General features: G+C 36.3%; 13 protein-coding genes across 39 annotated transcripts in view; 7 read left to right on the plus strand and 6 right to left on the minus strand.

The window, feature by feature from the left end:
• Msi (RNA-binding protein musashi) overlaps positions 1-20,655 on the plus strand; it is a 107,536-nt gene extending 86,881 nt beyond the window's left edge. For all 4 annotated transcript variants that reach the window (XM_070299311.1, XM_070299307.1, XM_070299309.1 and 1 more), the window contains one exon: positions 20,405-20,655. In XM_070299311.1, coding sequence (XP_070155412.1) covers positions 20,405-20,551 — 147 coding nt within the window. In that variant the 3' untranslated portion in view covers positions 20,552-20,655. The remainder of the gene's footprint in view (positions 1-20,404) is intronic.
• A 6,115-nt stretch (positions 20,656-26,770) lies between these two features.
• Positions 26,771-32,140, plus strand: LOC138934776 (dipeptidyl peptidase 9). The gene is made up of 10 exons (XM_070298856.1): positions 26,771-27,562; positions 27,650-27,784; positions 27,874-28,036; positions 28,113-28,354; positions 28,428-28,739; positions 28,817-29,103; positions 29,182-29,510; positions 29,601-29,852; positions 29,936-30,208; positions 30,279-32,140. Exons 1-10 carry the CDS (start codon positions 27,339-27,341, stop codon positions 30,624-30,626), a joined length of 2,565 nt encoding a protein of 854 aa, XP_070154957.1. The 5' UTR covers positions 26,771-27,338; the 3' UTR covers positions 30,627-32,140.
• Positions 31,385-32,412, minus strand: Mrpl51 (mitochondrial ribosomal protein L51). Its single transcript, XM_070298857.1, has 2 exons — positions 32,232-32,412; positions 31,385-32,020 (listed from the first exon to the last, which is right to left on the minus strand). The coding sequence occupies exon 2, from the start codon at positions 32,017-32,019 to the stop codon at positions 31,549-31,551; it is 471 nt and encodes a 156-aa protein (XP_070154958.1). The 5' UTR covers position 32,020; positions 32,232-32,412; the 3' UTR covers positions 31,385-31,548.
• Positions 32,413-32,659: 247 nt separating this feature from the next.
• On the minus strand, positions 32,660-34,941 carry LOC138934800 (prion-like-(Q/N-rich) domain-bearing protein 25). Its single transcript, XM_070298888.1, has 6 exons — positions 34,772-34,941; positions 34,129-34,272; positions 33,686-33,814; positions 33,428-33,571; positions 33,195-33,314; positions 32,660-33,099 (listed from the first exon to the last, which is right to left on the minus strand). Exons 1-6 carry the CDS (start codon positions 34,914-34,916, stop codon positions 33,032-33,034), a joined length of 750 nt encoding a protein of 249 aa, XP_070154989.1. The 5' UTR covers positions 34,917-34,941; the 3' UTR covers positions 32,660-33,031.
• A 2,491-nt stretch (positions 34,942-37,432) lies between these two features.
• On the plus strand, positions 37,433-41,840 carry LOC138934612 (prion-like-(Q/N-rich) domain-bearing protein 25). 2 transcript variants are annotated; one of them, XM_070298559.1, is made up of 7 exons: positions 37,433-37,721; positions 38,990-39,151; positions 39,275-39,409; positions 39,643-39,780; positions 40,005-40,277; positions 40,409-40,561; positions 40,692-41,839. In XM_070298559.1, exons 1-7 carry the CDS (start codon positions 37,607-37,609, stop codon positions 40,760-40,762), a joined length of 1,047 nt encoding a protein of 348 aa, XP_070154660.1. In that variant the 5' UTR covers positions 37,433-37,606; the 3' UTR covers positions 40,763-41,839. The 2 variants fall into 2 exon arrangements, with proteins under 2 accessions (XP_070154660.1, XP_070154661.1); XM_070298560.1 differs by lacking the exon at positions 38,990-39,151 and having other exon boundaries at positions 40,692-41,840.
• Positions 41,841-42,883: 1,043 nt separating this feature from the next.
• On the plus strand, positions 42,884-49,535 carry LOC138934864 (prion-like-(Q/N-rich) domain-bearing protein 25). 10 transcript variants are annotated; one of them, XM_070299003.1, is made up of 10 exons: positions 42,906-42,938; positions 43,884-43,946; positions 45,556-45,979; positions 46,317-46,445; positions 47,098-47,238; positions 47,549-47,677; positions 48,128-48,391; positions 48,606-48,701; positions 48,825-48,896; positions 48,983-49,535. In XM_070299003.1, exons 3-10 carry the CDS (start codon positions 45,835-45,837, stop codon positions 49,048-49,050), a joined length of 1,044 nt encoding a protein of 347 aa, XP_070155104.1. In that variant the 5' UTR covers positions 42,906-42,938; positions 43,884-43,946; positions 45,556-45,834; the 3' UTR covers positions 49,051-49,535. The 10 variants fall into 10 exon arrangements, with proteins under 10 accessions (XP_070155105.1, XP_070155104.1, XP_070155099.1 ...); XM_070298998.1 differs by having other exon boundaries at positions 42,908-43,330; positions 43,884-43,951; XM_070298999.1 differs by having other exon boundaries at positions 42,908-43,330.
• Positions 49,536-49,553: 18 nt separating this feature from the next.
• Positions 49,554-52,424, minus strand: LOC138934863 (glucose dehydrogenase [FAD, quinone]). The gene is made up of 5 exons (XM_070298997.1): positions 51,828-52,424; positions 51,328-51,683; positions 50,692-51,063; positions 50,277-50,590; positions 49,554-50,140 (listed from the first exon to the last, which is right to left on the minus strand). The coding sequence occupies exons 1-5, from the start codon at positions 52,406-52,408 to the stop codon at positions 49,787-49,789; spliced, it is 1,977 nt and encodes a 658-aa protein (XP_070155098.1). The 5' UTR covers positions 52,409-52,424; the 3' UTR covers positions 49,554-49,786.
• A 2,342-nt stretch (positions 52,425-54,766) lies between these two features.
• Positions 54,767-58,281, plus strand: Rlip (Ral interacting protein). Its single transcript, XM_070298924.1, has 9 exons — positions 54,767-54,917; positions 55,111-55,249; positions 55,731-55,981; positions 56,062-56,323; positions 56,410-56,590; positions 56,746-57,060; positions 57,141-57,513; positions 57,583-57,824; positions 57,915-58,281. Exons 1-9 carry the CDS (start codon positions 54,833-54,835, stop codon positions 58,014-58,016), a joined length of 1,950 nt encoding a protein of 649 aa, XP_070155025.1. The 5' UTR covers positions 54,767-54,832; the 3' UTR covers positions 58,017-58,281.
• Positions 58,282-58,694: 413 nt separating this feature from the next.
• Positions 58,695-70,615, minus strand: Ranbp16 (Ran-binding protein 16). 10 transcript variants are annotated; one of them, XM_070298319.1, is made up of 16 exons: positions 70,487-70,615; positions 68,394-68,717; positions 68,123-68,289; positions 67,792-68,016; positions 66,829-67,699; positions 66,452-66,737; positions 66,232-66,376; positions 65,998-66,145; positions 65,740-65,899; positions 65,241-65,646; positions 64,766-64,904; positions 63,398-63,475; positions 63,081-63,268; positions 62,813-62,940; positions 62,649-62,721; positions 58,699-60,754 (listed from the first exon to the last, which is right to left on the minus strand). In XM_070298319.1, exons 2-16 carry the CDS (start codon positions 68,662-68,664, stop codon positions 60,737-60,739), a joined length of 3,303 nt encoding a protein of 1,100 aa, XP_070154420.1. In that variant the 5' UTR covers positions 68,665-68,717; positions 70,487-70,615; the 3' UTR covers positions 58,699-60,736. The 10 variants fall into 10 exon arrangements, with proteins under 10 accessions (XP_070154417.1, XP_070154415.1, XP_070154416.1 ...); XM_070298316.1 differs by having other exon boundaries at positions 58,695-62,721; positions 65,241-65,643; positions 68,394-68,649; XM_070298314.1 differs by having other exon boundaries at positions 58,695-62,721; positions 68,394-68,649.
• Positions 70,616-70,961: 346 nt separating this feature from the next.
• LOC138934972 (nucleolar protein 16) lies at positions 70,962-73,380 on the plus strand. The gene is made up of 4 exons (XM_070299162.1): positions 70,962-71,129; positions 71,210-71,528; positions 71,603-71,744; positions 72,609-73,380. Exons 1-3 carry the CDS (start codon positions 71,026-71,028, stop codon positions 71,735-71,737), a joined length of 558 nt encoding a protein of 185 aa, XP_070155263.1. The 5' UTR covers positions 70,962-71,025; the 3' UTR covers positions 71,738-71,744; positions 72,609-73,380.
• Positions 72,419-77,941, minus strand: LOC138934970 (oxaloacetate tautomerase FAHD2A, mitochondrial). Of its 2 annotated transcripts, XM_070299158.1 has the most exons (7): positions 77,656-77,941; positions 76,512-76,673; positions 76,003-76,038; positions 73,691-73,907; positions 73,032-73,366; positions 72,866-72,953; positions 72,419-72,791 (listed from the first exon to the last, which is right to left on the minus strand). In XM_070299158.1, the coding sequence occupies exons 1-7, from the start codon at positions 77,784-77,786 to the stop codon at positions 72,729-72,731; spliced, it is 1,032 nt and encodes a 343-aa protein (XP_070155259.1). In that variant the 5' UTR covers positions 77,787-77,941; the 3' UTR covers positions 72,419-72,728. The 2 variants fall into 2 exon arrangements, with proteins under 2 accessions (XP_070155259.1, XP_070155261.1); XM_070299160.1 differs by lacking the exon at positions 76,003-76,038 and having other exon boundaries at positions 77,656-77,940.
• Positions 77,942-78,160: 219 nt separating this feature from the next.
• Positions 78,161-80,569, minus strand: Mrpl35 (mitochondrial ribosomal protein L35). The gene is made up of 4 exons (XM_070299161.1): positions 80,077-80,569; positions 79,245-79,404; positions 78,966-79,100; positions 78,161-78,836 (listed from the first exon to the last, which is right to left on the minus strand). Exons 1-4 carry the CDS (start codon positions 80,339-80,341, stop codon positions 78,605-78,607), a joined length of 792 nt encoding a protein of 263 aa, XP_070155262.1. The 5' UTR covers positions 80,342-80,569; the 3' UTR covers positions 78,161-78,604.
• Positions 80,077-117,341, plus strand: Mitofilin (inner membrane mitochondrial protein mitofilin). Of its 4 annotated transcripts, none has more exons than XM_070299154.1 (16): positions 80,077-80,262; positions 80,612-80,697; positions 81,096-81,164; positions 81,386-81,598; positions 81,681-81,724; positions 82,142-82,249; positions 82,343-82,550; positions 82,635-83,046; positions 83,191-83,325; positions 89,915-90,143; positions 104,336-104,482; positions 106,722-106,825; positions 107,481-107,668; positions 112,832-113,027; positions 115,665-115,709; positions 115,933-117,341. In XM_070299154.1, exons 1-15 carry the CDS (start codon positions 80,218-80,220, stop codon positions 115,692-115,694), a joined length of 2,214 nt encoding a protein of 737 aa, XP_070155255.1. In that variant the 5' UTR covers positions 80,077-80,217; the 3' UTR covers positions 115,695-115,709; positions 115,933-117,341. The 4 variants fall into 4 exon arrangements, with proteins under 4 accessions (XP_070155255.1, XP_070155256.1, XP_070155257.1 ...); XM_070299155.1 differs by having other exon boundaries at positions 115,950-117,340; XM_070299156.1 differs by lacking the exons at positions 115,665-115,709; positions 115,933-117,341 and adding an exon at positions 113,537-114,664.
• The last annotated feature ends 3,802 nt before the right edge of the window (positions 117,342-121,143 follow it).

Here is a 121,143-nt window from a genome sequence, read left to right on the forward strand (position 1 = left end):
AAGCAGTGGTATCAACGCAGAGTACTTCACATATAGATTTTCTCACGTCTTAATGATGATGATGTATCTATTATACGTATTCCGCCAAAATACATTATCGGGTTGCCTTTGCCAGAAACCAGCGGAAGCACGAATGCGGAAGCATGGATAAGATATTAATCGAATCGGAATATAAACAGATCGATTTTTCGAATATCGAATATATTTCGCTCCTGTATCGGAATCTTCAAAGTAAAATACACAATCGCGCTCGGACTCTCTTTTCTCGAATCGATAGCGAAAGACTAATGTTAGAAAGACTAGATTCGCGTCAAGTGCCAAACGAACGTACGGAGGGGAGGCATTTAACTTTCTCGCGTCTTTTTTCCGAGATCCGAGCGACGATGACAACGACAACGACTCGACGACGGACTCCTTCACCATCCTCTTGGTCGCATCGTGCTTCTCGTGGTTTTCTCGGCGGTCTCTCGCTTTCCCAGAGGCAACAGGTCACAACACATACAATCCATTTTGCGCGAGCGAGCGGACTCTCTCGAGAATACATATGCATGAGCAACAACACGAGAGGGACACGTATATAACTATGTATAATGTATAGATACATATACACACGTATATATATATATATATACATATATATATATATATATATATTTTTCTTCAAATAATGGAAGACAATATTTCTCCGCTTTCCATCGCGTTAAATAAGACTAGCGACACACACACACACACACACACACACATATACATGCGAACGTAATTTGATTATAAATACAAATCGCGTTAAACAAATAAGACTTTTAGCGACATACAAGTGTAACGCGATTGTAACCCGCGCAAAAACAAGTTGCGCTGTATAGTTGTTAAGAAATTGATTGAACGGCGTCGGCGTTATTTAATGAGCCCTTAAGAGAGGGCGAGTCGGCAGTTTTATTTAAGTTAATCTTAAGCACACATACACACACACATACATACATACGCAGATAGCATTATCGATGATAGCGGACATAGATACTTAAGCGAATAACTTGTAACAATAAGGAATACAAGGGGAGTGGGGTGGGGAGGGAGGGGGGCTCCCTCTGGACGTGCGCGCGCGAGAGAGAGAGAGACAGATACTTAAAAGATACATTACGCATCTTTATAAATACATTTAAGAGAATTTGTGCGACTGTGCGTTTAATTAAACTGCGAGAAACGGGAACCCTAGATTGAGATTAGCTCACGTATAACTCAAGCGATAAATTAGGAATTAAGTCTTAAGTGGAGTAAAGTTAAAGCGTTCATGAAAAAGGTATTATAAAGATATTCGTTAAGGAATTTATGAAAGAGAGAGAGAGAGAGAGAGAGAGAGAGGGATATTTAATTTATACGCCCCGAGATCGACTCGCCGCGACAAGTACGTTTAAATATTTTCGCGACGATTCGCCTTGATGTTCGTCATCTTATCAGGCTCTCGTGTAAATACGCGAAGTATCCTTCAACCGATATCCATCCCGTCCCTTTTACGATCTTTTTCTTTGCTTTTATTATTTAAATTGTTTGTTAAAGCGCTTGAAATTGTCGATTCGTGTCCTAGTCTGTAAGAAGCTTTCCAAGTGTTGTTTCACGCGACCGTAGATTATCACCGCGCGGTATATTCGCTTAATTTATTTTCTTTACTTTTTATCGCGCGTCTCTCTTTTTATTTCGTACATTATCGATAGTTTGTAAGAGCGTCAAGTGCGATGCACTCGGGCAGACGAGGAGGGGCATTTATTGCCAAAATGATCTCATTTCGTCGATCGGTATCGACGAGTCCCCCGAATATACGCGCGAATATTTTCAATAGTTTCCCTTTCCGGCTGGAATTCGGAGCGAATTTAGATGAGAAAGGGTAATTGTCGGCGGGACGAACACGGGGCGTCTTCGACGAGGAGTCATATAAAGGATGTGAGAAATTTCCAGCAATAAGCGATTGACTCAAACTTTAAGCTACACTATTATTACGAGTATTATTAATGAAAATACAAAATGCGTCGGCGCTTATTTGCGCGCGTAATCGATAGAGAGATAATCTCCTAGATATATATATATATATACATATGCAAACGAATACTCTCGAGATGCGAAAGGATTTGGATAATAATAAACGAGCCGCCGAGAGAAAGGAAGGATCCGAGAGCGTTGAGGATTGGAAGGATCCGATCCTTCCGAAACAAGTAATATTCTCTAGTGATACTACATATATATATATATATACTTTAATATACATATATATATATATGAACAAAAAATATAATTATATACATACACCGTAATCCTAAGGACAACAAAACTCGCGAGTGATATTTATGACGTATTAAGGGGATATTATACAAAAGTAAGAACGAAAATCGTAGAGAACGAGTAACGTTAAGTGCACACGTAGAGAGAAACGGACGAAACGAACAATGACGAGGAGACAGTAACGCGAGCGCGAGCCACGAGATCGGCTTGACAAGTCGCACGTCTCGTCGCAGTTTACATTCTCGGTAACTCTCTGTGTATATCAATAACGTGCGTATTTAACGAACCTCCCCCACATGGATAGATACCTCCGCGCGGATCCCGCTTTCCTTCTCCGTCTTCGGTCCATCATACCTCTCCCCCCATTATTCTCTCTCTCTCTCTCTCTCTCTCTCTCTCTCTTGCTCGCGGGTATCTGGCACAAAAATGGAAAATTTCGAGCTACATATGTTCGAGTATTACAGTATTTCTTTGACAACACGAGCGGGAGAAGGATAGGGGGAGAGGGAGAGAGAGAGAGAGAGAGAGAGAGAGAGAGACGCTCTATTCGGGGATATTTCCCGGAGGAAGTCTTTCGGGTCGGTATCATCGAACACGTCGAACGCGTCCTCTCGACGTATTTATTTTCAAAGTTGCCTTCTGGAAGCGAAGAAATTGCGAGACGGACGCTGACGAATGTTGGACGACATCGCGAAACTTTTATGGTGGTCTCAATCTTTTTCGACACCGGGTAAAGACCTACCTGCGGATCCGCGGTTCGAAGAGAATTATTTTTTGTTGACCTCGTGCCGAAATCTTTGCCCCGTTTTCTCTCCGGTTGCAAGAATAGAGTATTCCTCGCCTAGTTTCTATATATACGGGTCCATTACGGGTCAAAACAAAGCCTCAATCCCGTCTCGGGGAAGCAAGATTCTCCGGACGAATCGTCATCGAGACTGCAAATCGAGGACTGTCCCTCGCGTATTTCGGAAACTCGGCGATGCATTGTTCCGGTATTGTTATAATAACGGCGCGATTTACTCTATTTCTCTCGGCTCGACGAAAGGAAGGTTACTCGTAAAATTTCTCAGCAATAAATTTAGCCATACGAGTTGTTAAGCGTCAAAAAATTCGACGTTTCCCTGATCTGTTCATTTCGGAAATGTCTCATCGCCGGTGTCCCGACGAGAGAGAGAGAGAAAGAAACGTGATAATTTTATCAAATGCTCTCTGTAACGGTTTTGCAATCTTATCAGCGAACCGTTATGAGCTGTAATAGGGAATTTTCAATCCGATATTGCTTTCGCATAAACTCGCGACAAGCTAATATCGCACACATGTCAATTCGTTTCGCGAATTATTCCATGCATTTTAAATATGCAATTATAATTATAAATCATAAGTATATAAAGTCATAATCGTACGATCGACATATAATCGAAATGTAGTCTAATCCATTATAGCCCATAACGTACGGACGTATCGTAATGTCGTTGAGATACGTTGCAAACAAGTCTGGGACGTCAAGCACTAGATACGAGATGGATCGTAGCTTCATTAATGTAACCCTTTACAGGGCAGGAATAATTTTTTTCTTAGAGAAACTAATTAATATCAACGCAAAATGCTATTTTATTTGGAGAATGTAAAATGCTTATTTCTTTAAATACACCTTTTTCGTCCTTTTTTTTTTTGTCTCCTTTTCGCAATTGTCAGACAGATTATACTTGCAATTAAATACGATTATATATCGATGCTCTATAAAGGGTTGGGGAGTCGTGTCTGCTAATAATCTCGTCTCGCGTGAATCGCGCGATTGTGTCGCGTATTTTCCTTTTCCGGCAATTGTTGCAATTATCATCGTCGCGTAATATCGTCATCGTCGACGGTGACAAATAAAAGTTCCACGATTTTCGCGGAGCGAAATCAATATCAATATCGGGTTGTGATCGAGTCTCTCTCGCCTTGTCTGGCGTTTTTATACGTCTCATATCTGCTCAGTAGCAAAGATAATATCGTCATTGTCGAGGAAAAAAAATTTCACCATGGCGAAAGCCACCCCTCTCTTCCTATTAGCACAGGGCCTCCTTCCCTTTCGATCTCTCCCACAATTTGTACCAATTCCATATAATATCTCTTAGTATATACACATACATATATTATATATATATATATATTATATGTATATATATATGTGTATATATTTTGTATCTCAGTCTGACAATTGTGTATCTCATATACATATATATATATATTGCGAATGTTGTTAGTAATTATTAGCGTAGCTGGTATTTTTTGATGAGCGCTCTAACCATCACTAGTTTTGTATGAAACGTAGGTGAAGCATGCTGGTTGAAATATCTTTCCTCCTAATCGTCTCATTCACCTTTTTAGCTCTCCTCCGAAATCTCTTTCTCCCCGTCTTCCGTTTTTCTTATCACGATTCGTTTGTAATTCCGCTTTGCCGCCGATACGAACGTCATTGCGCGAATATATTCAAGAGAGAAAAGAATAAAATGGCGAAATGTAAAAAAGAAAAGAAGATAACGGATCGTCGAATGATCGCTGGATGTATTTTCTGAATACTTAAGCCTCGTAATTCTTTATCGATAAATCGCTTTCTTCTCGTTGGCTCAAATCTTTTTCGTTTAATCGCGCCGGTAATTACGGTATCCCGGATATTACGAGCATGTACTTAAATCTTTTTTGTCTCTCGTATAAAGTTTTCTCCTGCAAGATTTAATCGATCGACATTCGTTGACGAGATATTTTCGGTAAACGACTTTCGAAGAAAGATCCGATATTTCAGCGCCGAGTAGCTTTTACAATCTTTTCACTTCCGGTCCCCTGGTCCGTCTGGTCACTTAATTTTCCTCTCCCTGTCGATCCGTGCAAACTTTCAAGCAACTTCCGCCCGACTGTGAAACATTACGGACAAAAAACCGAGAAATTGTCTTACGAAAGATCGATATGCATATATGCGGGAAAGAATTTAAGGGAGAAGAGAGAGAGAGAGGGAGAGAGGAAGACGGAGAACGAAACCGAACTGTGTAATGTATGTACATACAATACATACGCACGTCCCCTTAAATTTCCCAACGTCTTAATTGTGTAAGCGCTGATACTCGATACTCGAATCGCATTACTATTATTACTATACTACTCATTATCATTACCGCCATTATCTCATAATTATTATTATTATTACTATTATTATCATTGATTACTATTATTATTATTATTATTACGCATCAGCATCATTATTGTGCTTGTCATTATTATTACGATTATAATTATTATCATTATTATTAACGACACTTATATAAATACACAACACACACACACATACACACAGAGTTTTTCATATTCATATTCGACACGTGACGCATCACGTGCGTGCTCGCGAATTTCAGATTTCTTAAATGTTCTCTTATTTATCGTTTTACTTTGCGTTATCGTTATTAGATTCTTAGTGCCAGTCACTCACATGCGTGCCATAAAGGAGATAATTATTGGGCTGCTATTGATAAAAACGTATTGCAACGGGCGTAAAACCGATTCGGTCGCCAATCGTTTCTCGAGAGAGAAGAGAAATGTGGGAGGGGGAGGGTGTGCGAGGGAGTGACTCGCCATGTAAAGTTACCCAGGGATAGAGACAACGATCGATGATGGGAGCTCGTGTCTCGATTCTCGCACCCTCTCTTCCCACCCCTCGGTTTATTTAAACCATCGCTAATTTTCGTTTTCTTTTCTCTTTTCTTTCCTCCTCCCTCTCTACCCAGATCAATTGTAATCGCGTTGCCAATGTAAACGCAACGCGTTCGAGCTCTTTCATTTTATATTCGCGTTTTCGTTTTATTTACTCTTAGTTTAATTCCTCCTTTTGCTCCGCTTGATTTGCTTACTTTCAGCTATCTCGATCGGACAAAAGAAAAAAAAAAGAAAGAAAAAAAAGAATCAATTATCCGGCGATGATTTTTATTACGTTGGCGTCAGAGCACGCGCGCGATGTATACGCGTGTATCGACACATACATACACACACACACACACACACACAGGTACACCTACATACACGTGGACAGGTAAATATACGACGTTAACGCAAGAGTACGCTCGATGGCGCACGCCAAGAACGACAGCAACACAAACGTAACGTAAAATTAGTATAGGTTGATGCCTAGAAAAATTGCCAATAAAGTAGTCGTTTAAAACTTGTAGCTAACCTCTATTTGTGTATCTCTCCTTTGTATTTTCTCACTTGATCCTCTTTCACCCTTTACCCTCTCCCCCAATCACATTCATAGCTATAGATCTCTCCAGAAATTCCCGGTTCATATTTGTAATCCACCCTTTGTAATTTATTATTGATAAACCTCTCTTGCCTAACTTGTTGGCAAAAAGTAATTACGTTGGTGCTGTATATATATATATATATATATATATATATGGTGTATATATATAAGATAGAATAATCAAATGTATATATATATATATACATATTTGATTATTCTATCTTATATATATTTATTATGTACACATTTGTTTGTTCCTTCCTACTGTTTACTTAGTCTAATATCATATACATATAGCTACATCATACATAGATGGATATATATATATATGTATGTATGTATGTATGTATGTATGTATGTATGTATGTATGTATATATGTATATATATATACTTATTATTAGTATATACACATTGTACAATATCGGCCTTCTTATTACTATTCCTTGTAATAATCATTGTTTTGAATTCTTATCACTAACGCTCAATCAAAACCTGTGTTTTACGCCCCAGTAGAACATGCGCGTCCCGCGGGGGTGGCAATCCATCCTAATTGGTTAATTAATATTAAATCGTAATTATGGTCTCGTTAACCCCGCTGGGCGCTCGTTTCGAGCCGCTCTCTGGTTGGTCCAAACTCTCGTGGCAAACATTCCGCATCGCGTTCTCGTCAAGAGGTTCAAGGACCACGAGGGATAAAAATCGAATTTGTAGAAAAACAGCTATAAAATTGAGATAATTTCTATATTAAAATTTGAATTTTATAACTCTTGTATATATCGTAAACAGAAACTATATTTTGTACTTTGATTATCTGGTTAAGCGATCGGTATTCTTTACTTTATCGAAATACATGGTAATGTAAATTTAAACGATCCCTGATGTATGATGGTGTGATTATGTAAAATTCTTTCAATAGCTGAATTTATTATCTCGCGGCATTGTATCTCTAAAATATTAAACTGCTTCATCCAAGATATATCCTCTTGGATTTTCGATCGTCACTTTTCTCTCTGAAGTTAGTATCTCTCAAAAGTATGAGAAATATCACAAAAATCCTCGCGGATCTCGTAAAGAAGAATATTACATTTACTTCGGTAACGCCGGCCGACTTTCAACTTTGGTATCACTTGTTGCTCTATTTGCTGTGTGTAAAGAGGATTTACTGACATGCATGCTCTACAGAGTGTTCTGGAAACGTCGGATGTCTTTCACTCATAGCTTCATTTTTAAGACTTTTCTCTTGGCGACAACGACAACGAGAAGAATTATTTTTCCTCGCGTATAATATTAGTTTTTTTTTTTTTTTTATATATATATATTACATATCTTCGTAATTAAATTTTTAAGCTTGAAATTCTATCAGGGACTGTATTCGCTGAATAACTGAATATATGATTCCGTTGTTGAAATTTATTTTGCCAAAAGCATATTTTATTCCTTAATTATGGGAAAATTATAATAAGGTGAAAATGTCAGACGATGATTTGGAAACATTTTGCTCGAGCGAAGAGAAAATTGCTTCGAAAAGCTTTCATGTCTATTTTGACCAACCAGAGAATACCGCCAATTTTTTTCTCTAGATAGCCATCTTGATGATTATGTCTCCCGTTTCCCTGTCACCCCTTACGCTTCTTAAGTGGTTTAAAACAGTCGGCGAATTTGTTGTAGCGCATGCAATTTTAGCTAGACCACCTTTGGCGCATTCTAAGCGACAAGTAAGGATATATCTTTCGACGTATTTTTATTGACATCCCTTCTTCATTTCCCATTAACTCCTGCGTGAAAATAACGCAGTTAACTAGTTTTCATCTCGCTCTTTTGTAACATTAATATCGATTGCGAGCAAAGAATCATCCTTCTTTTCTGAAAAACGATATAGCTGCAACGAGGTTATTATCAACTGTTCACATATTCATTTCAAAAGTTTATAAAATTTTAATAGTAGAGAAAAACCATCATATATATATATATATATATATGAAATTATCTTTATCGCGTAAAAACGATTCAATTAAATTTTACGAATTTAATTAAATTTTGTGTAAAAAAAGAATTGCCCCAAACAAAGTATTAATTAAACTTTGATATAAAAATTAAGTCACAGTGGAACAAATGGATACAATAAATGTAGAATTAAAATCTGAAAAGAAAAAAGGGTGAATATTAACGCCCGAAATATTGCAACTATATATAACAAATCTTCTTTGTGTTTTATAAAAATATGCGTAGAATTCTGTATAGAGAATACAGAAGTAATCGATTTACGCTATACGCAGCTATACGCGTTCCTCACATTGTCATTCTCTGTCCTGGTTTTTTTTTTCCTTATTTTTCCTCTTCCCTATTTTCTCCCCTAACGGGTATAAATAATACGTATCCAATTCCTTTCCCCTTAATGTGTATAAATAATACGTGTCCATATAGTCGGACGACACGTACAGTTTTGCTACATTATATCAAAGTAGATGTGTGTTCTACTAGCTTTTGGAGGCGCGTAGGCGTATTTTCGTTGTATGAAAAAGCCAAAGATTATCCCTGATATTCCATCCCTCGAATCACTGATTCTCACTTACGCTCTATCAAAAAAGCGTCTCCATCGATGGAGCGGCCTTTTCTTCCTCGCGGCGCAAAAACATTCAATTATGTTTCGATATAAAAGTTATTTGCCAATCGATATTTATATATTTCGTATAGATAGAATTTTTTGTTTTTTTTTTGGATTCGTATATATTAAATTTTTTTATATTTCGTTGGAAATAAAATACTTATTGCATCTATGAAGAAAATACGATAAAAAAAAAACACGATAAAACTTCTTGATCTTTTTTTTCTTTTTTACGCGGCAGAAGGTAATCGATTAACTGTCTAAGGTGAGAACCGCAATTGCGATCCTTAGAATCGAGAAGACCAGCGGATATAAATGATTCATTGTTCAATGTTAGCGGTGCGCGAGAGGATGATGAATCCGCCCATCGGTAGATACGGTTTGCCGATACGAAGCGTGTCGGCTCCATTACACAGCACGGAGAAAGAATTCCTCCAAGTCCCGAGTATCACTTTAAAGAGAAGGCAGAATGAGAGAGTCGAAGCTGTTTTTCGAACACAAAAGGAAACAATCTACTCGCAAAGCGCTTTTCCTTTCGTGGTACTTAACGCGAATGCTTCGTGTCTTTCTTGGCGATCAAGAGACGCGATATATCAGAGAGATCGTATAACATATACATATATCGGTCTTGCCTTTAAAGAAAAAGTGATCTCACGCGTACATCGCGATCAATCTTGTTAATCGTAAGTAGAACAATTAGCGAAAAAAGAGAGAGAGAGAGAGAGAAAATAATTAGTCGAACTGAGGATACTCGAAATAGATTGTAGTGAATTTTTTACACACGCGTGTGTGTCGGCAACACGATGATATACTCTGTATCACTTCTCTTCCCCCTTTCTTCCCCCGCTTAAAAGGGGGTACGGGCACGCGAGAGCCAAGAATATTCTCGTTAAATGTGATAGTAGAGTGAGTCTATCCTCTTCGACGGACGTTGTAGAAGCAATAAAAAGCGAGCCGGAGGCAGCGAGCCGTGGATTAAAGCGACTGTTTTATCCGTACTGCTTATCGACCCCGATTCGCTTCTTCATCCGAAGAAGAAAAAAAAGAAAAAAAAAAGGAAAATGTATTATTCGCCGAAAAGGTACGTTTGAAGAATCGAGGAAGCGGCTATACTCTTCCACGATCATTCTTTCCTACTCCCATCCCATCCATCCCCTGTCTATATGATTTTTTTGGGGGGAAGCGTACCCGGAGAAAGAAATAAACGAAAGTATATAACATCTTTCCCTTCATCATCTCTCCCATCGTGCTCGTTTCACTTTGACCACTTTCTCCGTGCAAATCACCCTCACTATTAACCCTCTTCTCTCCTCTTTCCTACTCTCCCCGATTGTAATAATCGATTCGATATAACCCGAGTGCCTTAATCCGATCTCTATTGCCCATCTTGCTCTCTACACACACACTTACAAACACATACGTACGACTAAGGAGAGAAAAGAAATGGAAGGGAAAGCTTCGGAACGCCCGCGATTTAGACGCATATTAATTTCTATAGGCAGTAGAATTGAGTGTCGATTGCTAGAGAGAACGCGCGAGAACACACAAGGCTGGCGAACCGAGGATTGTCCGAAAGGAGAGGACCCAAGGGTATGCAGAGACGGCGGAATCCAGGTAAGATTACTTTCGATTTTTTTTTTTTATTCTCTTTCTTCCTCTTTCGCGTTTCTTTGTTTTGTGTTTCACATCTTAGACTTCGATATTGCCCTCGTAGATCTTATCTAGACACGTCGAGCTGGTGTTTTTCAATCGGAACGCTTTTCCCATAATCTACCACGTGCTAAATGTTCTCGATCAAGTCGAGGAAGCTTACTTTTAAACGGTCTTGAATCCACGTTTTCCATTGGAGAGAGAAAAAAAAAATGATCTTAACGATAGAATTTAATACACTTGTTTGTGTAACGAACGGTATAAATAACGCGGGTTCAGTTTAACATTACGTATCTTGTTTGAATGTAAAGCGGTACGAACGAGCGGCGGAATTGTTATCTACTTAGACTACTCGAACGAAGAGTTCCGGAGCGGGGGAATAGTGTTTGAAAAACACTGCGTTCGGACATTCTGGAACTAATGTGTTTGGAGTTCTGAAGAAACGTCGTATCCGTCAGTGCGGCACTTTGTCGCCAGAGGCGGTCCCGCATATGCATTTTATCTGGTTTTTAAAATTTTTCACGTAATGACAAAAAGAACTCTCCTCTGACTAATGCAATTTTCGAGTAACATTTTTAATCGTGTAATTTAATTCCCTATTAGAGAATCGTACACGAATATGACGCGTATCGAATATTTTTTCATAAAAATAGAAATTTCCAATATTTCATCTCTCTGTCAACGGGTGTCTAATATACTCGATACTTAAATAAGCACGGATAAAATGGCGTACATATTCCGTAAGGGCGGATGCGATGCACGCGGGCCTCTCTATAACGAGCATTGGTGTTATCGAATAACAATATCGTTTCCAGTGTACCTTACTCCTCGCTGTTAACATGAAGAGAAGATGTATCACGTATTGTATAGTATATAAATGTCGTTTGTAGTACTAGCGATAGAGAATCGAGTCGATGGTGTAGGCGTAGTTATGTGCATAATTATGTGCGACTTTTGAAGTAATCCGGCAGGATCGGATTCGAAAGTCGTCGGGGAAAAAGTTTCGGCAGCGAGAGTGATTCGGAAATTTTCATCTAGAAACTCTTACCAAAGAATATCTATTGTACGAAAGCGGAGATCTCTCAATCGGGGAAAAAGTTTCGGCAGCGAGAGTGATTCGGAAATTTTCATCTAGAAACTTACCAAAGAATATCTATTGTACGAAGGCGGAGATCTCTCAATCGAGAGATTGAAAAAGGCGTAGAAGCGTGTCAACGTTTGAAAAATATCTGGCTTTTTTCGAATCCGATTCTGGGCATTACATTATTGACTGATAAAACGTGGAGACGACTGCGTTTCAATCCGGACTTCGTATAAGTGAAACGTATAATAACGTATACATTTTTAAAATTTCGCACCGCGATATTCTCTGTTTCATGCGGCTCAAATTAATGCAGGGCATTAGATTTCAATCGGAATGAGATATGTATTTACATTAATATTTTTTTTCACCCTATTTATCAATAGTATGATTCGATCGGGGAACGTTCGACAGTTATCGTACGATAGTCGATGGAGACGTATCGTTCCTACGCCGATAGTCTATTATAAAATACCAGTGTCGGGAAAGTTATTCTTGTTGACGGGAACCGTTTATATCGAGGCTACAAGAATGCACCGTGCATGCGTAACAATTTGTATATATTAACATATTTCTGAGCGGCTGTCTCGCGTTTGCGATTAATCTGTCAATGTTTCATACTGTTGTTCGTCGCGATATATTGTCTCGAAAGTTTGATTGAGAAAAATATATGATTGTTGTTTGCATATTTCCGAAATAATTTTCGAAGCGAATTTAGAGAATTATTATTATTATTTAGAATTATTTATATTTATATTTATTATTTTTTTATCTTCTATCACTCTATTTATTATATACGCATTATAAAGTGCGATTGTCAAATTATCACGAATAGTTTCTCGCGTCAATTATTGTGAATTTTTTTAATTCATTTTTTAAAAAATCCATTAATATATATATATATATATATGTATGTATGTATGTATGTATGTATATGCCATAGTGATTGTAATGCACGATGCGAGACAGTCGCGTCGTAAGAGGCAATGAGGCCTTATATAATCGCATGTGTGATTTAAACAAAAATATATATATCATTGAATATCTGTAATGGTACATTGTTATCCAACACTCTCACCATCGTCATCATCACCATCACCATCGTCAATCTCATCATCTTTGTTACATTTATCAGCAAAAGAGATTGTTGAGGAAATCGATTTTAAAGTCTCGCGTGAATGACTCACGTGGTGCACTCACACATCGATTTTTACACGGGTGATCGGACGTGATTTAGTTTTTTTTTTTTTCAATTTTCTTCATTTTGAGGTACTTTCATTATATATATAGTTACACTTGATAGCATATAATTCGTGCGATATTCGTGCCTCATCCCGCATTTAAGATGATGGACTTCCACAGTGGAGCCCATGAGTTTGATAGATCGGCGAATTGACTTTAGGAATAAAGGATGGCTCAATAGAGTGACGAAAATTCTTTTGACGAATCACCCTGTAAGTAGACGATGCGCGAATCAAGAGTGTTTTTTTCTTTCTTTCTTTTTCTTTTTTTTTTTTTTTTAGCATTTTACGCTTCGGCGAGACCGAAGACGAAGACGTATTGTCGCGACACGACAATAAAGCGCGAGAAAGAGCATCGAAACAATCATGTATCGTGCAACACGGGAGCGTGCAACATGACTGCTCTTTTACTTTTCGAGTGACTTTTTCGAAAAAGGGACCCACGCGTTTTTCATAGCGCTTTTTTAAGGCCGGACACGCGCGTCGTGACGGTGTCTTGTTCTTCCAATACGTGTATATTATATATATATACACATATATATACATACACATACATACACATCTACATAGGCATGCATACACGAATATTAAAAGATATACGTTACTTACACGTAATTATATTTATAAAAACAAAATATATAAAGTATATAGATATATTATAAAAATCAATCTATATATATATACATACATATACTTTTATGCATATATAATAATTCTACGATTAATAAAGGCAAAGAAGCCGAGCGTGCGTTAGAGCATAAATATAGATTTCACGAAAGAGCGTTTGATTCTTCGATTCTTCATCCAAGGATAAAGTATCATCGCCTTGTTACGCGACGCTTCGCCAACGAATCGACATTGTGTCTCTTCGTTCGTCTGATAAAACTAGTTCGGTGATACGAAGCATTCTATGCATTACTCGAAGGATATTTCAAAAGGGTACAATATTTTATGACGTTGTTCGAAACATATTGAATATTTTTCACGCGAGTATTTATTGGAAGATGATGACGTATTTTGAAAATGTACGTTCCCTGAAAAATTTGGAGCATTTTTTCGTACGAATCACCGATTGACATATTCAGCGATTTATATGCTGTTCTGTTATACCTGCAGATATGTGTCTTAATAACATAAATCAAGATCATTATAAGGTAGTAAATTATTAATGATATATAATATTATAATAATATATTCTGACCCAGTTACGCGAATATCAATAACATCGTGATATTGAAAACATTTACCATTTAATATTTCATATAATGGTAAATATCGATAGATCACAGACACATCGTAGATTTTGAAGCGAGATCAATTTTAATAAACGAGATAAAGGTATAGGTAGGCGTGTCGTAATTTAATTGACGAAGCGTCGCGCGCAATTTTAATGATGCTCGCGATACGATATTTTAAAAATTACAAATTTATATGATTTTCGGATTTCCCGATACTCTACGTTAGCTAAACAATTCCGGTTAGTTTCCTTGAACGCGAAAAATAATTCGCTCCGAATCTTTAACTTTGTAACTAATTTCCTCGTGCATGAAAATTCGTGAGTAATTATTTATTTATCTCGTCTCATTACCCGCTTGCGAAAACTTTCATAAAATCGACAGAGATAAACGAAAGTTTCTCGCAATTATATTACATACAATATAATACATATCTTCTTTTATAATCTTACTGATAAATTTTTTCACACATACTCTTTTCACTAAAGAAGGCGATACATATATTGATACGATATGACGACGCGCATACGTAATTGCAAATTTAAGAAATATTTATTGATACTTTTACGCTCATATATCACGAGATTGCTGTGTAATTTATATAATTATTTAATTGTAATTATATAGTTAAATTACTACAACAATCTAACCAACTTTGATCTTAACGCGACAATCCATCGGGTCACTTTGACAATTTCGTTTCCGTAAGATAGATTTTTTTACAGTGATTTCTCTATGTAACTTTACCTCGTGAATCGTATATCCCATGTCATATGAATATTGCGCATAAAACATTTTACTATAAAATGTCAAATTATACTTTCATCGAACGACGAGCCGGCATCATCATTCGTCGCGCAATATTCGGAAATCAATCAAAAAACGCGGTCTTCCAAAAAAAAATAAAAAAAATATTCGTGCATCTTTCGCACGACAAATGCGGCTTTACGTTGATCCTATCGCACCGCCTTAACTTTCACACGTTGAATTTTTCGTACGTAATTATAGGGAGTATTATAGAGAGAAAGAGAGAAGTATTATTCTTTTATATGATTCACACTTGTAAATACTTTTCTTCTCTTCGAATATTATACAAGATGTAAATATTTTTCTCTCGAGATATTGAATGATATTTAATTAGAGATGAGTGAGAAAATGAGATGAGAGAGAGAGAGAGAGAGGGGGGGGAGGGAAGCATTAGTAGGTTCGTTAATTTCGTAAGGCGTTGTAAAAGGCGTGATATGTAGCAGACTGCGCCGAATCTCGCGATCGGCTTTCGAGCCGCTGCTTGCTACATCAATTTTCTTCCCTTTTATTTAATTCGTCAGGATATCGAACGATTTTGCGAGACACGCTTCGGAAAAAGTCTTCTTAAGGGACGGCACGGTATAGTGTCGGTAATATCAGCAATATACACGCATATTAGGAAACTGGGACGCAAATATTGTGTCGGATCGATCGACTTTCACATACATGTCGTTGTCGTGACAGCGTGATGACAGGTGATGAAATGACCGGGGGGAAGAGGGGGGGGGGGAGGAGGAGGAGGAGGAGGAGGAGCCATTTCGAGAAAGACATTTCGAAGTCCGAATTCGCTTCGGTATTTTTTGCAACGCGTACGTATAGCTCAGTAGCAATATATTATTACATGATATAATTGAAAAGATCTACTTCATCATTATATTATTAGCTCTCTATACGAGACATGTACTCTGTTATCGAGCAAACAGCCTCCAGCATATATTCTCTTCCATCAGATATATCCGTTGATTATAATTATTATTATTATTAGTATTTTTCAACGATCGTTGTTGTACGTTCGATATCGTTTCGATATCGATTCGAGAAGTTCGTTTCGTCGAAATGAAGAGGCCACAGGATGTGTACGGAGAGCGCGGTATCGCACGTTCGCGATGATCATCATTTCATAATCATTTATTTAAATTGAAATAGAGAGAAATCGTAGTAAATCAATTAATTGTGCAGAGAGAAACAAAATTCTGTGTCTCCCGATTTCCCCCCCCCCCCCTCCCCCGGAAAGCTTTGATGTAGCGCATTCTCTTTCGCCCGGTCTACTGACAATGATTTCATTATTTTCTTTCTTAGAAACGCGAGACTCTAATGCAAAAACACAGTATTGATCCGCATGGTACTAACTACATTCATTTTATTTCGAACTTGATTACTTTAATCGTTGGAGATACTTTCTTGCATCTATCGAAAAGTACACCTTCACCTTCACCTTCCGAGTTGGTCATAAAACGACAAAAGGGCTAAGAAAAATGATAAGATCATTGTCAGTAGGAAAGACCGAACTATGCAACACACATACGTACATACAACTAGAATAGTTAGCTAGCTAGACAGCCGACTAGTAAAAATACGTAGTTAATCACGTAAATAATTTGGTTATCCGTATATATAGATGGGTAAGCGCAAAAGACGGTAATAAAGATTAGATTTAAGCGACAGTAGGAATAATTGCGAGACGAACACCGTGCAAGAGAGAAAGAGAAATGGGAGAGAAAATTGTGAGAGAGAAAATAATTACCAACGTATTTACTGCAGGTAAACACTGGTTACTGTACCTGTTGTTGTTGAAATCATTAAAAATACTCTTATTCCACGCTAATCGCTTTACTAAAACTTTATATCTCCCCTTCCTTGTTTCCACCCCCCCCCCCCTCCTCTTCACGACATCTATATATTGTACAAGTGATTGTCCTATAATTGAAATCAGACTTAAACAATCGAAACCGGGTCACGAAATAAATGCGAGCACAGTTCAACTGGAATAGTTCTTAACAAAAATAATAATCTTTTGGGAAAAAACATTTTTCGATATAATTTTTATATACGTTACGATATTATACCTAGATTTAACCTAGATTTGCTAGCAACTTATTAAAACAAGATTTTACTGGTAAAGAATACTAATGGAAAAAAAAAAAAAAAAAAAAAAAAATTGTTATGTTAAATATAGTAAATACTTGAGCCTTTTCTTTTAACGTATAAATAAAATTATCTTTAATAAATAAAAATAAAAATTTTTATAACTTTCTCGAATCTCACCTGCATTATATGAACAATATAACAAATATATATATTATCTCTTTGGAACAATCGACGCGTTTGTTTCGTAAATCCCGAGTATTGTAGAGAGTATTCTTCGTAGATATGTAGACACAGTGATCATATATATATATAAATCCTACAATTTTATACCATAGCGCCTGGAGTAAGATATACTCGTACTAATATATGGTATTTTTACAGTGTCCCATTTTATCTTTGAAATCGTGCCTATTAAACTCCAGTAGATATCGTCTTGTAACATAAGGGACGCGTTTCTATTCTCAGTAAAGTCCTCTGGGAGAAAAAGTCTTTCACACAAGATTGTTCGACTTTATCCCGGAAAAATGCGTTGAAGGGGGGAAAAAAAAAAGGTTAAAATCTCGTCACGAATTCGCATATAGCAACACGTATGGATGGATCGATTTGCAATCACGTTGCGCGCGTATATGTACATATATAAATATCAGTATTTCTTGCTGTAGTAGCTAATTGATATCCCGTATATCGTATTATTATTCCCTCTCCTTCTCGTTCTCCCTTTCCGCCTTATAGATCTTCTTCGTTCTGCGGAATTCGAATAAATCGCAGTAATCATTCGAGGAGCATGTCTCTCTTGACGTAATTTTTTGACAAGTATATATATATATATATATATAAGTAGATTTATGATAGTAGAGATATGGTTTACTATAATTCATATATACGAGAGTATATATATATATATATAGAAAAGAGTACACGTATATACTGTGTCGCGGGTGCTTCGAAGCAGCGAGGAACGTCAGAGGTGAGTGCCGACGTCAGAGGGGTTGAAGGGGATAGATCGTAATTTATTTTCTTTTTGGAATAAATTTTTTTTTTTTTTTCTTATCGCTACGAGACGGTCTTATACGCTCTTTTGCGCCCATTGTTAAAATCGATCGAACACAATGCAAATTGAAACTCGCGCAAATTATTCGCGGCATTATCGTGCTCGTCGCATTATCGATTATTATTACACGGCTTTTTCGAGAAGTCACGGAAATTTATTCGCGTCGCGAGATTCATTCGTCACGGTTCTGCGGATGGATTATTCATGACGCGAATTTCGAGAGCCTTTGACACACGCAATTTCCATTAACGGCTAATCCCTATAATCTCTGGGAATTATTCTCCCGCGACGCGGTATACTTTACCGCGTGTGTAATTTTCACTTTCCCGCTTATACTGATATAATATAACGCTAATAATGTTGACATTCCAACGATCACGTGAACGTGTCAGAAACTTGACAGTATCGCGATTCGATGCGGCACGATGTTTAATTAATGTTGAAATAATCCCTTTTACGCTACGTATCGATTTTCGTGTATCAGCGTTTGCGCGTTGTAAGATGACAAATCTCGGACGAGATTATCGATCGAAAATTACGATAATACGTAGATATTGAAAGATATTTATATTGCGATAAAGTAGAATGTGAGAATCGTATAATGTTGAGGAGAATCGGTCGAGATTTAATATCGCCGATATCATCATTCGTGATTGTGGGCAATGCAAAGCAAGAACTCACATTAGGACGAATCGGTAGAGTTTTTCTGTGTTAACAGTAAAAGTTTGATAAGATTTTTCAATATAGTAGATTAGTAATTAATTAATAGACAATATTAGAAATATCATAAATTGAGCGAAAATATCGCATGTTTGAGAAATTCTTATTGTGGGAAATCAGACAAAAAACCATGTGATATATATAAATATATACATACATATACATATATAAAGAATCTATACGAATAGAGAAACACACACAAGACGCAAAAATTTTTTCGCTGGATATCTATTGTATAATAATCGCCCTTAACTGTGGCTATAAATTTCATCGGCGCTTAATTTTCGATATCGAAAGCTGCATGAATTGTGTCTCTGGTTACCTGAAAATTATACAACGAGATTTAAGATTCTTATCCGCGGCATTCATATCTCTAGTCAAGAGTCGTCTTCGATGTCGAAAAAAAATCGTAGACGCGTCTCGGTGTCGTTGCCTGTGATAGAATCAGCGAGATATCAAATGAATACTCGTAGTTGGATACTTTATACTCTAATAATCCTATTCTTTTACTAATCACCCCACGATGTCTATCACAGGAATTGCGTTACATTTTCTATCGTATCACGCTTAGGAGCGCATTGGGGAACAAGCAAAGCGAACCGACAGATAGAAAAAAAAAAAAAAAAAAAAAACTTGATGTATCACTCGATTATATCGTCTATCCACGGATAAGGACAGCGCTAGCAGAGACTTGAGACACGTGGAAAAAAAATGATCTCCGAGGATCCTAAATATTATTCATTTCTTGTGCCCGTCGCGTGCATTATGTTCACCAGCACTAGAGGGGAGCTAGTGATAGATGAACGCTTTGATATATTATACTCCAAGTACAAATTGTGCATATAGTATACACACTGTGTACTCGTAAGTGATTCTCACACATAAGAACGGGATGATTTTAGATTAGAATTATACTAATCGTAAGCTGAACTAAACTGAAACCTCGTAGAAGGACGCCGGTAATATTACCGTACCCGATACGAAAAAGAGATTCCGAGCTCGTTAACTCTAAAACGGCGGAAAGTAATTGTAATGATAGACTGTAATATGTAATAGTAGTCTTTGCTTGTGCGCGCGTGGTTGTCTCCATTAACACGTCAACTATCTCATCGACGCGCATCGTTTGACAGAACGAATTCCAACGTCAAAACCAATTATAAGAAGGGAAAATTACGATCCTCCTGCAAATTACGATTCGCGGATAGTCGACGTGTTAACTGTACAGATCACGGCATATCGAACCCTGCGAGGTCTTGGGCTCTATAATAGTGATATTTAATTCTCTAACAAGTGATATATCGCCGGCGAGATCGATACCATTTGCAAGTTTAATCCAAGTTTTAGCTGACTGGATGATCAAGGGCTTTTTTCAAAATCGTAACAGCACGTACGTCGCAGAGAGGCTGTAAGTGTCGCGAAAAAAGACATCCGCCTATCTACCCTTCCCAAGGATTCTACAACGCGACAGAAGAGGAGAGAACAACGAGAAGAGCAAGAGTATCTAAAGCATCTTCTGGAGGTATCACGGTAGCAACGAATTGTCAGCTGTTCCCTTCTCGTGAGGGAATCACTTGACATCTCATATTATATCATAGTATTAATTTTATTACTAATAATACTATTATTACCGCTATATAATATGTACATATATACATATACATATATTTTAATCAACATATATCGTGTATATGAACCTCTTTATATACTTCCATCCTTTTAATTGTTGAATGAAATTGTATCATTTTACGAATCATTTTTGAAAATACGCTTAATTTTTTCAGTTTGAAACATTCAACAAACTTTATAATCGAGAACAGTTTTGCGAATTTATGTATTAAAAATTTGGAGATCCATCCAGCTTAAAATATCCCGATCAATAATTTCCCTCTAATTGTTGTTATCTCAGTATCGGAAATGAGAATGAAGATTTATATCTGTGAAATCAACACTCCTTCAAAAATGTTTTCCTTTTGATTTTGACATTCAGACTTGAATATTCTATCATAGATGCGCGGATTCAGCACAAACTCTCACCGGAAGGACGACAGACTTCTCGGAAGGCATATATTCCATTAGGTTTGTACAATTCGAGCTGTCCGCTGTTGATATGTCGCGGAACGAACGGACAGAAGAGGAGGAAGATACGAGGGATAGAGGGGAGATCGATATTGCGACCCCCTAGGGGCACGCGTTACGTACGCCCGTGTCAACTAAAGTGCAGCCCCTACCCTATTTCGTGCTCAAAAGCCGTTCCGGAAATTCCGTAGCCTTTTCGTTTTCTCCCTCGTGTCCCTTCCCTTAAAACAGAAAATCGACACGAATCCCATATCCAATTGTTCGCGCGTTACTTGAAATCTTTTTTTCCGAGTTTTTTTTCTTTTCGACAGAAAAAAATTACAGATTGAGGGACAATGGTGGTGTATCGTAAGAGAGACAGATGGAACAAATTTATAATTTTTTGCACGTGTTTTTTATTCTTCTAATGTCATTGGGTTCTTCAATATTGAAATGGCTCTATACTATGAGACTATACGTGCTATACTTGAAGGGGATACCATTAGAGAGGAGTGAGGACGCTTTAAATGTCTCGTAGAAAATGTCGTCTTGTCTCTAGCATCGTCCAGATCCTTGAAATTTTCACGTAATATATTCTCTTTGGACATATACTGGCATTGCTACGCACCAAGTAGCTAACTCATTAGAATAATGAGACGTATTTTAAGTACGTATGTAATTAGAATGTTATACAATACGAAAATATAATAGTACACTCATTCTTTCGTATTTTGTATTTGAGATTATTTTAATTGCGGAAGTATAATCAGCAATAATATTTTCACGTCAATCGAAACATATTAAAATTTGACAGTTTGTTTCAGATACATATACATATGATATATGTCATATGTGTTGCAATATCGTATACATTATTACATTTGTCTTGAGAAATAATTGATACGCGACATCTAAAGTACTAAAAATAGATATCAGTTGATAGAAAAATATTAAATCGACAACCATCATGTTACGAGGAAAATTTGAACCACGTCACGTGAATGCTCCTATAGCTACGATCGTAAAGGCTTTTAAGAGGAATTCCCTTTGCTATTATTCCATTCGCGTTAGGTCTTAGAAGATATAAGGAACATTACCTGTGCAGATAATATTATTTATACATTTAGGGAGAGAGAGAGAGAGAGAGAGATGAATTTATCAATAACTGCAAATACCGTGGCAAACGGGAACAGAGTCTACGCAAAGAGAATATTCTTTACGCAAAAAGTGGAGAGACGTGCATGTCAAAAGATACAAAAAATTTAATGACAAGAAAAATTACTTTTACGTTCAGATAATAAAACATGTTAAATAGACGTCGTGTACAAGAGATTTTAATGTTCTCGAGAAATTAATCTTTTAATCGTTTATCTTCAAAATAATTCGCGCGATAAATGATTCTGACTAAATTATTCGTCTTGAATTTATAAAGGATATAAGAATTGATTTTTTTATTCATGTTTAGAAAAAATTTCTCAACGATACACGACACGTAAAGAATTTTCTCCTAGGCTTGAAATCAATGACCCACCCTTAACGGTGGCTGTACGCCGGTGGTGTCGACATCGGGAGAGCACGCGCCATCTCTTCGTTTCGGAAGCCGGCGGCTCTATATCCATATAAGTCCGAGGAAGCTTGCCGAGGATTTCTTTATCATTTTACCACGGCGAAATATTCAATAAAGCGCTGGCTACATTACACGGCGGGCTTGGACAGGGTGTTTGAGCGAGGAGCAAGAGGGGGAGGAGAAGGAGTAGGAGGGTTAAAGGGGGAAAAGTTGAAGTAAGTAAAATACGCCCGCGGGTCGGCTCTGCATGCCAACTACTACGTGATACCCGACTCCCTTGCCAGATCACGTCAGTGATTCCGGATGACTGCGAGCATTCCTCCGATCGTGGCTGAAGGAAATATAAAGCACGCGAATGTGCAATCGGAATTTTTCTCCCGTTTTTTTCTACTCTTCAATATTCAATTTTTTCTAGATTCCCTGGTTTCATCGGATTATTCTGTAAATGCTAATTCTTCGAAAGAATGATATTTTAAAATGCATTTCTCTATTCTTCCAAATAAACAATCGCTGTAATTTTCCTCGTATTCTCGTCGAATGGTTTGCCGCACGATTTCTCCGATGGAAAGCGAAATAAAAAAAAAAAGGGATACAGAAACACCAAGTGATTTCCTATCCGTGAGTAAAGAATATGCCCGATAAGAAATATCCATACTAAATATTTAATGGTTTCAATCGAGAAATATAACCGATATCTTGTTCCAATCTCAATACTTTCCCACAATTCAACCACGTGATCTGAAGAAATTGTATTAAAAAAAAAAAAAAAAAAAAAAAAAAAAAAAAAAAAAAAGTATTATAATATCGTATTATTTTTTTTATTGAAAAATCTCCTTTTTTTCATTGGATAAAAAAAGATCCGAGGCAAGAGATCATTTATTTATCATCCGTCACACGCGCAATCGCTATGCGGAATCGAAGATAGAAAGATACATGGAATTAATTCATGAAAATTTTACTGAACCACCTATGAAATTCGCCACGTTAATACTTAAAGGACACAGAAAGGAGAAAGGGATTCGGCCGTTCCCGTGAGGATTCTAGACGGAACATATCTTAGGAAAGATACGGCCCTCGTGCAGACGCGAGCGGCGGTCGAGAGGGTTGGCTGAGGGAGGCTGGGTAGTTTCGTCGGAAAATTCTACCTACGTGGACCGAACACGAGACATTCGATCCCGTTACGTGCAGAGTATAGAGCGAAACAATTCTCTAAAATAAAAATTTAATCTAGGGATAAAAATTTAGAAGGGAAAGACAATTTCGCGCGCCGGCAGACGGTATGCATATATACGTATAGTATATACGTATGCATATATATGTCGTATTGGAGCGATTAAATTCCCTTTTAGGTAAATCTCCCGATAATCCAATTAGCCCGTTTCCCAATGAGGGAAGAAGATTAAGGTAAGTGAATATTCTGTTAATTTCAACGTGAATATGAATTAGAATTGAATCAATTAACATTAAGAGAGCATACTTTCATGAAAGCATACTTTCATGAAATTTTCAGGAAAATTAAGAATAGATTTATAAGTTATTATATATACACCAAACAATGTTAAAAATATTGCTTTTTATCAAATTGTTGCAAATTGATATTTTGAAAGGACAACTTTTTGGCAAAGAAAGAAAAAAATGGCGGATTTTAGAGTTACATCTTTCAATATTGGACCGTCCAATTAAATATCCACACACACACATACGCACACAATTTCTATTCTTAAATTAGCGATTAGGTAAAGGTAACAATAAATCATATTAACGCGGCTCACCTCCACATCTCGAGCAAAAGTTTCGAGAGTAAACAGTTTGGATTTAATAGGTTTACTACCACATCTCCATAATCCACCGAACATTTCACCGTGTTTCTGTAAAGAAGCCATCGTAAAAGAAATAAAGTACAAATTTCTCAAAATTAATTTAAAACTACTAAAGATATTCGCTGACATTTTAGAAAATTTGAATCGACATACGATATATATATATATATAATCGCGTTAAATCTCTAATTCAATATTTAAATATCATTTTTTATAATAATGATCCTAATGTTTAATTACGTAATTTTTATTCATAATAAAATAATTTCGTAAAGAGCGGTCTTTGTCCCCGAGAAGATATTAATAAAATTTGCTGTTTACTCAAGATGTCTGTGATAAGAGATGGGAATATGATCTTTTGCTTACCCAGAACGAGCTGTTTGGGAATTGTAATATTACACTTGCGTGATGTCGTAGATGTGACGAATTTCGATAATTGATATAAACCGATATACACGAATGCTGACCGTACGTGCCTTGTCAGAGATATTGCGCATTCCTCGTTTGTTATCGTGACTCTTCTGTCGCGATTATCCTCAGTTCGCACATGTTCGCGGTGCATAACTTATGCACGTTTAACGATAATGGACTGTAGTAATAGGTATGTTTTAAAATGAAACCGTATTACGTGCGAAGTGAATTCTCGATCGCAGCACGAAAATAATTTTCTCGACCGGTAGCATGAAAGGATTTTTCTCGATCGTTCTGTACCATATACACACGCATTCATTTCTCGAACATAGATATATTTCGTTCTCCAGTATTTTTTTCAAACAAGAAGAAAGAAGACTTCAGATACTAGGATGCAGTCGAATTTTTATAAAAAAATAAAATTTTCTTAAATTAAAAAAAAAAGAAACATAATAAAAATTTTATTTCAAATAATAGCGAAAAAAATTCCCGAGAGAGGGAGATATGATAGAGATTTAAAGAATGAAATATTAAAATACCCAAGGATATACACGCGCATACATCTGAGACGTGAATATTCTATGAAACGACAGGTAACGAAAAACGTGCACACGCGTATATTTCGACTATCGTTTATCAGACGACTCGACAGTATTTATCGCTGTACTCGGATCGAAGTAGTCCACAAATAGCGAGCTGGATAAATTTATGGCAAACGTAACGCCACGAGTTCTCTCTCGCGAATATCAGTCAGATAAACCATCGAGTCGTGAAAATTTCGCCTTTTTCCTCTCGCTCGAGAAGAATTTCTTTCTTTAAACGTACGAGAAAGAAAGACCGACTTTTAGTATATTATCTTCACTGGATTTTGTACGTAATCGCGCGAGGCTGCCGCCGACGATGAGGAAAATTATTCAGGAACACGCGGGGACGAAATAAGGCCATCGCGACCGAGTGGAGGTATTAAAATATGTAAGAACAATGCCAACGTGGTTGCGCGTATATGGTTGAAAGCTGTCCTCTTATCAGAAATTTTTTCCTTCAAATGTACATACGTCATGTGAATTCGTCATATGCTAGTACAATTATTACACTTTATTATATTTAAAAAAAAAGTAGTACTGCTTAAAAAAAAAGTACTACTGCTCTTATTAAATGTTTCATAAATTTCTTTTTATATATAATGTATATTAAATTAAATTGATTTAATTGAATTAAATAAAACTATCTCTCATATAAATTTCCGATATCTCGATTCAAAAAATATCTTTGACTGTATTTTATCCCTTCTTTTTAACACAAGATTAATTAAAATATTTTTAAACGTGATATCATTCTTTTAATCATTATACTATTCTGGAGAAAGTACACGTTCGCATAATCTTCGAAGAAATATTTAAATGTATATAAGTATATTGATGTTGTTAAACAAAAATATTCTTGTACAACTCTCCAAAGCATTAAGCATTATGTACAGTTGCGCAATAAATCAACGCAAATTATCTCAATATCTCATCGAGTGGTCACGAATCAATACAAATTGATACCCAATTAATCCTTTAACCATAAACCGCAATACGAATTAATATACAATTTACTAAGCAGAATAACAGCTTCTGGATCGCACGAGCATCGAGGATAAAAGAAGTAGAGAGAGAGAGAGAGAGAGAGAGAGAGAGAGAGAGAGAGAGAGAGAGAGAGAGAGAGAGAGAGAGAGAAGATGGTTGGATGAATCGGAATGGTTTTACATTTCAAATACAATTTGTCTCAAAACGATTCGCAAAAATGTTACGTGCGATCAGGAGATCGGCGTGTATATGTCATATGTACGTATACATATACACACACGCACACAACATATCTCTCACGTGCTTGGCCGCGTCACACGTGCTACGCTGCACGCGATACGAATCAGCTGTGAATCGCGACCACCATCCGATGCGAATCCCGTCGAGGTCGACGGCGGCGACGTGGGTTATTACTGTCATCTGCGAGCACTCGGATGACAGCTCAAACTTTAACGAATGTTGACGATTTTTGGCACGAGAAATCGCGCGGCTGCAGCGACAGCGGCAGCGTTGGTGGTGATAGTGATGGTGGTGATCTAGTGGTAGTGGTAATGGTGATGGTGGTGGTGATGACGGTGACAGTGGTGGTGTGAGTACGCGATTTCGCGTATTTAACGTCGCGCGCGAAACCGGGAGGTGGGAGAGATCGCCGAGGTGCTGCGAGAAGGCCATCGAGATCTCGGGAGAAGAAGAAGGTGAAAGTGAAAGAGCCTTTTGTCACGGCGACAGCGGTGTGAGAATTACGGCTGCATAACCTAAAAATAAGATCTCCTGAAGTTTGCGTGGTCACGCGATATCCGTCGTCGTCCAAGAATTGCTCTCGTCGCGCACACGCTGTTTTCGATTGTTGACATCTTTCGACATGAGACGGCCGCGGACGTGTCGGCTGGACGACGAATGACTTCGCGGAAGGCCCGGCAACAGCGTATAGAAAATATGGAAACTACAAGTGGCAGCAACGAGGCGGGCGGAGAGCAGCAGGCTACTCCTGATAGTACGGTACCGCGGAAATCCTGGTCCGAGCTCCGCACCGTTGTCAGTGATCTCAGAAGGAAGTTATCTGGGGTGTCTGCCGGTTCTGTGCCCGGGTCGATAACTTTCCGTTCACTTCCGGACGGCCGGTGAGCAAACTCACTCATGCGACGAGAGTACCTTCAGAATTGTGTCGAGTTTTAACACGTGGTTATACTCTTTTCTTTTTATTTTAGAACTAGAATCTATTTCCTCAGTACTCCGAGTAATGGATGGGAGACCACGCTCCTGTATGTAGACATCGCACATGCAGATCATGCCAATGGCTATCGTCTACATTGGCAGCCTGTCATAGAAGCAAATTTCCAGAGGTACACATCGCTGTAGTTTGATATCTGATTTGGTTGATTTAGATTATCCATTGATAGAAGCAATAAGATCTGTCATAAAATAATTTTAGCGTATCAAGCACAAACAGATTGTCAAAGGAGGAACAATTGTTGTGGGAGAGAAAAAGGCTTGCTACGTGGGGCATAACCAGTTATGAAATCCATGCGGAGAGTGGAAAATTAGTCTTTCCAGCTGCTAGTAGTCTTTATCAATGTGTGGATACTGGATTTATGGTAATATGTGTGTTATCATATGTGTGTCATGATTATAATGGAGCAAAATGTCTAAACGTATATATTTTTCTACTAGCCTGGACCACTCTTCCCATCAGAAATCAGAATGTCGACCACTGGAGCAAAATTATGTCCTCAGATCTGTCCCTGGAACAATTCATTAATCGCTCACACATGTTCGGGAGATCTATACCTGTCTCACAGTATCACAGGTTCCTCAGTTCGATTGACTCATGCTAAGAAAGGTGGCAGAAATCTCGTGGATGATCCACTTTCGGCCGGTACCCCCTCCTACGTCATGCAGGAGGAATTTACAAGGTTGATCACTTTATTATTGGATACTTGCATACTAAAGGCGCGAAAATTAGAAAATTTGTTCCCCTTGTCTTAGATATATCGGTTACTGGTGGCAACCAAAATCCATGTACGATGGTGCCTATAGAATAGTGTACGAAGAAGTGGACGAGAGTGATGTCAAGATATATTGCTTTCCCTCGGCGAATTCCTATGAAGTGGACGAATTTAGATTTCCTAGAGCAGGTATGCCGAATGCTAGGAGTAACTTGAAGATGGTGCAGTTCCGCTTGACGGAATCGTTGCAAATTATCGATATAGAAATACTAGAGCTTCAGTATCCTCTTCACATAATGTTCCCTTGGATGGAGTACATGGTGAGAGTTGGCTGGACTCCCGACGCTCAATAGTAAGTTCGAGGGAACGATATGCGAAACTTGTATTAATTAATAAGAGTTGATAATGTGCCATTTCGTTAATGCGTAGCGTCTGGGTACAACTGCTAGACAGGAAACAACAGAAACTCGAGTTAGTCCTGTTGTCAATAGACAATTTTTGCGAACCGCCACCCAACACGTACAATACGGAAAACCATTTTACGCCTGCGTCAGCAAGTGTTCAAGTTATATACTCGGAACAGAATCCGACTTGGATCAACGTGAACGATCTGTTGTACTTTCTAAAGTCCGACGACACAAACGAAGTCAAATTTATTTGGGGCAGCGAGGAATCCGAGTTTCGACATTTATATCTTATAACATCCAGTATAGCAGGTTTGTAATAGGATTACCGTTATTTTTTTTCTTGTTTGATATTCTTTTTGTCTATATCATATATTTTTCCCATTATAGGCTTGAGTAATGGTGTGGAAGAGTCTTTGGACAGAATGGACAGCATATTTCTTCGACCGCGTATCACTTCCAAAGTGGCCCTGACACAGGGCGATTGGGAAGTACTGGGGAAGAAAATTTGGATCGACGAAGTCAATTTCATCGTGTACTTTTGCGGATTACGAGAAGGGCCGTTAGAGCAACATGTTTACGCGGTTTCTCTGCGACGACCATTAGAGATACGACTCTTGACACGACCAGGTTACAGTTACAACAGTGTATATTTTAATAAAGAGTGCACGATGTTGGTCACCGTTTATAGTTCCATTAAAACGCTGCCCACTTGTCAAGTATGTCTTTCAGCGAACAGACTTTCGTCAATTTATACCATTCATTTTAATTTATACGATTGTTAATGATTATTATCTTTATTGTTCCAGGTATTTAAAATATCGCAAACCGACTGGACGGTGGAAAGTATATCGCTCACACCTGTAGGCTACCTTCTGGAACCATCGGCGCCTGAATCCGAGTTGTTCGCGCCGGAGATTTTTACGCATAAAATAAAGTCAGACGATACGATCTATTCAATGATATTCAAGCCTCATAATTTCCAAGCCGGAGTGAAATATCCTACAATATTGAATGTTTACGGAGGACCCGAAGTTCAACTCGTATCGAATACATTTAAGGTAAATACGTTTCTTTAGTTGTGAATAGATGCATGTTATGTGAAATTAATAAAAAAAAAGATTTTATTTAATGCTTCTTACAGGGCTTAAGGCATTTACGAATGCACATGCTAGCTGCTCAAGGTTATTGTGTAGTTTTAATCGATTCTCGCGGATCGCAGCATAGAGGTCTGATATTCGAGAGCCACTTACGACGTCGAATGGGAACGGTAGAGCTGAACGATCAAGTTGAAGTATTGAGATGGCTATCAGAAACTACCGGATATATAGATCTGAATCGTGTAGCTCTTCACGGCTGGTCTTACGGTGGATACTTAAGTTTGATGGGTCTGATACAGTACCCCGATGTATTCAAGGTACGGATTGATATTTTATCGTTATTGTATATTTTTTAAAAATGTGTTCAAAAATATTTTTATGTCGCAGCTGGCCATTGCTGGTGCTCCGGTTACTTCGTGGAATTTTTACGATACCGGATATACCGAGCGTTACATGGATTTGCCACAAAACAATCTTCACGGTTACATGGCCGGATCTATCCTGACATATGTGAACAAATTCCCCGACGAAGAGAATCGATTGTTAATCATTCATGGTCTTATAGACGAAAATGTACATTTCTATCATACCAGCCAGCTGATTAATGCCCTCGTGAAAATCGGTAAACCGTATCAGTTACAGGTTTATCCCAACGAGAGGCACAGTTTGAGAAGCTTGGACGCTAGCAAGCATTACGAGACAACTTTGCTGTCCTTCTTGCAAAATCACTTATGAACCGACGTTCTCTTATTTTTTTTCTTTTACATTATTCGGTAGTAGTCATTCAAACGAGAATTTACTGCCATTAATTTATGTAAACACGCAGGAAACTTAAGGCAAAAAGATACTTTTAGATAGTAAAGTATCTATATTAATTTCTGTACAAAAAAATGTGTGCCTCTATGGGGCTTTTAAGATAGTATTACATTTTCAATGCAAAGGGTATTTGCTATTGCGCAATATGTGAATTGCCGACATATTGCGTATAATTAATACCAGGACGAACTTCTAGCAAGGAATTTATAATGTGTGACTTACATATATGTGTCGACTATACAAACTTTCAATGGCAATGTGAAAATATCATGAAACGCATAAAACATACATTCGAAATAGCCATTTTTAATCAACTATTGTCGAGGTTCATAACCGTGATAATATTGGCTACCTATGACTATTTTTTAGGGAAAGGACAATACTCAATTTGTTCAAATAGTTTATCAAAAAGACTACTTCAGAGATGCATGTTTCTATTTCGCGATCATTTTGCAATATATGTTGAACTATTGTTCATATGTTAAACATGAATACCCAATTGTGACTATGTACATATACCGTGCGTGATCACAATGCATCACGTATCTCTCTCATCTTTCTACGGTGAAAATCCGCATTTTAACGTGAAAAATATTCGCGTTCTTCAATGTTGTGAAATAATCGTATATCCGATGGATAATTATTTGTCAATAAATAAATTCATTATTTTATATATTTTTCATAACCACATTATTTAAAATAGTGAATTGTATTTATAATTAATATTGTGAAACACAAGAAGTCGATAAAATACTCGAAAACTATTGAAAAACACAGGTACTGTATATATTTTAATTAAAATTTAATTACATGGTTATATATCGCGATCCAACTAATTGTTTTATTGTTTCGTCTTACGATTTAGAAATTTGTACAAGTAGAGTATTCTCTTGTCCAGCTCTTTCCACTTTGTTGGTCTCGCGATTGGAAATATTCCTTTCTGCCATATCTTTCTCTTTCTCAGCAGGACTTGATACTCGTTGCCCTTGACACCACGCAACCAAGCGGGCACGTTATAGAGAATTCTCGTCGGATGGAGATTATCGGAGCCTAGTATATCAATGTAGTCGTTCTGTCCGAACAGTGCCTTCTTCTCGGACCAAGCATCTTTTGGCCGATAGATCGGCATCGGCAGTCGCTTATTGTCCTGACGCGGTAGAAGGCCTCGCATATCTATAGGATCTTCGTATCCGTATCGCCTTTTTAACGGGCCCTGGGCCACTTTGTCCTTGTAATAGCGAAATCGCACCGGCGTCACTTGCGGTGTCCATGTATTTACAGCGGCTCGCACAGATTTCACGATCCAAGACATACTGAAAAGAGAATGAGAGAGAATAAATCGTAAATGAAAAAACTTTGGCAGATAATCTATCCTGCAATTTCTTTTAACTCTAATACAGAAATATAATTCTATTCTCAAATTTATATTAAACATAACCTGAATTTTTTCACATTATATACTATTCTTCGTTAAATATATATTATGTATTGTTTATTGATTTATTAAACGCTGATAAAGCTTACCTTTATCTATTACGTATCGCGTGCGCTAAAATTTGTTATTTGTGCGATATACATTCGGTTTTCCGACTCCGAATACAATCACTACGGTTAAGTCACCAGCTATCAGCTGTATCAGCTGATTAGCAGCGAAGCGATGCGCGTGCGCAGTTAAATACGTTTGCGCTCTACGCTAAATACGAACTCTGTTCTACTGTGCCGTTTTAACTAGCGGTATCAATGATGTGTGACGTATAACTGAATGAACGCATACGTATGCGAATGATTTTTCTCAATATTGGCAATTCGTATTGAAGATTGAAGTCGTTCTTTTGCCAAAGCTTAAACATATGTCTTTCGTCTTTAATGCAAGAAAAATGAGTGCAGAGTTTAAACATTTATTTTAAATCTATCTATTATACATCTTTACGAATTTTTATCTTTTTCTCTCTTTTTTTGTATTTATAAAATTAAAGGTATACAGTATACTTGGAATTTAGATTACGCTAGAAAATAGAAAAAAGAATGTAATTGAAAAAAATAATTGGATATTTACACGTGATAACTTTTTCTTATCTTGTTTGAAAAAATTGCGAAATTTTTATAAGATTCTATTATGTCTCTCTCTCTCTCTCTCTCTCTCGAACATCTCGTTAAAGACATTTATTAGAGATACAAATACAATACAAAAATGGAATATAATAAAATCAAATTATATATGTATAGTTTAATGATTTACGCGGATTTGTTCATTTTGCGCGTTAAATAATGACATTGTAAAATCGAATGAATTATATATGTATATAGACATTTATTGTTAGTCGCTATTGAGCGATTCGTTGTAACAACGACGAGATTGTCACGATTATTCCGGCGGCCGTGACAAGAGAACCTACGAGAAGAGAAAAAAGAGGTAAAAACAATTCGAAATAGTAATTCGGGCCTCGGCCGAATTAGCTTGTAACGATGCAATTAAACGCGATTAACCTTTGGCACATTGCGGCTCCCCTTCCTTACACACGCATTGACTATTTTTACACTCTAAGATGTCCAGGGACTTGTCATCCACATAACATTCGTAGTTGTTTGCACAAAAAGTATATAAGTCTGGAACAATATATTAATTTTTTTTTTTTCTTACTTTGATATACTTTCTCTTTCTCAATATCTTAATATATCTATAAATGTATCTTCTTTCGTAAAAAGAATCTGTATACTACCTCGATTCGGAACGCAATTTCGCGTCTCATTTACAAAATGATATCCCGAGTAACACTGGCATTGTTCGTTGATACATAATGCATAATCGAAACTCTCCTGGCATATCGTTGTTATTTGACAGCGATCGCCGATCTTGGCGGGTCCTGTAACATTTTTTTCTTTTTCAATCGCAAATTCAAGCTATAAGTATAATTTTTAATGTCTCTTGCTTTTTGTGATTTTTCGAAAATAACGATAAAAATCACGCGATTGCTCACTAGGAATACAATTTGACGAATTGCTGCTGTCTAAGAAAAAATCGTCCTTGCAAGCGCACCTGCCTTGCCTGCATTCGCCATTCGCCATAGTTTGACATGTCATATGGTCCTCGCAGTTCAACCCGACGGCTAGAAGATGATGAAGATGATGATGAATAAGTCTTATTGTTCGGAGAAACGGAAGATAAGCGCTGACGAATCAAATATAAATGGATATAAAATAAGTACGAGCTTATTTAGTAGAGCAGCTTGTGTGTGTCTAATTGTACGATTTTATGCAAAAATCCGGAAAATTTGAAAAACGTGTATTATCACGCTATCAGCGTCTTTAAGTTATTTTATTCGTACAAGCTACTTCTCGACGAGCAGTATATATAACGCGCTTTTAGCGTAATTATCGTTATTGTGCCTGGCGCGATAAAAATTTTCTAGCAAACACTCACTGGCAATGCACAGCGATTTATCGGGACTTGGCGAGTAATACGGATCGCACAAACAGTTTTGCTGTCCTCGGCAGAACGCATTCTTGATACATTCGATGTCCCTCCCGCAACTGTCACCAACCTGTACGTTAATAGCGTGCTCCGCTAAAACAAGCAATAAATTAATATTGAATAAGATATAATAAGAATTAATTAATTGTTAAAGAGAAAATAGGTAAGAATTATTGAAAATGAAAAATACGGTAGAGCTTTATCTACTTTTCTAGCACGCGATTCGCTATCAGCAACAGATACTTTGATACCGACAAACATTCTAAAAAGAGTATTTAAAGATATGTCCTAAAAAATTGGAATTTTTTCAAATATATGAGAGAGGTATATATAAAGGATTAAAAGTACTTAAAAATGTTTAGCGAGAAGAAAAAATATCCAACATATAATATACTTTTTAAACTTTTCTAAGGGACATCTGAAAAAAAATGAAAATGTACATAATTAGATCTCTTTTACATCTGTTCCTTCGGGCTTTTTTCTGTTGTGTTATCAAATATAAACGTTATCTCTTGTGACTCTACCTACGTCGACGTATTTTACGTCGGAGAATATTTAAGAAGGCGATAAATTACGAAGAGGGAACACTTACGACTCTGCTGGGAGCGAGAATAATCGGCGAATGTGCACAGGATGAGTGAGACGCGGACAAGAGTCGTCATTGGAGATCCAAAATCAGATGCGAACGTGAAAGCATATCCAGGTGACTGCGTGAGATAGGGAACATCATGGCACATACGCCTTCGTCAGATAAACGTCTTATCTCTTAGGCGTATCTAAACGATATCTCCTCTGAAATGAATCAGAGATTTCATTTATCGAACGAAACGCATTCACCGTAGCCGGTATTAAAAGCGACGCCCGATAGATTGATTTACTTTTATTCAAGAGAAACAAGGGTCTCGCTCTTATTTTCGATTGTTGCATTAATAATTTATTTTGCGATGGAAAGAAAAGTAATTCAAACAACTGAATATTCTTCAAATCGCAATAAATCGCGGACTTATGAGATATATCGAAACTGCTTGTTGCGTCACGTTTCTCGTTATTACTGTTTAAAATAAAAACATAAAACATGTCGCATTATCGATTTATGAATTTGCGCCAACCACGTCACAATGAAGCTGAAAACAGCGAAAAATATTCGCATTTAAAAGAGATAAAATTATTTATATTAACAATAAAATAAATTCTTTTAATTGGAAGCTAAATGTGATTTGAATATACTATGTAAATATTTAAAATATAAATTTTATAAATTTAATTAAATTTATAATATTCATCAATAAATCGAAATATATAAAAAATCAAATTAGATCAACAAAATGTCAATATCATGCTGCTACTTCAAATCTAGAATAATGAAATTTTTTTTAAATGAAGTAAATTTATTCACAAAAGACAAATTGAAAGAAATAATGTCCCGGTAATAACACGAATACTATAAAAGCCTGTAGCAATGAAAAAAGGAGAGCCGTAAATTGAATCTGCGATAGAAAAAGGTGATTCATAATATTCAATAATTTGGAGAAGAGTAAAATATATATTCTACATAAAAGAATAGTTAAAATTGGATACTTTCATTTTTTTCAAAAAAATTTTTATTTAATATAGAATGATTGTGATTATGTAATTGTTATTCCTGATGAAATTAAGATAATTTTATTTGTTAATGGGATATCAGATGGATTAATTCCAAGAGGAGGTCATAATTGACCAATTTTTAGGGAAGAAGCTAATGTTAATGAAGCAGCTGAAATTAATGTTTATTATTTGTATAAGACTGAGAGAACTCGTAAAAATAGTATTACTAAAATACATACTATGATATAATTATTACTTTTTAATTATTACTTTCTAATTAAAAGTTTTTAATAAATGGAGTATTTCCCTTCTGATGTTGATTAAATAAAGAAAATACAACAAAATGAAATACAATAAAATATACGCGATTAACACACATTAATTTTATATTAAAGCGATTGGTCTCAAGTTCATTCAACAAAAGCTTGTGCCATGATAGCAATAATTTTGCGAATTCAACTTTATCGTATTACATTGTGCTTCTTCATTATCATTACGGATACTATGTGGCCTTACATACTCATTCACACTGGTGTGATATTTTACACGCGTTCATCTTTCTACAAGTTATTCGCTTATCCTATTGGCAACTCGTAGAATACAATACACATCGAATGCGTCTTGTTAAATTGCGAAAATTACGAAGAAATAAGGTATGATAAATATTGTAACATGTATAATACATAATATGTATACATGTCTAAAATATATCGGATGTCGCAAAATTTCCGAATTTTTTTTTAAGAGCAGATTCTCTGATCAATTTGCAGACGACTTTTCCTCAGTGAGAAACTCTTCGCAAACTGAATTTCGCTGAGTCAAAAGATTAACACAACTACATCCTTCAGTTAATTTCAGATGGAGTTCACCTTTAAAAAATTTTAATTTAAGGCTTTACAAAGATATATAAAAGAATTGGAAGCTAAAAATATGACGATCTTTCTCAGCTTTCTTTTACTCAAGAAAAATCGTCTTCAAATTGGCCAGAGAATCCGAAGGAAAATTCAGAGGTTTTGAGACACTCTATATATAATCATTAAATTTTAGTTAGCAACACATGATCATCGTGAGGCATAGAAGTTTATAGTTTCATTAAAGTCTGGTTTCGTCTGGTTTTCACATTATTAGAATTGAAATCGATTAAAAGAGAAAAGTCGCGAACAATGAAATAAGCGAATAAATAGACATATGACGAAATAAACGATATAAGTAAATAAATGAACGTAAAGGAAATGAACAAATATGTAAAAATAGGAAGAAAGAGAATTAAACCGTGGTTATTAAAAATGAAACAACAAATTCTAACGATGAGTATCTTAAAATACAAAGCGTTTATTTATACAAACAATGCAGTTATGCTTTTACTTGAAAACAATTGTTTCCAGCTTCTTGTAGAAAGCATAATTTAATAACAGGTTACTTAAATACGCACGCGTACCGAGTGTAATAAAATAGAAAGAATAAGGAGGCTATAAAACGACGCGATTATACAACTGCCTCATGATGTCAGATGGCTTAATAAAACAATTGAATATTTTTCTGAAAAGACTCGATCGAATTCATTGGACGTTTTGAAGTCTGGAGAAAATTAACGACATCGTAGTGGGGAGAGTGCAGAGATACAGTTAGAGAGGAACGAACATACAGAATGTGTGTTTGCGAGCACGGTCGCGGGGTTGAGAGACAACAAACGGGACGAGGAGGCCTTCGGCGTTTCGGTTTTGCCTTCGTCAGTCGCGTGCGAAAGCTCCAACATAAGCTGATCGCGGACCGATGATCTACATCTGACGGTCCGGCCTGAGATAGACTGAGTTAAGGACCCGGTGAGAGAACAAGTATCATAATGGTATCGATCTCGACCGGAGAAGGGAAGAATCCGCTCAGCATGAGAACGTACACAATTCTAACGATTAGCGCGATTATGCTGACAATTAGTCTCACCAGTGCGGAAAAGATCGGTGAGTCGAATCACTTTTAATCACGCTCCCATTAATTCGCTGATTTTGATTTGCGAGCTCTCGAGATTCTCGCGTTCTACGAGATTCACGTCTCGGCACGCTTGATATATAATTATGAAATGATGAAGTAACATTTACGCTGTCATGTAAACATCGCGTTGTAACGTTCAAAGTGACACGAGTGACCTCTCTTCTTCCGAGAGAGATCTCGTCGAATTTGCCTCTCTCTTTTCCTTTTTTTTTTTTTCTATATTTATATATCGTGCAAAGTACGAATTATAGTTGTAAATAATTAATTGAACTATGATGTTAGAACAAAAATAATTTAGAATGTTTTTATATATAATTTCAAAAAGTCTGTATTATATCAGCCTCCTTTGATCTTTCATTTAAGGAAAAAAAAAACGATTTTAAATTGACTAATAATATTGAAGATTAAAGATTCGTTAAATCTGAGATACCCAAATAATACTTACATTAGTCATCTGTAGCATTTTAATCATTCGAGCATGATACTTGATATGTTCAACGGTTATAGCTTACGGCACATGAATCATAATAACATAGCATTTTCTTATCAATCTTAACATTTTCTTCTTTGTGTTTGCTCATCTCGCTATTAAGTACGTTTACCTTTCCAATGGCGCATTTCCTTATTAATTAACCAAAACGTAATTGTCGAATAAATCACTCGTTTCCTCTATACGTAGGTATATATTAATTGTATACATTTTTCGATTTCTTAATATGAATATATACGTCACAGGATAAATTTATTACTGTCACATGTCATTAAATTTATTATATTATTTATTACGACACGTCATAATTATATATAGCACAATCGATCGTTTATTATAATATTGACATGTGTCTCTAAAATTAATTATTTCGACAACACTCGTAGAATATTCAGACTCGAAGAATATTTTTCCTGCGTCGAATGCTAAGACGATGTTATTTATCTTTGCTGCCGGAAGTCTCTCGACTTTCCCAAGTTTACGATCGCGTGTATCCTTCACATATTTCGGATAAATTAAACATTTTAAATTCATCACGGATCGAATTTTCATCGTTTACGATCTTATATTCAACTCGGAGCAATTAATTTATCCTTTTATTGAAACGTGTTGTATTCGTTGTCTTCCTAGAACAAAGAATATAATACGTATATAATATAGACAAATCGATGGAACCTTCATCTTATCCTCGATAAATTTCCTCGTTCATGACGCACGTCCTTTCTGATACGACCGATCCGGTTGCAGACACGCCTATCCCGTGCGGAAACACGTCAGATTGTAGGAGCATGCTGACACTTCCGAGAGATGCTTTTTGCAAGGATGGATATTGCATGTGCCCGAATGTAGATAACGGAGTTAAAATCTGCTCAAGCATTCAAGCATTTATGCACGAAAATAAAATCCCAGGTGATTCAGAATCAGCATGATTTAAATATATATTAGAATTTTTATACTCTTTTTTTTTTTTTATTTACCGTATTCTCTCCCGATAAACGACTCTGTGCGAGTAATAAAATATTTTTCTTTTAGGCCCGCTATTCTATCGAACATGTAAACACGATCAAGATTGTAAATACGAGGGCGGATTTTGTAACAGTACTATTAGTCAGTGCGATTGCGTGAGGGATTACGTGCCGGCGAAGAATAAGCAACATTGTGTTCAAAGTAAGTATGGAAGAATACAAAAAATAAAAATGCTTGTTTAAAAAGAAAAAAAAATTAAAAATAAAATAAAATATTAGATATTGTATTTTTTTCATTTGAATAGAGATTTTACATATAAAATCGTAGATAAAACTCGATCTTGAATTCTGTGTCGCGAATTAAAGATCATATAAAATTTATTTGCTTTTGCACATTGACACATTATTAATGTACATGACTTTTTAAATACATAGAGGTCCGTTCGATCGATGCTTCTTGCACAGATGAGAATCAGTGTTTAGCGTTTCTGGCGAACACCACTTGTGAGGCTAACAAATGCGTTTGCGTATCCGGTTATTATTACATAGACAATGCGTGTTGGAGAATGGCCGGTAGGTGTGCTACTAATACTAATCTATTTATTATAAAATTGTATTATGCGGAAAGCGGCAGTATAAATTATAATTTTTTTTTTTTTTTAATGATTCGGGACGACTTTGGCAATATTTAAATTCTCGCATCTTTCCGATTACATCGATTCGCAATGTAATTGAGAAAGAGAGAGAGAGAGAGATTCTCTCTCTGAATTTTTTCTCTGGCATAATTATATTTGCAGGATACAGGCGACCTTGCACGAAAAATCAGGAATGCTCGCATATTGAGGGTGTGATTTGTACAAAAGATATGAAGTGCGAATGCGCGTCTGAATCGGTCCTGAATATGGACGGCAAGAGATGTCTGATGGCTGCGATAAAGATACAGGACGAATGCACGGAATCGATACAGTGCTCGGCGACATTCGAAAACTCATCGTGTCTAGACAAAAAGTGCCAGTGCGAATCGGATTATCATTACGAGCACGATTTGGCGAGGTGTTTTCCCAACAGAGGTACTCGTATAATCGTTTTATCGCAACATATTATCGCAAGAGCGATAAAAATGATTGCTCGTTAAAATAAATAAAAAATAAAAAAATATATACATATATAGTGCCAAAGAATCATTTACATTATTTTACAGCTCTCGACGACAGTTGCGCGAATAATTACGAGTGCTATCAAGCCGAGGATTACGAAGAGAACGATTCGCCGATCAAGTCTGTGATGTGCGAGGCTAACAAATGCACGTGCGTCGAGAATTATGTCAGGCAAGGGAACAAATGCGTGAGTGCCGGTAAGTAAATGATACGTCTCCCTTTAATATATCCTGCATATTAAGATGAAAATATTAATTAGATCATAATTAATTTGCTTACAGAAGAAACGTTTTGATTTTATTCACTTGGCTCAATTTTCATTTGTAGGTTCTTCGTTCGGTGTATCAATAATCGTCTCGGTGATAACGCTACTTTGCAGCACTTATTTAGTCTTGTAAAATACGATCTTCCCGCAGAGATAAACTTTTGATAATTTCAATATTATGTATATATTCGTAAGAAGAATTTAAGAAGGGAACACACATGGATGAAACGCAAACAGAGGCACTGTTGTGTCTAAGGCAAATATTTTATTGCGAGGATTGTAATTATTTGTATTATTACGAGAACTCTGAGGAGATTCGCAAATTTCTCACAAATAATAGAAATGTTGCTTTAACGTGCGCGAAACTTGGACAAACAGTGCCTAATAAATCAAGATGCATAAATTTCCTATGTAAATTGTAATTCACACGCGCGTGTATGCGTGTTCGTAAGGTTGTCGCGATGACAGTTCAAGAATGAGAAAGAAAGTTAAAGAAAAAAATAGAGACCTATATGGCGAAGTCACTCTTTTGATAAGAGATCGAGAATCCTGTTACATACTGGATATGGATGATTGTAGTTGTAACGAGTTGTAATATTTTTTAGAATATAGCGATATATTGATATTTATAAATCGCGTGATGTATATCTTTAATGTCTTAATATTTGTAATGTAAAAAGCAGAGCCGTTTTCATGGTTAGCGGAAAAACAGGGTGTAAGAAAAAATAGCGTGAAAACGGAATTACAATATTAAACGCCGTTGTGTGTAATTGCGCAGCAAAACTCAAAGCGAAGGCGACAGCTTGATCTAAGCCGTACCGACGTATCCATTCTCGCGTGCATTTAATTAACGCGGCTATTAAAATGCAGATGCTGACACAGTACAGCTTTACAACGCTTCTTGTTGCCTTTTAAAATAGAGGAAAATCTGCGAGCGCGTGTAAGGCAGCTCCCAACTGCATGAAATCTCAATTTTCTTCCGCTCTTTTGAACTCGAGTCATAAATATACGATATTTTAATAATTTTTTATTAAATTATTTTTGCGCTTATTAAAAATTATCAGAATAATAATATGTAAAAAAATAAAATTAGCACTGATAAATTTCTCTTTTAATAATGTATAAGTATGTATCTCTTTGGCTCGGTTGTAAAAAGTCTAATGTTATATTTTTGTACAGAATAATTATATATCGCACGTTGTATAAATTTTGTTTATAATACATACAAATAATATAAATTGTATATCAGAAAGATTTCTTATTGGCTTTTTTAGAATCAAACGATAAATTTGTGAGTTTTAAAGTTTCCGTTTGCGTTTATCTAATAGATATCGAAATACTTTGGTGCTATTTGATTGAGAATATATTCAATGAAATTCACTGTAAAATTTCTTTCTTACATTAGTAAATATTTTATTATAAAATTATTAAATATATATATATATATATATATATATCTGTATATTTTTTAGATATTATATAGTACGCGCAATTTTTTAGATGCATGATTTTCAAAGCGCGTCTATTTATTTTTTTACATTTGTATGAATCTCGTTTTTTTTTCTTTTATTCAAATAAATGGTCAATTGTCAAGCATGGTTATGTACTATGAAGCTTTAAAATTGATAAGCTATTAATGCAATTGTAAAATTCCATTGCTATTAGATCTACTTTTACTACAAAATAAAATATATTTATCATGTGTTCCGCATCATCCTTAACTCATAATTTAAAAAAGAACGCAGTTTAGAGATATTCAGATCACATATATATTTCCCATAGAAAACTTGAACAAAGAGACAACGAGTCTTCCAAAGAATCTTAACAATTCGTAATTATTATTCTCACAGCATGCGTTATAGCTGAAAAAAAAAAAAACGTAATAATAGAATGATGCGTTACAAAAAAAATACCTTGTGAAAGACATGTGTCCTTTTATTATACAATATCCAACCATCGACGGAAAAACCAATTCTGGCATCACTATTACATCCGGATCTTCATTCAATCGCCAAGACGATAAATAAGAGTTATTCCTGAGGAAGTTGGAAGAGACGCGAATAAGCCGCTACGTGATATAAAAGCCTAGAGATCGCGACCGAGTATCTGGAGGAAATTCACTTGACGGCGAATTTTCACGAGACAGTGAATTTTTCCTCCGAGGAAATTTTTCGAAGAAATGGCGGGAGAGCCGAAGAGTCCTCCGGTGAGGGAGCTGCGGTCCGTTGTAATGTCAATCGTGCTTTGCCTCGCTGTACAAATCGCAGTCGCCGACGCGCACGGCCAGCGCAAGCATCTGTCTCGTCGACGTGAGTGTAAAAGTCGAGTGCAACACACAGGGTATTGCGAATGAGCAAGCTCGAAGAGAAAATATATATGATACTTTTAACGGGGAAATTAGATATTAATGAAAAAAATAGCTGCAATATCCTAGAATAAACGCGATTGAAGATAGGGAGTTGAAAATATACTCAAGGATTATTTAAGCAATGTAAAATTACAATGAAGCTTATAATATTGAGATACGCGAATCAAAAAGGAACGCGCATTTGTGGAAAGTATTTCTTTGAGAAATTAATTTAAATTATGTTTTAATGCACAATGAGTATTAATAATACAATAATCGCGAGTGTATAAATCGAGTGATGCTGAATATTAAAAGATTCTTTCAGTGAAAATTTTGCAGATTAAGATTGAAACGGTAATCACGACTCTAAACGAAAAACTTGAAAAATTTATCCAGACGATTATTCAAAATTAATAAAATTAATAAAAATGTCCGTTAAGGTTACATTATTAATAACAGATATAAAATATAAATTACGAATAGCGTTTTATCGTATTGATAACTTGAATTATAATTCAAGTTACTATTTTATGTAATAAGTAAAATGTCATAATACTCTCTTTCCTAATCATTAATTGGTGTGGCAAAAATGTCCTAATAAATTGATCAATATCTGGTCCCGTTATTCGGGTCAATATCGGAGCGGTTTGCGTTGTAAGCTCTATAGAAACACGTGAAGATAATAATAATGATATTCAATATCGCTTCAATTAAAAAAAAAAAAAGCATTGAATTATGATCACGTGTGTCATTCAATCGCAGACTATCGATTAATTGATTTAACTACTTTGAGAAATATAAAAAATTGTAATCATATTTCGACAAATTTGACGATTATAAGCACGTCGCGAAATGTTTTAAGCATAAGCATTTTTATGTCCCAGTAATCTCTTCCTCTCCTTCGTAGGGAATCTTTGCGAAGATCGTGGATCGAGTCACGGAGACCGGATCTACGCTCCTGGTTCTCACAGTTAGGTGAATGCCGAGTAAAGAATACGGCGATCATAATTAAAGAACAAAGGGGGCCCCCGTTTCCTTCGCTCGCCTGTTATTTCGTTTTAACAATGCGTTTTGGGGACACGAGGGATATTACAAAATTCCGAGTTCTTTAACAATAGCTTACAATCGCACAAATTTCTCTCGCGCCTGTCTGCAAATAACGCCGGGTGTCGTTTAAAAGGACGTTTACAATTATATTCATTAACATTATCATGATTAGCACATTTAATTGCAATTTGTGTGAATGTTGTTGCACATGCAACAATGTACTTTTAAAGACGACTACTTTATTTAATGGATAATTTTTATTTTTTGTGATTTGTGTGTTTGACGAATAGGAGATTCAACAGCGAATACTAATTCGGGTTCAAATATACTTTCCCTAAATATACGGCACTGTAAATCGACATACAACAATGGCTTCTGCTGTTATAGCACCGCGTGTGTTGCGCAACACAAACTGAAACTATAGAAAGGGCGCTAAACTCGTTTGTGTGTGTGTGTGTGTGTGTGTGTATGTTCACCACGATCGACCTTCGAGCATTTACGGGATCATCGTTGATATCCAAAGCGGGAAACTTCGCCCACGATTTTATGACGTTGACTCACAACGATTTAAATCGCGCAGAACAAGATATAGATTTTAAAAATCAAATATATCGAACGCGCACACAGACATATGTGTATATATATATTGTATATACATACATATATTCCTAGAATTGAAGAAAATTTATTTTAAATTTTTGCAGCTGTATAAATAACTTTTAGACTTTCAATCTGTATCGAAGCGATGCCGTCTTATACGGACTTAATTCGCATATTGAAATAATAAGTATTAGAAGACATTGCTATTAAACTAGAATGCTGTTTTAACTCGGAAGTCGAATGGGACCGCAAGGTGCATTAGAACGATTTAACATCTACTTATTCGCCGGTGACAAGTCAGCGCATAAAATTATTCGCGATGATTACCGCCGATGAATGTGCACATATTTTTTTTCCTCTCTCTCTTTTTTTTTTTTTAAATCGGAGCCAATTCTCCACGGAGTGCGTGTTCAACTATAATTTCCGCTTGCCGAGAAATCGACGAAACAAGGCGATTCTATAGCGACGAGCTCGCTCGCACGCGATCATTTGTGAACTAGAACGTCTCAAACTAGGCCCATGCGTGTGACTACAGAGAGAGAGAGAGAGAGAGAGAGAGAGAGAGAGAGAGAGAGAGAGAGAGAGAGAAAACCAGAATACAATAAAATTTAAAAATATCACATGTATTGTGATCTTTAATTTAAACTTGAAATATATGTAAATATACTTCTTGCGATGAAAGAAAGATCTCTTTAGTGGAGAATTAGTCGAGTCGTTGGTAGAGATGAGGTATCGGTGAAACGAATTTGAATTTTGTGTCGAAAATAATTTAATTCTTCTATTAGCGCGGAAAAATTTCAAGGAGTATTTGAATAAATTCGCGAACGGATAGAGAATGAAAATTGATCGAAAAAGTATTTTAACGACAGTTAAAACGAGGATCTTGTAAATTTTCATGGGAGACGTTTATAATAACTTGTCTCGTTACACAGGCGGAGGATGATTATGCGGGATACGCCTCGATGATATCCGTTCGAGGGTGTAGCTTGTACGTGTTTCTGCCTATGTTGCGATTGCGCAACCTCGAGGAAACAATGAGAGCATCGTCATAAAGCTAAACGGGGCCCTGGCTGTGTCGATCGTGACGTGGCGGCCTACGAGCGATAGGATCGAATCGTCCCGTGACGGGGATCGAAAATGACAACAAGTCGATCGGCGGTTTTGGTGATGAAACGTTCCGGACGCGGCGTTTGCCCGTCGTCATCGCGAGGATGACGAAGACGTGGACGGTAAGCGGCTTCACGGGGCTCCTCGTCCTCGTACCCGTTACCGTCTGCGCGACGATCACCTACGTCAACAGCAACGAGGACCCGTCGCGATGCAACGATCGCATTAATAGTAATCGCAGTAGCAATAGTAAGGAAAATTTACAAATGAAATACAAATACTCCATCGTAGCTATTGCATCCAACGATTTTGCAATTCAGAGATTTCATTGTACGCTCGCGAATTAAAGTCCCAGTTTACAGTGTCGCTTTTAATCGAGAGATACTCGATAAATCACAGTCAATTTGATCGGTGAATATATAAAATTGTTAGCGTCTCTTTTTTAATATTTAATTTTTTTTTTCAATTTAATTTAAAAATCAGAAATATATATTTTATAATTATAAGAAATTCTTTTTTTTTTTTTCTATAGTATAAAGTAATAATGTATATATCGCGTTACCCAAACAAAACGAATATTTTTCAGAAACTTTCTCACTCTGTAAATACGATGACGACTGTATCGCGAATGCGTTTTGCAAAAACCAACAAACCTGCTTGTGCAAAGAAAATCACATCGAATTCAGGACTAACAACAACTATAGATGTCTAAGAGGTACTTTTCCGAACTAATTATATACTTTATCATTATGACAATTTCCTATGTCGGGTGTAAAATAATTTATTTAAAAAAAAAAAAATTAAACATGAGATGAACCGTGTTCTCCGCTAAATTTCAGTCTAATTACTTGAATATATTCGGGATTGATGTCATCGACCTCGAGAAACGAGATCCCGCGGAGATACTCGTCCATCCCTATTCCTTTCTCACGATCCCGTCTCACCCGGAGCGTGTCGTTCGTCGTGCTCGTTGAACCGACAGAGATCACGAATAATTTCTACGAATGAGTCAGAACGGCGTAAATCCGTTCTTAGGTATAGCCCTTTCGACGCGCAATAAAACGTTTCTAAATTAAATTAAAATCGACTAAAATTTATTAAAGATCCCAGATCGTTAAATTTAACATCGCGAATTGCGAGACACTCTACAGATATTTTATCCTCCAACCAATAATACCTAAATTGCGCTCTCGAAATTTCGATAAATTTATCTCCAAACGTTCATCGAATGTCATAGACGTTCCCGAGACGTGAATAGAAAAGCTGTGCATCTAAACTTTTATCGATAAGATATAAAAAATTTGTATTACGATGTAACAAAATGTCAATTTGCAAACGGACACCCATGAGAAATGTTATTCCAACAGTGGCTACTCGCATCGGCGATCCTTGCGAGGAGAACATCCAATGTGAGTTTACATTTACACCGCAGTCGGAATGTCGAGAAGGCACTTGTCAATGCGCCCATGATTCTCACTTCACGGATGGAAGGTGTTACGAGTCCGTCGGTGAGTGATGTTTTCCTGAGAAACGTCTCAAGCACGCCCCCTTTATTACGCATATTTATAGGAAAAATAAATATCCCGCGAGATAATAGAATAGGGAAGAGACACAATGGAAATGTTTATTCAATGATGTAAGCGTAGAAGAAACGTAAAGCGCCTATATTTATGATGGCTGCGCATTTTTCACCATAAACGAGATTGATTAAAATCAAATATAGGATTGATTAAAATACAATAAATTTATATACGTAGTTAATCAGTATGTATTCGATTAATTAGAGATATATTAGTGTTATCTTCTATTTGATTATAGGTCTGGGCAAACGTTGTCGGTCGAATCGCAATTGCTACATCAGAAATACCTTTTGCGAATATGGTTTCTGCACTTGCGGTTTGCGTCATCACGCGAATCCTGACAACACCGGGTGTCTACCGAGCGCCAGTAAGTATCATAACAATCGATAGAAACTACTATATAAATTCGATATTTTTGGAGGGGTAATCCTGCAAGCTGTTCAAGTCGTGCTCGCCCCTTTTAAGGGTCCAGTCTAATCTAGCAGTATGAAAAATTGATGATTTTTAGACATTATTTTTGTAGAATATTAGAAATTGATCTTGTTGCCGTTTTTCTTACGTCTTTATTGATGTTTAAACAGTAACTCTGTCAATTTCGCGAATTTTTCAATAAAATTTCGAAGACATTCCTCAGACATAAAAAATCGAGTTTTTTTGCTCTCTAAAGTAGACTGGGCCCTTAATAATAATACGCACATAATAAAATAAAATATATAGAATATAAAAAAAGACAGCCCCGCTCGCTAAAGTAGAAAGCATTCCACTGTATTTTGCAGCTTACGTAATGTTATATATCTGACACATCTCTTTTTTTCAGAATTCAACGAATACTGCAACAGCGATGACGAATGCATTGTAGAGAATTCGAGGTGCGTGCACAGCAGATGCGACTGCAAAGTGGACTACGTGCTGGCCGAGGGCGGCCAACGGTGTCTGAAGGCCGCTTCCTGGATCGGCGAGGAGTGCGAGCAACAGTCCCAGTGCCAGATGATCCTGAAGCATAGCCAATGCGGCGCAAATGGGACGTGCGATTGTGTCGCCGGCTCTCACAGACGCGGTCGTCGATGTTACGTCGATGTTGGCAAGTATAATATATTCGTTTTAAACGAGAGAGACGACGGATTCTATCCCTTTATGATTACCTTGCAATAACAGATCACAATGATTCTGATATTTCTCGTACGAGACGTATAAAGTTTAAAGAAACAGAATTACCATTAAATTCGAGGAAAATATATTTGCATGTTGGATCGTTCCATGTCGAAAATAACGCATGGAAAATTTTACGATCTTAGAACTGGGCGGCCGTTGCGAGACTCATCATCATTGTATCACCGGAAGTTTGAGGGACTCTAATTCGACGTGGAAATCGAAAGTGGACTGTGTTGATGGTATGCAATCGCTTATTAAATAATTGACTTAATCATGATTTATTATCCCATTTATTATCCTAGTTATTAGTCTAATCATGATTTATTATCCCATTTATTATCCTCGATTTTATCCATTCGCAGGCTTTTGCACTTGTACCGATAGTTATACGTTAATGGAAGAGCTGCAGGACTGCGTTCAATTCAGCGATAACGGTATTTATTTTATTTAAAATTTTGTATTGACGCCGTGTTAAATTAATTTTATTGTTTTCAATAATTTATAATTATTATTTCCGTAGGTGCAACAGAATGGCAAGTGTACGGAATAATTCCCATCGTCTTTATCGCGAAATTTCTCGTGTGCTAAAAATATAATGGATAAAAATCTGTGTTCAGCAGCGCTGAATTTATTAGCTTAGAGTATTTAAATATATAGTATCGTAGAGCTTTAATAATTTATCTATAGTTTAAACATGTGTCTATCAATGTATTTATTTAAATTGCGCTTGACTAATGTAAATTTGCTATATTTTATTAGTTCAACCATAAGCAGCCAAAGAGACTCAGCACGTTTTCTCAAGTTGAGAAAGCAGCAAATTTAATAGATCGTTATAACACACTATTCTTTCTATCCGACGTATTAACTGGATAATACTACAGTCATTGACTAGGTTACTTAGATTGAGCAGAACGTCATTTCTACACTTGTATCAAATGTATAATAATTATACGTAATTATGTTCTGTCCCCATAGAAAACAAAATATTCTACTTCAAAAATAGAAAAATTCTATTAAATGTTTGCGCTATAATATAATATTCTAATATATATAATATCTCTCTCGTATATATATATACAGCGCTTCTTTTATAAGCCCCTTTAAAAATTCTAGGATTTTTTCTGGCACGAAGATCAATGCCCTCATTATAGCTTTCCTTCGAATCTAAAAGTGATTTTCATTTAATCACAATCTCCGCGCTTTCGAGATAACGTATCCCACATGTTTTATCTTACCTCATAACATTCTCCTAACTTTCTTGCTTCCCACACCCGTGTGTATATGTGTACGTGTATGGGTGTGTCTGTGTGTGTTTGTGTGTGATTCACGGAGCAGAATCTTCCCAGTCCTCCTTGATCATGTCGCTGGCTTTCTCAGCGATCATATACGCGGGCGCGGTCGTGTGACCGGCGATTATGGTCGGCATGATACTGGCATCCGCGACCCTGAGACCGCCGATTCCGTGCACCCGTAACCTGTGGTCCACCACGCCCAAATTCCTCCGCGTGGACATCTTACACGTGCCCGAGTAATGGGCTATAGTCGTCGATACATGACGGGCGACGCAGGCCCAATACGGATCGCTCTTGAAAGCAACGTGTCTGCATCCCGGAAACGGTACCGGTAGCAGCGTGGCATTGTAACGTTTGAACGCTCTCGTGGAAGCTACTTCGATCGCCTGGAAGATGAAAAAAAAAAAAAGAATATATGAGAAATTAATCAGCAAATAATATAATTAAAAGTAAATTTAAAACACAAATATATGTTGTACGTAACGTTGATTATATTATATATTGATACATAAAGGCTCTTACTATCTTTATAGCTTGCACCATTGTATTTAGATCGTCCTCGTGATCGTAATAATTGACGTCGATAATTGGCGAATCCAATGGATCGGTGCTTCTCAGGGTAAGTCTACCGCGACTTTTGGGTCGCAGAAGCACAGGCACAATCGTGAAAGCGTCCAAGCCGTCGTAATCACCGAAAACCTCTTTGCGAAAATCCTCCGATAATCCCAGCAAACTGCGATAAGACCCGGAAATATCACCGGCTAACGAGCTCGCGCCCAACAACAGCTCGATATCGGGATAGTCGTCTTCTGTCAATAATCCGTTCCCGTTGAGACCTACGTTTCGCGATTGATAGAAATGATGAAAGTGATGGAAATGATGGACTTTACACATTTTATGGAGAAAATTAAAAAAAAAGCCACCATAAAATGCTTACCGTACTGTCGCTCGCTATTTCCGCGTACATTTACACCTTGGATAATGGATTTAAGCTTTGACTCTCTCCTCCGCGTTTTACTCAAATGAGCCTTAGTGTTAATGAAAGCTAATGCTTCGGCGCCTGCGGGTATCGTCAAAGGACCTGTACCTTGTATCAGGTACTCTAGGAAACTAGCCGGACTGGAACCTAGGCGCTGTTCGACAATGGCTACGCTCTCGTTGACTAGAAACGTTAAAGCTGACATGCTCACGTGATCCTGTAAATTAAATCCCACCGGAAGATCCTCGATTACAGGGATATATAAGGAGCTCAAGTGATTCTTTGGACCTATTCCGGACAGCATCAGTAACTGCGGTGAACTAAGAGCACCTGCGATAGGAAAGAAGTCTCTATTTACGTACAAATATAAGTAGCGAGCTGATTTATAAAATAATTTTCATTGAAATATATTTGCAAATTGAAGGTTTATTTTTTTCTAATTTGATTTAAAGTCTAATTTTTTAATATATATATATATAGAATTAACTCCTTTTACGAAATATTTTATTAAATTTATTTCTAAAGTGAATTAATTTTATGTAGAAGGTAAAATCACACTTTCTCATTCTATAACAATATTCTAAATAGATATACCTGCACAGAGTATAATTTCCTTAGTAGCGGAGACAAAGTATGTTTTACGATTCTTTACGAATTCGACGCCCACGACTGTTTTCGTCTTTGGATTAATAACAATTTTCGTCACCGTCGATAACTTGGATAAATAAAAGTTTGTTCGGTGGAGGATCGGTCTGAGAAAGGCTTTACTGGCGCTAACCCGGTGCCCGTTTCGTATAGTCGTTTGGACGGTCGAGAAACCTATAAGCCTGTCGCTGTTGTAATCTACCAGATCGTAACCGAGTTCCTGGCCGGCTTTCAAGAAACGTTCCTTCAGCGGAGTGGCGTAAGGAGGGTTCGTCACATCCAGGTATCCATCGTATCCATGGTATCTGACGAATAAGAGATGAAGAAGAAGGAGAAAATAATATTATCGCTAAAAAATTCGTACAATTGAAGTTGTAGGAAATATAATTACATCTTCCGCAAGCATAAGAGAATGGAATAAATCTATTATTTCTGACTTAAAGATGTACCTCGCGTTTTTATCGATCAGCTTGCACCTTTCGGACTTAATGAAGTACGGCAGCACGTCCTCGTAACTCCAGCCGGGATTATCAAACGCCCACGAGGCATCGTAATCGATCGGCGATCCTCTCGAATAGATCATAAAGTTCACCACCGAAGTGCCGCCGACCACTTTCCCGGATACTATGTTGCAACGGCCTTCGTTCATCGACAGGCAGTATCCACCGTGGCCATTCGCATCTTGTGGCCGCGGCTCGCTCCTGTACACGCGGGCGTAGTCCGTGATGTGAAGGATCGGTGCGAGCAAGGGAATATCCGTGAGGAAGATCTCGTCGTTGCCCTGCTCGAGCACCAGGACGTTCCAATCGGGATTCTCGGTCAGGCGATTCGCGAGCACGGAACCCGCCGAACCGGCGCCGATCACCAGGAAGTCGAAGGAAAGGGTGTGATCGAGTGTCTCCTTCTGCTCCGCCGTTTTCGGTAGCGGCGGGAAGCCTAAGAAGAAGTGATCGATTATCTCGAGAATACCCGGTGGCAAGATCCCACCGGCGTATCCCAGGCACAAGATCATCAAGCAGGACTTGAGCATCTCACAAAGTTGCGTCTTCTTTTATCACGCGTGAGATAAACCTTCGCTTCTGATCTTCTGTCAAATACGTGTATGGTATATTGATATCTTTTCCCAATTTCAAAACATCATCCGCATTTCAATCTCCAGTACTGTAGTTTGTCGATTTTTTTCCCTATAGATAGCTGGAATGTTGACATTAAACAAAGTCGAGTCGCGAGATGAATTCCTGAGATAGCCTTCCTCGAGAGAGAGAATCTTTGATTTCTTGAAAGATCTTCGTTTTGAGATATCACTTTTAATACGGATCTTTTTGATCTTGAAGACGTATGAAAGTTATATCAGCATAATCTTCGATGTAGATTGAATAATATTTAGACTGCAAACGCGATCTTCAGGCACAATTTATATCACAAAATGCACGTCTGGCACAAAGAATCAACGGTTCATGTAATGGCACTTTATTGCATTAAGAATGCAATGTCAGTAAGCAACTGCAATATCTTTCAAGATTGTTGTAGATTTGAATAACATCAGGGTAAAGTACGTCAACTGTTGGTATCCTCTTTACGATCACGGCCATGTGACGCAAGTAATATAAAATAGAAGAATGCAAAGTGAATACTAATTAGCGGTTTAAAATGCTGTAACTAAACAAGATTGCATCTTTCTCGTATATTCGAAGTTATATTTGAAGAAACTCGAAGATGAGAAGAGCTTATTACAACATATTACATATCGATAACGCAATACTTATCGTCGGTCGTTTAACTCGATTATCTCGCTCTTTTTAAGACATATACTCTTTAAGAAATATTCAACAATTGTAAGACAGTCGAACAAAATTTTGTTCTACATATTTTTTCACACAAGCTCCAACATATTTAAAATATATGAGCATATTTCTGATACCTTTTTTTTTATTTGAATTTAATTTTTATTATATAAAATATTTCTTTTTATTATTTTCAAATTTGTTTGTTATATCTTTGATACCTTCGATTATGCCATTTAAATAGACAAATTAATTCAAATGAGACAATTATTACAGATGATCATTAAAAATCAAACGTATATTTTTTCATTTTTTGTTTTAACAAATAAAAAAATATATCTGTTATGATCGTGCATATAAAGGCGTTGCAGCTTTTCTCTTTCGATAAAAATTTTCGAAAACGCGAATTATACTTGAGTGAGAAATTAAAATCTTAACGAACGATTAGTAGAAGACTCGTGTTTATCCCGCGAAATTCGGTTAACTACTGATCGTGAGATCGAATTGCATCTCTGTAGTCTCATCTGCGTGACTTGGCCGAAATAGGGTGAAAGAAAAAAATGACAAGGTCAACCACTTTTCACGTGTTTTGACGAAAATGCCATATGTCATTGCAATTTATTGATGTCAGAATTTATTGTTTGTACACAATTTATCGATGTCAACTTGTTTAATGTACACAATTTGTCAATATTTTTTTCTTTACAATACCAATTGACGTAACCCACAAAAAAAAATACGCGTATGCTTTCGACCGATGTGTAAACGTAATTCATGTAAATTGGTTTAAACGTAAGACGTATATAAAGTATGAAATGATATGTAAATAACTTTCGCTGCAGAGTATAATTTAACTCTGGAATGTAATATGTATTTTATAAGTGTTTTAATATATTATTCTCGATAAAAACTTAAATTAATTCTATTTAACAGTTTGTATTATCTTCTGAATTTTGAAAGTAACAAAAATTGACTTGAAAAGCTATGAAATAATCATGATAACTGTTCTGTAATTTATGAAGCATCTGAAGAAATGGATTAAACCGAATTAATTAAAGCAAAAATTAACGCTAACATTCCGGAATAAAATAACAATTTAAATTTAAATAATTAATATCTAGGAATCGTACATCGATTCTTGTACATCGAATTTTAATGAGACAATATCAGATCGAAATATGATATTGAAAATGTGACGAAAATGCCGAAGGCGTTCAATATAAAATCGCGAAGAAACGAGTTTCGTACGATCTACATAAGCAATTACGAAATAATCTGTACTTATATTTACACCTATTATGCCGGAGAAGATAACAAAGTTATATAATGCGTTTAGTGATGTCGAGATTCGATACCTCATTATCATGTATACTATAGATCAAGGTTGAAAATTGATAGTTTTCGACGAGAAAGTTAGTTTTGATGCCATAAATGCGACTTTCATCATCATGACGAAAAAAACGAAAAAATAAAACAGTTATTTCATTATTTAATAATCTTAATCTCCTTGAAATAATTTAATAATAAATATTTAATATTAATAAAATCAAACGCCCGCTGTAATGTTCGAGTATAATTGATCGGCGCATTATGAGGTATCGACTTATCTCGAGAAATTTCGAGTTTGACACAAGCAGGTGAAGTGTCAAATGCACATCTGTTGAAGGAGAATGGACTTCGAGAGTCCCGATGTCGAGAAGGAATTTCCCGGATTGTACGCGTCCGAATCAGGGAGGAAGAGCAATGAGAGTGATTGTACGTAACAAGCGTAATCGTATTCTATCTACAGCTGTTTCAAACAATAGACACTATGAGAGAGAGGTTATGCATCTGTCAATGAGTCTATTTGGTCTCAAATATATATTTGTATCTTCCTCTCTCTCTCAATTAATTCACTAAATATATATGTGATGCCGGAATGTCATTAGTGTCAATTTTTATAATATAGTTAGTGATGAAGGCAGCCACGACAAGCATTCCAAGAAGGAGCTCTTGGGTGGAAAGCGTAAAGACAAAAAGGATAGAAAGGACAGGGGCTACGCAACTTTAGAGGGTGAAAGTTCACCGGATGAAGATCAAGAAACTAAGTAAAATCTACATCAATTCTATTTCTTTTTTTTTGTTCTTGATTGTGTAATGTCTCTAATGTCTCTGTGTACAAGTGCTAATATAACACACAATTAACAGATCTTTTTATTTTATACTTATCAGATATACAATCAAGTTATATCGTTAGTATGCACTTGATAATTAAAAATGATGGCCATTCATCTATCATTTATCCATTACTTTTTGGTCTACATTGTATTACTTTTCTTATACTTAAACAACTAAACTTGATTCCTGATTTTTTTTATGGGAAACAAGCTTGTTTCAAGCATTTATGATTTGATACTTCTGCTTATATTGTTTTTAATTTGTTCAGTTAATATATATTTTATTATCAAAGTCTTTATAATATATATACAAAATGACAATTAAAATTTTATTATCTATTGCTGTTAAAGTAATTTTAGTTTTTCAATCATCTTGTAATGTATATGAATTACTGTATAATTTATTGTGCAGAAGTCCGTCAAAATCAAAAAAGACCAAAGCCTTTAAATTTCCTTCTAAGAAAGAGAAGCGAGAGAAATCACGAGAGAAGGAGGCGAAGGAAAAAGACACCGAGAAGGAAAAAGATAAAAAGAAGAAGGATAAAGATGAAAAGGATATAGAAAAAGAAAAACGGAAAGATAAAGATAAAGACAAGTTTAAGCAAAAATTGAAAGATCGTAAGAAAGGGAAACATATAGGTGGCGAAGGTTTGGATATTGGTGGTAAGATAGGATGAATATTTTGATTTGCTGCTCCATTAATGTTTTTTTTTTTTTTTATACATACATATTACGTTTCTCAGAAGAACAACCGGTTTTCGGTGTTAGTCTTCACTTAGCGGTTGAAAGAAGCTGTTGTCATGATGGAATCAAATTACCATTGGTGGTGCGAGACTGTATCGATTACGTAGAGGAGCACGGAATGAATGTGGAGGGTCTATACAAAGTTCCTGGGGTGAAGTCAAAAGTTCAGTATTTGAAAAAATTGTACAATCACCGAGAACCGGTGAACATATCCGAATTCGAACCCACGGTAGCTACGAGCTTATTGATACTCTTTCTTAGGTTTGTATCTGAGAATTCTCTATCCTTCTTTCACCATGTGTTTTAAGATCAAACGAAAAATTGTGGTGCGCATTGTGGTGATGTAGAGAACTGCCAGAACCCGTGTTGGAGAATAGCGAAACGATATCACGCTTCGAACAGGCCGCGTCGACCAAGGATGTCGCACAACGGGAAGCGCAATTGGCGCAATTGACGCAGCAATTACCGGAATGCAACAGGATTCTCCTGGCATGGGTTACACTGCATTTGGATCATGTCACAATGCGAGTACGTTCCAAGTATTATCAGTTTGAAGTATTATCAGCAAGAAGTCTATTGGATAAAGCTGGAAATAAAAAATTATGCAATATATAATACTGTAATAATTTTTATGTCAATATATATATATATATGTTCTACATTTTTAATGATATCTACCATAGGAAAAAACGACAAAAATGAACGCCCAAACGATTTCGATGACGTTAAGTCCGGTTCTACAAATGAGTCACCGATTGTTATTGGCTCTGTTGTTTCACTGCAAGGCTTTATTCCCAAATGTACAATTGACAAAATATGTGCCACCATTGTCATCTGGTAGCACCAATCTGCCTGATTCTGTGGAGGGTATAGCTGCAGAATTATCTAAACAAGAATCGTTATTATTCCAAATTCACATGCAAATGAATGCTGGTTTTGTAACAAAGTCTCGCGAGGAACAACTGTGGGAAGTGCAACGAATGATAACGCAATTAAAGGTACATGACTATGTTTAAAAAAGAATTTATATTACAAAAATCCATGTAAAGAAAAGATTAATGTGCATTTTTCTTTGTAGAGAAAATACAAAACCGTTCAAAAATTGGAAGGTGCTACGCAAAAGAGTTTAGACGAAGAAATCAAATCGACCGATAATGTTCCGATAGAATCTATCTCGCAAAAACCAAAACTCGCGGACGAAGATCCCGGTCAAGTAAAATCCGATAATCAACCGTCGAACAATGCAACATTGATCAAAAAGGATAGCAAACTGCATAATGCGGAAGAAGAAAAGGAAAAATGTTCTTGTTCAGTTAGTAATTCGCACACCGCGCAAAACGGACATAACGTAAATGTACAAGAAAAAGACACGGTTGATTCCATAGATAATGCGACAGTTACACCTCAATCGAAAGAATCTGAAAATGTAACACCGAACGACAAAGCAAACGGTACATAATGATCAATATAGCATATAATCTCCAATACTTTCAATGAGTATAACATTAATTTATGTACAGAGCCTGAAGAGGAGGATCTTATAGATCAGTTGCGAGAGAAGCTGATCCATGAGGAATTGTTGAACATGCAAGCATTATTAAAGTCTCGTATCAGCCAGGAAAGGAATGAGATCAAACGATTAATGGAAATGCTGACAGAACGCGGCACAGAGAAGAAGAAACCCAAAGAAAGGATACACTCTCCCAACGAAGCCGAAATGACGGCTATGATACAGCTAGTCAAGGAGAATCAGTTACTCGAAGTATATTCTTTTAAACTCTGGATGGGGAAGGAGGGAAAAGAAATTTCTCCTTCCATTCCTGTACTTATACGTTTCCCTTTCGGTTTTCAGAAAAAGATGACAACGTTGATACGTAGTATAATCGAAGAAAAAGACGCTTGCGTGGAACTGCGAGTTCAATTAGCGGTGCATCAACTGATGGCCAAAACTTGATCTGACGCTTCGGAATTACAATACAAAGCATTTATATGCTATAAAGATACAATCTGACATTACGTTTTTAAACATAATGTGACCATATATAGTTTATAACATGTTACAATTATACCATGTATCATTAACTCGTTCTATTCTTCCGTGAAGTAATAAAACTACAAAATGAAGCCAGAATTTTTTATAATGTTTTTATATATCTTGAATTTTTTTATTAAACATCCAATGCGTATATGTATTTGAAAAGAGGGAAGGAGAAGAATATTTCCTAAATATTCAATAAAATATAAGTAAGGTAAATCTAGGGTGACAATTATATCATTATATTGTAATAATTCTATTTTAATATATTATTGAAGATATATTATGTTATTATATATTAATCATGCTAATAACATTTCAGAGTCTGAAAATCAAGCATTCTGTACATCTTGAAGTTTTAATACAGTGTATCCTTCTGCAAAATGAAAGATATCAACCTGAATAAGGAAATCAAATAAAAGAAGCTTATTCTAAACAAAGAATATTCATATTAAACAGGCAAAAGAGCAAGAAATTGGAATAAGTGAACAAAAAATTGCTCAAAATTAAAACTAAAGAAGATAAATAGGTGAAAGAAAGAATTCATGAAAATAACAAATTTTGGTATCATGTATACTTTTCTATCATATAACTTCTTATTATATTTTTACATTTACGCATCTTGTTTCATTATAGATTTTTATCAGGACTACAGGTAGATTAATGATAAAAGAAGGCAATTCGGAGGAGATTGAGGGAACAATTGCATTGTATTCAATTGTATATTTACAATATCATCTGGTCAAGGTACAATGTTGAATATCGACCCGTATAGATTTGCATATTAGTCTTGGTAATGCTGCTTTGTTTATATACTTTGTAGGAAAAATTTATATGCCTGATTTATATATTAGAGAATACTCTCTTTCGTGTAGATAGGTAGGTAGATTTATATATTCTCTCTTTCGTGTAGATAGGTAGGTAGATTTATATATTCTCTCTTGCGTGTAGATAGGTAGGTAGATTTTACGTGATGTATCTGTATAAAAATCTATTGATAAACGTCCATCGCGAGAAGAACATATGTGGAAACTGATTGTACTGAGAACAAATTAATACAGATTTTCTATCATTCAGCGGAAACGGTAGCCATCATACGAATGAGAATAAGCTCTGCGAAGCCTCCACTGTCTCGCAACACAACGCAATGCTGCATGTATTTTCTCGCAATGTTGTCAAATAAGTTGTATGACTCTCGGAGAAGCGGCTGTCAAAAAAACGGATTTTTTTTCTCTTTTTTAATAAACATGAATTGCATATCGAAGACGATGATTATTATCTCGGCTCGAGATCGTAGAATATGATTATTGCAACGCGATATTGCGTTTTGTGGGAAATTGTGATTTTACACAGGTACATGTTATATATTCAATGCGATACTTTTCCTTCTCTTTTAGTTCGCCGAATAAAGATCGAACGATAGATAGTACAATAACATACTCTCTTATAGCGTCACTATCACAGTGTGTAGCATAACTCACTAAGAATAATAGCATACCTACGAGCACGGATATGAGTAAGGATAGTTTAACTACCGAAATCATGAAACTGCAAAAATACCAGTTTCACCTATAACAATTCGCAATTATAGAAAATAATAATGTAACTTCATTACAATTATTACGAGGAGAGACAGTTGAGAATCAGATTTTTGTGTTCCCTATATCGTTTCAATAATTATAGAACATTGAATGTGATGAGCTTTATATGAAACACGACTCTACGGAGATATAACGAGTTTAATCTATTCTACCTTTACTTCAAAGAAGGCAAAAATAATATATCAGAAATTATAGTACGCGCGAGTACCAAATTCAAGTAATATTTCTTACTGCCGTCAACAGTCTATTTACGATGGGTATAGGTATATATATAGCTCTCTTTCGAAGGTTTTAAAAATAATTTACAAAATGTTATAAAAAAGATGGAATATGTATATATATAAAAATAATGGAATGTTTCCTATCTCTCTCTCCTATATGGCTAATAAATTTTGCAACAATATTTATAACGAAAGAGGATGATTAAAGACATTTTAATATGGGGAATCTTAATATCTTATTCTGTATATATTTTGCAATTATTTGATTTCTCTCGAATTTTCATTTAAATCACCTGTTTTGTTATAAAATATATCGAGTATTTCATATTTATCTCTATATTTTTATCGAGACGAGAAAATTTGAACATTTGACAGTTATTACTCAATAAATATCAATAAATGTAGAAGTTTGTGATGTATCGATAATGAGACAATGTAATTTAGATATGAAACGCAAATATAATTTGCTTTACAATATATAATTTTAAAGTTACTATATAATAAAATCAACAAATGCCACTTACGCCTCTCGTAATATCTATTTCATATTTCTTTCATCTATTTTTCTTTTCAATGAAATATGTAATTCCAATATGCAATAATGTAATAATATATAATAATTACATCCTTAAATGTGGGTGGTAAAATCCTCGTATAATAAATTTAATGATATCCTCATGTGTACATTGTTCATATTATTCATAACTCACTGAATAATGATAGTTTTGCAGCTTTTTTTTTCTTGAATCAATTTTAAGTAATGAATGTATCGTGATTTGCCTCTCTGCTCTTATTACTCTCTTTTTCTTCTACGATGCTATGCCAATACAAGAATCTGTAATGTTATAAACATCTCTTTTTAAACTGCACATTTAGGTGCTTTTAAAAATTGATGTCTTTTATGTATCAAGAATTAAATGGAGGATGCCATTATAAATAAAAAAAAAGGAATTGTTGGCTTCCTATTCTAAAATATATGTCTAAAAACGTCAAATTACTTAAATTTTACATATGTTTGTTTTCCCCGAAAATATAATAAAATTGGAATATATAAATAATATCAGATACAAATTTTCATGATAAGACTCCATGATAATTATTTATATAAAAAATTTCAAAAAGTTTGACATAAATTAACGATTGAGTTGAGATAGTAAGAAAATTTGAAAATGTCCAAGTTGTATTTATCTTTGTGCTTGTTTATATTGTTTTAGATGCAAAGGACACAAATTAATCACAATACGCAAAAAATATTAAGGGAGCCGTTTGAACTCTCGAAAAATGAGTACATTTTCGAGATTTGTTTGCACTGCAAAAAACTCGACAAAAATTTTTTATTTCTTTACAATATTAATACAATATTATTAAGTACTGATGTATTTAGGATTAAGAATAATATATTCATAAGAGCCTTTATTAGTTTATTTTGACAATATTAGTAAGTATTTAAATAAAAATTTTCAGCTAAAAAAAATTTTTTTTAAAAGTTATGCGACTATTTGCAGATTTATATTTTTATGCACTGTGTGCATGAAAACTCAGGCTACAACAGATTGAATTCAAATTTTGCAAGTTCCTAATAAGATTCCGCATTTGTTAACGAAATCTTTTTAAAATCTGATTCCTCATTTTTTTTTGTTATAAACAAAAAAATATGGATTTAAAAAAACGAAACTTTTTTTCAACGTGTCGCCATTTTTTAATTTTTTAAAATTTGGAAAAAACGCTTGGATACTATAGCTATTAATAAAAAAAAAATATTTTTTATTTCGGATATTATAAATGAACGTTTTCATACACACCGTGCAGCCACCTAGAATCGGAGTTCCGCAAATATTTGCATAACTTAAAAAAAAAAATTTTTTTAACTGAAAATTTTTATGTAAGTACTTAATAATATTGTATCAATATTGTAAAAAAAAGTTTTTATTAAATCGTTGCAAAAAGATCTAGAAAATTAACTAATTTTTCAAAGGGTCAAACGGATATGCCTCCCTTAAAGCGATTTGTAGAAAGAAAAAATTACACGTGACAAATAAATATTTAATATAAAATATTATATGTCAATATATATAAAATTAAAATAAAAGAAAAACATTTCTACTGATTATATAATCTTTAATCCATATATTTCTATAAGATCATAATAAAAAATCGAGCAAAAGATACGAAGATGATTTACTTCAAAAGATCCAAATAATGTATATTTTTGATATGACTATAAAGTGTCATATAATAATTGCAAATTTTTGATACTAATATCATAAATTAATAAAAAATCTGAATATTTTATAAAATACCTAAAAAGATTCGAGTATAAAGGTAATAAAAAAGGAGTCTAGTTTTATTCTGTATTCGGGGCATATACATCAAAATTATTAATATATAAAATTATAATCGCTGTGTATATGGGAATGAAAATAATATAAGTTTCATCATTATCATATGAACCAATACGCAGTGCGTACAATTAATTAAGCGGCTAAGAAGATTAACTTACGAAGAATAGGAAGCCAAGCAATAATGCTCATGTATACAAAACGGTAGTATTTATTATCTTTATACTCATCTAAAGCCATAATCTTATTTCACCATTAATTTAAATTTTCACTCGCACACACATTCAAGCATTTGGCAGGCAAAAACCTAGAAGAATCTAACTCAGAAAGAGAGAGAGAGAGAGAGAGAGAGAGAGAGCAGTATTACTACGATGTCATCATATCACTGACTGAATTTGATATATTAGGTCCTTTTAGAGCGTCATTTATGTCTCTTCTAAACATTGATAAGTTTTGTGTAAACCTATAAAAGAGAATACAAAAACGTTGTAAAGATATGTTCAAGATCTGTTAAAATACATATCATATATATGTATGTGTGTGTTTTCTCTTACCTATCCCTATTTTTTGTAAGTAAATTTCTTTCAATGCCATTCATTAAATTTTCAAACCACTGCGCCATTGCTGCTTGTTTGTCAACAGGTTGACTTCTAATAATATTTTCCCTTAATTGATTAAAATACTGCAAATATAAATATACAGGAGTATATATCAATAAAAATTGTGGGGAAACACACAAGCATCATGAATAAGAGCATTAAGAAATAAGATGTGTAGGAATTATTATATTACTGAACTATTTTAGAAAATACACACACTTACTTCTTCATTCAACAATATGAGACCTAACAAAGGGCGAGACATGCTCCATTGATTCCTACAATCCTCAAACATTATCACATTTAAAACAGTACTTAGGATTTGTTGAAGTATTTCAGGATGCTGTTTCAAAACTTGCAAAAATAATTCCCCTCCTCCTGGAACAACCGCGTTTTTTCTTCCTGGATATCCTGAAAACGCGTACAATAATATATACAATAATAATACAATAATATATCAATGTAATACATCTTCTACAATTTTTTTGTGATACAGTTTATAGTTGGAAAGATTTGCTGTTAATGTCTTTACTAACGCACCTTTTTGATAAAGCTGTTTAAACAAATATGTCACAATATGATCAAGAGTTGCACAGCAACCAGTGCAGACCATAGTATCTGAAATCAGAAAATTTTGGTTTTTTTCCAACTTATCGCCAGAAGAAGGCGATGTGTATATATAATTAAAATTACAGTGCAATGAAAAATATATCCAACCAAAACAGCAGCATTTCTGTTGCAAGTTTACTGGGACTTACCTGTTTTCCTTTATATAATAATATTTCACAAACTTACATTTTAATCGCCTTATTTTATTGCATGGTAAGGAAATACATAATCTTGTTAAAAAGATTATTATATATAAATTAAAAATATATAAAAAAATACAAAATTTTTCTAATTTTATCCCTTAATAAAATACATGCAACTGTGATTAATTAGTTAATAATTACAAAGCATGTGTGTAATATCTTTAACTTACAGTGTTAATGTGTTTAGTAATATGTCAGCTGTGCGGCTGATTATCTGTGCACTAGATCCATTATTTCACACAATTTTGTTTCAGTTTAAACAGAAGAAAATTGCATGAACACAAATGCCATATTATAGAGAATACAAGCTATATAGTTTTCGTGCTAGACTTTATCATATTTAGGATCCAGGCTCTACGCACTCCAATCCTCTTACAGCTGATGTTATTTATTTAGGGGATGTTCTCAATGATTTCCTTCATTGTGTATAATACAATATTCTATATGTGTCTGTTCCTTATTTGTACTTTGAACTGTCGCAATACGTAATATCTATAGGCATTTACATTCCAAGCAGTAATGCAAAAAGCAAGAAATATTAAAATCAATATAATAGTTCCAAAATATATATAAAAAATATATATAATTGTCAAAGTTTCAAGTTATTATGTTTACATAAGTAAAATAAATGTGACATATGTGGAATATGTGTTTAAAGAATAATTCTGAACCATTATAAGAAAGCTATTATAAAAATTCGTAATTTTTTTAGTTTTGTATAACATATATAATTTAGTCCTAATGTAAAGATGTATTTTATTAAGCCAATGCCCCTTTCAAGTTTTCAAAGTTTTCAACATATTTTCAACATGCGCGCGCTTGTGCGCTGCAATTGTTTGATTGCGATTTATATTAAATATTTATTATTACATTAATCTTTTCTTTTCTTGAAAATCTATATAGGAAACATTATTTCTAAAAGCATTAATCAACCAGGAAGAAAGAAAAAAAAGAAAATTTTCTTTAAGACTCTTTCAACTTATAAGAATTTATCTAAATGATTTAGAACAATTTTAGCATCAAGGTATGGCATTGAGGATAGTAGTAGCAGGATAGAATCAGCCGCACAGACCTGTATAGGAGTCTTTTTGCGCACCTAGTGCTGTAAGGCCTTCGCTGATACTGGAGAGGATGTAGAGAAAAACTCTAGGTTCCAAAGTGGATAAAAACACCATGTGATCTTGAGCCAGACATTCAAGCAACAAGTAATATGTTGCCGACAGCTTCGGGTAATGCTATTAAAAACAGTGCATTAAAGTAATACATGTACAAGAGATAAATAATAATACAACACTTTTAACATATTAACTCATTAACATCATTTTAACTTAAATTCTAATTTCACAAAAATTTGAAGTTATGTCTTTTTCATAGAATAGATATAAATAATAAAATTTTCTTTAAATTTGTTCTAAATATTTTAATCCAACACTCTATCTTGTTTCTGGTCATCTTGTAAAATGTATACAACAATATTATTATGGTACATTTGCAATAAAGATTAAATGTTAACTTGATCATAAAAAAAAATCTAGATAATTAATAAAATAGCAGTTGATACATATACTTACTAATAGATCACTCTGTGGAATACTAAGGAGCAATTTGACAAATGTATTAAGGGCATTATCCAACGCTTCGTCGCCGTATAGCCTAAACACTCCAAAGTTTACATAACTTCCGCATAAGGCTGCCTTTAGCATACTAAAGCAGATACTTATTCCTTTGAGTTTTAGAGGATAAATTTGATCCTTGGGTACTTCAACATTTAATATGTGGTTGCCATAGCTACATATTATTTTGCTGGCCTCACGGAATAACAAGATCCCATTCGGAGACGATGCATCGAATTGTAATCGTTGACTCCTATTTTGTACTAACTCAGCGAATAACTTTAGGACGGGCGTTGTCACCTGCGGCTCGTGATGCCACAATTCCACAGCGTGTAATAAAATCGGCGTGTAATTCGGATATCTACTTACGAAATTCCGAGAAAAAATATAACATTATGTTTTTCTTGTATATTGTAAAGAATATTATCCAAAAATCTAAAAGATTTATCTAACTTACATCCAATCAAAAAGCATCATATAGGATGTCTTGGTGTTGAATGCATAAGCTAAACCTCTAAGATCTCGCGCTAAACCAATGAGTGCTTTCTTCGCTTCCTCTGCCGCAAAAAGGGGTGTATCTGCAGCACCCATTAATTGACCGAGGCTCTCCAATGCACCTATGAAATTATATTTAAAACATTTATTTCTTGCATAACATTATATTTTTAATAAAAAAATTATGATTATAAATTTATATCAAGATAAATATTATTACCTGTAAGAGGTAACATAAACGTATGGAACCTCTCCTCGTCTTCACCTAAATCTACCATCAATAGTCTACCGAGAGATGTGTAAAACATTGATCTGCAACGCATTTCAGTTACAGCAACATTATTTCCCAAAAATGGAAAGTGTTCTCGCTGTTGGTAGAAAAGATTTCACATATTAATCTATCATCATTTATTATTATCAAATATTAAATGATGTAATAGATTTTAGTACATACTGTATGATTATTGAGCATAAATTGTACTTCTTCTAATTTGACAAGCTTACGAACACAGCTATAACCCACAGATAAATCATTTAAAAGTTGTAGTGTCTTGGAAATTATTTGTTCGCTCCTACCCCAATACTTCAAATTTGTTATTCTGTAAATTATAATGCAAGGCATTAATATTTGAGATGTCTAATCTAATTTTACAAATATCACATGCCTTACTTACATCTTTCGGATGAAAATACTGAGCACCATGGCTTCGTCGTTAAGACCCAACACATCCGATAATCTCCTATAGACTTTAGAATTCTTTTGAACTTGATCGCCTACATAAATCTTTCGAAATTGTTCGAAGAAACTCAACATTGCCAGTTCCAGTTTCTCACAGCCACCCTGCGTAAGCCTCGAATCAGTCAGATTCATCAATTGAAGTACTCTGCAGACTAACTCTCCATCCATAGCATCAAACTCCTCATTGCTATTGAATGCAACTCTTCCTCCAATAACACCACCTATAAAAAAAAAATGAGAAAAAGTAGATATAAAGATATTATATAGACATTATTAATGATATGGAAATCAATAACAGATATATTTATGTACCAATTATATACACAAGCCATGTGAGCTGTCCTTCCTGGATTGTAATATCAATCTGTTGTGTCGGTGATACTGTTTGTGCCATTAATTCCTGATAGGTTCTTGCTGCTTGATCGAACAATTGAACTAATAAAGTGCATGTTTTTTGATACTCGCATCTGCCAATGACTGATATCTGTTCCAACTGATGATGAACTACTCCGAGATCGTCCAATGGATCTTCCAGACGCTCTCTGATCACCACCGCTACCGATTCAAGTCTTGATGTAATGTACGCATTTGTAACTTCTGGAGTATATGTATTCAATAGATGTGGATCGCCCGCCTTGACATACGGCATAGACGATACCATTCTCTGCCAGAGAGTCAGAAGATAGTGCAAACTGTTGGGTGCAAATTGCCACATTTGTAAACTCTGCACTGTAAATTTCGCAATTAGCTCTATTGCTTCAGGATAATCTTCCACCAAGACCAACTCGCCAAGTTGGAAATTGCTTTTTAGTCGAGATAATAATCTACAAAACTCGTGATAGTTTCCTGGATCACTGAGACCTTGAGGATTCTGTAGTATATGCTTAATACCATTGACTAAATGTGTCAGGAATTTTGCTCTTTCAGTATTGGAGAACAGGCTCCTTCTGACAGACGCTATCTGAACCAGGCATGAAAGTGCTAAGCACGATAACGTATTGGGTAAACTGTGATATAGATCAAAGAACAGTTTCAACGAAGTAAAATCCAAGAATGCAGGTCGCCAACTTGTCGGAATTTGTACTGTATTAAGATCGTCGGAGCTTTCATCAGTCGATGTTCCGATAAAGTCGAATGTTAAACAGTTTTGTGCAAGTTTCAACAATTGTCTTATTAAACCATGCTGAAAGGAACAAATGTATGAATGTTACATCAATTATTCGACATTAAGAATTTGAAAAGTTGATATTAATTGACATAATCATTATACTATACCTGTGCCTCATCATTGAAGTTTAAACTTTTACAATTTTCACGGGCTGTACTCAGTAAAGTACACGATAACCTAAATATCTCAAATAGTTGTGTGTCTCTAAAACTACTCGCTATTCTTCTATGTTTTGTCAGAGATCTGTTTGCATCGGCTTCCGATATTTGATTCATCTCACATGTCAACTGAGAAAGCAGTTGTACTCCTATCATACAATGTTCCACTGACCCCTGTTTTTATAATGAAACATTATTAATCATAGAACAAAGTTTTGTGTGTGTGTGTGAAACTATATGGCAGAATATGTATGGCAGTATTGATTAAAATATGTCAAACCTGAAGAAACTTGGCTACATCACTGACTACATTTCTGAAGACAAATTCCTCCTTATCGGAATCAAACCACCCAAGCTTTGATATCCTAGCAAAAAGCGTAACCAAAGCCTGTATCACAAAATTCGGTAACTTTGGTTGTGTCGCTAAGTAGTTGAGTACATAATTTCCTACAAATATACATTTAACAAATGAAATATATAATCCTTGCTTTAAATATTTCAATATTTAATTGTTTCATCTCGTGTAGCAAAATAAAATAAATTATGCTTACGTATGTCAAGTCTCTGTTGTAAGCTGAGCGTTGTCGTAAGCTGTCCCTGCGCCGAACGTGACACCAGTTTTGTCAGAGTGGTGGCGGCCAGTAATTGAGCGTACGCCGAATCTCCACGGTCCAAGAGAAGCTGGCACTTTGTAAGCGTATCCGGTGCATTTTGGAAAGCGACGAGGGCTTTCTCTGCCTCTGCACGATGCGCCGAATCTTGCGACTCATACAATTGCTTGCACAGCAATTCCAGCTGCCGTACTTCCTGTATGTGATCCATTCTTAATGATAGTGTTCAAAGTTGTTCCTTAATACTTCCATTTAGGTACAAGTCTAAAAGTTTCATAACAATATTTTCACTTTTACGATGTTTCGCATATCTTTATTAATGGTTTGGCATTACTGTCCAAAGTGTTTACAAGTTTACAATATAGTCCCCATTATGCCTGGCGAATCATACAGTTTGTTGAACATTAAACTTGTATGGAATTAAAAAAAAAATTTGAATATAGCTGTACCTTCTTATATATACAGATGATGCATAAAATATCATTTAATTCGAGAATGCATCTCCGAGACGTCTCATGAGACAAAACAGAGATTTTGGTATAAAATATATAATTGAACAAAAAAACAAGTGATACATTTTGCGCATAACTTTCTGCAGTTAAACAATAAGTTTCACTCAATTAAAATTCAATTATAACATATTAACATATTTTATTATAATACACAATTTACAAACGTTTACGAACTATATAAAGTAAACGAGGAGATTGCGATATATGTGGGATAAAACTATTATTTTGATAGAAAATATTGTCCAAAATAGCCAGTATACGTATAGAAATTTCAAAGAAATAAACTGCAATAAGAATAACGATTTAAAATCAACAATTCTGATTTAAATAACAAATCACACATTGTATTATACGCCTCGCACATACATACACACATGCATACCACATACACAATCACAGGTAGAAAGGAATATTAAGTGTCTTATGCTTGCGATGAATATTCTAGCCGCATATATTTATTTTACCAATCAATTGTGCGAGATATTATTATAAGACGAAACGCGAACGGATTTTACGGTGAGTGACAGGTTATATACAGGTACCAGACCGATAGATTATAAATAACGGCGATCCTATCGGATCGGAAGCTTCCACCAGAAACGGGCGTGTTTTCACACCCGTTCGTTTCTTCGAGGGTACTATCTCTCCCGGCGAGAGAGACTCCGCGACGCGAGAAACGACACGCGTCGAGATAAACACAACCGCGATATGACGTATCCGCGGGGATGAGTTCGTAACACACACACACACACACACACACACACACACACACACACACACACACACATACACACGGAGTGCGAAGAGTTACCGTACCTTCCGATACATCGCACGTAAGGGAGAGAAGGTTTCACGTGACCCTTATCACAGAGAAACGCGGCGAGATCCCGCGTTTTACATATATGTACGTACAACAGCACACCCGCGCGAACGATCAGATGATCGATGTAACCGGACCCTCCTCCCCCCCCCCCGCGCCGGTGTAATTATCCCCCCCGGAATCACAGAAGGCAGCGTGCGCGCTCAGAGCTACGCTTTGTGTGACAAACGGCGTTTTGTGATCCGCGGAGATACTACTACGACGATCTCGACTCGATGTCAATCGCGGGGGGTATATCTCCTTCTCCGGGGATCTCGTTGTCAACGCTCGCGAGGGAAATGCGCGACTCCCACCGGATCAAATATTCCCTCCCCCCCCCCTCGCCCTTCCAACCCCTTCCGGCTCGCGGCTCCCGGGGAGAAAGTGCGGCGGATTTTACGAACGTGTGCGACGGATTTTACGAACGTGTGCGCGCGGCGACGACACCGACACCGACACCAACACCATCACCGACACATACTCACGCACACCACCAAATATACGTATATATCCGACGGACACGCGCGGAAATCCGGCGCGGATTCCGCCGGCGGATCCTCGCCGCGTCAACTGAGCGTCGTCGCGGGATAATAATCGTCGCCGATCGGCACGTACGCCGTTGTTACGGGAGGAGCGTTTATCCTCTTCGTCGACGATCTCACCTGTTCGTCCGCCATTTTCGCGCAACCTCGTATTTATCTCCCGGTGAAGCCAGGATCACATGCCAGTTCCATCTGCGGTCGCCGACGCTGCTGCTGCTGCTGCCGGCGCATGTTGTTTACGCCGAACGGTCTACGTTTCACGCGCATTCGCGCGTCCCGCGTCTCGCGCTATCGGCGCCGTCTTTCTTTCGAGAGGCGTACTAATCGCGAGAGAGATGCACCCTGTCATCGATTGGCTGTTGGATAGAAAGTTTCTGGGGCTTCGGAAATCTCCGAAAATATCAGCCAATCGACGCGAAGCAGGATTTGTCCCACGTCTTTCTACGGGAACTTTTTTTTCAGCGAGAAACGTCATCCGATTGGCTGTCAAATGGATAAATTTTCGGGACTTTTAAAATTCTCTAGTTGGCAGCCAATCGCGTGACACCAATTGTACCCATGTTCTTTTTTGCTGGATAACTCTCTACGATGCATTGATCTATACTCTATAACTCTATACTGCACGTGCACACACGTGTGAAGTTGTAAATATCAAGAAAATGATTAAGAAGATTAAAAAATTGAAACGTAAAAAGAAATTCAATCCGAATGTGAATCGAAAGAGGCTACGAAATAAGTTACGAAAATTGCCGAATATCTCGTGGTAATCATGGTTTCCTAATCTAAATGACATACAATTCGTCACACGCAACGATTAATATTTTATTTTATTAATATTATTAGCGATCCGATAAAAAAAGCATGGACGAACACGAAATCTATGCGAGTCAATTTGAAAGAAATGGGTTTGGCGTATGATGCAAACGAAGCGGTACAAATTCCTAATGTGAAGCGTGAAATGTTGGAGGAGGCCAAAAGAATAGTTAGGGAAGATGATAGTTCGTCGGATCACGAAGCTGAAGATGCGATTCCAATAAAAAGTCACGTGATGGAAAATTTGGAAGCTGAAACGAAAGCACCTCGAGAACGTCGTTTCAGCTTACCGAAAGGAGACGCACAATTTTTGACTTACTTGATCAAAAAATATGGCGAAGATTACGAAGTAAGATATTCTTTGAAAAAATTTTGCTTTAAATAATATAGCAAATTACTTCTATATATATTTTTTGCATACAGGCAATGTCAAGAGATAAGAAGAATCATTATCAGTTAACCTGGAAACAAATACGAGCCAAAATAAAAATGTTTAAAGGTATTCCGGAACAGTATAACAAATATCTTCAAAATGACAGCACAAAATTAAACTCTTAACTTAAATGTAAGTAATCTTTAGATTGAATTTGATACTCTGTATATATAAGTCAATGATTCAAACTAAATATTATGTTATAATCTTTGCACTGATTTGATTAAAAAAAAGTAAGAGATTGTCATATATAAAATTCAACATATTTTTGTTATACGAACATAAAAAATTATTTTAAAATAATATAATGTGGTAAGTAATATTTATATTAGATGGGAAAAATAATCGGTAATGTTGGCATTCTTCGATCATTCCTTCATTTAAATCATTTTTTACGATTTTGATGAGAATTATTTGATAATATAAACATGATAGTTTTCACTACTATCAGATCTCACTACTTGTATTTGTGGTTACTCGCACACATATTCATGTTTTTACGGATAAATATTGAAGATATATCACATATACACATATAATTGAATATAAATATCAAAAAATACTCCTCCTTAAACTTTCATTCAAATTCTCCAAGAATAATATAGAAACTATTTACATATACATTATTGATATATATATACCAATTTTTTACAATGTTAAAATACTTTATAACAATTGAATATAAAGATTCACGTGATTAAATAACTATTATAATATATTATATTTGATATCATTATATATAATTTATTAAAATGTAAAATTATTAAAATTATGTGGAGATTGGATTGAATGAGACAAAATAGATATACAATAGAAACAATCTGATTTTAATTATATAAGTACGTAAAATATGTGACATATAGAAAATTAGCGCTGCTGTGTTATCAATGTTGCTAGACGCGTTTATGTCCTGAGCGATGCTGTTATCTCTGGCATAAACATTTGCAATCACATTGAAATCGTCGATGTTGTTCGAGTATGTATTTCTGTATCCAGATCAGACACAGTTTTTGGGATGATTCAATGTCATCGCTGATGTCAATACCCGAAGAAACGTCCAGTCTTGTGAAGAAGTTCTGATAACGCTTTCTAAAGGCATACTCTCGGTTTCTTAGTTCAGATTACTTTGTTTCTCAAACGTCCCAGACTCTCGATCTCAGTTTCCAATACGTCGCCACGCTAAAATGTATTTATTTATAACGAGGTACTAATTATTTAATTAACTTTATTTTAATATATTTATAATGACGTACCTGTAGATATTCTGGTGGATTGCGCGTGAATCCCACACCAGCCGGTGTACCGGTAAGAATCACGTCGCCTGGTAACAATGTCATAAATCTAAAAATACGATTAATATTGTTATTATGTATATCTACAATCGCTTATTATTGACGTATCATCGAGAAAAATACAAACTGCGAAAGATAAGCGACTATTTCGTGGGGTTTGAAGATAAGTTCGTTGGTGTTGCCATCCTGCTTTAATTTGCCATTCACCCATGTCCTCACAAATAGATTATTGATGTCGCATATCGCTTCCTTGGTGACGACTGCTGGGCCAAGCGGACAGAACGTGTCCATCGCTTTGCCGAGCAGAAATTGACCGCCGTTTCGCTTTGATTTTTGCCAATCGCGCGCCGTCACGTCCTGGGCCACTGTATAACCGAAGATACAATCCTCGACATCGTCATTGCTGAGGCTTTTGCATTTCTTGCCGATCACTATCGCCAGCTCGGCCTCCCAATCGACTTTCTATAAATTCAAAAATCGATCGCGCACTTTGATCAGATCCTCGGTGCGTCCTACATAACATTATTTATTGCGTTATCTTTAACTTTAAAATTCTTCCGTCAAAGACAAGTTACATAATGAATCAACACCGAATGAACATGTGAATACGATTTCTAAGCAAATTTGTATTCAAGCCACGAATCTCATGAAGCTACCGTGAAAAAAGTATCACAATAGTATTATTATGTCTTGAAACGTTAATAGAAAAAAAAAAACGAAAATAGAATGTGGACCTTCCTTAAGAGAAATTCGTGTCGATGATAATCTTGTCTCATGTCGACTTACGTCCGAAATCTGCGGCAGCAGGATGTTATCGCGCGGTCCGATGATGTTGCTGGGAAATTTGCTAAAGACTACCGGACTTTCCGGAATCGGTATACCCTGCTCCTGGCAATGACCGCTATAGTTGAGACCGATGCAGGCGAGTTTGTCCATACGCGTGACTGGCGCCAGAAAATTGACGTCGTTCTCTGGTATAATGCTTCGTCCCTCGGCGACTATTCTGTAACCATCGTTAGTCAAGTCAAAAATAGACATTGGAATCGTCTAATAGAAGTTAATCAACTCGCACTCACACGCGAGGTAACATCTAGTTGTTCTCTTTTTTTTTGCGTGAAAAAAATAACATGATAGAGAATAAAAAGGAAAAATGGAAATTTTATTATGTTTGCAGACACAGAGATTTGCGTGCCTTTTTTACTTCGTATAAGTTTATTATTGCCTAATAATCGTAGGCAACATGCGGTTTGACGTGCGCTAACAAAACAATTTCCAGAAGAAAATATAATACCCCAGTAGCTAATCTCTCGTCATTAATTTTGTATAAACCCAGCACGGTTTTGCGGTTTATGCACTTGTTATGATGCTGCTATTTCCGGTCAATTGTGTATTGAAGCATGAATGGTCTTTTTTTTTATGAATGTGTTTCTTGTCGTTTAATATTTTCACGAATGCCAAATTACATAACAGAAACGTCGCGTGTGCGGTATTAAATTCTCGTAAAATATGTGTGTGTATGTGTGACGTGCTGTATGAATGATATTTCTCATCTAACTTAAATCTTTATACAAATTTGATATATGTGCAGGTTCTATCGTCGAAATCATTTTCCGATTCTTCTTAATAAACACACTGGGATGCAAATTACGATTTCTGCAATGATCGAAAGCGATATTGCATAAATATCAGCAAGTCAATTAGCATTTGTATCATTTGTCCTAGTTACATTTGATCGCCAAATGTCATTGCGATAGACGCGATTATCAAATTAAAATTAAGAAAAGAAAAGAAAACACGCGATAATCATTTAATTTCTTAAAACGGAGAATACAGTAGCAAGATACATACATATATATATATATATATAAGTAAACAATTATAAATACTCCTCTATTCGGAGTGTTTATTGTTTTCACCGAAAATTTTTCAACTATACCAAAGAAGCTTAAAAGCCCGCCAATTGGCAGCGAGACAAGGTGTCGTCTTATGTTAGTATCAAGTATGCATTTGATTCCAAATCGAGATAAGATTCATTTGTTGAACATAAATAAGATATACGATATCGATATGTTATGAAAAAACTCAAAAGTTTCAATGACATATATATTTAAAATGAGATAACAAATGCAATCGATAGAGACGATAGTTTGCAAGACTTAAGACTGCAAGATCGATAAATCAACAGCAAGAAGCATGCAACGAATAATAATTTACGAAACGCTACGTGCTGTTGCGCGTGACACATAGCAATTTTTTACTAATGATCGAAAATAATCCGAAGAATACACTTATGATTATTCGTCACGAGAGACGCGTCCGGTTTCTGCTCGGGAGATGTATAAATCGTTAACGAGATTCGAATGATTCTGAAATAAATTTTTTAAAACTGATTTTGCCATTCATAGGCCATTTACAGTTTCTCATTGAATTGATTTAATACAGATTCAATCCATTATATATATATATATATATATAATGGGGTTTTTTGGTTAAATTATAAATTCGATCCTCTAATCGCGAATATACAGAGTGATTGTCAAAACATCGATAACACAACAGCTATCTGATTTGCACACGATTAAAATTTCCTTATGCAATCGTGTCGTCGTAATATGTTAATTATATTGTAGCATTGTGATTATACATTTTCGAGAATTTCAAAGATAAATTTTTTCGCATAAGCGTTTCTTCCGATGCAATGAAAATTATTTATGTGCATAAATTATCCGTCTATAGGATGGATTTTGTGCATTAAGATGGTACAGTAAATTACTCAAGTACTTTAAATACATCTTTAAATATCCTTGTGCAAATAATTTATCTAAATATTGTCTTAGCAAAAATGAATATTATATAATGGAAAATTAGATATATAAAGTGAGTAATTTTGATGAGGCTAATTTGATAACGATGGACTAAGATGACTTAATTGATCTAATGAAAGTGCGACTTTTGATCGAAAAAGGATAACGGTATATTACATGTATGTGTGTGTGCGTGGGCACGAATTTATACACATAATTGATAAGGGAAGAGAGAAAAGGGTAAATAACTACTTCTTATGTCACACGAATCGAATTCCGAAAGCCACTACCAACCTCTCTACTGCCCTCCTTAGATCGATATCGTCTTCCCTGGTTAAACAAATGTTCACGATAAGATCAGGTAATCTTTTTCTTTTCGCACATCTTTCGCACACATATATCATATTACTATACTACTGAAATATATATTCCAAATTTCAAAGAAAAACTTGCAATACAACTCGAATATGTCAAGTTCTAATTCCAATTAAGAGACATTTAATTGTCAAGTCTTTGACCTTAATTTTTCGTCAAAAAGAAGATTTAATTAAAAACAATTACAGCATTAGAAATGAACGATTATTTCGTCATTTAATATATTCTAAATTGTTTTGTACGCATTAGACATAATTACACAAGCTGATAAAAGACCGGCTATCTGGTGTCGCGGCTATAAATCACAATAAGGAGTAAATATTTTCATAGCAGAGGATACACGAAATCGCGCGTAATTATACAGACATATCTGTAATCGACTCGCGTATCGAAGACTCCGGTCTCAGCTGTTCAAATCGCTCTCCTACCTTTTAGCCTTTTTGAGAAGATCGTCACCGCCCTCGAGAAACTTTCTCAGCGTGTTCGGGATCCGCGAATCGACCGCCGACACGGCGATGATGTCGCCTCCCTGTTTCAGCTGGACCCCGAGATGTTGCGGGCCCCCGCTCTTGCTTGTGAATTGAACGAACCTGCGAAAATACTCTATCGTAATCGACGTCCATTATCGAAATGGAGAGTCGCGATTAATTAAACGTTCGGGAATAAAATCAATCGAGTTACACGTCGCGCGCGTGTGATTTGACTTTCCAAATATATACACGTTCTTTTTTATCAATTTGCATCTCATGAAAGCAGATAGATGAAATATACAGAAATTCTATAAAGGAATAATAAATTATATGCTAGTAAAAGTTTATCAATTCTATACCGATAAAAAAAAAGTTCAAATATTAAAAAATTTTATTTATTTATTTATTTTTCTTTTTTAATAAATTTTAAGAAACGCGCACAAAGTAATATCTTTCTTCTGCATTATGAAACATTTTTGTGTAAAAAAATTATTTACTTAATAGTAACGTATCTTTTCATGTGTGTGTGTGTGTGTGTGTGTGTGTGTTGTGTATACGAATTTTTATAGTTTCTCACAAAACTTATTAATAATCGCCGAGATATTTCAAAATTGAGAGAAACTAGATAATTATTATAGAGTGCTAGAAAAACATTTTTTTAAATTAATATTAGAAAATAATCGTATATTTTTTAATAATAGAAAACGATACATTTTGATATCAGAAAATTTATTATTTTTTGATAATATTAGAAAATTAATAGATTCAATCTGTTATACGATTTTTGATAGATTGAAATCGATATTTTCGTATCTCGATAATTAATTAATTAATTAATTCACATCATAAGTACAAGTATTTCGAATTATTCGTGGCTAATCGTCGACGAGGCTAATGTCATATGTGAGCAATCTTAATATAAGGGGAAAAAAAAAAAAAAAAAAAAAAATTAAGATCGGCGTGTAAGAAATTTTTGGGAGCATCTCTTGTGTATCGAGATGACACTTGTTTATAGATAGAAAAAATTCATTCTGGCAAAACAATCGGCGCCCGAGTGTTACGATTTTAAAGTCGGGACGGAGGGGAGTGGGGTTATGCTTACCTCATATCGAGCGTGCGACTCGATGAGAAATTTCTGCTGGCGACGAAGACGGCGAGATTCGGATTACTCTCGCTCTTTCCGAAGGCCAGACACGCTCTGCCGAGCAATCGCAACTTTCCGCGATACGGCATCTCTTATATCGTTATCGCCGCCCGGAATGGAAATATGCGCTTGTCTGATAGCTGACGATAAAAAAAAGAAGTAAGCCGATTTCGATAATTACTTTACGATGGCATACACACTCCGTGAAGGACAAATCGCGACTAAAAGATTCGCGAGCTCTTTCTCGAACACCGCGTAGCGGGGGCCGCCTACGTGATTATTTAGTTGGGTTGTGTTAGGTTAAGTTTGGTTAGATAATTCTCGTTTCAAAAGTGCCCGTCAATCGATCGTGATTAAAGAGACCAGAAAAAAATGTGACTAAAGTATATATTTGTTGAAGAGAATGTAATATTCCGCGGAATACAAATCGTGACATATTGTGATATCTTATCATTTTGCGCAGCTATATCGATTAATACAAAATTCCAATATCTGTACTGCGAGATATATAAATCACATATGTAATGTTGGATATTAATATTTTTCCATAATTAAGAGTGCCTTGTAAACTTGTATTGCGATAGAATTTTTAATGGAACATTTTATGTATCTCAATCATCTTTGTTTCGATAACGAATAATACGATACATGTTTGCAAGCCGTTTAACAAAACTCGACAACTGCATTAATTTATAGCATATGTGATTTGTCACACTAAATATTTTATAATACACCCAGAACAAAATTGGAGCGCACTGCATTTGGTGTATTGTACAATAAAGTGATTAAATAAAATATTTATATAAGGAAGAATGCACACACAATTGTACAACTTAGTTGTATTAGACAATATCTTTACTACCTTTGCAATCGAAACTTATAATTGCAATAATTGTAATACAGGTAATTAAGGTAATGGTGTTCTTCGAGTTATACGAAATTCTTCTCGATCATGGTACGGTTCGTACGGATCATCAACATAATAATGTCGTCTTTTCCAGTACTTGCTCACCATCTTGTCTAGCATTGTGCTCTGCGTGGCATTGCAGAATACATGCTGTCGCAATCTCTTCTTTCTGGCCCACGATTTCTTCCACAAATGTTTCTTTCGACCAGCTTTTGTTCTAATCCAGATACCCCTGTAATATTTAATTTATGTTTTACTCAAATTTATTTCGTTTCGAATTTATTATATATCAGGAGTTTCGATATAAGCAATATTTATCAAAATGATTGTAACATGCTAAATATCATGCTCGAGATATTACCAATGTAATCTATAAAAGCGTTTTAAGACCGTGGTTACAGTTTTCCGCTTCCCTTTCCGCATAGAATACTTGATTACTGTTCTCACTGGTACATTAATAGGTTCCGATGGCAACGCTAGACAATTTTCTGCATAACTGAAAAGATAACATTATTTTTTTATATAGATGCATGACGCACTATATTATTTCATATAGAAAGGCATAAAAATCATTGTATTCTTGTAAAAATTAATATAATCTAGCACACACATGAATTACTTTAGCGATATAATATATTACTTTAGTAATGTTTTATGTTGCAATGGACCAATAGCAGCCCACTTTTGGACAGCAGTTGACAATGCTCCAAAATTTTTGTACTGCGTAGAATTGAAAACGAGATCACATCTTGAAGCAATAAAGTTTGTCACATTAGTACTCGTTGCTCTTGCCGCAATTCCTGAAATAATATAGTAAAATGTGTACTTACAAAATACAATATTTGAAAAAATATTTTTACATTTCTTTGCCCCGAAACATATGTACAAATATTTTGTTATCTGTTATGTAAATTTCTTCACACACACACACACATACATATATACTTATCAAACGTGTTTACTGCGGAATTAGAATACACAATTAAAAAAACCAAAGATAAAAAAATCTCGATGTTTTTTCGATAAGAAGATATATTGAAAAAAAAAAAAAAAAAAAAAAATATTATACTATTATTTTTTATTATAATATTATTTAATTATTACATTATTATATTATTCGTATTAATTTTATTATTACATTTTTATACTATTATTATACTATTATTTAATATATCTATGAGATAGATGTATTAAATAATAGTATAAGTTTCAGGCTCGAGATACACCGGCGCCACGTTTCGGATTTCGCGCCGTTTCTTACGTTAGTCACGTGTCATGTCATGGCGCGGTATATCATGGCCGTCACTAAAGCGCCGGACATAACCTCTCGACGTCACTTATTTCGTCGTTTACGTCGCGACGAGACGCGAAATCGGGGCGAAATTATGGTGTATCGCGTAACCGCCGTGTGACAGATCCCCGCTACCCGTTCGTCGATCGCGGGATCAGCTTTTAAACACGCGTGTACCCACCTCGCAGCGCCGCGCTCACGACACGCAGCATTCTTCTTTTCGCGCAAGTTCCGTCTGATCGGCTGTGACCAGCTGTTTTGCGCCGTCGTGCCCGTCGTTCCCTTTCTCCCCCGCCTGGCTGCCTGACCGGCCACCCGAAAGATGTTCCGAATTGGATTAAAATTTCCGTGCAACGGTCTAACACGGGTACGTAGAGCGAAATAGAAATTTGCGAGTGACAAATTGAATCGAGTGAATTTTCCTTATCCCCGAAGAGAAATAACATCGATCCGCGACCAGACGTCCTTCTCGCGAACAGTGTCGCGGGCGACGAATTCGGTTCCGACTTTCGATCACCTTCGTCGGCTGTCACGGAGTCGACGGCGACGAACACGGACGTCCGTGACAGCGACGTTGATTTCGAGGATTGTTAGCGAATGATAAAATCTCGGTTGCGGATAACGTTTGCGCGCCTCGCACGCGTGACAAAGATGGCACGAATTGTAGGGATCTTACATAATTCCAGAAGCACTGATTCGGAACGTTGCTCTTTCAGGTCAAAAAACACGGCTGCTCCAGGTTACACTTGATTGCCAGGTACCATGAGTCGCGAACGCGCGTCAAATACGAACCGGACGGAAGGTGAGTTTATCCCGGCAAGAATTTTGATGATGACAGGTTGTCGTTGCTTTGTCAAAAGTGTTGATCAGTATTAAGATTGTATTTCGTATTTCATTAGCTCCGAGATGCGATGGACTATTTTATTTCTGTTGTTTATTGTCGATTTCGAGCGTTGATCGGTGCGTGGTGAGGTTATGTTCGATCAATGTTTTTTTACCGAATAAAAATGATAGTAATGGCTTTATAAATAAATCTATCATATTTATGCATTTTTCTCACTATTCGAATGATTTTGAATTATCTGGTTACTGATTTTGTAAAAAATTTTCACTTTTGACAAGCAATAAAAATATTTTTATTTAATAATTTTTTAAAATAATTGTGTATGTATTATTTTGCTTTTATTATATTTTTCTTAGGCTATGCAAGGATATCAGATTTATATCAAGGTTTACTGGACCTAAGTATTCGACCGCATCGCCAAAAAGGTACATAAAATATAAACAATAATAAATGTTTGTTTGTTACAAAATACAATATAAATTTGAGAATATTTGACATGTTATTTTTAATGAATTAATGCATGTTGCAATTATTTTGCCATTATTTTTGTTAACTCTTTATATAATTTTGGCGTGTATTGTAAGAGAAAAGATTAACAAATTTGAATAAATTAATTAATTTTAATTATACTCTTGGTTTGTAACAGTGAGAAAAGTCGAGGATCAGGAACGTTGATAACTTTAGGAGCTGTAACAATAGGTACTTTAGGAATATTAACATATGCAAAGCAAGATCCGGAAGTTCGAGCTACTCTTGAAGGATGGATTCCTGGCACAGATAAAACTATTCGAATTATCTTCCAGGAGGAATCTAGCTATTTCGACTTTGTACTTACATTCTTCAAAACATTGAAACAGACGTAAGAAAATAAAACATATATAATGTTTAATAATTGTTAATAATTATTGATTTTATTAAAGTGAATAAATATTTTTTTACAGAATATTAGACTTGTTCATCAAGGAAACATCAAAACCAGAACCAGGTCAGAAAAGACTAGATTGCACAAAACTTATAGAATATATACGTGAGTCCCATCCTAATTCCTAATTTCTTTATTCCTGTCTTTATGTCTTACACTTTTTTTATACATTTATTCCTTTAATCCAATTCCTTTTTATAACTTTTTAGGGCCAATTTCACCAAATCCGATTAGATGAACTGATTAAAATTGGCAGGGTGGCCAACAGAAAATAGAGGTTAGGGACAACCAAGCATTCATGTCATTTTAGTTAACCACCCTGTTAATTTTAACTGTCGGTTCATCTAACCAGACTTGGTGAAATTGAGCCTTAAAAATACAGAATTAGATCTAATATATTAGATCTAGCATAATTAATTACTAAATTGTACATATATAATATTCTCACTAATCTTTAACAATCACGTGTGTGTACTGTAGCACCCAAGCCAGCTTTTAAACCACTAGTCGAGAAGAAGGAAGCGCCTATTAACGAGAATTATGCCGAAATTCGTGTTAGTAAAGAGAAGGGTGAAAAAGTAGACGTTGGTATGTTGGCATATTTTTTGTAATTATTTTACATATATGAAATCTTCCTATATTAATTATCTTCTTATATAAAATACTTATAATTTTTTATAGTGGTTGAAAAACCAACGCCTTCCAAAATTGTACCCGAAGAGTTGATGCCACAAAATCTTGTCGAGCTAGAAACATACTGCGGTGAAGCCGCCGCTAAGGCTATCGCGGCCTATCATAAGGCGGTATGCGCACTTCAAGACTACAATCAGGATATCGTCAAAGTGATTGAGAGTACTGGCACTACGATAAGCGGGACCGTTTGGCAAAGGTTATGATCGTTACGCTTATATAATCGTTTCACGCTTCATTTCTTTATTGATTATATAATTGGATTTGTACTATGTGGTTGCAGGTTAAAGGAGGCGACGGAAAAGAGAAAAGAGATGGTACAGCAAGCGGAGGAACATGCGAATGATGCGTTGAATTCGCTTAAGCGTATGTACAATTTAATTGATGAATCCGTGCTCCAAGCGCCCGCGCATATGAAAACAGCCGCGAGACGGAACATTAGAAAAATTATGGACGATGTGGACGAGGCCAAAAAGAAGTACACTAAAGAGCTGCATAGCAGTAATCTTACCGAGCGCTATTGGAAGCAAATTAAGACCGCGCGAGAAGATTTTAACGAAGAATTGCAAATTTTGTTTCCCAATATAAATATTTATGACAAGAAGTTGTCTGTCAGTGAAGAAACCTTCGATTTATTCGTTCTGCATATGTATCACAAAGTTAACAATCTGCAGAAAGAGCTGGAGAAATTAAGGGTACGTTGTCAATATTTTTTTTTTCAACGGACATCTTTCTTAACTTTTGAATTTCTATCTAAAATTCTTGCGTTATTAAAACGGCATCATTTGAGATTATAATATCGTCAACGATATTTTTATAAGCTAATTATTTGATTGCAGACACTCAACGAAGCTAAAGTGAAGACGGCGTTGAGGTCGACGGGTGAAGATGCGACTCAAGAAAAGTTGGACGCATTAATCTGTCTCGCAGTTAACCAGGAGAAGCTCGAGCTTCAAGACAAACATGCAAAAGAGGTAAGAAACTTTTTTTTCTGTGTTTTGAACTTGATATATAAATCGTCGATAGATTTTTATCTACAGAAAAATATTAAATTTTTAAAATAATGTTTTAAAAGATGTTTTATAACTCACGAATTCTACATACGCGACGTATTATATCGCATTTCTACTTTTATATATTCTACTGTAGAACAGCTAATTAAATTCGTTTATAATGTACGTATACATGTTTGTTGCGAAAAAAGCAATATACTCGGGAGATACGATCGAAATAACTTCAAAGCGCATTGTTTGACGCGCGAATCGCGCATTGAATCGTGTCTGTGTGCTTTTACGCTTCTATACCCGCTTTTTCCTATTGCACAAATGCGAATAGAGGCGAGCTTTAGGCGTCATTATGAATGTTGTCCTATGAGTTTACATCGAGAGAAGTCCAGCTTTGTCATTATGATATAGATAGGCACGCGAGTTAAAGAGAAAATAGTGCAAGGTACTTTTATTATTGAATCGTCCGTCGCGCGATAATAATTGTAATTGAAAGATGGAAATTTACCGAGAAAATTTATTTCGCGGAAAAAAAGGAAAGAGAAAAAATAAAGGAGGATCATTAAAAGCGCATCTCGCTGGGAACTGAAAATGCTTAAGTTGTAAGGTGAAATAATAGAGAGATCGCGGTGATAAAGAGCGAACTTTCATTAAAAAAGCGTCGAAAAATAGCGGAAAAAAGAAAGTAATCACGGGTTATACAATGATTCGTAGCCGCTTACATCACGCGCGCTTTTTAATGCCTTTTTAAGACCTCTCAAGCCGATTGAATCGCGCATAAAATAATATTCGGATGTCGTTTAAACAAAGGAGATTAAGTACATTTTACAAAATTTCACCAGTGTTCTCCCCAATGTCTTTTTGATAATTCTTTGTCAAGTATCTTTCTTTTAAATTCGCGTATACACGAGCTTTGTATATAAATTAAACGTGACTAGATCGATTTTCAAGAGGAGTCACGTTTAAATGTTTTACTTATATATGATGAATTTTTAGATTAATTAGATTAATTCTAAAGATTAATTTATTAGCTTTATTAGATTTATTAGATTTATTAGATTAATATATATTTTATATTTTTTACAATTTTAGATTTTAGATTAATTTTTAGATTAATATGTTCTTGTATGCATAACATGATATATCCGAATGCGGCATGGTCGCATGCGGGATGATTCTCTCGGCTGCAGCGCAGCCTCCCAGCCCCCTTCGGCCGTTTTATTTACTTCCATTTGGCCGGACGCCAATATTTCGACGGCAGCTCGGCGATATTATTCCCTTAGAGTAGACGACGTTTGCCATAGCCGCCGTATGCTACCGGCGAGGTATTCGTCGAGGAACCATTATGACTTAGTGTTCTCATAGTTGTCCGACAGCTCTTTTCCGTTCCCCCTTCTTTATATTCCTGATACCCCCCTCTCTCTCTTCCGTCTCTCTCTTCCAGGTCGAATATAAATCTTGTCGGATCGATTCGACGCGGCGGGCACGACCTTTTGTTCTCGTTTTGAACGAGAACAGCGGTGTCCTCTAATTGCTATTTGTCTACGAGCTTCCGGTACCGCTCGTTAACGTCCGGCCGAATATTTCACCGTTAATGCATTACTCGTGACGATATCCCCGCGTCATCCATTAAATCACGTGTATGAGGGCGGAATTAATTAATGATAATTATTGTATAATTTGTTCATAAGTTGCCGCTAACAAACGACCGTTCATTTCGCGACAGTCGATACGGATTACCGGGACGAAAGTAACGAAAGTATTTCGTCCTTGTCGTCGTCATAGATGCTCGACGCGAATCGCGAGCTTTATGGTACTTTTGCGCTGGTTTCTCGTCGCGCGAGAGGTGATCCGCTTTTGCGTCATTTAATTAACGTAGTTTTCGCCACGGAAAAACAACTGGTTATTCTCGTCTATCCGAGCGACTTTAAATGTTTTCGCCCCGAAAGAAAGTTGCGCTGCAAATCATCGGGCGAATGGAAATGAAACGGTCATGGTAAAAAGAGTTTACATTTGTGAACAAATCGAGTCATCTCTTTTTTTTCGGTGACTCGAAAAGAAGTTAATTATTATTATTGTTATTTTCATCCGGAGGGAGACCTATATTTGCAGTCACGTTGGAAAATATTCCAAATAGAAAACGCTACAAACTGCATGCTCATAAAATTATTAGTTCTCCTTAAGATAGTTTTTACAATCTTAAAGATAAATTTTGATTTGTATCATTAATAGTAATTAGTCATAATTCTTTCCCCTTGAAAATATATATCATAAATGAATGTGATATAAAAAAAAATCAATAACAGCCATTTCCTTCGTTACGTGCGCCTCGAATAAACGAAGAAAAAATAAACGAAGCTTTCCGTGCAAGAGTAATAAGAATACATTGCCGTACGATCGTATGGAGAGCTTGAAAAATTCAAGGTTCCTTATCTGCCACCGCCGCCGTTTGGGATTTTCATCCGTGGCCTGATCGCGAGGTATCTTTATGGTAGTACACCTAAAAGTTATTTACCGCGACAGACATGAATTATCGATGAAACTTTTTGCCGCGATTTGTTTTATCCCGCCCGCCCCCCTTATCTTCTTTTCCTCCATCGCGTCCAGAAATAAAAAGCGAGTCGCGAGAGAAACTCCGTCCTATCCATTTTCCATATAGCTTTTAAAACTCGTCGTCTAGCCAAAGTATCGCCGATAATTTTATCAAGTATGGGCTGCAGAACGAACAACCATTACGCAATTAAAATTCACGCTGTAGGAGTTACTATACAGGAGTTCTTACAACAGTTAATAAGCTTTTTAATTTAATAGAAGTTTTTGCACAAAAAAAAACCCGCAAATTTTTTCACTGGAACTTGTATTTTAATTCTTTGAAACTGAGTTCTGTAGGAAATTACTGTTGCTTTAATATAACATTTTCTAAAATTCCAATACTCTCTCTATATTTAATAGACTCCTCTTGTCTTTTATAAATACACAATGTGCATGCTCGCTTAAAATTTTCAGGAGTCTTTTTTGTCGCACTTTTCCGGCACGCGTTTTCCAAAATACTCGGGCGATTCTTCAGCGCGACGGTCGTATATCTGCTTTTAACCGAAAGTACTTGATCGGTACAAAAAATATTACACAACGTGTACGAAAGCGACCAATTAACCTGACGGAAGGAATAAGCGCTAAGTATTAGGAGCCCACACAGACTACTCTAGCGATATGAAAAATTGATTTAAAAAAATTTTTTTTTGAAGAATATTAAGAATTTATATTTTCAACATTTTTGGTGTTTACACGATTCTGGAATAATTTAAAGACAAAGTCATCACTGCTGTGTTAATTTTCAAGAAATTCTTATTAACATATAAGGCAATACCATATAATCATTTAGAAACTTTAGATCTTTAACGAGAAATTTTTTGAGAATTTTTTCTTAAAAAAAATTATCGCGCATAGGGTATCATTTGTTAAAAGATATCAATTCAACATTAAATACGGTAAGTAAATTATACGAATTGAAATTGAATAAGAGAGAGAGAGAGAGAAATAAAGTTTGATTGAATATATGAACAATAAGATTATTCTTCTTCGTTTAACTACATTTGAAAAGTTTAGTGAAAAGGTCTTCATTTCCAATAGGGAACTATCGATTTTCGATTGGCAAAGTATTACAACTCTAAAACTGTTCGTGCCTTAACATTTTATTTGAGAACGTGCGTTTAACAAGAAAAATAATTTATTGTAAAATACATGTCAAAAGCCAGATATAAAGCTAGAATATTTTATTGACACGTGTCGTGAAAAGTTGACAGAATTATTGTCGTACAGTCTAGTCTATCTCTCGTAACTTGAAAATATATACACGAGTCTCTTAAATTCCGTTTGAATCTTCTCTTGTATGTATGACTTGCCATCAACGCAAAACGAAAGCGATGGGAAGGCAGATTCTTCCCTACTTTCGAAGATCTTAAGAAAAACTAATCCTTTCGAAATCTCATCGAAATTATATTAAAAAAATGTCAAATGCTCATAAATTTTACGTATTCTTTATTACAGTTATTCTGTTTGTAAGTACGAAAGAATCGATCACGATTTCCTCGTCGGAGAAAAAAAGAAGGGGCTGACTCTTCCATCCGTTCTCGTCGATTATCAAACCGGGCACGGCTTAACCGTTGAATGCAGACGCGAACTTTGCGAATTCTTGTTCACGACATTTAGAAAAAAACTTCAAGTTTTTCCATCGCAAACTTTCGATCGGTGACGAAGTCGGCGAGACGCGACATGCGCGAGTTAATAGCCTCAAATACGTTTTCCTTTCTTACAGGAAGGGGTTTTACCGTCGCGATCCCTAGGTAGATCGGCGTACAAATCGTCGTCATTAAATTAGTTGCACACCCTGGGAAAAACCGTCACGATTTCGTTCGTCGAATTCGTTTTCGCGAGTGATAAACGCGAGAAGCGAACGGAATTCGTTATCGTCAGCATTCGGAAGAACAAGCGAGAGAAAGATAAATGTTATGTACGGAAAGACACAGGATAAAAAATTGCATTGTTAAAAAAAAAAAAAAGGAAAGAAAACTCATAGGATGCTTTACTTTTTAAGTCGCAAGAAAAATGTGAATATCATTCCTTTTCTTTTGACGGAACTATAAAAATGTTTGATCAATTAGCTTATGTATTAAAAAACATCCTTGTTTTTTAATCGAAGCAAAAAGAAAAATTTTAGAATGATTGATAAATATTGATATAATACTTGCGTAAATATTGTAATACTATAATCGGACGTTCGATTATAGCATTATGATGACAGAGAGAGAAAGAGAGAGAGAGAGTATAAAAACATCCGTCGCGATTTTGTTGCGAGCGAAACGATTTTTGCGTGAATTGTTGCGAATATAAACTCGGCACGCGTTTTTCTTCTACTGCATTTAATTAATCCGGCTTGGCGCAATTGCGGCATGCGACCGGCGTTAGCGAAGTGCTTCGAATATTTTTTGTTGTTGTTGTTGAAAAATGAATTATATGGAGCGCTACTGCCGTTCGGATGAAATAACTCTCTGCGTGTATTATTCGTCTTTATATTATTTTATTGCATATAAAATTTCTTTTTTCTATATCGATGCAGTCGTGGCATCGATTGTCAGTAGCAACGTGAAAAATGCATCGCTATTTTAAGATTGCGATTAAGATTTGTCTTCATTCGTTCTGGATTTCACATTACATTTTGTAACTCCTTTGACACTTCGATTATTTGATCAATAATCGATATTAACTATCTGAACGATCCATTTGCCATTCTCATGGATAGCGTGTAACTGATAAATTTCGATCGAGAAGATCCATATCCCGTAGCACCGATAGAGATCCCTCTTGTACATCCTTGAGTCAAACAGGTTGGTCGGGTTGTCGGGTCAGCCAGGCGTTAATTATTGATACGGTACATAAAGTTCATCGACGGCGAGGCATGTCCAAGGAACACGGATTCGTAAATGTTGCCCGAAACACGACGTGTGTTGATCGAGGTATTGAGAGGACCGAGCCCCGAGTGGTATGGATCGAGATCGTCAGATAGGAAACAGAAAATGCGAAATAGGATAGATAGGGCCAGATTTCCGTGGCTTGGATCGCTACGATGAGAAGGCGGCTCCGGTGGTGTCTTAAGTGCGGATAATTCATCAAAGTCTCATTAGACTAATGCCTCGGGGCCTGTGTACCTTGAACGGCATTATCGCCCCGAGGGTGGTGATGTTTGCGGGATGCGAGAGCTTCTTGTATCAGTAATTAAGTTTTGCATAAAAGCCTTTTGATTTTTTTTTTTTTTTTTGTGAAACTTGATTATCAATTTACACACACATTTAAAAATTGCGAAGAATCACGGTAATTGAAAAGTTTCGTTAAAATCGGTTCTCTCTCTTTCTCTCGATTAAGAATTTCTTTCTACTTTAGAATACTTTGTATATTTCTTTCGTAAAATATCCGGTACAGTGTATATTTATAAAAATAAGGGCATTCCTTTCATCTCTCTTGTCTATTTCCAGACAAAGAGCGACGAGAAAACTTTTTTTTTATTTTTTTATTTCGCGAGATTCTCGGGACGCCGATATGACTTGATGATGTTTTTATACTTTGCTATAATGTCACCGCGCTGTCGACTGACAGCTATTTGAGGCTTTAAAGCACGGGTATGCATCTCTTATCTAGTCTTCTGAGACTTTGGCTTATCTCTTACGTGACGTTTATTTCCTCCTATCTCGCTGGAAGGAATAAAGGAGAAAGACGCGATATGTTATATAAATTTGCACTGAAATTTAATAAAAAATACAAAACTTGATATATATATATATAAACCAATATTACAATATTTATTTATCAGGAGAGACGAGGAAAACCTTGAAAAAAATTGTGTGAATTCTTATAATCAAAATTGTTAGAAAGATATATATTTCTATTATAGATAAAGCCGTACATTTCTATTCTTTATTATTTGGTATAAAAAGAAGCATAAAACGAGAGAACGAAATGTTCATGTTGTTCATGTTTACGAGCGATATTCATCCTCGTGTTTCAGCTGCTGGCGGAGCAGAAGAAACTGGACGACGAGATGCGGCGGCAGCTGAAATTGCAGTCGGAGATACACGCCGATCATCTTCGAGAGGCACTTTTGGTCAAAGAGCAGGAAACGCAAAGGATGCTGCAGCGCGGTTTCACCGAGCAAGCCGACGTCGACTCTATAAAGCACAAGACACAGCTCGCGGCTATGACGGGAAGGTTACATGCTCTCGCAGCGGCTCTTAAAGGTAAGTATCCTATCGTCTCTTTATATCTAGCTTCTTCGAACCATCTTGAGGGGAATATTTTCCTTTGCACGAAGAGAGAAAATGCAATGTCTCTCCCTCGCAATCGCACGATTTATACCTCGCAAAGAAATCTCGATTGCATTGTCAATCTCTCGTCCGATTGAACTATATGGATTATATAGAGAAGGCGATTATAAAAGTACATGTTCTTTAATTAAATAAAATCAATTTTATCATTAAAGGCCCAGTTTACTCCAGCAGTATGAAACATTAATGATCTTTAGAAATTTTTTTTAAGAATATTGGACTCTCTTAATTTTCCACAAAAATATCTTACGAAAAAAATATTGCGTGCAAACCACTCCTCGATAAGTCTGATAAAAGTCCCCCTCATAACTCACGATATGAGAGCGCCCGTCGGTCTACAATAAGTAAATGTCCGACACGTAACATCCATTGTGCCCGTTTAGCGGACAAATCATCTTTCGGAGAGATGCCTTCGCCCTTTGTCATGTCCGCTATTGTACCGTGTTCTGGCGTTTAATTACACGGGCAAAAACACGAAGCCCGGGCCTCCATAAAGGCCCGACGCGCGCGTCCGCGTCGAGAAAGTGTCGGCGACATTTTCCGACGCTTGATCTTCCTCGTTGTTTGTCTTTTTTTTTCGATCCCTTTGTCCCTTTGAACGATAATGGACCTCTCGTGTCCCCCGATTCGAATCCTCGGGTTTTAAGTCGAGTTTCGCCATCGACGTACGTATAGCGTTTCGCGACGATCGCAGTATTGTTTGCGACTTGCTTGCACCCCCTGTCTCGTCAAACCGGACATGTTACTTAGCCGCGGATATTTACCAAGGAGGGAAGATCCTATAATTTTTCGCGAAAGGAAGATGATACCCTAAATAGCGTGATGTGAAGGTATCGATATCAAGCCGGTTAGAATTACCGTATTTGACAAAAAGGGGAGAACGCGGTTAGATATTTAAAATTTTTTTTATTACATGTTATATGTATTTATAGATCTTTAATTGCGATATCGAATAATTTAGTGTTTCACAAATTGATATAAATATCTCAATCTTCATCTTATATATACGAAAAATGAAGATTGTAAAACATAAACTCTCAAAATTGATTTGCTTGATAGTAACGAAAGGGTAACGTGTTCTCTAATATATTTTTTTTTAAATATAATTCTTGAAAAAAAAAATTTAACTTGAAACGAAATATAAAAATACTATATGAATAAATAATGTTATTTGAGCACAGCTTCGGCATATAAAGTCTAATTCTTCTGCATTCTTTATAATTTTTATCATAGCTATTTTTGACGTTCTTCACAATTTTGCACCTAATTTTGTTCATATTTTTATCGTTATAAAAATGTTACTAAATAATAAACAGTATCGAGATATCTCTAAATTATTATGTACATCATATGCGCATACTTCAAAAATTTTTGGAAAGAAGACATTAAAGTATTTCGCGAAATATGTAATGCAAGTTTTTGGAAATTACTCGCTTATAGATTCGAAGATTTTTTGCAACATATTTGAAAAATTTTAAAAATAAAAGCTATGGCTGATGACTTTTATCGAACGTTTAACAATCATTAAGCAAAGTTTCTTCATTGAGAAAGCATTGCATCGCCAACAAACGGGTTTTATCTCTTACACGTGTAACATATATATACTCGTATTATTTTGCGGTAGCTTCGTAATCCAGACGCGGGACACGCCGAGATGCATCTGTCTCGAGATATTCCCGGGGTGTGTGTTTGCCCTTTCTGGTCTTATTGGTAGCAGAGGGACCCGGAATTTAATCCGGATTAACCCTGTTCGAGTTTAACACAGCGAGATGGCACTTTCAATCGGCCATCCCTCCCTCTTATCGTCCGGTGAGATTAATTCTCGATTAACAAATCTCTACACTCGTTGCGCCAGCCGGCCGATAACTATCTTTAATTAGTTTCCGTTCGAGTAATTTTCCGGTTACTAAACGGATTACGACGGACGCGACACGTAACGATATACGCATATGTATTTGGCGCTCGCGACACCCTCGACGCGAGAATCGCAGGTGTTACATTATTGAAAATCGTTGTTCGCGCTCGTGTAGACCCCTTTTTCCACCTTCCATTTAATAGCCCTTGTTCTCCAAATTAGCTCGCGTGTTTATTATCGATTATCGCTGCATTTGAATTCTGTTTAATATTTCTCGGTCGTCCGAGGCTTAACTTTGATCTCACGCGACATATTAATCGCCTTTTAAAATTCAAGAAAGGATCTTTCGCGATTACCGTCATCCTTTTAATATTCCGCGCATATACGACGAATATACCTCATAAAACGTGTCTTTCTTGGAATTCATTGCGATCTCTGGCAAACAGTTTGCCGGGTTTCTCGATTAAAACGTCCTAATTTCTCGTCGTTTACCGACGCTTATAATTATTGTTCTAATTGCGGATTATTCTCGGTCGAAGTAGTGTCACCGAATTCGGCCAGCTGGGGATATTTCTGGTTGGCGGGAACGTGCGCCGGAGCGCGTTCCCTCGTTAATTAACTTCATCCAACAAGCGGACGGAAGTGTAGCGGGTGAAGAGGAGGGCGGAGAAAGAAGCGTGAAATACGGTCTTCACCGGTATATAATATCCATTATCCTGCGCGTTTAATTTGGCGAATTACGTCGTTTTACCAAAGCGTTCTCCCCGAATGCGCTTCATAAAAATGGCGGCTTCTATCGATTATGGTCTTAGTGCGAGGGATAGTAATTTTGCGATCGTAAAACGATATAAGTTTTGCGCGACGTAATCACAACTTTGTTCTGTCTCCGATAACTTAGCGCAGTTTGTTTTACGATCTTGTCCCCTTAAGTAAAACATCAACACTTTGTAGATGTTATACACGTGTTATGTAAATAACGCACTCTAACTCGCTCTCTCCCTCCCCCCCCCTCTCTCTCTCTCTCAATTAAAAATAATTGTGGCGACGTTTTTTAAATAATTTAAATATTACGTAATAAGTAAGGAATTTAATTCAGCGATATATTTTGAGATCCTTGAGAATCTAAATGCAGGAAAAAGACAGCCATACATGGAACGGCAATAAAGCAACGGTTGCGGGGGTTGAAGGGTGGAACAAGATCGTAGGTCACGGTTTTACAAGCTCGACAAACCAACTAACATATGCGACCATATGCCCCAATTAGAACTTTCGCTATACGTCTCTCTCCCGCGGGCGCTATTAAGGGTCCAGTACACATCCGCGACCGACGTCGAGTGCTCGCGACGAGGGGGAAAAAGCGACCGAAAAACACGGCTGCGTTTTGCATTTCCGCAACATTGCACTCGGGTGCGGACGTTTATCGCCCTTGCGATAAACGACAAAAAAAAAAAGCGATTCGTTTAGTCGTAATTTACACGGTAAAATTCGCGCGCGGAGAAAACGATAGGACATTATCTTCATTCACGTTTAAACAGAATTGTAATCGAACAATTTCTTATTTTAGAAAATTACATGAAAAAATCTTTAAAAAAACATTCTCTTTCAATTTTGAATAAAAATATCTGGAAGAGATCAGGGAGAATTTCCAGAGAATTTTTTTTACAAGATTTTAGTAGACTTTTTGTTAAAATGATATATAATTACAATATATAGAGTTATATATACAAAGATATGGTGTGAATAAATGTCTAATCTAGTTGTCGCCGAGACGAGAACGACTCGTGCGATTTGTCAAGAAATCCGTAATTACGAACGAGAGTGTTCTTCGCCTCATGCGTGCATGCATTTGACGAGAGAAACGGATTGATGCTTTACGTCGAGCTTCTTGAACGCGAGAATCTTGCCGCGTGTATTGTTGAGGATGAATTCTTGCGGAGAGGGCAAGAGGATACGTTATTTCGCTCGACGTCGATGCGGTTTACCTCTTCCTACTTGGCAAGTTTCCACGCGGGAAATACACGATGAATCGCCACGCCATCATCGAAGATATTCCCACCGCAATTACGTCGCATTAAATTCATCCGCGTCGACGATTCCGCGTGGTAAGCTTCGCCGTGGAAACATGCGTTCGACGAATACCGTTCCGGCTTTCATACGTTCTGAAGACGACAGCTTCGTTTGCGACGAAATCGGCTGCGAAATCTCGCAAACGACGACGCCGATTCTTATATCGCGCGAGGAAACTTTCAAACTCGCACTATGCATTTTAAAGGATTGCTATATTTCTACGGGATTTACGATTTCCAGCATCTCCTTGTCTCCATCCTGCTCTTTTTTTTTTTTTTTTTTTTTTGCGATATTCTTTGCACAAAGTTGAGCCTTAAAGGGGAGCATCGACATCGCGTCGCTCTGGAAGCTGTGTAATATTTTTTTGTCCCCAACTCTGATAAATAAATTATTCTCATGTTGCGGATATATATTGTATGTGTGTGTGTATAAATGTAAGGGGAGCGAAGATGGAAGAAGTTTCGCGATCTTGTTTCGATCAATTGGTTCAATCAAAGGGGTTCAGACGTCGCTCGTTATCCCCGCGGAGATTGAAATTTAAATCGAGGATAATAAATCTCTCGGTCGTCTACCGAGAGTTATACTCTGGCTGAATTTACGGCGTGTACTTAATTTATCGCTCGCGATTGTTTGCGTAACGAATTAACCTTTGTCGCATATGGTGCTCCGGAGTTTGAATATTTTTCGCGTAACAGGATTTTTTGGATCATTCGTAACTTTTAAGGGCCCAGTCTACTCTAGTAGTATGAAAAACGGATGATTTTTTTTAGGAATTTTTTTATGAAGAATATTAGAAATTGATCTTTTTAGCGTTTTACATGTCTTTTTTTACGTTTTTACTGATATTTAAAAAGTACGTTAGTATTTTTAAATGTTAGATATTTTTGCTTTTTCGTTCAATACGAATCTCTGCGCGTAGATCACATTCAAGATTCGCGAATCGGCCAAAGTATTCGCTGTACATGATAAACGAATCTTTTTTCTGCGAAGAGATGAATCGAACGTTTAATCGCAAGCGCGTTGACGTTTACGATTCCATATTTCCCCGATCGTACATGAACGGCGACGACGACGACCGCGACAAGAGTTGCAATTCCCTCGTAAATCAAACAAGCACGTGTTTTCTCCTCAGTGTCAAATGTCTCGAAATTAATAACGTAACAGATGGCGAGAAGTATGAACGTGCGGAAACGCGTAAAAGTTTTTCAAACGCGATCTAGAAAGGGATACGTTGGTAGAATATTGATAGGAAAACGCGTATCTATACGTCTATATGTGATAATTTACGCTGGAAGATAGATCTCTATTCCTTTTTTAAATATTAAAACAATTAATGATATTAAATATTACACATAATCGCGAAAATTCTATCAAAACTAAACTGTGGAATGATGAATGAATTTATCCCTTCAGGAATATTTTTGATGCATTTTTTTTTATAAATATCGATTTTTCCTTTCGTAAAATTGATGGCCGTCGTAAATATGTATTTGATCGGTATGCATGCGCATACCGATATCATGCGCGCGTGTTTTAATTAAATTCGCGCTTGAAATGCGTATACGTTTTTTTCATCTGTACTTTATGCCGGGTGATTTTCGCCCCGACTGAAAATGATTCGGCGAAACCGGGGAGAGAAAAGAAAATAAAATTAGGTTGTTGAGCTGATGTGTGTGAACTCCCACGTCGGCCCTTCTTCCTGCCCTTCTTTCTTCGACTGCGACTATGTCTACGAGAACCTCGCGCGGAAACATTCTACGGAAAAAAGGTACTCGTTTACGTGACGCTTGAGGCAATACGAGTAATGTGGAAGAAATATTACTACTTGACTCATGCGAAAAAATATTACTGACCGGGTACATTGACAAAGAACCGCTCTGCATTCCAAAAGCAGTCATAATCGTCTCGGATTATTTCGTTTCTAGATATTTATCATGATAGTTGGAGATAAAATAAACAGCGCGATAATATATCTTCGCACTTCTCCTCGAGAAAAGCATACGTTTAAAAAAAAAAAAAAATTAAGAATTACAATTTAAAAAAATGTTTTGTATAAAATTCTTTTGTAAATAGTTTTATCTTTGGCTTTAACAATTTTTTATAATAAATTCCTAAATTTTTAATTAAACACTACAAGTGTGTCAAATAGGATACGTCATTCGTCTTTTCGACGTGCGATGATCACTTTTCTGTATTAATTCGAGAGACTTTTTTTTGCACATCACCGTTGAGATACCGCTCCGGGATGTGGCTTAACCGTGTGTTTCTTGTACGTCGCCGTACGAGATGGAACGGGTAGCTTTCCCAAGAGCACTTCCTCTTTCTCCGTTTCTCTCGTGCCGCGTGTTTTCGGCGTCAGAATACGAGGGTAAAAAGAAAAGCGGTCGCACAGCTCTCGGTATCTCAGTCGATACTCAAGTACCACTATGGTTCGCTCGTATTTCAATGATCCTGCAGCAGATCGCTGCTGGTGCTGGATGCTCGTACCACTTTGAAACTGCACGACAGTGAAAATAAAGTCCGCGAGTTTCTGTAACGGCCACAAATAACAGGCGGCTGTTGGCGCGCGTCACTGAACCGATCGGATGCCGGAATTTCTCTTTGCGATAGAAAAACTTGTTTTTAATGAAAGAGAAGTACCTATATCGGCTATTGTCGATACTATCTATCGAGTCGTTGAGTTAGTCCAACTTGGCAAATTTTATAGAATGACGGATAAACATAACAAATGCTTCTACTTGAACCCGGCAACTAAAACTTTCCTCGATCGTCCTAATTTATATAGTCGCCCTTATGATAACAGAATTAAAAGGTTGAAGAGAGAGAAACGAAAATAGCTAATTTATCGAAATTGAAAACAGAGACTTCGATCTGTGACGCAATCAACAATTCTATTATCTCTCAATATCTTTAGCAGGGCTGATAATTAATTGAAATTATTTAACAACATTTGTTGTTCAATAATGTTTAATTATCAACTCTAATTACGCTATAGTATAATACTTTATATTCCAAATAGAGGATACGTCACAAGATAGCATAGCAATGTACAAGTGTTGATTGAATATATATTCGGTTATAATATTTGATTTATATAACGTTGATTCAATATATCGAATAATGTTGATTTTTAATATATTTCGATTTAATAGCAACCTATAAAAAAACGTCAGAGAAAGATATTACGGCTTACAATTGTAGGATCGGAATCAAAACTGGTAGTAGTGAAATCCAGTGAAATCAGTGCGAGCCGTCGTTGCTCTCTTTCAATCGTATATTTTTACAGACGCTTAAATAATCTGACTAACCGCGGGAGAATAGCGGGATGGGGCCTGTCGACAAGTGAAATCGAAAAATATCCGCAGTGCCGCAACGCCAAATTGATTGTCCCATATCGGCCAGAACTTGTTGTTCCGCGCGTGAGTGTATAAAGTATTGTTTATAAAAATATTTTTCGAAATGTCATTGCGAATCAGGGAATGGTATCGTAAAAATTTTACAGAGGAAAAGAATACGTTGAAGGAAGGAAGGACGCTGAGAATATTGCGAGCGACATTTCAAAATTTCGCATCAGTACGGAATGACGATTGTTAGATGTCAAACTATTGTATCCACTCATTTACTTCTCGTTTTTAAAGTCAGGATTTATATCTTAATAACCGGGAGATATATACGTATTATCAAATTTTTTTCTTTTTCAATAATTTCTTTTCCAAAACAGGTGTCTTAAAAATCTATAACGACAAGAAAATATTCTCCGAATCAAATTTTCGAAATTTCCCCCCTCGTTATCTGTATCGTTTTTAAAGTGTTATTAATTATTTTAATGCGATTAAAGCCTTAAATTAGAATCAATTAATTTTAAGCTCGTATGAAGTTAAGTGAAATGATCATGATTCTATTTTAATTTGATCGATAAAAAAAAAACTCGTCTATCATTAGAGCTTCCGTTGAATTTATGAATATCGTGTATCATCGGATATGGTTATTGTATGTATGTATATGTATATACTCGTTTCCTAATTACAATTAATTCACGTGTCGGACAATAAACCGTATCGTGCCGTACTGTGCATTCGCAGCGGCGATTAATTATCCTCGTCGTTGCCGTACGAAATTTCCCGACTAGAGCTTTACATTACGTGCCCGATCCCTAATCTAGAGATCTTTTTTTTTTTATTGAGCCTTGAACAAAAACCGATTTAATTATCCTAGCGCGAGAGCACCGATGGTGAAATTTTCGCGTTTGCGTGTCAACATCTGCGACATTTCACTTTATTCTCTTTTTACAGCACCGTTGACACTCTTTTTCGAAGCACACGTGCTTTTCTATACGTCTCGTTTTCAGAGAATCTCGTTTTTGGAAATTGTTATATATATAATTTGATCGTTGATTCAAATTAAATTGCATAATTATAATAATAGGATAGAGAAATGAGAATTAAAGTAATGAGTATTAAATGCAAAAGTTATCTTGTATTTAATTTTGAGATAAAATATTGAATTATACGTTAAAGCTTGGCCCTTGAAATACTACTGGTTCAATTTTGATATATTATCGTCGATTGATGCTAATTTCCATTTTAGAATGTAAATTCTACATCCATTTCATTTGGGAACATCAATTTGCATGTTGTGCGCGTGCAAATGGCATGGATAATCAAAAATTAATAGACAGCTCAATAAGTGCAAGGAATATGTGGCATGGAATTAATGTAAATAGTCACTGCATTCTAGAATTTAACGAATAATGCGAGTGAGGAACTATTTGCAAGTCGATTAAATAGGCCGTCCTTTACGTCGACCGCGTCGTTGCGGCTTGGAAATTTCATTCCGGCAAAGTTTGCGCGGATGCTTATCCCGATATGTTTTATCGCTTTTATCTCGGTAACCAAGTTAGCGTTCTGGCTATCGGCTTCATATGTCTTCTAAAAAAAAATATAAAAAACACAGTTTAAAATAATTTGCTTAACTAGAATTTCGAGGATCTTGCGCACGAAGATAAGAGAGAAAAGGTGGCCACACATCGTGAATATTGTACTATTTAGGCTGATGCCATATCATGTACGAAGGCTTGACGCAATCGGGTTGACGTTGCTAAAAAATCGCTGCTGGGGATGATCTTATTTCGCGATTAAAAAAAGAGCCCAGTCTATTCTAATATTGTGAAAAATTGATAATTTTTTAGGAATTTTTTTTTTTTAACGATATTAGAAAAATTGATTTTTTTTTTAGCGTTTTGCATATGATTTTATCGATGTTTAAACAATGCGTCAGTATTTTTAAATATTGATAATCATCTTTTTTACGTTCATTACGAGTCTCAAGATATTCATTTATATCAACTTTGAAAACAGTGTTTTGAGAAAAATGGTTAATGTTTTGCAGGTCCATTTAAAGACCCGCGCGTTATTCTATTTAGAGTTTTATAATCCTGTCAATTCTGCGACTTTTTAAATAAAATTTAAAAGACATATTCTTCATATTTATACATCATATATTAATATATTATATAATCGATTTTTGTGACTCTCTAAAGTAGACCGGGCCTTTAAACTCGACCTTTCCTGCTCGCCGCCGATCCGGAGATAAGTATCTTCGTGGGAGAAAGAGTTTGTCGCCCGTTTTACATGTACAGTTAGTTGTCAGTAGGTTGTTCAGCTTCAGTATCGTGGCACAGTGGGCGTTATCTCTGATAGGGAAAATCGTGTCGACAACGGAGAGGGGAGACGAGATTGTGCAATCCATCCTTTTGTCGTGCGTCGACCGCATCGTTACGCTCGCCAATGCGAGAGAGCGTTTGGAAAACACGGTTGTAGAAAGGACGAAGAGCAACAGAGAAGGATAAAAGCGGGACGAGGCCTCTCGAAACTCTATCGCGCAGCTCTCGGAGCGTAAAATGTCACGTGGCCTGACGACCCTTGGCAATCTTCCGAAAGAAGAGAGAAAGAGAGAGATAGAGAAAGATCGTCCGAACTCGCGTTCAAATATGAACCGACAAATATGGCCGCGAAAATTCTCGCGACAATAATACAAACGTTTGTGCTTTCTCCGCGTATCGATTAGCCGGAATTTAAAACCGAGAGAGAGAGAGAGAGAGAGAGAGGGGGGAGGAACAAGACGGCAGTATGTGACCTGGCGCGGTGCCATCGGATAACGTAGAGAATTTTTTGCGATAAGTGGCGGTGAGCGTGTAAATGATTATTGGATGGAAAAGTTAGGAAAATATGACGATGCGCGAAACGATCGCTAATTTCCCTCAAGATCGTGTAAAGATATCTCGGGGGAATATTTTAAATGTATATCTTCGTACACATTTTGTATAATTAAATTTAACATTGATAATTTTTACAACTTTAACCTCGCGTGCATACCAATCAATCACTGTATGGTAAATAATATATAGTATGTATTTATGTTTTAATAGCGGAAAGCCGCTAACGCGATGTACAAAAATCGATATGTACGAGATAGCCGGGAGATAAACAAATCATCTAGTGCAGTCCCTCTATATATGTATGTACATACGGTAATCATATTTACCGGGATGAAATTTAGAACACCGATGATTGACTCGAACCACTTACACTTGTTTACATATCGCTATTACATATTGTAACTGTATTCTTTTATGTTTACCTTTCTGCTTTCGAAGAGCATCGCGAGAAAAGTTTCTGCTACGATTTTTTTTTTTTTTTTTTTACGAAAACAGCACATAATGGAAATAATTCCGATAGAATAGAATGGAACTTCATTCATCCGAGTGACGATACGAATGCCGGCGGCGGCATACTCGGATAAGCTAGTAATTATCCGGAATAATTGGATGCGTTCGGAAGTTGGATAGTTCTCGCAGATTTAGCGAGAACTTTCCGCGACGACATCCAGACTCAGCCATCGTGGACGGCTTCGTCCATGTAATGTGTAACGCGATTTCGTCCGTGGTGAAGAGGGCAGGCAGGGTGATGGCAGGGAGGGTGGCGCGCGAGATGAAGTGGATCCGGCTGGAAACAGTTCCGAGAGCCCTTCGACCCTTTTCGTTTTCCGCATCGATGCCCGCGAGAGAGATCATCCCGAGCTTGAGAATCAGCCGCGAAAGGTATATTGCGGTGGAGAGGACGAGAACGGAGGGAAGAGAGAGAGAGAGAGAGAAAGAGAGAGAGGGGCGGGAGGGATTGGATGAGAAGGAAAAAAAAAACAGATTCAAGATATATGTTGCGTGGGCAATCGGCTTGACATTTTGGCTTTAAAGGGCACTTAAAGTCGTCGGCAAAATCGATGCGTCTCGCCCATGCAACATGGAATTTGATGCGGTGTGAAAAGAGAGAAAGAGCACTTTGGGTAGACATTAATTTGTATCGATCGTTTTGCGAAAAGATACGACTGAAAAGCCGATAGTCTGTAAAATATAGCTCTTTCTCTTTATCACTATAATCTATAGCATTTTACATTTTAATAGATAAAGTTAACTAATCTCTCTCTCTCTCTTGCTTTTGATTATATATATATATATATATATATATGTGTATGTATATGATATAGTGGGCATTGTGAGTTAAGTAGAATTTGAATATCTCGAGATCAAATATTGGAAATGCATGTGCAACTCGCTGTTTTATTACGAATTTGCATATTTATCCGCAAGATATCAGATAATTGGAAAAATTCAAATATTAAATTCTTTTTCCTTATGTCAGATTATGTGCTGGCATTTTGGTAGATGGTCATATGAATGACATCGAGTGCAAGTAGATCATCATATTCGAAGTCTTATAATTTCGTCAATTTTGTTGAATTTTTCAATAAAATTTGAGACGTATTCTTTAGACATCATATTGTCAGAAAATATAAAAAGATCGACTTTTTGATCCTCTAGAGTAAACTGGGCTCTTAATAGATTAATTGAAAAGGGTTCGCCTCGGATATACTGGATCGCAATGGCAGGATATTTGCGGCGTAATCCGCGAGGCGCTAGCTTATGTGGCGAAATTAATAATAAGATCTACTCTTCCCCTTTTTTTCCCAAAACGCGCCTCACGAAGGATTAATTTAATTGCGAAGGAAATCGCGCGTGAGTTGTGCGCTCGAGTTTATTGCCAGAATTATTGTCGGAGAAATGATGATATTGCCGCGGCGGCGAATTACGGCTCGGTTATTCGAACCTGAATCTGGGCGAGTAATTTCAGGTTGGAGATAACGGCTGACTAAGCCTCCGCGGGGTTTTTTTTTTTGCCCCCCCCTTCTCGAACGTATTATGGATATTTTATGAAAGCGCGATAATGATATTTGGACGACAAAAGAGTGTGCGTAATTCGCCGGTGGCGAATGAAATTGCAGGTGAGGGTGGAGAATCCCCGCGTTATTGCGAGAGATTAATCGCGCGTGTTCTCGAAACTGGTTCGTGCTTTCGAAAGCGATTGTCGTTATAAAGAATGATATTGCAATTATTCTGGTCTGAATAAGTCTGAACGGAACGATAATATTTACGATGGATCTTCAAGATAGACTTATACAGAGAATAAAAATCGTGTCGCAAGTCCAGGATTAAACTTATCGACCTATTTTTGTCAAAACTTCACTTCACAAATCAAAGTGAAAAATGATTGAGGTCTCGTACGCGAGAGATGTGACGTCGCCTTGAATGGAAATGCGGCTCGTCTGTGTGACATGAGAGAAAACAGGCTGCCGGGGAAAGCCACACGTAAAATCTCCGATCCAGCGGAGTAATTTTCCTTAGACAAGATCACTCCGTAAATCCTTGCCGGATTGATACGCGTAATAAATCACTAGTTGGATGGAGATAGGAGGAGGAGAGACGAGGTCGAGAAAATCCCGAGATCGCTAGATAGATCTCGTCTTTCTTCTCCGGCGACGTTAACATCTTTCTCACGACTGTAGCCCGATTTGCAGTTCATCAAATCGCGAATTCCGTTGTCGATCGGATCGAACAGATGGATCATCGCACGTTTCGCTGTCGATCAAATTCCGATTATCTCCGACGATAATTTAAATTTAACGCATTCACTCGCGCCATTCAAATAAACAAACGCACAATCGGAAGATTATTGCTATTTAATTGACCCGCACAGCATGTACATTCAAACAATATTTCCGCGACCCGATTCGTATGAAAACATTTACGACGATTTGTTACGCCGTATTTCTCGCTCGCTAAACGGACTTTTAATCCGACCGTATTGACAATGAAGTTGCTTTATTACGCGTTGCTTTATTTCGACGCTATCGTCGCCAGTTTTTATAAATCCGTGCCGGTCATACGTGTGTATTTGCAGGTATGTTTGTGCGCGCTTATAAAATATACATTATAAAATACGAAAATGAATAAATGATAAAACTTTATCGCAGCTTTAATGTTTCGATAAATAACGCGAGTGATTTACGCAGTTTGCATTCAAGTTTTATTGTTTGTTTTCAAATGGAATTATATATGTAATAACGGACGGCTTTTCGAGAACACGCAGAACTTTCTCGTCAGGCCTTCGTTTCGTTACGCAACGTAATCGGAATTTTCGCGCGACGAACGTTTTTGTCGAAAAATTTGGCCGCGTCACTGAATATGTGCAAAATGTTGGCCATGTCACTGTAACACGACAACGATATCCCGGAGGATTCACGAATGAGCGAGTCTCTCGCAATGTCGGCGCAAATTAAATTAGACAACTGAATTTTACGAATCGATATTTCTCTTCTGACAATAACATTTTTTTTTTCTCTCTTTTTGGACAACTTTTCGACTGATGTCCAACGGGCTACAATTCAACAACGATGGAATTAATACCACGATAACGTCACATTTTATCGCATGTATTAATTTAATAGCGATACGTGTTGCAATAAATTGTTGTATTCTCATATTATATTTTTATCGAGCAATATTTAAATCTCTAGCACGTAATAACTTTTGAATGTAAATCTTGTTAGTTATCTCCCTCTCTCTCTTTCTCGGTAATTTATGATCGTAAAAATGTAAAATTATGTTAACGAAGAGAAGCGAGGGCGATTTTCGCTATTATTAACATAAGCTTTTTTTTTCTTTTGGAGTCTATTAATATAACTATTTGAATCTTTAACGATAGTCAAGGAGATTTTCTTATGGTTCACATTAAATCGATCGCATAGAATTTTTATCAGAATCTCGAAAATAGAAATATTTTTGTTTCAGCTCGGATAGAAGAGGAAAAAGGTGCGTCAAATGCACAGATCCTTTGGTCGGCCTGTCAAGCCTTGGCTAGAGCAATGAAAACCGCGTCACCGAATTTGACGATCAGACCATTGGAACCTGAAATTAAGGCTGTCTCCAAAGCAGCATGTAAGTGTCTTAATTAATTAATAGGGTATCTACTTTACGGAAAAATACGGAAAACTTGGGATTTTCAGAGACTCTTTTGTGTCTAGAAGAAATCAGGGACTTCTCATGGAATTTTATTGAGATTCTGAATAATTAAATAAAATTTTTTTCTTTCATAATTTTGCTTTTGTATTGTAAACAGTAATAAGCCAAGTTGTGAGATAATTATGCGTTTAAAATATATTATAAATACACATCTGTCTTTCTGTTTATATATTCAATGTTTTTTAACAAAATATTGAATATGCATATATATTCTTTATTGTAATTTTTAGTGATAAAAAATGAAAATGTATTATGCAAGCGAAAAATGTTTACCTCACGAAAGCTATTCAGTTTTTTCAGTATATTTTAGAATGTACTTGAAACTTAAGCGATTTTGGGTTTTTCCTTCTCATAAATGAAATTTATTAGAAAACACATATATATACAATAAAAAATCTTATGTTAGAAAATTTCATCATAAAATCTTTAAAATATTCTATCAGAAGTTTTGAACAAAAATATAGATTAGATAATTTTCAGAGAATTTTTTTTACAACATTTGAGTAGGTACTCTGATTAATGAAAAATTCGAATCCATTTTGCTATTTCATTAACATTTTTTAATATTAATGATTTATGTTAAACATCTTAGCGCATTAAGAAAGCGTGTGATTTACATGCGCATCGAATAAAGAAAGAAAGCTTACGTCATAAACAAAGAGATAGCGCGATAGACTTTTAAAGTAATATCGCACGGCAGATATTCGCACGGTTCGCATTGCGTACAAAATACAGCGAGTACCTTCTAAAGTAGCGCGAGAAACTTGGAGAATGGAGTGCGAACTTTACTGTTGTAACTTCGGAGTAGTTTCCTGCATTACGTTCGCTCATAATTATTATTACTTGCTTTCACATACATTATTATTACTATATACGCGAACAAAGTATGTAGTTAATTCAGCAAATATCGGGCCGAATTAATTAAATCTACAACGCATCGCGTGAAATATCGCGTATTACGTTACGTGTCTCTGAAACATTAAATACGAGAGTATTATATATCTGCAAAATATATACAGTCTGTATTTATAAGCAAATAAAAATTTAACACGCATATATACATACATATTTTCTGCGTGAACATCTTTACAACAGTCGAGCAATTTATTTGGATCTCAAGTCAGTGCTTATTTATCTCCTTTATACTATATATTATTTTATTTTGATATTACAAAACATTATTAAACGGGATTTCGAAATGGGAGATGAGGTTTCTGTGTGTTCCCATCCCTTTAATTTTTTTTTTTGATATGTTATTTGAAACAGCGTTTGAGATTCATATTTTTTCATATTTTCTTTTTGATACTTTTCCCATAAATGTATTTTGATTACCGACAATGAGAGAGAACATCTCGCTCGTCGCGATTTAAATGCTTTCGATTTGAAATACGAACGCCATCTCGGAATCTCGCAACGTCAATTTTTCCGGATACTGCTCTTTCACAAAAATACGGCATTAATTTGATTTGAATTCGACAAAGAATGTTAATCCGGCGAACGGTTTTTCTTTCGTACGGGACCGCACGCATTTTAATCGCCGTCCAGCAATTCGCGCTCGTTTCTGCTGGCATGAATCGCCGAGTCGACTATTAAAGGCTGGAACAATAGGGACGACGACGACGACGGAATCTGGTACACGAACGTATGCGAGTCGAGCGGATAGAGCGGAACGAGAGACTCGGCATAGCAGAAGAGAGATCCAGTCGAAGATTTACGGCTTAATCGGAAGCGAGCGTTCATATATATATATATATATAAAGAGAGAGAGAGAGAGAGAGAACCCTAGGATTGGGTATTTCAAAGAGCTCGTGTCGGTCTGATAGAGTGCCGCGCACTTGGTGTTCATTAATTATGCCTCTACCGCGAGCGCTTAATTGCGCGAAGTGTCTATAAATTTTTGGTTGACCGCGCGCTTTAACGCGTTTTAATTCTTTCCATCAGAGAGATGGTCTGCGTAATTTCGATTTTTACGTGCACACGAAAAGTGAGAATTCTAATTGTTAATTAAAATTCGGATGCTTTATCAAGTTACTTAAAGACGAAAATTACGTTAATTGGGATTTCAATTAATTAAGTAAATTGAGAGAGAGAGAGAGAGCTGCCGGTGGAGCCGATGAAAGCACTGATTCACTTTCCTCGTTTCCTTTGATTCTAGCGAAGGAAGATCCTCTGGTGTGCGCCGCTATCCAGAGCATTCCCGAGGAAGCGGCCAAGAGAGGAGTATTCCCGGAGGATGTCCTTCGCGAGAGATTCCTCAAGGTAATTATTGCGTTCCTGCTATTTTTTAACGCAGTGTATTTACTCCTTGAAAAAAATATGGAAAACCTGAAATTCTCAGGGATTTCTTTTGCGCCTCGAAAAATCAGGAACTCTCATGGAATTTTATTGGGACCCGGGGAATTTAAAAAAATATTCTATCTTTGATATTTTTGCTCTCATATTATAAACAGTTGGCAAAAACCAAGTGAATTATATATTTTTAAGATATATTATAAATATATATCTCGCGTTGTTTATATACATATATTCAATGTCGTAACAAAATATTGAAGATGCAATACATATTCTTTATTGTAATTTTTAGTGATAAAAAAATGAAAATCTTATTGCAAATGAAAGATGTTTATCTTACGAAAGCTATTCAATTTTTTTTAGTACACTTGTAAATCTAGTACTTGGAATTTAAATGATTCTGCGTATGTTTTCTTCGTCTGAGAAAAAAGCATTAAAAAATTTATTTTAGAATGTTGCATCAAAAAATATTTAAAATATTCTTTTTACCTGAAATTTTGAACAAAAATATTTACTTGAAACATAAGGGAATTTTGAGTAGACACCTTTGATATAGAATTCTTGTGTATGATCGATAGGTTTAATTTCTCAAGGTCCATTCGCTCTCATTATGTGTTGCTAGGTAGAAAGTGTGGCTAGAAGATTAGCTATGGTGCCTGAGGAAGGTGCAGCACTGCCTATATACCTTCTTAGCTATCTTCAAAGTTTCCTGATCATTAAAACGGCCAACCCAATCCCGAAGAAGGAGCTCGAAGACGAACCAATCGATGTAAACTCTTTGAATACATACGATATCCTTCAACGTGCCAGGTAAGATCGCTATTTATTTGTCGAAAATTCCCATACATTATTCCCATGACGATTATTTCTACAGGATCGAATCTTATTGGAAAGTTTGAAATTGTATTGATCGGGAATTAAATACAATCCGCGAAATTTCTTTACGCATATGTACTTTGCTTGATCTCCATAAAAATTAATTGCCTGCATTATTTTTACAAATTTTGAATTCTATGATATCCCTCTCGAAATTTTACGGTATACAATGACAGCGCGAAATTGTTGATGCTCGAGAACGGTGTTTGTCGTAGCTGTCAACTTGAATGCGCTTTTATTGTACTCGAGCACCAATTTCGCACGTCACGCAAGGCCCTTCGTCTCCCTCTTTCTCCATCCGCTCTGATCCCGGTCCTCGTGACCCTATAAATTATCCTTACGAGATTCTAAGGACCGGAGAGAGAGAGAACGCGGCCAGCTATCAATGTAGCGACAAAGACGAAAAAACCTACCGCACAATATCCGTCACGTATACTCTGACAAAGAACACTGCCATTTACTACTCGTCAGGTTATCCCTAGTGAAATCCGGTAGACGGCCATTTTGCCGATTTATCCCTTCGTTTTTCTCGTGCCAGCGGCTCATTTAGTTTTCCAGCCCTTGCTGAAGGCATACTCGATTTATGAGAAATGCTAAATAAGGATAAGCATCGTATATCCCGAGTGTTACATGAGAGATGTTGAAAAAATTTTTTTTTTATAAAAGATACATGCATATCCCGTAATGAGACATTTATTGCACGCATAATTACACATTTTATTGTTTGAAAATATTCAAACATTTATATTAAAAATGTGTGTATAAAAAGCGAAGCGTCGTACCATTTTTAAATTCACTGAAGAAAATCCGTCGTTAAAGTTTTATTCCGACGATAGAATACCTTCTATAGCTCCAAGGGGGAATATACAATAGTTTCGCGGCACGTAGCGCGACGGCGTTGGTTTCTTCGCGTTCAAAAATTTGCGAAAGTGGTGGCTTGTGGATCACCGCGAAAGATAGTTTTTACATACTTAAAAGCACTTTCCCGGCCGTTGATTTTGCACCCCGCGGCCTTTTTTTCGCTGAAACGAAGGATGTGAGATATCGAGTGTCGGCCGCGAAAGAGAAGTAGACCACTCTGCTCCCCATCCCCCTTCGCAAAAATAGACATTCTCGGCACATACGAATTTACGCTCCCTTGGCTATTCGCCACGAATCGTTATCTCTCTTTCTCTTTCACGGCTTACAAATTAAAAATATATTATTTAGGATATTTTTCGTGCAGATGGATTGCGAGGCGTTTCCGCACGGAAATGTCAAAGTTTATCATCGAAATATAATTTTGCGAGGTACACGTCTCGAATAATCTTTCTCGGATAGTCTCTCCTCGTTTGCTTCTAATCGTAATTTGTGAAATTTAAATGTAACTTAATGATTCGACTGTTTAATTAGTACGTAAGAGATTGTTGAATAACACGTAACACGTATCTCGATGTAATTCCGTAATTACGGAAACTGGTATACTCGTGCTCCTTTAATTAAAACAATGTCGCGCGCGATGCAATTTGAAATTATATTTTTCTCTTGTCGAAAACATCCGAGTGGCATCTTGATGAATACTTAACTCTTAAAGGTCACATATATGGATCATTTTGATTCTACCGATATTTTTACAATAGAATATCCCGAAAGTGTAAATGAATAAAAAAAAAAATGTTTAAAATTTATTTTTGAAATAATAAAATTTTTTTATTATTTATTTTTTAATTTTTCTTGCTTAACACGATCATTTTCTATAGAAATGTCAAGAAATATATATAAATTTCTGTAGATTTTTGCACTTTGAGATAGTTGGGAAAAAAAAACTACGACGATACATCGTAACCCATATGTGATCAGAGCAAGAAAAATGTATAATCCACAAGGGTTAATTATTTTAACGATTCTCATTTTTTTTTGGACATTCAGAATCTCATGCAAGAGAAACACGATATCGCAACTGATGTACTTTACGGATGATTTGACAGGTGATATGTTTTATCAGCCGAAGAACAGATGTCAGATTGGGTAGTTGGTCGAAATAAGTTACACCGCGGACTTTGTAATTGGCGATATGTGCAATGTATAACTTATATAGGTAGTTGAACGCGACACGTTCGCCACTGTCCATGAACGAATATGTGTAAGCCAAAGTGCGGTGGAGCCTTCTGAATTTTTAATTTCGAGGCGCACTGCGGTATGCGCACATACACGCATACACACATGTATATCCTCTTTCAATGCCCGCGGATGAAACTCTCGGACTCTCAAGAGTTTTGCACCGCAGCGTATAGTCAATATATCACGCGCGTAGATATACCTTGAAAAGATTTCTCGGAGATTTAAGAGGAGGAACCATTGTCTCACTCGGCAAATGAATATTTAATCGTCGAGATGGATGCACTCTAAAATTTGACCCCTCGACTTTATATGCGCATTTATTAATCGCGAACACGTACGATATATACATATATATATAGTTGCGTTATGAAAATGTAGTTGGGTTCGTGTTACTTGTAAATTGTGCTAATGGCCTATTTATTTTCGCTCATTAAATTTTTTAATTGTTTCAATGAGGAGTAAATAAATTTACGAGAGAATAGAATAATTCTCTTCTCCTTGTATTACTTCAAACTTTGTCAAATTATCCTCTTCGAATTTATCTCATTCCTATAATGATCGACAAATGGAATATCAATGTTCGCTGTTTGCGCGAATTAATTTTATTGCTGAATCAGTAAATATCGGACAGCGAATTGGCCTGTAACATTTATTTCAAGAAGCCGTTTCCATTATCGAGAGAGAAGCTTGAGGTTCTTCAATATTTTATTTTAACGGATATATTCAATAACAAGAGAACTTTTCTTTTACAATACTGAGGGATTACTCGAGGGTAATCAATCAAATTGTACGAAAAACTCTTTAGCTAATGATGCCATTTCTTGGATAATCAAAGATCGATTTTCTTAAAAGCAACAAATTAGAAAGACATAGATTTCTGGCGTATTTGTTAATTATCGTTTGCATCTGACAAGGTGTTTACTCCTGGAAAAATATGGAAAACCTGGAATTCTTAAGGATTTTTTTGAGTAGAGTCCCTTCTAATTGAAATTAAAAATTAAAAACATTAAATTTTTTTTTTATATATTTATTAGGATATATTTTATAAGATGTCCTTAAAAATCATATATTTAATTTATAATCCACATAAAAAATTTTAAGGTAATTAAAAATTTTTTAATTCTCTCTAATAGAGAACGAAAGAAAAAAAGATCTTTCCTAAGGGAAAATGAACTTGAAATAGATTGAAAAACTTGTAGATACAAAAACGAAAGTGCTAAATCATTTCTCGCCTCGTGTGATAGTTTGATCAAAATTATTACGAGAAGTCCGTATTACGATCGGATTGATTGATCGGTATGAAGAAAGCTGAATTTACCCGCGATCTTATACGGCAAGAACACGTGTAAGAAAAGGGTAGGATTTTCTTAACGGAGGATTGCTCGGTGCAGGACGAAGACTAACAATAAGCGAGAAAGTTGCGGTGCGATATCATTGAATATGAAATCCGAAGGCAAGAAGAAGAGTGTGCGAGTGCTTCGAATTTGGCCACTATGTGAACTGTTACGTAGAAGGATTGATTTTATAAGAGACGGGGCGGAGAGATAAACATTCTGTACCACGTTTTATTCCACGTTTCGCGGTATTCCTTGTAATGAAAAAGTAGACAGACGGTGCATTTTTCGGACATATTGTTCGCGGCTTGTTAATCTACGTATTTTCTTTGAAAACAGCGTGATGCAGTCTCGGTATGCAATTGGACGTTTTCGAAAAAGGGCGGTAATTAACAATGATCAGCGAATTGGAAAATATGTGAATTGCATGCTTAATTTAATATAAGATTTTAATTTGCGTATTAATTATATTAATAATTTTTATTTTTTTTTCATTAATTATTATTGCTCCGTTGATTATTTTTAATGTGATTCTAATTAAATACAGTCTTTAGTTACAGTATTTAATTTAAATGTATACATTCAGTTATTTCTTTATACGTATAATAGTTATTATAAAAAAATATTTCCAGTAAAAGTTATTTTGTTTAATGTTTAAGAGGATCTACTATATAATGACAAACGAAAATGTCCATGACAGTTTTTATTAGAGATATTTTGTTTTTTCCGCTCATGACTAAAAGCAACACAAATGATAATATTTTATTGAAAATCTCACTTTATTGCACACTATTGAATTTATCATAAATACTTTACAAGATTGCAACAAAATGGATCTATTATTCCATTTAAACAAATAAAACTACAAAAATAAATAGATCGTATAAAAGAAGGAATACTTTTTAATTAAAATATCGTTCATCCGTTTGAAAATCCTCTCGCATTACTTGGAAAATACCGGTCATTTCTTTCTCTTCTCGTACTCTCTATCCGTAAGCCGAGATACAACATTAATCTCTCTTTACTGCATCGGATCGAGAGACTCGATGTACTCGTGGTACGCTCGGCGTAAAGTTTTCAATCGACGTTATCCTGCGCGCGGTTTCCCTTGAAGGTTCGTGTTTCCGCGCGCCCAGAGAAGGACGATATCCGTTGGTTATCGCTAATTTAATTCTAAGTTTGTGAATAAATGTCTCGAATGGTTCGTGGAAGGCGTTTCCTCTCGGAAGAGGGTCGTCGCGGCTTCCGGCTATGTGTTCGATGTCGCCAACTATTTCTCTGCCACGAGTACCTTTCGCCAGACTATCGCGCGCGCGGTCTCTTCGGTATTTCTCGAAAAGCGATGGAAAGGGAGGGTTGAGGGAGACGGTACATTCTCACGAAACAAAGTGGCCAACATCCGTCGAATAATCATAGAGAAATTTGATCGGACGAATCTTCTCCCGCGCCGATTGTTTCCCGCAAATAGCGGATTTCCATTGTCCGCCAAGCATTTCATTATACGATGAAATTAACAAAACGATATAAATTTATTTAGACAGAGAGAGAGAGAGAGAGAGAGAGGTGAAGCCTGTTCAAAATATATCCAAAATCTTATATTCGAAAACCGCCATCGTTATTTGTTTTTATCTTAAACATTTCGAGCCTCGATTATTTGTTTTAGATATTGGTTAGATCGCGGCGATTTCAAGATGACTCTGAGATACATGAATCTGCTCAAGGGTGCGCCGAGAAACATCGCCAGAGACTGGATGAATGAGACCAGGATTCTGCTGGAGACGCAGCAGGCGATCAACACCCTGCTGGCGTACGCAGGTGCGATTGGTCTCGTGTATCTCGGCGCTGGAGATTCGCCCAAGGTCAGTGCACTAAGTTACGTAATCCCTTAAACAAGCGGCGCGATTAGATACGCGCTGAGAAATGCGTGTTTCCGGTGATTAATAGCCGGCCTGAATATCTATCTCACTGTTTCTATCTCTCTCCATCTTTCTCGATAACGATAGCTCGCTTATTAAAGGACATGTTTCCCTATAGCGAATAGCTTCTGCACATAGTGATCTCCCGATAGCAATTGCAGCCCGAACAAGATTGATTATATTTATTTGTCACCGAGACATTTATTTATTGCGCGCACGTAGTTGAGCAGAATTTATCTTTTTTCAGCCAAAAATTTATTAGCTATATTTTTTTCTTAAAAAACGCTCTTTTATTATATGTATATCGCTTAATTTATTCGATGCTACTTTGATGCTTCTTTCGACGCCTTTGTTATCTGCATATAAGAGCACCTTGGTTGCTTATTGTAATTTGGAAGCGGATCCGTGAGCGTCCCTTTACGTTCTTTGCGGCGTTGTTCGAATTGTTCCAGCAGAAGTAAAGGCGGACAGAGAACCACAGAAGAGAGACTGTCCCGAACCACACACACGAGGCAATGTCTATAGAGGAACGGGGCGGGGGTGACAGAGGAGAATAGGGAGAGACAGATGGCACTGACGACGAACTGAAGGGAAACGAGAACGGAAGGATGAACGCGGGGAGAAATCGCTGCCAGCCTTGTATAGTCACAGAAATGTCTTTTCTAGCAATTAAAATAGGAATATATATATATATATATATATATATATATATATATATATATTGTGTGCCGAGAGAGGCAATGCAGACAGTGAAACGCTTTTCTTTGCCAGTCCTCGAGGACTCCCATCCTTTTACGGAAATGTACTTTCGCGCGCTTTGAATTTTTCAATGAGATTCAAATCTTATGTATGAAACGTACGCGAAGATTTTAAATACTTATCGGATATACAGATTTCGAGCGAGCTGTTGAACGGAATACGAACGTTGAAGTGAATACGAATTCATTTATCTGATAATATATTTTGCTTCGATAAATACTTTTTTGTCTGATTATATATATATAAAAAAAAATCTACTTCCTTTATATTGATCGAGAGAAGAATATAAAGAAAAAGTTTATTTTTATTTTTGCGTATCACTATTCCACCCAACAGCTCGAATCGTGTATGATGAGAGTACAGAAAGTTACCGAATACAGTGTAAATATCGAACACGATCGTGCTTCTAAAGAGACGGCGGTATAAGAAAGCATTGAAGCGCGTCCCACATTTATGACAACGTGAAAAAAAAAAAAAAGTCCCGGATGTTTTTAAATTATCATTTCCGTGTTTAATCATGCCTGTTTCTTCGATAATCACGTTCGATGACGGCGGGCGTGTTTTGAGCTTTCCTGATCCATCATCCACCCATCTATCTATCTATCCATCCATCCATCGATCTCGAGAGAGTACCTTTTACTTTATAACCGGATATTACTCTCCCCCGCACCGAACTCCCGTCGCGAATCACATCGATCGTTCGCGTGCCGTTACCTCGTCTTTCGCCTCTCACAAGAAAACCCTTCGCGATTTTGCACGGGACGGGGAAGCGTGCTAGGAATCATTGTAAAAATTTGAAATAAAGCTGTTTCGTGACGTAACGAGCGTGTCGTGTTGATTGATCCGCGAGGCAACTTTCCATCGTTTTTAACCTTTCCAAATAGCTAAAACATATATCGTATAGTATATTCTTTCGGAAGAATTTTGTTTAGAACGTTTTAATTTGTTCACAGGGGTGCAAATTGCCACCAATTAAACTTTCAATTTAAATAGATTTAACAAGTGCAATATTTTTGATATATTAATAACATTTTTTTTTCTTTTTCTCTATTAATATCGAATTTCTGTCTTTTACTTCAAAATAATATTTTTCTTTTCTTTCAAATCGGGCGATTACAGTTAAAATTATAAGCGATTAAATTTTCAAAATGCATGTGACATTAATAAATGGATAAAATTGAATAGATGCTAGTCGAGCATTCAGAGAAATATTTTACTTATTATTTTAGAAACGGATTAACGTGTATTTAGTTTATAAACGGATCCTTCGAATTTTTTCTTAGCGAAGAAAGGCAACGGCATTATTCGTCTGAAGTAGCGAACGATGTTAAAAGAGATCAGTATCGAATCGTTTGCTTTCGCGAACAATGAGGTAAGCTTGAGGAAAGAGCCGTAAATGGCTCCGAAATAACGTCGGAGCCGCTTGCCGGTTTATGGAAACGTCGTTGGCCACTATTATGTCGCTCGTAATTAGTCGTCTGACGCTCTAAATAGGTCATCGCGTACCCTATGCAAGTATATTCTCTAGGAAATTCGAAGATGGATCTAAAATATAATGATGAACAATCTTGTTCGCTGCAAACGTTCGATTTTCGCCGAATGATACTTTTTTTTGTTGTTGTTGAGAAAGAGTAAACAATGAATTCGTTTTAACTTTTTTTAATTGTTCAGCAACATTGCAATTCCCGTATTGATTCAAACTTAGAAACTCTCATTTGTTTGCACTAAATTCTGAATGCGATTTTTTAAAAAATACGATTGTTATGATATTAATATCAGATAATAATGCAATGTGATAATTTAATTTGATTACCAATTTAGATCGAACGTGATCAGCGTGATCAACGATGACCATTTACGAGATAAGTATGTATATATAATATATTTATTTTTTCGTGATAATATAATACTCAATAATCTGTTTTCACGACGGCGACGTTCATTAAAAATACTCTGACGTAGCTGAAAAATTTTTTGCTACTCGGAATACTGAAAATTTCGTAAAGTTTCTCTATCGCAAAGTGTTTAGCGTCCCCGCAGAGAATATTGTACATATATCTTTTATGATATAAATAATAATTCTCTGGAGGTTTTGGGTTGCGGTAGAGAGGGATCGGTGACCGAATGAGCAAGGATAATTGCGTTAACTAACCAACGACGCGCTAATGGCACTCGGTGGAAGAACACAACGGCTTGGAGCTTCGTTAGAGAATGTGACGAAGTGAAACAAGATAGAAACTCTATGACACGAGGTCTCATATATGGAATAAAGAAGGAGCGTTAAAAACGTGATAGTTAATTAATTTGTATATCTAAACTTTATCGGAGATCGCTATCTTTTTTTTTTATTTATGCGCAATTTAAATTTACGAAGAATAATAATAAAAAATAGTGTACGTTAAGGAGGAATAAAAATCTCATGCGCCCTAAAACCACCGTACCTCGTATACAAGCGTGATTTCCCTTCTCGCTGGGCATTATATGCGAATTTAGAGAGACCCGGTGTGTGCCTTTGGGTCCTCCTATCCCAGAGGGATATAAGAGTTGTATATAGAGTTGTTTTGCCGCGGCAAGTAAAGATCTCTGAGGGAAGGGGATCGAGGAGTCGGATAAAATATCGCGTAAAGACGACGAGGGACCGCGCTAATTGGGAACGTTAATGACACTCGCGGCCGCTCCACTTTAATCTAATAACGGGTAATCCGCATTGTAAAGGAATAACCATCCCGCTTGTCCCTCGGGCAACGCCGATCTGTCGCGGGGGAAAAAAAGATTTATGCCCAGGTAAAACGACGCGGTCGAATGAACGCTCCTACGGACGTATCGTCGCGCGACACAAAGCGCGTTTCAATTAAATCGTTCGACGTATAAAGACGCGATGCAGTGTTCTTTACGTTGTAAATTTTTCATTCGGTATGCAGAAAAATCATCGGCGGATTCGTACAATTTCTCTATGTGTCGCGACGAACTTGATTCAATAAATGGATTAAAACGCCTCCGGGCACGGTGATTCCGCGATTCGAACCGATGACATTTATTTCGCGAATACAAATACAATACATTTACTCGCCAAACGTATATTTATCCTTTCGTTTTCATCATGTGTCGAATTTGAATTATTGATGAACTATTTCGTCACTAGCGCAGACACGTGGAAATTGAGATTCGAGATGCCAGATCTCTAAGATTAAGATGAACATTAGGCCGATGTATATCGGTGCGCTGATACCAATTTCAAATCAGTTTACTCCCAATCCGCGTACTCACGATAATAGCCACGCTTGTAATGCCACCGCGTCGAATTCGATGCGAGTTTAATCCATGTCGGGCGCTTCCGTGCGTCGACAACAAACGCATTGACATTTATAATCGGTCCTGGTCGGCCGTCGATCCAGTCCGAATTAGGAATTTACTTACTGCCAGGCTCCAACGATTGTTTCGGCTTCGACCGGCGCCGCCGGAAAATGCCAGAAGGCGCATAGAAATCATCGCAGTGACGATGATTTGATGTAAATGATAATACTAAATACTTTTAATGTAAATTAATAAATCTTTACATAAATGTTAGATTTTGTATGCGACGACAACTCATTTATTCAGCGTAAAATTTAGGCAAAATATCGCATACACAAATATTCAGCGCGGGATTTATATTATAATATAATACATATGTGTTTTAAATATATTTTTCGGGGCAATAACAAATCAGTTGATACCCAGCCTTGATGTTTACGGGCATATAGCGCGTTAGTACGCGCTATATTAACATTGTATTGTACCATATATAAGAAAGGCCAAATACCTTCGTGTGACAACAATTCGATATAAACGATAGTTTGTTTATATGGAATTGTTGTCACATGAATGAATCTCTCAAGTATTACGTCATTTCTGCTTTTAATCGCACATTTATCCGTAAGAAATTGTTCGACGTTCCACGTAGTGACAGATACCTCCGTCGGGCGCAGGAATGCGACGATGACAAATCGAAATAACAACGACGCAATTTCACGGTGGCACGACGTTGTGTCGAGAGACGCGCGTCATAATATATCGTCTAAGGAATAATTACTGTAGCGGAAGGAGATCCGCTAGCGCAGGAGAGGCGTCTCTCGTTGTCGAACGGACCGTCTGGAATTCCTGGATCGAGGTCCAAGGCGAAGCGTCCATTCTGCGGATGCCAAAGTGGACGTGCACCGAGTACCAGGGTGAGTACATGAAAGCGCGCGCGCCCTCGACGATTCCTCGAGGGGGATGTATATAGTTTGCGGCAGAGCGAATGTACCGATCCGTAAAGTAATAAAGGATATGCTGCGGAACACGCTGCGGAAAATGCACACGCGCGCGATCATTGCGGGACATGATCCCGGACGTGTAAAAGCACCGCAACGCGACAGCACGGAGGTGCGAAATTCGCGTGGGAAGGAGAGATGCGGAAACATCGGATTTACGGAAATCGATGGTACGAGAGAGATTGATGGAATCTTATTATTGCGCGACAGCTTAGTCTTTTAGGAAAGTATATTTTATTTTATTTAACAGCTCTTTATTTTATTAACATCTTATAATAAAATAAAGAGATAATTAAGAGATATTTTAATCTTTATATACGTACACAAAAGGGTGGATATTATGTAAAACATAGGAGTAGAAGTAAAATTTGAAACGTCGAATAAGCTCTCCACGACTTATTATATTTAAGGTAGAACTTTATGAAAAAATTTTGAACATTTTATATAACAAATATATATATTTCTTTTTGAAAATATAATTCTTGAGATAAAATAAAAATAATACTAACATATGATTAAATAAAACTATCTGAGAAAACATATATATAAAAATTGTTACATAGTGTTATTATAATATCGTTAAATATATATTCTAAAATTAATCATTGCCTCTTATTAACTACACGCTGTGTCACTAATAAAAATTTATTTCGAAGCATCTCGTTCTCCCTCTTTTTCTCGCACAACGTGTTGTTGCATCTCACGATAGGAAATCGCGCGTGTCGCCGTTGTTACCTTTACGCGTGATGTGCCTTAATAATCGATATATAATACACGCTCGAATCTGGAATTTGTCCGAATTGGCGATCGCGTTTTTGCAAAGGCGTAATTGAAAAATCCGAGTGCAAGCGAGAATCCGATAGTTTTATCGCGGCGCGTTTCTGCATTTCCCGACTGTGAATTTCAAGCGGAATGGAAACAGGAATTTTTTCCGTCGGCGAAATCTGATCAACGTCGACGAGGAGACGCTCGTTTCGGGATGTATCGCGAAACTGTTCCTCTCTCCTTGGCAGAATTAAAACAATTGGCGGTCAGGTCAACAGCGTTGATCATTTGGCGGAAAGCGATTATCATTAATTAATTGCCCCCAACTTTCTTTCCCCCTTCTTCCGTCCCTCGACCCCGCGACTCATCGAGAAGCGACAGCAGGGTAGCGATTAAACTAATTTTACCAACGTTGAATATGAATGTCATGAATTATTCGATGTTCTTCGCAATTATTAATCGACAGCGCGCGTCGAACGCGACTTTTTCGAAAGTCGCCGAGCGCGACGAGATTAATTAATCCCCTTTTGTTTCTGATTTGCGCGAAAAACGCGGGAACAAAGAAGTCTCTCCTGTGTCCATTGTTAAAAAGAAATAAAATAATGCTTACATCACTAAAAGGCCATTCGCTTTGTACAAAATCGCATCGTTTTTTTTTATTCTTTTTTTCATGCCGTCAGCGTTTTGACAGGTACTGAGCGACGTGAAACACATCGCGTAACGACACGTGTGTACGTACTACGATGTTTTCTCGTTTGACACTGAAAAAGTCAAAGTTGATTCCCGGGCTTTGTTTCGAAGTATTTATCGAGGTTCTCGTTTTACTTTTGCACGAGTTTTCGCCGAATGTGCGTTTCGCAAAAGGAAGGCGGCGCTCCTGCGGAACCGGGGGCGTAAAATAGTCGATCGAATCCAAATAACATTGTTTACAACATGAAGATGTGCCATTGTATATTTCGGGGACGCATGTCGTAGACTACACACTGTCTTCTCGCTACAATTCTCCTTTGTTCCTCCATTACATCGGAATACAAATGTAGGATATATATATATATATATATATATATATATATATATATATGCGTGATATGCGGATACTGTGTCATAATTATTTTAGCTAACAACCTCGAATTTGCGTCATTGCAATTCATAGGTGGCAAGTACGAGAATAGGAATGTGTGAGGGTACTAGAAGTACCTTGATTAATCTGAACAAATTATCGTGGTATAAAAGCGAGCGCGATTAAACGAAATAACGTCGACAATAAAATATTAAGCTCTTTTTATAGCTTCTGTCGAGGATGCTAAATTATATACGTGATATACGAGATAGGAAAACACTTCGACACGTGAGAGTCGACAATTCTTTAATTTAGCAACATTGTGAAATTTCAAAGACACTGATTATTGCTGCGGAGTGTTTTCTTTTATTATACCAGTGAATAAAATTAAATGCAATGTTGCCAAAAGTAGTTCTACGTAGATTGTGTGACATTTTTATGTATGTAGGAAAATTATGTTTAATTTTATTTATATGACGATATTTTTTCATTTCAAGAGAGTTAAATTTAAAAAGTGTATCATACATTATATCAACGTCGCATAAAATATATCCGCATTTCTTCCACGAGTTTCTAAATCTCTCTCTTAATGTGCAGTAAGAAGAGAGCAATTTATTTTTATGAGGCAAATTTACCTTTGCGTATTTATTTTATGATCTCCACTCTATGTTTTATATAACATATACATTAAAGTATTTATCTAAGTTTCTAAAGAAATAATAAAATATCAACCTTCTTTCCCCTTCCCCCCTCTCGTCAGCCGAGGTTTATTTATTTATTTTTTTTATATCTCTCCCTCTTTCTCTTTCTCTCTCGAAATATCCGTAAATTAACTCAATTGACATAATGCGAACGGAGATGTCGATTTTTATCGCTAGACAGACCGCGGGATTTTCTATCGCAATAAATTTCCGCGATTTAAGATCAACGATCGTTTTACTCGGATTGGGCAGGTTGCCACGGAGGGATGCATAATTTCCGCCAGCTAAAAGCGGAAATATTAGCATATTTATTGAACGTCCGTCGGTCGGTCATCGCCGAGATCAGTTTTCGATGGAGTGGACGTTCCGTAAAGAACTAATAATTTATTTTAACGATTCTGAGAGAGGATCTCGTTCTGAAGAATACGCGTTGTGAAAAGCGATTTGTCACTCTCGAAATTCTGCACTTTCCCATTGTAACT

This window comes from Polyergus mexicanus, unplaced genomic scaffold (genome assembly GCF_030449975.1).
Source record: "Polyergus mexicanus isolate NDT 795.1 unplaced genomic scaffold, iyPolMexi1.0 SCAF_7, whole genome shotgun sequence".
In the NCBI taxonomy this organism is placed as follows: Eukaryota; Metazoa; Arthropoda; class Insecta; order Hymenoptera; family Formicidae; genus Polyergus; species Polyergus mexicanus.

Excerpts from the sequence above, each read along its gene's own strand:
- LOC138934776 (XM_070298856.1), top strand. The coding sequence starts at position 27,339 with ATGACTTCGCGGAAGGCCCGGCAACAGCGTATAGAAAATATGGAAACT. Across the intron at positions 28,037-28,112 it reads GTGTGGATACTGGATTTATG|CCTGGACCACTCTTCCCATC; the intron begins GTAATATGTGTG and ends TTTTTCTACTAG. Across the intron at positions 28,740-28,816 it reads TGGACTCCCGACGCTCAATA|CGTCTGGGTACAACTGCTAG; the intron begins GTAAGTTCGAGG and ends GTTAATGCGTAG.
- Mrpl51 (XM_070298857.1), bottom strand. The coding sequence starts at position 32,019 with ATGTCTTGGATCGTGAAATCTGTGCGAGCCGCTGTAAATACATGGACA.
- LOC138934800 (XM_070298888.1), bottom strand. The coding sequence starts at position 34,916 with ATGTGCCATGATGTTCCCTATCTCACGCAGTCACCTGGATATGCTTTC. Across the intron at positions 34,273-34,771 it reads TTCTCGCTCCCAGCAGAGTC|CGGAGCACGCTATTAACGTA; the intron begins GTAAGTGTTCCC and ends TGCTTGTTTTAG. Across the intron at positions 33,315-33,427 it reads AAATTGCGTTCCGAATCGAG|ACTTATATACTTTTTGTGCA; the intron begins GTAGTATACAGA and ends ATATTGTTCCAG.
- LOC138934612 (XM_070298559.1), top strand. The coding sequence starts at position 37,607 with ATGGTATCGATCTCGACCGGAGAAGGGAAGAATCCGCTCAGCATGAGA. Across the intron at positions 37,722-38,989 it reads CACCAGTGCGGAAAAGATCG|ACACGCCTATCCCGTGCGGA; the intron begins GTGAGTCGAATC and ends ATCCGGTTGCAG. Across the intron at positions 40,562-40,691 it reads GAACAAATGCGTGAGTGCCG|GTTCTTCGTTCGGTGTATCA; the intron begins GTAAGTAAATGA and ends TTTCATTTGTAG.
- LOC138934864 (XM_070299004.1), top strand. The coding sequence starts at position 45,835 with ATGACGAAGACGTGGACGGTAAGCGGCTTCACGGGGCTCCTCGTCCTC. Across the intron at positions 47,239-47,548 it reads AAGGTGTTACGAGTCCGTCG|GTCTGGGCAAACGTTGTCGG; the intron begins GTGAGTGATGTT and ends ATTTGATTATAG. Across the intron at positions 48,392-48,605 it reads TCGATGTTACGTCGATGTTG|AACTGGGCGGCCGTTGCGAG; the intron begins GCAAGTATAATA and ends TTACGATCTTAG.
- LOC138934863 (XM_070298997.1), bottom strand. The coding sequence starts at position 52,408 with ATGCTCAAGTCCTGCTTGATGATCTTGTGCCTGGGATACGCCGGTGGG. Across the intron at positions 51,064-51,327 it reads GGAAATTATACTCTGTGCAG|GTGCTCTTAGTTCACCGCAG; the intron begins GTATATCTATTT and ends TTCCTATCGCAG. Across the intron at positions 50,141-50,276 it reads TGGTGCAAGCTATAAAGATA|GCGATCGAAGTAGCTTCCAC; the intron begins GTAAGAGCCTTT and ends TTCATCTTCCAG.
- Rlip (XM_070298924.1), top strand. The coding sequence starts at position 54,833 with ATGGACTTCGAGAGTCCCGATGTCGAGAAGGAATTTCCCGGATTGTAC. Across the intron at positions 56,324-56,409 it reads TTATTGATACTCTTTCTTAG|AGAACTGCCAGAACCCGTGT; the intron begins GTTTGTATCTGA and ends GTGGTGATGTAG. Across the intron at positions 57,514-57,582 it reads ACCGAACGACAAAGCAAACG|AGCCTGAAGAGGAGGATCTT; the intron begins GTACATAATGAT and ends ATTTATGTACAG.
- Ranbp16 (XM_070298314.1), bottom strand. Across the intron at positions 66,377-66,451 it reads AGTATTTTCATCCGAAAGAT|AATAACAAATTTGAAGTATT; the intron begins GTAAGTAAGGCA and ends TATAATTTACAG. Across the intron at positions 62,722-62,812 it reads CTTACAAAAAATAGGGATAG|GTTTACACAAAACTTATCAA; the intron begins GTAAGAGAAAAC and ends TCTCTTTTATAG.
- LOC138934972 (XM_070299162.1), top strand. The coding sequence starts at position 71,026 with ATGATTAAGAAGATTAAAAAATTGAAACGTAAAAAGAAATTCAATCCG. Across the intron at positions 71,130-71,209 it reads AAATTGCCGAATATCTCGTG|CGATCCGATAAAAAAAGCAT; the intron begins GTAATCATGGTT and ends TAATATTATTAG. Across the intron at positions 71,529-71,602 it reads AATATGGCGAAGATTACGAA|GCAATGTCAAGAGATAAGAA; the intron begins GTAAGATATTCT and ends TTTTGCATACAG.
- LOC138934970 (XM_070299158.1), bottom strand. The coding sequence starts at position 77,786 with ATGCCGTATCGCGGAAAGTTGCGATTGCTCGGCAGAGCGTGTCTGGCC. Across the intron at positions 76,039-76,511 it reads CTTCTCAAAAAGGCTAAAAG|GGAAGACGATATCGATCTAA; the intron begins GTAGGAGAGCGA and ends TTGTTTAACCAG. Across the intron at positions 72,792-72,865 it reads ATCCACCAGAATATCTACAG|CGTGGCGACGTATTGGAAAC; the intron begins GTACGTCATTAT and ends AATACATTTTAG.
- Mitofilin (XM_070299154.1), top strand. The coding sequence starts at position 80,218 with ATGTTCCGAATTGGATTAAAATTTCCGTGCAACGGTCTAACACGG. Across the intron at positions 81,165-81,385 it reads TCGACCGCATCGCCAAAAAG|TGAGAAAAGTCGAGGATCAG; the intron begins GTACATAAAATA and ends GGTTTGTAACAG. Across the intron at positions 106,826-107,480 it reads TTCGCGAGAGATTCCTCAAG|GTAGAAAGTGTGGCTAGAAG; the intron begins GTAATTATTGCG and ends ATGTGTTGCTAG.
- Mrpl35 (XM_070299161.1), bottom strand. The coding sequence starts at position 80,341 with ATGTTATTTCTCTTCGGGGATAAGGAAAATTCACTCGATTCAATTTGT. Across the intron at positions 79,405-80,076 it reads CGTGAGCGCGGCGCTGCGAG|GAATTGCGGCAAGAGCAACG; the intron begins GTGGGTACACGC and ends ATATTATTTCAG. Across the intron at positions 79,101-79,244 it reads CAACATAAAACATTACTAAA|TTATGCAGAAAATTGTCTAG; the intron begins GTAATATATTAT and ends TTATCTTTTCAG.